Genomic DNA, 143792 nt, shown 5'->3' with positions numbered 1-143792 from the left:
TTTGATCGTAGTTTGAGTTTCGTAACTCCGATTCGATTGATTCTTTTTGCAAATCGAAGCTCTTCACTTGAACTTTCTGTTTAGACCTTTTCTTTTGGTTTTACCTTTGCATCTTATGCTTGAGTGCTTATGTATGCTATTATTTGTTCACGATAGAGTTTCTGAAGTGCGAGGCTTGCTACTACGAATCTCTAGGGTTTTCCGATCGTCAGCAAGGCAGGTAACACTTTGATCATATCCCTTTATTACCCAATTTTTATGCATTAGTTTCAATCCTCAAACATTGCATGAGTAGGATTTGACAACATGTGGATTGTGGGAAGTAGTTGATGAGGTAGGAACCTATTGTCTTATACCAAACCCGGGTATTATGGTTATCAGATTCATGAAAGATGTGAGAGCTTGTATTTAACTAAGGGAAACTTAAGGTGGCTACTTTAATATAAGTGATACATGATCCGAGTCAACTAGGCCATGTCCGATCATCACGTGAGACGGACTAGTCATCATCGGTGAACATCTTCATGTTGATCGTATCTACTATACGACTCATGTTCGTCCTTTTGGTCTCTTGTGTTCCGAGGCCATGTCTGTACATGCTAGGCTCGTCAAGTCAACCTAAGTGTTTCGCATGTGTAAATCTGGCTTACACCCGTTGTATGTGAACGTTAGAATCTATCACACCCGATCATCACGCGTTGCTTCGAAACAACGAACCTTCGCAACGGTGCACAGTTAGGGGGAACACTTTCTTGAAATTTTAGCGAGGGGTCATCTTATTTATGCTACCGTCGTTCTAAGAAAATAAGATGTAAACATGATAAACATCACATGCAAATCATAAAGTGACATGATATGGCCAATATCATCTTGCGCCTTTGATCTCCATCTTCGAGGCGCGGCATGATCACCTTCGTCACCGGCATGACACCATGATCTCCATCATCGTGTCTACATGAAGTTGTCTCACCAACTATTACTTCTACTACTATGGCTAACGGTTAGCATAAAGTAAAGTAATTACATGGCGTTTTTCATTGACACGCAGGTCATACAATAAATTAAGACAACTCCTATGGCTCCTGCCGGTTGTCATACTCATCGACATGCAAGTCGTGATTCCTATTACAAGAACATGATCAATCTCATACATCACATATATATTTAATTCATCACATCCTTTTGGCCATATCACATCACATAGCATACCCTGCAAAAACAAGTTAGACGTCCTCTAATTGTTGTTGCATGTTTTACGTGGCTGCTATGGGTTTCTAGCAAGAACGTTTCTTACCTACGCAAAAGACACAACGGTGATATGCCAATTGCTATTTACCCTTCATAAGGACCCTCTTCATCGAATCCAATCCGACTAAAGTGGGAGAGACAGACACCTGCTAGCCACCTTATGCATCAAGTGCATGTCAGTCGGTGGAACCTGTCTCATGTAAGCTTACGTGTAAGGTCGGTCCGGGTCGCTTCATCCCACAATGCCACCGAATCAAGATAAGACTAGTAATGGCAAGCAAATTGACCAAATCATCGCCCACAACTACTTTGTATTCTACTCGTGCATAGAATCTGCGCATCGACCTAGCTCATGATGCCGCTGTTGGGGAACGTAGTAATAATTCAAAAAAATTCTACGTGTCACCAAGATCAATAAAGTAGATGCTAGCAACGAGAAAGAGGGAGTGCATCTTCATACCCTTGAAGATCGCTAAGCGGAAGCGTTACAAGAACACGGTTGATGGAGTCGTACTCGCGGCGATTCAAATCGCGGAAGATCCGATCTAGCGCCGAACGGACGGCGCCTCCGCGTTCAACACACGCACAGCCCGGAGACGTCTCCTCCTTCTTGATCCAGCAAGGGGAGAGGAGAAGTTGAGGGAAAGCTCCGGCAGCACGACGGCGTGGTGGTGGTGGAGCTCGTGGTTCTCTGGCAGGGCTTCGCCAAGCACTATGGAGGAGGAGGAGATGTTGGAGGAGGAGAGGGCTGCGCCAGGGAAGGGGGTCGGCTGCCCTCTCTCTCCCTCACTATATATAGGGGGAAGGGGGGTGGAGGAGGCGCCCTAGGGTTCCCTAGGGGAGGGGCGGCGGCCACAGGGGAAACCCTAGATGGGTTTGGGCGCCCCCACCCCTAGGAAACTTGCCCCCCAAGCCGGGAGGGGCGGCTGCCCTAGGGGAGGCGCCCCCACCTCTCCAGGTTATGTGAGAGGGCTTGGGAGGGGCGCACAGCCCCTTAGTGGGCTGGTGTGCCCCCTCCCCTTGGCCCATAAGGCCCCCAACGCTTGCCGGGGCCTCCGAAACCCCTTTCGGACACGCCGGTCGTCACCCGGTACCCCCGGAACGATTCCGGACTCCAATACCCTTCGTCCAATATATCGATCTTCACCTCCGGACCATTCCGGAGTTCCTCGTCACGTCCGGGATCTCATCCGGGACTCCGAACAACCTTCGGTAACCACATACTATTTCCCATAACAACTCTAGCGTCACCGAACCTTAAGTGTGTAGACCCTACGGGTTCGGGAACCATGCAGACATGACCGAGACACCTCTCTGGCCAATAACCAATAGCGGGATCTGGATACCCATATTGGCTCCCACATGTTCCACGATGATCTCATCGGATGAACCACAATGTCGCGGATTCAATCAATCACGTATACAATTCCCTTTGTCTATCGGTATGCTACTTGCCCGAGATTCGATCGTCGGTATCCCTATACCTTGTTCAATCTCGTCACCGGCAAGTCTCTTTACTCGTTCCGTAACGCATGATCCCGTGGCTAACTCATTAGTCACATTGAGCTCATTATGATGATGCATTACCGAGTGGGCCCAGAGATACCTCTCCGTCATACGGAGTGACAAATCCCAGTCTCGATTCATGCCAACCCAACAGACACTTTCGGAGATACCTGTAGTGCACCTTTATAGCCACCCAGTTACATTGTGACGTTTGGTACACCCAAAGCACTCCTACGGTATCCGGGAGTTGCACAATCTCATGGTCTAAGGAAATGATACTTGACATTAGAAAAGCTCTTAGCAAAGGAACTACACGATCTTGTGCTATGCTTAGGATTGGGTCTTGTCCATCACATCATTCTCCTAATGATGTGATCCCGTTATCAATGACATCCAATGTCCATGGTCAGGAAACCATAACCATCTATTGATCAACGAGCTAGTCAACTAGAGGCTTACTAGGGACATGTTGTGGTCTATGTATTCACACATGTATTACGGTTTCCAATTAATACAATTATAGCATGAACAATAGACAATTATCATGAACAAGGAAATACAATAATAACCATTTTATTATTGCCTCTAGGGCATATTTCTAACAGAGAAATGGGAAGATATTCAAAGCTCAAACGCCTTCAGTACTTTCATGGAGAAGTTTGCTCAGATCTGACTTACTCCTTCTCACGCATAGAATCAAGAACAAATTCCGGGAGCAACTCTGCGATTGGATTGATCAGTTTCTAAACTAGTTGACCCATGAATTTCCCAAGAGGTGGCATTGGATGGTTGGTTATGTAGTTTTTTTTACTCTTTTGTTTTACATGTACATATTGGATATTTGTTTTAATTAATATATACCGTAGAACAATTGTTCTATGGGTTTGGCTTCAAAAAATAGTCATGGGTTTGGTTTAAATTACATCAATGGAACTTTGGGTACAATCGAATGATGGGTGACAGAACTTTGAACCCAGAGAAACAAAACGAATGTAAACTAAGGGAGATTACGACAAGTAGATAAGCATAAAAAATAACCATGGCTCTCGCCGACAATGGACAACATAGAAAAATCCAGCCACCGAAGTACCTACAAAGGACCGTAGATGATCAAGCCGTGTTGAATTGACGCGGTAATTAATCAACACATAGGATTGAGGCTAGCAATCGTGCAAAACAGATAGGCGGGGGGCATCACTCCGATCTAGTCAAGCAACCAAACTAGTTGCGAGATCGGGTTGATGCCCTTGCTTGTAGAGGCTCGAAAAGAAGGGGTGTTAGAGCATCCACAATGTGCAGTTTTGTTGCCACTATAGGCTGCCTCTAAGCTTTAGAAGCTGACACCATACACTGCACGTGAAGCCTCTAAGCTTAAAATCATTGGAGTCGCCTCCATGCTAAGAGGCTACCTCCAAGTGTTTTCTTTGATTAAATAAATTTTCTGGCCCTACATGTCATCCTAGTGGTTGAGGTTCGCACACTGATCTCGTTGAGAGAGAAAGATATATTTTATATTATGGTGGGGTACACGTCAGAAGCTAGAGCAAACGTTATACACTCGTTTTTTAGCCAAGTTTAGAGGCAAGCATGTGGGGCCCGGGTTAGAGGCAATGCTGCCTCAAACACTGGAGGGCATCTCCAAGGCGGACCCTCAAACCTACCGCAAGCATATGGAATGTTCTGTTCGGACACAGTTTGCCATCCAACGCGGTACTGTATTGGTCCGTCGAGCGGTCCGGATCACGTTTTTCAGCAAACTGGAACCAAACATGTGGGGGGTGCGGGAGTCTAGACATCCGTATGGCCAATCAAAAGGCACCATGTACCGTCTCTACTTTGCGTCCACTCAGAATGGCTAGCATTTGGCAAAAGACTTTATGCTAATTACTTTACATTTGGCAGAAGGTAGTGTGACGTTTGTGCATTTGGCGGAAGATGCTAATTATGCTTGATTAGGCGGTCATTACTAGATTAGGCGGAGCTTGGTAACTTCATTTGGCAGAAGCTAGCTTTCCTCCAAATGCTTATGAGTAGCATTTGGCGGAAAGTAGTGGCTTAGCGGTTAAACAAATTGCAAATCACAGTTGCTATTTGTGGTATAGAGTTGGATAGATGGCTCCCGTATCCGTGTCCGGACACCAGTCTGGGCCAATTTTCGGACAAATACCATGTCCTTTTGCGGGTCGGCGTTGGAGATGCCCTTAGAGAAGACAATGTTGTTGCCAATGATGGCCATCGAGTCATGCAGACATACAACACATACAACCAAACCGCTATCCATGAAGAAGAATAGGGACAAAACTCCCAAGCTCCTCGGCTATGCGGTGCCGCACCAAGCACCACCTAGACATGATTAGAGCTTAAGGATTCTTATTCATCATCGTCACCGACGGAATGAATGTTGACACAATATGTAGTACACAACAGAAGAAAGACGGGAGCACCCCCCTCCCCCGGCGAAAAAATTGAAAGTTAACACAATTTGTACTATCTTAATGTGTGCCACCCCGAAACAACACATAAGGTCATAAACTACGTGTTATGTATGACAAGTGTGTAAGAACATCTACAACCAGACCCCTCATATCGACCGAGTGGACAACCCTATGAGCAAAAATGCCACCCAACCAGTCCCCCTCAACCTAGCCCTATACGTCTGGGTTGTTCGACACTGCTCAAATCCACCCCATTGTAACATCCCAATTTTCAATTTGGATGTTAATCATTAGGTCATCATATGCATACATATTTTGAGCTTTTTGAATTTGGTTTATTTGGACATTTTGATCCAAGAGACCTTAAGCAACTCAAGGACCATTTGAGAGAGTTGGAGGTTTTCACAAAATTCCATTTTTTTGAATTTTTCAAAATTGGTAAATTGGATCAAGGTGATTTTTATTTGAAATTATTTTTCCAATTATTTCAAAATAAATAAAATAATGAGAGAAGATAATAAGACTTCTTCAAAACAGCTAAGAAATAATGGAAATTTAATTTTAAATAAAAACGTATTTTATTTGAATCTTATTTGAGATTTTATTCGGTTAAATTAGGGAAGAATTGCACTTTAGCCTAGAAAAATGTTCACGTTGTCCTAAATATTAGGAGAGGACCGTGAAAATTATTTCTGGAATTTTAGGATTTTTATTTTATTTTATTTTGGATTTTTCTGTGTGGCGAAATTATTTATTAAAAAAAACTCTTCGGACCGACTGGGCCGAAGCCCAGCCGGCCCAGGCCGTCGCCACCGCCTTCCCGAGCCGCGGGAGACCGGCTCCCGCACGCCACCGGAGTCCGGCCAGACTCCGCCTCCGCCTCGCGCCCCCTCCCCCAAGTCGGCCTCGCCCTCCCTCTTATAAGCCGCCCCACCCCGCCGCCTCTCCACCTCGTCCAAGCCGCCGCCGCCTCGCACACCGCGCCAAGCCGCCGCCTGCCGTCGCCGCCGCCCGTCGTCGGAGCCCCGCCTCGCTGCACGCCGCCACCACCGTTGGTTTTCTCGCCGCCGGCCGAACCCTCGAGAACCGGTAAAAACCAATCGGTTTGTACGGTTTTTTTGGTTTTTAGATTAGATCTGTTTTATTTATTGTATTTCATTAATTAGCGAACGTTCACCTGTTTAGATCTGTTAACGAACGAATTTGTTCGTTAGTCTCTGTTAGCGGACGTTCGTCCGATAGATTTTTCTTTTTCTGTTTATTGTCGGACAGGGACCTATCCACGAATAGTTTTCTTACAGATTAGTCCCTGATCTTTAAACCTTTGTAACTTTTTGCTCGTTTATCCAAATCCAGTGAAACCAACGCCAAAATCTTTGTCTTGTTCCCCTCTGTCCAGATAAACAACTTGTACATGATTTTGAAAATTTAAAAATTTGGTTTCAAGCAGATTTGAATTTGAACTTCTTTTGATCGTAGTTTGAGTTTCGTAACTCCGATTCGATTGATTCTTTTTGCAAATCGAAGCTCTTCACTTGAACTTTCTGTTTAGACCTTTTCTTTTGGTTTTACCTTTGCATCTTATGCTTGAGTGCTTATGTATGCTATTATTTGTTCACGATAGAGTTTCTGAAGTGCGAGGCTTGCTACTACGAATCTCTAGGGTTTTCCGATCGTCAGCAAGGCAGGTAACACTTTGATCATATCCCTTTATTACCCAATTTTTATGCATTAGTTTCAATCCTCAAACATTGCATGAGTAGGATTTGACAACATGTGGATTGTGGGAAGTAGTTGATGAGGTAGGAACCTATTGTCTTATACCAAACCCGGGTATTATGGTTATCAGATTCATGAAAGATGTGAGAGCTTGTATTTAACTAAGGGAAACTTAAGGTGGCTACTTTAATACACATCTGGCTGGATTGGTTGTGGGCACCTGGGGTTATACCAGTGTTGTCCTAGGAGATCCCGGGGTACCCGTGTGATCATCCTATGGTTTGCCACCCAGGCTCAAAGGGATCATAAGATTATTCATGCTAGGAACTTCCGTGTGCAGCCACAAGCCATTATGGGCTCTGGAATAGTTGAGTAAGTTGTGGGAAACCTTTCCATGATGGGCTAGCAGATGTAGGGGATTATAGGTGTACCAGTGATACGTCTCCAGCGTATCTATAATTTTTGATGTATTCATGCCATGTTTATAATATTTTTACATGATTTTGGTATGATTTGGTTAGAGCTAACCCAGACTGACACTGTTTTCAGCAGAACTACCGTGGTGGTGTTTTTGTGCAGAAATAAAAGTTCTCGGAATGCGCTGAAAATCAACGGAGATTTTTCTGAAAAATATAAAAAATACTAGACCGAAGAGTTACTGGAGGGGAGTCACGTGGGCCCCACGAGGGTGGAGGGCGCGCCCACCCCCCTAGGACGTGCCCCTGTGCCTCGTGGACTCTCCGTGGGGCCCCCTGACTTATTCTCGACTCCAACCTCTCCTATAAATCCCCAAACCTCCAGAAAATAACCTAGATCGGGAGTTCCGCCGCCGGAAGCCTCTATAACCACCAAAAACCAATCGGGATCCTGTTCCGGCACCTTGCCGGAGGGGCAATCATCACCGGTGGCCATCTTCATCATCCTGGCGCTCTCCATGACGAGGAGGGAGTAGTTCACCCTCGGGGCTGAGGGTATGTACCAGTAGCTATGTGTTTGATCTCTCTCTCTCTCTCGTGTTCTTGATATGGCACGATCTTGATGTATCGCGAGCTTTGCTATTATAGTTGGATCTTATGATGCTTCTCCCCCTCTATCTTCTTGTAATGGATTGAGTTTTCCATTTGAAGTTATCTTATCGGATTGAGTCTTTAAGGATTTGAGAACACTTGATGTATGTCTTGAGTGGGATACCCGTGGTGACAATGGGGTATTCTATTGATTCACTTGATGTATGTTTTGGTGATCAACTTGCGGGTTCCGTGACCTTGGGAATCTATGCATAGGGGTTGGCACACGTTTTCGTCTTGACTCTCTAGTAGAAACTTTGGGGCACTCTTTGAAGTTCTTTGTGTTGGTTGAATAGATGAATCTGAGATTGTGTGATGCATATCATATAATCATACCCATGGATACTTGAGGTGACATTGGAGTATCTAGGTGACATTAGGGTTTTGGTTGATTTGTGTCTTAAGGTGTTATTTTACTACAAACTTTAGGGCTGTTTGTGACACTTATAGGAATAGCCCAATGGATTGATCGGAAAGAATAACTTTGAGGTGGTTTCGTACCCTACAGTAATCTCTTCGTTTGTTCTCCGCTATTAGTGACTTTGGAGTGACTCTTTGTTGCATGTTGAGGGATATTTATACGATCCAGATATGTTATTATTGTTTAGAGAACTTGCACTAGTGAAAGTATGAACCCTAGGCCTTGTTTCAATGCATTGCAATACCATTTTCGCTCACTTTTATCATTAGTTACCTTGCTGTTTTTATATTTTCAGATTACAAAAACCTATATCTACCATCCATATTGCACTTGTATCACCATCTCTTCGCCGAACTAGTGCACCTATACAATTTACCATTGTATTGGGTGTGTTGGGGACACAAGAGACTCTTTGTTATTTGGTTGTAGGGTTGTTTGAGAGAGACCATCTTCATCCTACGCCTCCCACGGATTGATAAACCTTAGGTCATCCACTTGAGGGAAATTTGCTACTGTCCTACAAACCTCTGCACTTGGAGGCCCAACAACGTCTACAAGAAGAAGGTTGTGTAGTAGACGTCAAGCTCTTTTCTGGCGCCATTTCCGGGGAGGTTAGTGCTTGAAGGTATATCTTTAGATCTTGCAATCGAATCTTTTTGTTTCTTGTTTTATCACTAGTTTAGTCTATAAAAGAAAACTACAAAAAAATGGAATTGAGGTTGCCTCATATGCTTCATCTTTTTAATGTCTTCCGTGAAAATAAGGATTCCGATAATTGTGCCAAAGTGTTAGAAGAAGAATGCAATAAAATGTTTGGCATACAATCTTTGAATGATGAGCATGATTGCAATGTTGTTAGTATGAACTCTTTGAATATCCATAGTACTAATGATTATTGCACTAGTAATGATAAAAATGTCTCTTATAAGCATGTCATTTTTTGTGGTGTGCATAGAGCTTGCAAGCACACACCAAATATGGAAGATAGATTTTACAAGAGGCATAAGTATTTAGAAAGTAAATGGTTGCAAGAGAGGCTAGATGCTTGTGCTGAAAATTTAAAATTTCTTTGCCATCTTGTGAACTTTGCAATGAACATGATCATTTAAATCTCCAATGCAAATTGTTTCATGATCGAATCGTGTCCAAAAATTGTGATGACTTGATTTCCCTTGCGCATCATAATGAACTTAGTTTGCTTGTGGGTTATGAACAAATGAAACGTATAACTAATGATCTTCCAGAATTTGTCCTGGATAAAGTTCTTGATTTTGATCTAGAAGAAATTTTTATGTATTGTGCGGTGAATTGCATCGAAAATCCTTATATTGCCGATTACATAAAGACAAGAAAACAAATAGAAGATGAAGAGAATACTAATGGAAGGGAAGAGACTTCCCAATATCCTCCTATTATTTCTTATGATGAATCAGGTAACGAGGAGGAGCCTTCTATTCAACCAATCTCATTAACAAGGAGCTCCAGAAAGAGGATTAAACCCACACATAATGTGAAGAATAAAAAGAAAATACGGAGAAGCAAAGGTAAAAAGGTATCTGAAAGAACATGCGGTGCCCCCATGTTTGGTTTTGGTAATTGATGACAATCTCTATGGACTAATGGTTGCCTTGAGTTATATTTGAAGGATTTGTCCATAGGCATTTCTTGAAGTTCATGTGTTGGTTTCAAGGAGTTTATGTGGTGACCAAGGTGTTATTAAGGAGTTATCCAAAGATTGGTCATGTGAGAGTTGAGCTTATTGCAAGCATGTCTTGGAGAAGAAGATTGTGTGATCATTCATGTATATCTTCAAGACATCATCCAAATGAAGAGAGTTGAAAAGATTCATGGTTGATCAAAACTAAGTCAAGAGTGAATCAACTTGATCAACTCACAAAGCGTAGAAGATTTACCGAGAGGGATCAAGCGATCCCATGGTGTGGTAAGCATTGTCAATTACGCTTTGTGTACTAACCCATGATCTTCGTAAGAGTTCTTTGTGGGGTTAGGTTGCGGTGTGCAAGTTCAAGTGAAGCATCATGAAGAGATCAAATGCTTGAAGCTTGCCGTCCATTGTGGTGACAATGGACTTGTGAAGATGTGCGGAAGAGTGGCTCACCCATAGTGGAGCATGGGGGAGCAATCAACTAGTCTTCATCGAGCCAACACAACCAAGAAAGGTGGTCCAACTTGAGGGAGTCAAGATCGTCATCATCTAGCTCAAGTGGACCATGTGCAAGGCAAAGGTTTGCTCTTGATAGGTTTTCTATTTTACCGGTCTCATGATGGTAGTTGGGAGACCGGGTTATAGGATCGATTGCCGTACTATCAAGGGGGGCTCTCGATGAGTAGCTTGATCGTATCGTTCATAGAGAGCTCAAACCATTGCATCCTTGCATCATCCTTATTGGTTCTTGTTTGGTTCTTCTCTTTGTGAGTTTTGGAGCTTATGGTCATCTTGATGACAAGCTCGAGTTCATCGAAAACGGAGTTCACTCGCATCTTCTATGATGTTTTCGATGTTGGAGGTTATGCCGGTTCTTCTTGGTTGGAGGTTTTACTCCTCTATTTGTTGGCATACCTCCCCTGCGTCTTCTTACTACAACCTGTTTTGATGCTACTCGTCTTCCTCTATCCAGCAAGCTTGAGTTTGCTCAATTCGGAGCTCATATGCAGAAGTTATGGCAGTTTTGGTTTCCTAGCGGTAGTACCGCGGGCCGGAGCGGTAGTACCGCTTGGGTGCTACAAGCGGTAGTACCGCTCTAGAGCGGTAGTACCGCTGGTAGCCCCCAGCCGTAGTACCGCTGCGGTCTCGTGCTAGTACCGCCTCGATTCGAGGGGTCTTTTTTCGTGTCGGGTTTTACGGTACTAGCTGCGGCAGTGGGGGCCGTAGTACCGCTCGTATGCGGTAGTACCGCCCTGACCACCGCGGCAGTACTGCTCTGGGCCCAGCGGCAGTACCGCGAGGGGGAGCGGTAGTACCGCTGGCCAAGCGGTAGTACCGCTTGCCAAGCGGTAGTACCGCTCTCTGCGGGGCTGGTGTGGGGGGTAACGGTTGGATTGTTCCCCCCACTATATAAGGAGGTCTTCTTCCCCAATGAACCTTATCCGTTGAGCTCGTGTTCTTCCCCCATTGTCGACCTTCTTCGAGCTTGCTAACTCTCAATCCCTCCATGGATTCTTGCTAGTTTTTGAGGGAAAAGAGAGAGGAGATCTAGATCCACATTTCCACCAATCACTTTCTCCTCTATGTGAGGGGAACCCCTTGGATCTAGATCTTGGAGTTCTTGGTGTTCTCCTTCTTGTTCTTCCTCTCTTTTTCCTCCCTAGCATTAGTTGCTTCGGTGGGATTTGAGAGAGAAGGACTTGGGCACTCCGTGTGCCCTTGCCATTGCATTTGGTGCATCGGTTTGAGTTCTCCACGGTGATACGTGGAAGCTACAAGTTGAGAAGCTTATTACTCTTGGGTGCTTGGTGCCCTTGAGCTTGTTCCTCTTGGGTGCTTGGGCGCCCTAGACGGTTGGTGGTGTTCGGAGCTCAATCATTGTGGTGTAAAGCTCCGGGCAAGCGTCGGGGTCTCCAATTAGGTTGTGGAGATCGCCCCGAGCAATTTGACGGGTACCGGTGACCGCCCCAATGGTTGCCAAAGTGTACGGGTTCGGTGACCGCCCCCAAGGGTTGCCATTTGTACGGGTTCGGTGACCGCCCTCAAGGGTCCCTTAGTGGAATCACGGCATCTTGCATTGTGCGAGGGCGTGAGGAGATTACGGTGGCCCTAGTGGCTTCTTGGGGAGCATTGTGCCTCCACACCGCTCCAAACGGAGATTAGCATCCGCAAGGGTGTGAACTTCGGGATACATCGTCGTCTCCGCGTGCCTCGGTTATCTCTTACCCGAACCCTTTACTTATGCACTTTACTTTGTGATAGCCTTATTGTTTCTTGTCATATATCTTGCTATCACTTAGTGTTTATCTTCCTTAGCATAAGTTGTTGGTGCACATAGGTGAGCCTAGTTGTTGTAGGTTTTGTGCTTGTCAAATTAACCGCTAGGTTTATTCCGCATTTGTTCAAGCCTAAACCGTAATTATTTTAAAGCGCCTATTCACCCCCCCCTCTAGGCGACATCCATGATCTTTCAGTATCCCTCCCAAATGATGTTGCTCCTATTACTCATTGTGATGATGATAATTGCTATACTATTGGTGCTATCCATACTATTAATGATGAGAGTGATTATGCTTATGATATGCAAAGGCCCAAGCTTGGGGATGCTATGTTTGATGAAGATGATATTTTTAGTCCCCCAAGTTTTGATGAGCAAATTTATTATGATGATAGCATGCCTCCTATTTATGATGATTATATTGATGAAAGTGGGTTTGGAAGAGTGTCAACTTTAGGAAGTAATGATCCCACTATTTTGGAGGGTTTTGAACCTTATTGTGACAATTATGAAAGTGGATTTGGATAGGTCATGACTTTATTTAGTAATGATTCCACTATCTTGGAAGAGGTTTCAATTGATTATGATGAGAACAAAGTTGCTACTTATGATGATTATTGTGATGATACTTATGTTATAAAAAGTAGTGATGATTATATTTACAAAACTTGTCATGATTATGATTACCCTTTTTTCTGAACATTATTATTTTAATGTGGAAACAATTTATAGTATTCGAGTTTTTTATGATATTCCCACTATTCCGAATGAGAAGAAATTTGCTTATGTGGAGAGTAATAAAATTTCTATGCTTGTAGATCATGAAAAGAATGCTTTATGTGATAGTTATATTGTTGAATTCATTCATGATGCTACTGAAATTTATTATGAGGGAGAAATATATGCTTGTAGGAATTGCAATAATATCAAGTTTCCTCTCTATGTGTTGAAAATCTTGAAGATTTGCTTGTTTTACCTTCCTATGCTAGTTGTTTCTTGTTCTCATAAGTTGTTTGCTCCCAAAATACCTATGCATAGGAAGTGGGTTATACTTAAATGTGCTAGTCATATTCTTCATGATGCTCTCTTTGTGTTTCAATTCTTATCTTTTATGTGAACATCATTGAAATCATCATGCCTAGCTAAAAAGGCATTAAAGAAAAGCGCTTGTTGGGAGACAACCCAATATTTACCCTTACTTTTTTGTGTGTTCACATGATTAAGCTACTGTAGTAATCATGTTTCATAGCTTTTGTTTCAATAAAGTGTGAAGTAAGACCTTTAGGATAGCGTACGGTGATAGTTGTGTTGATCCAGCTGAAAATCAGAAACTTCTGCGCTCAGTCAATTAGTTTTCATAATTCACAGAAACGTGCTTTTGATCTGATTCTTTTTGCTATGGATTGGTACACAAATGGCCCAGATTTTCCTAATTTGGATGGATTTTTGGAATTACAGAAGTATTCGAGAGTTACAGATTACTACAGACTGTTCTGTTTTTGACAGATTTTGTTTTCTATGTGTTGTTTGCTTATTTTGATGAATCTATGAGTAGTATCGGAGGGTATGAACCATAGAGAAGTTGGAATACAGTAGATATTACACCAATATAAAAAGGAATGAGTTCACAACAGTACAAAAAGTGGTGATTTATTTTCTTATACTAACGGAGCTTACGAGTTTTCTGTTGAGTTTTGTGTTGTGAAGTTTTCAAGTTTTGGGTAAAGATTCGATGGACTATGGAATAAGGAGTGGCAAGAGCCTAAGCTTGGGGATGCCCAAGGCACACCAAGGTAATATTCAAGGACAACCAAGAGCCTAAGCTTGGGGATGCCCCGGATGGCATCCCCTCTTTCGTCTTCGTTCATCGGTAACTTTACTCGGAGCTATATTTTTATTCACCACATGATATGTGTTTTTCTTGGAGCGTCATTTTGTTTTATTTTGTTTTTATTGCTGTTTGAATAATATCCCAAGATCTGAAATTCTTAAATGTTAGAGAGTCTTCACATAGTTGCATAATTATTCGACTACTCATTGATCTTCACTTATATCTTTCGGAGTAGTTTGTCATTTGCTCTAGTGCTTCACTTATATTTTTTTAGAGCACGACGGTGGTTTTATTTTGAAGAAATAGATGAACTCTCATGCTTCACTTATCTTATTTTGAGAGTCTTAAACAGCATGGTAATTTGCTTTGGTTATGAATTTAGTCCTAATATGATGGGCATCCAAGAGGGATATAATAAAACTTTCATATAAAGTGCATTGAATACTATGAGAAGTTTGATTCCTTATGATTGTTTTGAAATATGAAGATGGTGATATTAGACTCATGCTAGTGGAGTAGTTGTGAATTTGAGAGATACTTGTGTTAAAGTTTGTGATTCCCGTAGCATGCACGTATGGTGAACTATTATGTGATGAAGTCGGAGCATGATTTATTTTTTGATTGTCTTCCTTTGTGTGGAGGTCGGGATCGCGCGATGGTTAACTCCTACCAACCCTTACCCTAGGAGCATGCGTGTAGTACTTTGTTTCGATGACTAATAGATTTTTGCAATAAGTATGTGAGTTCTTTATGACTAATGTTGAGTCCATGGATTATACACACTCTCACCCTTCCACCATTGCTAGACTCTCTTGTGTCGCGCAACTTTTGTCGGTACCATACACCCACCATACCGTCCTCAAAACAGCCACCATGCCTACCTATTATGGCATATTCCATCGCCATTCCGAAATATACTGCCATGCAACTTTCGACCGTTCCGTTTATTATGACACGCTTCATCATTGTCATATTGCTTTGCATGATCATGTAGTTGACATCGTATTTGTGGCAAAGCCACCTTTCATAATTCTTTCATACATGTCACTCTTGATTCATTGCACATCCCCGTACACCGCCGGAGGCATTCATATAAGAGTTTTGTTTTGTTCTAAGTATTGAGTTGTAATTCTTGAGTTGTAAGTAAATAAAAGTGTGATGATCTTCATTATTATAGCATTGTCCTAGTGAGGAAAGGATGATGGAGACTATGATTCCCCCACAAGTCGGGATGAGACTCCGGACGAAAAAAAGAGGCCATAAAAAAAGAGAAAGGCCCAAATACAAAAATAAAAAAATGAGAGAAAAAGAGAGAAGGGACAATGCTACTATCCTTTTACCACACTTGTGCTTCAAAGTAGCACCATGATCTTCATGATAGAGAGTCTCCTATTTTGTCACTTTCATATACTAGTGGGAATTTTTCATTATAGAACTTGGCTTGTATATTCCAATGATGGGCTTCCTCAAATGCCCTAGGTCTTTGTGAGCCAGCAAGTTGGATGCACACCCACTTAGTTTCTTTTTGAGCTTTCATACACTTATAGCTCTAGTGCATCCGTTGCATGGCAATCCCTACTCACTCACATTGATATCTATTGATGGGCATCTCCATAGCCCATTAATACGCCTAGTTGATGTGAGACCACCTTCCTTTTTTTTGTTTTCTCCACAACCACCATTCGGTTGCACCCATAGTGCTATATCCATGGCTCACGCTCATGTACTGCGTGAAAATTGAAAACGTTTGAGAATACTAAAGTATGAAACGATTCTTGGCTGAAACCGGGGTTGTGCATGATTTAAATATTTTGTGTGATGAAGATAGAGCATAGCGAGACTATATGATTTTGTAGGGATAGCTTTCTTTGGCCATGTTATTTTGAGAAGACATGATTGCTTTGTTAGTATGCTTGAAGTATTATTGTTTTCATGTCAATATTAAACTTTTGTTTTGAATCTTATGGATCTGAATATTCTTGCCACAATAGAGAAGATTACATTGATAAATATGCTAAGTAGCATTCCACATCAAAAATTCTGTTTTTATCATTTACCTACTCGAGGACGAGCAGGAATTAAGCTTGGGGATGCTGATACGTCTCCAACGTATCTATAATTTTTGATGTATTCATGCCATGTTTATAATTTTTTTACATGATTTTGGTATGATTTGGTTAGAACTAACCCGGACTGACGCTGTTTTCAGCAGAACTACCGTGGTGTTGTTTTTGTGCAGAAATAAAAGTTCTCAAAATGCGCTAAAAATCAACGGAGATTTTTTTCTGGAAAATATAAAAAATACTGGAACAAAGAGTTACCGGAGGGGAGTCCCGTGGGCCCCACGAGGGTGGAGGGTGCGCCCACCCCCCTGGGGCGCGCCCCTGTGCCTCGTGGACTCTCCGTGAGGCCCCTTGACTTGTTCTCGATGCCAACCTCTCCTATAAATCCCCAAACCTCCAGAAAATAACCTAGATCGGGAGTTCCGCTGTCGCAAGCCTCTGTAGCCACCAAAAACCAATCGGGACCCTGTTCCGGCACCCTGCCGGAGGGGGGAATCATCACCGGTGGCCATATTCATCAGCCCGGCGCTCTCCATGACGAGGAGGGAGTAGTTCACCCTCAGGGCTGAGGGTATGGTACCAGTAGCTATGTGTTTGATCTCTCTCTCTCGTGTTCTTGACATGGCACGATCTTGATGTATTGCGAGCTTTGCTATTATAGTTGGATCTTATGATGCTTCTCCCCCTCTATCTTCTTGTAATGGATTGAGTTTTCCATTTGAAGTTATCTTATTGGATTGAGTTTTTAAGGATTTGAGAACACTTGATGTATGTCTTGTGTGGGATACCCGTGGTGACAATGGGGTATTCTATTGATTCACTTGATGTATGTTTTGGTGATCAACTTCGGGTTCCGTGACCTTGGGAATCTATGCATAGGGGTTGGCACACGTTTTCGTCTTGACTCTTCGGTAGAAACTTTGGGGCACTCTTTGAAGTTCTTTGTGTTGGTTGAATAGATGAATCTGAGATTGTGTGATGCATATCGTATAATCATACCCACGGATACTTGAGGTGACATTAGAGTATCTAGGTGACATTAGGGTTTTGGTTGATTTGTGTCTTAAGGTGTTATTTTACTACGAACTTTAGGGTTGTTTGTGACACTTATAGGAATAGCCCAATGGATTGATCGGAAAGAATAACTTTGAGGTGGTTTCGTACCCTACAATAATCTCTTCGTTTGTTCTCCGCTATTAGTGACTTTGGAGTGACTCTTTGTTGCACGGTTAGGGATTGTTATATGATCCAATTATGTTATTATTATTGAGAGAACTTGCACTGGTAATGGTATGAACCCTAGGCCTTGTTTCGAAGCATTGCAATACCGTTTGTGCTCACTTTTATCATTAGTTACCTTGCTCTTTTTATATTTTCAGATTACAAAAACCTATATCTACCATCCATATTGCACTTGTATCACCATCTCTTCGCCGAACTAGTGCACCTATACAATTTACCATTGTATTGGGTGTGTTGGGGACATAAGAGACTCTTTGTTATCTGGTTGCAGGGTTGTTTGAGAGAGACCATCTTCATCCTACGCCTCCCATGGATTGATAAACCTTAGGTCATCCACTTGAGGGAAATTTGCTATTGTCCTACAAACTTCTGCACTTGGAGGCCCAACAACGTCTACAAGAAGAAGGTTGTGTAGTAGACATCAACCGGCCTATCTATCGGTTAAGGTGACCTCTTCGTAAAGACTGTGTCTCGGTCATCCGTTTCTCAAACATCATGCAGTGTGAGAAATACAACGGAGGAGATCGAGTCTTGTGGGGAAAATTGCGCAAACCTCTGGAGAGTGTATAAACTAATCATGGTTAGTCGTGTGCCCGGTTATGGACATCTTGAGTATCTTGTATTTGAATTATTGAGTTCGTCTCATCACTTCACTTAATTAATTTGTTGGGTAACAACTATTATTTGGGATTGAGATGGGGGTACCTTCTCAATAATGTCATCAAACTTTGTAGTTAAAAAAACTATTCCTTTGTTGTAGGGAAAAACTAGCTTTATGCAAATGGTAACCGTAGAGCCTCCACTAGCCAAATATACATGTAGTGATAGTTGTTACTTTGTTTCATTGCTCTATAGTGTTATTTTGCCAGCATATTCCATGTGCTGACCTACATGGCTGCAACGTATCATGTTGCAGAGTTTTCAGATGAAGAGTAAGGTGCGCTAGGTCGTTGTCGTGCACCCAGTTTTGCTGTGGAGTTGGATGGACTCATTTATCTTCGATGCTTCCGCAGTTATCGTATTTTGATGGCCTTCAGCCATATTATTGTAATAAGTACTCTTTTTGGGACACTCGATGTAATTAGTGTGTGATTGAACTCTGCAATAAATCCTCGAGTACTGTGTGTGTCAGCAATATCGATCCAGGGATGACACTTAAGCACAGAGACTTGACCGTCTGAGGTCGGGTCGCTACACCCATATCTTGGACACATATGTGGAGGCTCGGATGCATCTGCCACATCGGATCACACAGACCGGACCCACCTCATCTCCCCCCAAAATGACTAACCCCATCAAATCAACCGCCCTCCTCCCACGTCCGTCTTCCATGTCCCGCGTCTGAGCCATCGCCGTCCTCCACCCTTGCTCCCGGCCTGCGCCGCCACCCTCGTCCGCCATTTCCCACGTCCGAGATGTCATCACCAAGTAGCCCTTCTCCCACTGCAGGCATGGATGATGCCTCAATGAAGTTTGTGGGTGTCCTGTCCATGGAGGTTAGCTGCAAGGCAAAGAACATTGCCATGGAGGGAAAGGCAAAGGAAGCAACATGGGAAGGAAGTTGCGGACAAGGAGGTGGTCCACACATCAACGTGGATGCATATGGTCTGGTGCGGCCATCCGCGTTCACCCCACTGTTGGGAAACGTAGCATGCAATTTCAAAAATTTCCTACGCTCACGCAAGATCTATCTAGGAGATGCATAGCAACGAGAGGGGGAGAGTGTGTCTACGTACCCTCGTAGACCGAAAGCGGAAGTGTTTGACAACGCGGTTGATGTAGTCGAACTTTTTCTCGTTCCGACCGATCAAGCACCGAACGTACGGCACCTCCGAGTTCTGCACACGTTCAACTCACATCCCTCGAACTCTTGATCCAGCAAAGTGTCGAGGGAGAGTTTTGTCAACACGACGGCGTGGTGACGGTGATGGTGAAGTGATTTGCACAGGGCTTTGCCTAAGCACTACGACAATATGATCGGAGGCGTAAACTATGGAGGTGGGCGCCGCACACGGCTAACAATGTTTGTTGTGTGTTCTAGGCGCCCCCTCCCCACATATATATAGGTGGGAGGGGGAGGGGGACAGCCATGGGGCGCCCCAAGTAGGAGGAATCCTACTTGGGGGCCTTGTCCAATACACCCCCCCTTACCATCTTTTCCGGAGAGGGAAGGAAAGGGGAGAGAGGAGGGAAGTAAGGGGGAGGCCAAATTGCCGCCCCTTCCTTCTCTCTTCCCCCTTTCCCTTCCCCTTCATATTCGGCCAGCAAGGGGGGGCACAACAGCCCATGCTGGCTGCTGCGTTTCCCCTCTTGGCCCAATAGGCCCATATCTTTGCCGGGGGTAGTCTGGAACCCCTTCCGGTGACCCAATACGTACCCGGTACCCCCGGAACACTTCTGGTGTCCAAATACTATCGTCCTATATATGAACTAGCGGAGTGACCCGCACATTTGCGCGGCTAGATATCTACTCTTCTTTTCAACGGTTATTTGACTCACTAAGTTAGCTTTGACATATCATAAAATAGATAATAGTGTAGCCAATTTTTAAATACGGGACATAGAATTTAGTACAAAATTTTGCATTAAGTATGTACTGTTTTCAAAAAACACATTGGCATGTGAGGACTAATAATGAATGGCATTGAGGTCCTAAACATGTCTTGTAAATTCATCTGGCACTAATATTTATCTCCAACATCCTTTTGCCATGTTTTTTTCCTTGATGTCTTCCTATTCTGAAATAATTTGTTTAAACTTTTCCAGCAAGAGTATACATTGATGACATGTATCGACTACATCTACATAAATAATTCTCTTAAAAGAATGCACTCTTCTAGCTGTGTCTATATTTTGTTCTCCGTTGCTTGAAGGAAATCACATTCCTCGTTCTCCATCATCCATGTATCTCTTGTATGATCCATTTTGGACGGAAACTTAAATGCCAGTGATGGAGTACCATACCATCATTTTTCTTATATTTTATTTCAGCCACATTTTTCCATGTAGAGACCTAATTGTTGGTGGCAAATACTCAAATCATTTCCTTCTTCTGTCAAATCATCTCATCACTGACCCTATTGCGTTTGTCACATCTTATTAGTACTAGTAAGACGCCCGTGCGTTGCCACGGGCTTTTAATTTATTCTTTTTGATTACGCATTAATGTACAACCTCCATCTAGAAAAATTTGTCGGAGAAATAGATAAAAATGGATGTATCTAGAATTAAAATATGTCTAGACACATAATTTTCTCTGACAAATATTTTTGGACAGAAAAATTATGTCATATTTCGCATGCATAGAAATTATAGCGTATAACAATTGGAAAATAACTAAAGTCCACTTCACCTACAAGGTAACTTGATGATATACACAGAGAGACATGATGCGCTTAAGATATTATATATTACAAACTAAGATTTACTTACAAGGTAGGAATGTTGTCTTTAGGTTCATGTGCACAGTACTTCGACAAGTATAATAAAAATCTATTATATAATTAAGACAGGCAAACAAGCCATCACGACGGTGCCACTGGAAGGTGGTGACGCCCAACACGAAGGTGGCCATGGCGTTCGGCCCTCTGGCCGCGCGACGATACGGCCCGGACATGACGCTGCGGGAGGCGCTCGACGGCCGCGATGACCCCTATCGGACGCTCCTCCGAGAGGCCACGGCGGCGCTCCTCAATGCCTACTACAACGTGCCGGGGTCGCCCTTCCTGTACCCGAGCACCGCCAGTGTCATCGACCACCTCATCGATGCGGCTGACGTCGGCGTCCATGTGCGGGTGGCGCTTGCGCGCGAGGATGGCGTGGGAGGGGGCGCAGGCGTCGAGGCCGTAAAGGCGGACGCGCAGGCTGGCGGTGGCGGTGGCGAGGGCGAGGGGGCGGCGGCCGGGTGCAGAGGGTGGAGCCGGCGGTGGACGAGGGATGTGGATCTTTATCGGGAGATTAGGAAGGGAAAACGAGAGATGGGGCCGGAACTCGGGATGAGATTGACTTCCTTCGACGGTGGGGGATTTCCTTTCGATCGACTTGTGACTTCGATCAATGTAGCAAAACGAAATGACTATGGACTGTTTCATTAGGAGTCTCTCAGCCTCTATTGGAGCCTAGCCAGCTGCCGTAGTATGCATATGTGGAGAGTGATGGTCCAGGCATGGTCGACACGCGCTCACTCTCGCTCAAGCCTTTGGAGGTGTGGTTCCTATGGCTGATGAAATTGTTCTGGCCAGAGTGTTGTTGCCTAATCTTGGGCACCTTTTAGCCACCAAGATTTGTGAGTTCCTTGCGAACTTTAACTCTGAGAATTCTGGAAAAGACGATTGGATGCATATTGCAGGAAAAAGCTTTTGTGGGAGAAGCACAAAAAGAATGACTCTTAACCCTAGATCAAATATGATCAGAGACGGGGAACGAAGGATCGACAACATGGAAGGATGGTGTGCTAGGAAGGAGTGTCGGGTTTAGGAAGTTGATCCCAGGCTGATTAAGTTAGCTGGCCTGGTCAGCATTTCGTTCTATTGTGCCACCTGTATCAGTAAACATACTATAGAAAATTATTGATTAAATACTTCAATTGATCTAAATTTGTTGATTACCGAAGTTTTCTTTGTAAAAATATGTTTCTTAGTTTTTTTACCAAAGAAATCTGAGTTTCTTTGGTAGATGAAAATGTTTCTTAGTTGGCTTACCAAACAAATCTGAGTACTTTTGCTTACCAAAGATTGCCGTGATATTGCTCCTTAGTTACATATATTATTTTTTTGAGATCAAAACGTTTCTTAGTTGGCTTACCAAAACCATTCCAGTAATAATGGGTTAAATGCATGAAGACTTAAAACCTAAGGAATGTTACACCATTTGGTTGTTGTTGATGGGAGCGACAGGCTCAGAGTTCGTCACGGGGCTTTTGATGGCTGCACATCTGACTCCTCATTAGATTCTCCTTCACTGAATCTGAGTAAAGTTATATAGAAATCATTTTAGATGTGGTCAAAAACACATTTCACCACACATGTAGCAAGTCACTCATCTACATAGAAATCATTTTAGATGTGGTCGAAACTCAAATCTCGTATAAAGGTTTGCAAACCTGTCATTCAAGAAACCAAGAAACCATTCGAATTGGTATCCTAGAAACATACATGTTCATCAGGAATGGACTGTAAGAGCAATTTGTCTTGCTGAATACTCATTTTTATTTCAAATTAAAGAAGCTTGCATGAGTAAACTGTAAATAAGGTAGAACATTCAAATTGTCTTGTCATCACAGTACATGACACACGACATCAAAGTACTTGTACGGTTCTAGTTCTACCTCTACTTTAACTTCATATGCTGCTAGAATACGTCAGTTATTTAAGTATCGATTTATCCTTCAAGAAATAGAGTAGTGACCATACTGTAGCTTGGGAGAAATCAAATTAGTTATGAATGTGATATTACCAGTATTTAAGTGTGCATCAAGCTTGCAAAAACTTAAGTCCAATTTCATCCAAATATCTCATTTTGGGTTAAGTAATTAGTTACTACTTTGTCGTGTGCGATGAAAGAAAATGAATTGCATAACCAAAAGGAAGATTTATACAGAAGGCCCGTGCGTTGCTACGGGCTTTAAAAATAATAAGATACTATTCATGAAGCTAAAATAATATAGAACAATGTCACTTCAACTAATACACATCTTTTTTTACAATCAGCATCATAGCATTCCCTAACAGAAACCAACTAGTTCTCTCTACATCGTATCAAATATATTATTGACAAATAAAAAATGTTATTAAAACCAACCAGTAGTCGAATAGTTATGATACTGATGGTACCCATCACAGTAGGGACGAAGTCAACCCAGCAGGACGCCTTCATAAAATGTCACATGTATAATGTATAGCCTCATGCCGCAGGCCTGGGCCCTGTCTCCGCCACTGCATCCATGTGTGAGTGCGCAGAGACTGTTATCTGTATTTCTTTAAATTTTATCCAGACATAGAACAATTTTAATTATATCACCCTTTTCTTAATTTAAATACAAACACATCACATAAATTTGGAATTCGTGTCGCTATTCTCATTCTCTAGCTGGTTAATTTTCCGTGGGGAGAACTAATGCATGCTTCCTAATATATCAACGTTCCAACTTTCTAGACTGGAGACTGCCCAAAGAAATTATTATTTTCTACCACCAACTTCTTCATATGGTAGAAAATGCCATCTTTTTACAGCATTATGACATAAACTTTAAAACACATACAATGGTATTATTTTCATTTTGCATAATGCATTTGTATGTCAAGTCATACAAGTTTGATTGCACACTCGTGGACCATCCAATGAATTCTCTAAATTCAGTTTAAAACCCAAGCATGACATGATTTCTTATTGTGCATCTTTCGCCATGTAGTGACCCCTATAAAAGAATCAAACAAATACCATGCTTATTTTGACATAAGCTCACCTACTATTTGACCCACCTAAACTGGCAACCTTCAAATACTCTGGACGACGTTCCATCATGGAAATCCATGTGTTGCCATAGAACAACACAATATCACTCAAGTTGTATTTATCATGCTTACCATCCTTAACTGGTTCTATATATTATTTCTGAATATGCACCTATTTCACACCACCACCAGACGAACATTGCTCTTCGTTCTTCATTATTTATCTCAACACACCCTTTGACATGATAATTTACTTCTTACAATACTTTTCATTGTTTTTCCATGGATTGGCAACACTCATGTTTAGGTGTATCTTTCTCCAAACAATCCGAATTTTGGACTAATGGGATATTCAAATAAATGATTACTGTGATTTGCCCAATTCATTTACTATGCTCTCTTGTGCTCCTCGTTGGCTTTACCTGAACTCATTGCCATCGTTTCTGATCAAATCACCTAGCAAAAGCAAATTAAGTTGTTAAGATAGAAATAAAAAAAGAGAAAGTCCTTACTAAAATAGAAATCGAATACAATTCGACCAGTACATGCTTGTTCACTTAGCATAATTTGAACCACAAAGGGACATGTGAAAATAATTCAAATGCATGATGGATGCTAACTTATTTGAATTACTTAATTTGAGGGCTGATATCAATGGACTAATTACTAATTAAACTTGCAAAACATATCACACTAAAAAGTATGTATAATATTTGATTTTACCAAAGAGGTATGGGAATATCTATAATCAATGTGTTTTCTAGCTAGACAATGTCACCGCTTCAACCTAAACTAATGAAAAGGCACCAGCCTGGTCCTGGCTAGATTATTTAACAGGTACTATCAACTGAGGTATGATACTAAGGCATTGCCACTGAAAAATGAAAATAAATTATTATCATGAGTACTCAAGGTTCAGCACAGATTGAGATGGAGATCGGAGGAGGCACACAGGTGGTGGATGATGGAGTGGCCCAGTGGAAGAACGGCCACGTCATCGCCAGAGCAGGAACACGCGGAGGCTCACATCCCGTTGGGTGGTTCTGGAGAAGGATCTGCCCTCGAGCATCTTCTCGCAGCGGCGGCGGACGGATCCACGATGAGGTCCGCAATGAAGGCGGCGGCGGCTCCTCTCGTACCTCCGCGGCGGCGAACGGCTCCGCGATGAGTTCTGGCAACGGCTCCTCTCGGATGTCAGTGGCGGCGATCTCGTACCTCGGCGGCGGGCGATTGGCTCCATGATCGACCTAGCAAATAGATAGATCGAGGGCAGTCGCGTTGTATACCTAGAATACTTTAATATTCACATAAGAAGTGTCCTTGTAGGCCGGTAGCTGAGTCAATCTTGACCCTTTAATAAACTCAGTTATATTGTTCATTTACACCCAGTTTAGTTAGAAGTACTGGCAAACAATTCAGTATGCTATCGTCTGATAATATACTGAAATTGTAGATACGTAGGCACCTAACCGATTGAACTACTTTATTTATTTTTCCACACTACAAAGACAGGTGCTTGTAGAAATTCCAAAGTATACGCCAAAAAAAATTCTTTATGAAAACATTGGACAGCTATGCTGCAAGGTAGCAAGTAATCTCATGACAATTTCAGAAGCAAAACAAGGGAAAAGGATGTGCAAACCTCTTAAGGATTTGAGAAAGCTCATAGCTCCTCAATCAAGTCAACCATTAATTTCACATAGCGCATAGGAATCAGCCGCCTCAGCAATCTCCTCCCCGTTGGATCTGGTACCAGCAAGGTCCTCGAGGCTGAAATAAACCATCGTCCATATGGGCAACTACAATGACTGAAAAATATATGGTCATTAATATGGGCAGCAAGAAAAACATGCACAGAACTGGAAGGCTAACTCTAAAACCAAACTTAAAATGGGAGCTAATTATTTATGTGCTCTAAATCCATATAAAAACTAGTGATCATTCTCTGTCTGAAAAGAAGTAACTTCCATGAATGGGGGAGGGGGTCTGTACCTGAATGAAATCATTGCACACAACAGAGCAAAGCTGATATTGTTATTAAAAAGTACTTCTTGCTACAAGGACAAAACCAAGAAAGACCATGTGCAAAATAAACTTTCTCATCAATCTAGCCGGGGGCCTGTTCATATGAACAAGAGAAGGATCAACAAAGGAAATAACATATCAAGAAAAGAAAAGAAAAAATATTAGAATGTAAATATGTTTGCTTGTCTATTACACCTTCTGCCTTTTTGATAAACATAATTATATTTTAATTTGCTCCGTTGTTTTCTTATTTTGTTACCAAACTGCCATATATGGTACACGACGAAGCATTTACCTGAAGGCATTAATATCTTTTTCAGCTTTTTAGTCTTACTAAATACTCCTGAAGGAGTCAAGGACTTGTTTGCTACTGTATATTAATAGGAGTAGGTAAAAGGCCAGTGTGGGTGAAAATATTATAAGGACACATACATTAAATTCAATGACAAAATCAAGCTTTCAAATGATGCTTATGTGGTATTGCAACTAACTCCGACATCCAAATGTACTGTAAAATAAAACAATTTAACATCTGCTGTGAGCGAGCACAAGTATTGATCAATTTTACAATTGTTGATTTAGATCCCAAGAGGCTATATTTCTTTATTCAACTGCTATAAATAAACTAAATAAGATGGGAGTGAGACTACATACATAAAGCTGAATGTGCAAGATCGACATCATCCCCTAAGTGCTTCTCTTCTCAACTGCTTCCTTCTGGATGTTTTGAATGTTCAATGGAAAACAAAATTTAAAAATACATGGTCAGATAAGTGCAACCTCAGCTTATAGAAGAATGTTATTGAAAGAACTGCATCCCACCAAAAACAAACCTTAATTTGAGACATATAGTTTGATGCCTTACCTACAGTTGTAACCTTCTGAGCAAGTATGGCAATCTGCATGTTCGAACAGAATTTTCTATCGGAGAGCAAGCAGAGGTTTATACATCAGAATCTTCTATGAGAAGCAAGTAGAGGTTATACATTATATAGAGGAGACTAATAGAAGTACCAACTCGATATTTCTTGCTGGTCCATACTTCCATTGTCGGCATGAAAATGAAGCACTGCCACCGTTGCCGGCTCCTCCAAATGCCCATCGGTGTAGGCATGCTGGAGAAAATACAGTACTGCACGAGTCAAACCGAAGAAGCAAAGAGCGTAGGAAAATAGACAATTGAATACTGAAAGAAAGGAGAAGATAACCACCATATGCATAGTTCATTACATGAGTCAAATTACAATGGTTATATTCCAAGGCCATCTCACAGTCCCTATTTTACAAAGCATGGCTTTGATGAACATACCAATCAGCTACTCTTAACATTCCACATCACCTAAGCTAGCAATGATTGCAGAAAACTTACAATATTATTTAGAGGTGCTAGTTCAAACTATGACGAATTATTTCCATGGCTTATCATCAGCAGTTATGTTTTTACTGCCTTTAGTATTTTAATTAGGCTTCATTCAGAACTGCTGCTGCACATTAAGTATGAGAAGGTAACAGCAGGCAAAATATCACTCTAGGCACTGGTCAAGTTTCAGTTGAGAATTCACACATTATATAAGAAGTATATTTGATGATAGATTTGAATCTGAAACAAGATCAGCATATGTATACCTTGTAAGAACATCGTCCGCCAAAGGGGCAAGAGTATCCCTTCTAAAGTCAAAGTACCTACAATCAGTCGATGTGAAATAACATGTGTGGCTGAGACAAATGTTTCATGAATCAACCTCTACTCTGAAGAACATACAAATAAAAAGTACCTACTATTAACCTAACAATCATATAGTGAGATGCATGCAACCATTAGATTTATTGTTACTGGCCTAAGAATTTCTGTATTTCCGTCTCAAAAAGTAAAAATTCAGTCCTGAATCCGCCCGCCACCCATGCATCTATCACAAACCTCATCCCCTGCTGCTCCTTGATGGTGCAACTCCTCCCCTGCTGCTCCTCGATGCTGCAACTCCTCCCCTGCGGCTCCTCGATGGTGCACCTCCACCCACAACGGCGCAACTAGCAGCCCTTGCTCCACGACACCGGACCAACCAATAGTGATGGATATGGGTTTTGGTGACCTCCGACCTGAACTGCTGCGGCTCAAAAAATCAACAAAACAAGATTAGCACGTTGGAAAGAAAATCAAAGAAGAAATCATACGCATCAGTACATACAGCCAGCGTAGTACAAGCAACAAGCGCAGCTAGCAAGGCCGACAACCGTACGCGCAGCTTGCAAGCAGTCAGCGCAGCACCCGCGCATGGGGCGCACAGCATGCGCACCTGCCGAGGAGAAGCAGGGCCGGCGCAGCACGCGGAGCACCTGCGGACGCGGCGAACAGCACGCGCACCGGCCGGAGAAAAGCAGGGCCAGCGCCGCCATCCACACGCCGCGACGCCCCAGCACGGCGCCACGAAGGACGGTTGTGCCACGAAGGACGGTTTCCTTCTCCGCTCCAGCACGGCGCCACCGCTGCCCTTGCTTCTCCACCCACGCCGCGACGCCCCAGCCGCTCCATCCACTTAGCGACGCGCCCGCCTCGCTCCGCTCCTCATTGCCTGCAGCACAACTCGGCGGCTAGGGTTAGCCGCAGGGGCGCGCGTAGGGACATAACGAGAGATGACGGCGGCGCCGTTTAATCGAGGGGATGGAGAGCCAACGGCGGCGCCGCTTACTCGAGGGACCGAGAGCTGAGGGCGGTGGCGACGGGAGGGGATGGAGAGGAACGGTGTTTCCTGCGGGGTGCGGGATGGTTTTTTTTGCGTGCGTGCGTGGGATAGGTTTTTTTTTCGCTGGTTAATCGTCGTAGATTTTTTCTTCGTCGCGATCGATGGTTACGACCTGAAGAGCGAGGTGCTGCTGGAGGACTCGGTACCTGGTTTTTTCGGTTTGTGGCGGGTCAGTGTGAGGTGGGAGGAGGTGGGAGGAGGTGGGAGGTACCAAAATAGGTACCAAAAAAACCAGATGAGGTGGGACGAAAATAAAACTGGAACGGAGACTACCAACTAAGACATTAGGAGTAGAGATTGTGTCATCCATCTAAATGCTATGTCAGTTGTCCATCTAATACCTCTCGTTCATGGACCACATACTCATGAGTTTGCTTAGGCATTCTTTGGCATTCATTTTGGTGACAACTATTTTTTTTACAGTGAAGCGTTCTTTTTCTTGTATCTATATTTTTAGTACATCTGAATTGAACATGATGTGTTTCCTCCAATTTTCTACAATGACAATGAAAATGTTGTCTTATTTCTCTGATGTAGGGCTTAGTCACACTGATAAGCATATTGACATCGACCGGACCATTATTTATTTCCATATATAATGCTTGCATGTTTCGTACCTGGTCCATATGTATGCATGCACTCTTCGATCTTTTCCAATCTACCACTCTTTTGTCGCTCCCGACGGTAACTGTTGGTTTTATAATGTGACAATGCATCTCTATCATACTTTTGAGTACCTCTTATACTGATGACCTCATCCAAGTTGATACCTATAATAAATTCTCTTTTTTTGCAGGGATACCTATAAGAAACTCATTTGTATTATTTATTAAGATATGTTATGTATTTCAGATTTCGGCGCTCTAATAATGGAATATAAGCTTGCAATAATGTTCTCGAATGACTATAATAATAAGCACGTCATATTGTAGGACATAGTTTAGCACAGTTTTTTTAGCATATAGCAGAAATAAAATTTGATCCCATCAAAATTGTCATCAATTTGTTTGCCCTTTTCTCTTGTTGGCATGCGCATTATGATATACATTCTTTTGTTTTGGAGCCTCACGTGATAGATGAAAATAGTCTAAATCCCATCATTTACATGTACGTCCATGTGCATGTACTAATCGGACGTTGTCTCACGCTTACCTTTTAATAATTTGAAATTCCATTCTTTGTATGTGCGTGCATGTCAGATTGATTAATTTTCTAAAATCATAGTATGTACGTCCATGTGCATGTCCTAATCGGACGTTGTCTCGTGCTTACCTATTTCAATTTCTATTTTGAGATTCCATCCTTTGCATGTGCGTGACAGATTAATTTGCCAAAATGACATAATCGGATGGAGTATTCTGCATGGACTTATTTTTTTGGATGCTCGGCTTCTTGCTTATGGATGGCTGCCATACTTTATAAGGGCAACGCATGTTTATGTGTTTTCTAGAAAAAAAAAGATATATTTATGTCTGATTGACTCTCGGACAGACTTTTTGTGTGTTCCTGATTGTCTCGACTAACTTCTCAATAGGAAAGTATATAGTACATGTTGAACTATTCTTACACGTGACAGGTCTAACAATTTGTATATCATGATATTTGTATGTAACGTTGTATCTTTTAAATCTCAGCCGTTAATATCTAATATTTACGGTCAAGATAATTTACACTGTGGATGAACGTGATGGCTTATTTGACTTCTGTCTTAAGTATATAATAGATAGATAGATCTTTACCTCTCAACCATTTAAAGACTCCTCGTCATGTCCGTGATCTCATCCGGGACTCCGAACAACATTCGGTCACCAAATCACATAACTCATATAATACAAAATCGTCATCGAACGTTAAGCGTGCGGACCCTACGGGTTCGAGAACTATGCAGACATGACCGTGACACCTCTCCAGTCAATAACCAATAGCGGAACCTAGATGCTCATATTGGTTCCCACATATTCTACGAAGATCTCTATCGGTCGAACCGTAATGACAACATACGTTATTTCCTTTGTCATCGGTATGTTACTTGCCCGAGATTGGATCGTCGGTATCTTCATACCTAGTTCAATCTCATTACCGGCAAGTCTCTTTACTCGTTCCGTAATACATCATCCCGCAACTAACTCATTAGTCACATTGCTTGCAAGGCTTATTATGATGTGCATTACCGAGAGGGCACAGAGATACCTCTCCGATACTCGGAGTGACAAATCCTAATCTCGATCTATGCCAACCCAAAAAACACCTTCGGAGATACCTGTAGAGCATCTTTATAATCACCCAGTTATGTTGTGATGTTTTATAGCACACAAGGTATTCCTCCGGTATCTGGGAGTTGCATAATCTCATAGTCAAAGGAATATGTATATGACATGAAGAAAGCTATAGCAATAAAACTGAACGATCAAAATGCTAAGCTAACTGATGGATCATGTCCATCACATCATTCTCCTAATAATGTGATCCCGTTCATCAAATGACAACACATGTCTATGGTTAGGAAACTTAACCATCTCTGATTAACGAGCTAGTCTAGTAGAGGCTTACTAGGGACACGGTGTTTTATCTATGTACCCACACATGTATCAAGTTTCCGATTAATACAATTATAGCATGGATAATAAACATTTATCATGATATAAGGAAATATAAAATAACAACTTTATTATTGCCTCTAGGGCATATTTCCTTCAGTCTCCCACTTGCACTAGAGTCAATAATCTAGTTCACATCGCCATGTGATTAACACGAATAGTTCACATCACCATGTGATTAACACCCATAGTTCACATCGCCATGTGACCAATACCCAAAGGGTTTACTAGAGTCAATAATCTAGTTCACATCGCCATGTGATTAAGACCTAAAGAGTAATAAGGTGTGATCATGTTTTGCTTGTGAGAGACGTTTAGTCAACGGGTCTGTCACATTCAGATTCGTATGTATTTTGCAAATTTCTATGTCTACGATGCTCTGCACGGAGCAACTCTAGCTAATTGCTCCCACTTTCAATATGTATCCAGATTGAGACTCAGAGTCATCCGGATCAGTGTCAAAGCTTGCATCGACGTAACCCTTTACGACGAACTCTTTGTCACCTCCATAACCAAGAAACATTTCCTTAGTCCTTTTTAGGTACCTAAGGATAATTTTGACCGATGTCCAGTGATCTATTCCTGGATCACTATTGTACCCCCTTGCCAAACTCATGGCAAGGTACACAATAGGTCTGGTATACAACATGACATACGTTATAGAACCTATGGCTGAGGCATAGGGAATGACTTTCATTCTCTCTTTATCTTCTTCCGTGGTCGGTTTTCAGTCTTACTCAACTTTACACCTTGAAACATAGGCAAGAACTCCTTCTTTGACTATTCCATTTTGAACTACTTTAAAATCTTATCAAGGTATGTACTCTTTGAAAAATCTTATCAAGCGTCTTGATCTATCTCTATAGATCTTGATGCCCAATATGTAAGCAACTTCACCAAGGTCTTTCTTTGAAAAACTCCTTTCAAACTCTCCTTTATGCTTTCCAGAAAATTCTACATCATTTCCGATCAACAATATGTCATTCTTGTAAATACAGGCTTCATCGCAAGTCTGTATAAAACTATATGCTTTGATCAATTCATCAAAGCGTATATTCCAACTCCGAGATGCTTGCACCAGTCCATAGATGGATCGCTGGAGCTTGCACATTTTGTCAGCACCTTTAGGATTGACAAAACTTTCTGGTTGCATCATATACAACTCTTCTTTAATAAATCCATTAAGGAATGCAGTTTTGATATTATTTTGCCAGATTTCATAAAATGCGGCAATTGCTAACATGATTCGGACAGACTTAAGCATCGCTACGAGTGAGAAACTCTCATCATAGTCAACACCTTGAACTTGTTGAAAACCTTTTGCGACAAGTCGAGTTTTGTAGATAGTAACACTACCATCAGTGTCCGTCTTCCTCTTGAAGATCCATTTATTCTCAATGGTTTGTCGATCATTGGGCAAGTCCACCAAAGTACACACTTTTGTTCTCATACATGGATCCTATCTCAGATTTCATGGCCTCAAGCCATCTGTCGGAATCTGGGCTCATCATAGCTTCTTCATAGTTCGTAGGTTCGTCATTGTCTAGTAACATGACTTCCAAAACAGGATTACCGTCCACTCTGGTGCGGAACGTGCTCTAGTTGACCTAGGAGGTTTGGTAGTAACTTGATCTGAAGTTTTATGATCATCATCATTAGCTTCTTCTCTAGTTGGTGTAGGCATCACGGGAACGGTTTTCTGTGATGAGCTACTTTCCAATTCGAGAGAAGGTACAATTACCTCATCAAGTTCTACTTCCCCCCACTCACTTATTTCGAGAGAAACTCCTTCTCTAGAAAGGTTCCATTCTCGGCAACAAAGATCTTGCCTTCTGATCTGTGGTAGAAGGTGTACCCAATTGTTGGGGAACGTAGCATGCAATTTCAAAAAAAAATCCTAAGATCACGCAAGATCTATCTAGGAGATGCATAGCAACGAGAGGGGGAGAGTGTGTCCACGTACCCTCGTAGACCGAAAGCGGAAGCGTTTACTTAATGCGGTTGATGTAGTTGAACGTCTTCTCGATCCAACCGATCAAGCACCGAACGTATGGCACCTCCGAGTTCTGCACACGTTCAGCTCGATGACGTCCCTTGAACTCTTGATCCAGCAAAGTGTTAAGGGAGAGTTCCGTCAGCATGACGGCGTGGTGTCGGTGATGGTGAAGTGATCCGCGCAGGGCTTCGCCTAAGCACTACATGCATATTACCGGAGGCGTAAACTGTGGAGGGGGGCGCCGCACACGGCTTGGAACAATAGATGTGTGTTAGAGGCGCCCCCACCCCCGTATATAATGGAGGGAGAGGGGAGGAGGCTGGCCCTAGGCGCGCCCCAAGTGGGAGGAGTCCCACTTGGGCTCCTAGTATGATTCGACCCCCCTTCCCTCTATCGGAGGGGGAAAGGGGGGAGTAGAGGGAGAGGAAGAAAGAAAGGGGGGCACCGCCCCCTCCCCTTGTCCAATTTGGACTCCTCCCTTGGGGGGGGCACCACCCCTATGTGGGCTGGTTTGCCTCCCTCCTATGGCCCATATCTTCCCCCGGGGATTCCAGTAACCCCCCCCCCCCCCCCCGCCCCCGGTACTCCGATATGTACCTGATACATTCCGAAACACTTTCGGTGTCCAAATACTATCATCCAATATATCAATCTTTACCTCTTGACCATTTCGAGACTCCTCGTCATGTCCATGATCTCATTCGGGACTCCGAGCAACATTCGGTCACCAAATCACATAACTCATAATACAAATCCTCATCAAACGTTAAGCGTGCGGACCCTACGGGTTCGAGAACTATGTAGACATGACCGAGACACATCTCCGGTCAATAACCAACAGCGGAACCTGGATGCTCATATTGATTCCTACATATTCTACGAAGATCTTTATCGGTCAAACCGTAATGACAACATACGTTATTCGCTTTGTCATCGGTATATTACTTGCCCAGGATTCGATCGTCGGTATCTTCATACCTAGTTCGATCTCGTTACCGGCAAGTCTCTTTACTCGTTCCGTAATGCATCATCCCGCAACTAACTCATTAGTCACATTGCTTGCAAGGCTTATTATGATTTGCATTACGGAGAGGGCCCAGAGATACCTCTCCGATACTCGGAGTGACAAATCCTAATCTCGATCTATGCCAACCCAACAACCACCTTCGGAGATACCTGTAGAGCATCTTTATAATCACCCAGTTATGTTGTGACGCTTGATAACACACAAGGCATTCCTCCGGTATCCGGGAGTTGCATAATCTCATAGTCAAAGGAATATGTATATGACATGAAGAAAGCTATAGCAATAAAACTGAACGATCATTATGCTAAGCTAACGGATGGGTCTTGTCCATCACATCATTCTCCTAATGATGTGATCCCGTTCATCAAATGACAACACATGTCTATAGTTAGGAAACTTAACCATCTTTGATTAACGAGCTAGTCTAGTAGAGGCTTACTAGGGACACGGTGTTTTATCTATGTATCCACACATGTATCAAGTTTCCGGTTAATACAATTCTAGCATGAATAATAAACATTTATCATGATATAAGGAAATATAAAACAACAACTTTATTATTGCCTCTAGGGCATATTTCCTTCAGTCTCCCACTTGCACTAGAGTCAATAATCTAGTTCACATCGCCATGTGATTTAACACCAATAGTTCACATCACCATGTGATTAACACCCATAGTTCACATCACCATGTGACCAACACTCAAAGGGTCTACTAGAGTCAATAATCTAGTTCACATCGCCATGTGATTAACACCCAAAGAGTACTAAGGTGTTGTTGAGGATATAACCGTTGGAGTCACCCGCCCAGGAGGGGCCGGGTTACCCATGATGGTTACTACGCGAAGCCCAGTACCAAAGATGAAGACGGCGGGTCAATAACGGGCCCAAGACCCGGAGATGGCTTAAGGCCCGTAGCATTAGCCGCCGTTAGGGTAAAACTTGTAGTGTAAGGCAAGAATAGATGAGAGTCTGAGCCGGACACTGTTATGAGCCGGCCGGGACTCTGAGAGCCGCTGGGCGTCAACCTCTCTATATAAAGGGGCGACCCGGCGGCGGTTCAGGACAAGTAAGATCTCGTCGAAAGCCAGGCATAGAAATCAAGCTCCCTGGTCATCGAAACCATAATCAATACCACCTCAACTGGACGTAGGCTTTTACCTTCACAGTAAGGGGCCGAACCAGTATAACCCTCGTGTTCCTTGTCCCGTTTAACCCCTTTAAGCTTCCTAGTTGCGATGGCTCCACGACTAAGTCCTAGCTCGAGGACATCTGCCGTGACAATTCCACGACAGTTGGCGCCCACCGTGGGGCCAGCGCATGATGGATTTGAGTTCTTGAAGGGCAGCTTCAAAGGGCTCAAGGGATACGCTGTGGGCCGCATGACCAAGAGTCGTCGCGGCAAGCTCTACATCGACGATGCAAACTGGGGCCCCGACGCCGGCTCAATTGAGTACGGGTACCGGGTCCCCTTCGGCGGAATTCATGTCTTCATTGGCAAGATTGGTGAGCCGGGCCCTGAGCCGGATCTCTGCGCCGATCTCATCGAGACGGCTCAGCGCGCACGACCCACCCGGGCCCTACTTGCCTTGAAGCATGCTTTTGTGGGATGTGTCCATGCAGGGCCCTCTGATGGATCTGGATCTGGTGATGGGACGGCCGCCGGCTCTGACGGCGAGTCGTCCACAGATGAGTCAAACTCGTTGTATCAACTTAAAGATGGCAGGCTCAGGGGTTGTTCCGATGGTGACAGTATTCCGGACCCTTTTGAGCCGCCGAGCTGGGTTGGAATCTTCATGGCCGGTGCACTGCCTGGTCAAAACCCTGCCGCTGGGTCAGGAAACCCGGTGCCCTCGCCGGCTCAGGTGCTGATGGATCTGACGGACAAGATGACGGCCCTGTTGACCGCCACGGTTGACCCGGTGGATCAAGCTCAGCATGACGCGGAGGTGGCGCAGTTAAAGTTAGATCTAGTGAAAGCCAAGGAGGATCTGGCGGCGGAAGGGATCAGGATGGCTGCGGAGAGGGCGGCTCTCGACGCCCAGACTCAGTTGATTCAGGCGCAGTCCTTTCGGCTCACGATGGATCAGAACGCGTCCAATGAGGTCAGGAGAAGGAGGCATCAAAAGGCCCAATCTCGACTCCCTCCGGTCTACGATCCTCGAAACCTCTTCAACACGCCAGGTGCAGGGTCTAGTAACCCGCCGGAGATCATAGTGCCCGGGGCTGGGACACCTATTCAGCCACAAGTAATGGGGCCTCCCCGGGTGAACCCTGCCCCGCCTCAGTATGTGCCAATACCACCAGGTCATTATGCTAACCCGCTGGAAAACATGGTCGCCGCGGCGGCACGGCTCGCGGCTCTCCCAATTGACGGCGACTCTCCAACGGCTGTTGAAACCCGCCTGGTTAAAGAACTCCTTCAGACAGCGCTGGCGCAGCAAGAGGCGTACTCTTACAGCCGGGACAGGATCCATTCAACCCCTCGTCCAGGCCGGAGCCCGAGTTATAGCAGACACATGGTTTCAGCGACCGGCTCAAGTAATGTCCGACGCCATGACTTGCCCCCTGGCCATGGCCCGGCTCATAACGGAGCCTTTCACGCAACAGACCAAGACAGAGCGCGGCAAGAGGCGCAGCAGGTGCCTCAGTTGACGGCTTACCAGACACCCCCGGCTTGTCCGACGACTTCTGTCGACGTGGGTATCCCTACGAGGACTGGAGGTGTCCCTTGTTTAGTGCCGGCTCTCCGTAATGAACATCTACCCAAGGACTTCAAAGGGCCTAGGAAGGTGCCTAATTACACGGCTGATTTACAACCCGGAGCCTGGATCGAGAGTTACGAGATGGCCATGGAATTGCTGGAGGTCAGTGAAGCGGCGATGGCCAAGTACTTCACCATGATGTTAGATGGGACTGCCCGCACTTGGTTGAAAGGGCTACCACTGAATTCCATCGGGCCTTGGGTTGAGCTGAAAGCCCGGTTCATCCAAAACTTCAAAGATACCTGTAGGCAGTCTATGTCAATTGTGGATTTGACTAACTGTAAATAGCAGGAGGGTGAGTCTACGACACATTGGGTTCGCCGGGTCAAAGAGATAATACATTCATCTGATAAGATGGATGCCGGCTCTGCAGTCTTAATGTTGGAGCAGAATTGTCGTTTCCTGCCCCTGAAGATGAAACTCGGGCGGCTTAAGCACGACTGCAATGATATGGGTACGCTGATGGCGGCTCTCGTCAAGTACGCCGACTCTGACAGTACCAAGGACCCCGCTTCAGATGGTGAAAGGATAGGGAAGGGAAAGAAGAACGACAATGGCAAGGGTCCTCAGCATAACCCGGGGAACCAAGGAGGTGGCAAGCGTAAGGCCAACGGCAGCCTAGAGTTCGTGGCCAACGCCAGCTCACAGGGTAATAACCAGCGACGCAAGGGGAGGCCACCTCCCCGAGCCGGCGGGTCAGGCCCGACGCTGGAGCACCTGTTGAATGAGCCTTGTCCAAGGCATGGCTCTAGGGAGAAGCCAGCTAATCATCTGTGGAAGGATTGCGCAATCATGAAGGCCTTTAAGAATTCCAATGCCTTTAATGGCAACAATGGCCCGGGCGGCGGCTCAGGCGCTGGCGGTTTTCATGGCCCGGGCGGCGGCTCAAATTCTAATCCTCAGAACGGTCAAGGGGGCTTTAATCAGCAGTCTGGCCAGGGTCATCAACAGCAGCAGGGGGTTATCAGACCAATCCAAAGCAGCTTAACGGTGGACAGTATCACGTATTTACCACCAGTCTGTGTAAGCGAGATCAGAAGCTTCATAAGAGGGCTGTGAATGCTGTTGAGCCGGCGGTTCCACGCTATTTAAGATGGTCTGAGCAGCCTATTGTGTGGAGTAGGGAGGATCACCCTCCCCGGGTTGATAATCCAGGTCACTTGGCCCTGGTGGTGGCTCCTCAGGTGGGAGGATATAAGTTCACTAAGGTGCTCATGGATGGAGGCAGCAGCATCAACATCCTCTATTATGAGACTTTCCGTCGTATGGGGTTGATTGATAAGAACCTCAGCCAGTCCAATACTATTTTCCATGGTGTGGTGCCTGGTAAGTCGGCTTATCCAGTTGGTAAGATCGAGTTGGAAGTGGCCTTTGGAGACGAGTACAACTACAGGGTGGAAAAATTGACCTTTGAGGTGGTCAAGATAAGAAGTCCGTATCATGCCATACTTGAGCGGCCGGCTTACGCCAAGTTCATGGCACGGTCGTGTTACGTGTATTTACAACTCAAGATGTCGGGTCACAATGGGACCATTACGGTTCATGGCAGCCGGAAGGTGGCCTTGGAGTGTGAGGAAGGCGATGCGGAAAGCCATTGGAGAAGAGGTGGCCCGGCTCTTGGCGGCCGGGTTTATTGTTGAAGTGTTTCACCCAGAGTGGTTAGCTAACCCGGTGCTCGTGCTCAAGAAAAATGGCACCTGGCGGATGTGTGTGGACTACACGGACTTAAACAAGGCATGTCTGGCTGATCCTTTTGCCCTTCCCCGTATTGATCAAATCATTGATGCTACGGCGGGTTGCGAGCGCTTAAGTTTCTTGGATGCTTATTCTGGATACCATCAGATTAAAATGGCAGTGAAGGACCAGGAGAAGACGGCGTTCATCACTCCCTTTGGAGCCTTCTGTTATGTGTCTATGCCTTTTGGACTCAAGAGTGCGCAGGCGACTTATCAGCGTTGCGTGTAGAACTGTCTTCATAACCAGATTGGGCGCAATGTTCATGCTTATGTGGATGATATCGTGGTTAAGTCCAGGGAGAAAGAAACCTTGATAGATGACCTGAGGGAAACCTTTGATAATCTCCGGGTCTACAAGATGATGCTTAACCCGGCCAAGTGTGTTTTTGGTGTTCCTGCAGGCAAGCTCTTGGGTTTTCTGGTTTCTCATAGAGGCATTGAAGCTAACCCGGAGAAGATCAAGGCAATCACCTCTCTGGCTAAGCCGGCGTGTATAAACGACGTCCAGCGCCTGGCGGGTCGTATCGCTGCTTTAAGCCGGTTTATAAGCCGTTTGGGTGAGAAGGCCATGCCATTGTACCAGTTGATGAAGAAAACTGATGACTTTGTCTGGAATGATGCTGCTAATACTGCTTTTGAGGATTTGAAGAGACAGCTGGCGGAGCCCCCAGTCCTTGCTGCTCCGGTTGACAAAGAGCCTTTATTGCTGTATGTAGCTGCTAACACACGGGCCGTCAGTGTGGCTGTGGTGGTGGAGCGCAAGGAAGAGGGTAAGGAGCATCCGGTTCAGCGGACGGTTTATTACGTCAGCGAAGTGCTCATCGAGTCCAAACAGCGGTATCCACATTGGCAGAAGCTTGTTTATGGTGTGTTCATGGCAAGCCGGAAGCTTAAGCATTATTTCCAGGGTCACCCTATCACCGTGGTTAGTTCTGCTCCCCTTGGAGATATCATCCAAAACAGAGAAGCCACAGGAAGAGTGGATAAGTGGGCTATAGAGCTCGGGCCTCATGGTCTGAAATACGTACCACGCACTGCTGTTAAATCTCAAGCTTTGGTGGATTTCATCAACGATTGGACAGAACTACAAGTGCCCGAAGAAAAACCAGATAATACATATTGGACTATTCACTTCGATGGGTCCAGGCAATTGGAGGGCTCGGGGGCTGGAGTTGTATTGGCTTCCCCTAAAGGTGACAAGTTCCATTATGTGCTACGGTTGATGTTTCCTTGCACTAACAATGCGGCTGAGTACGAGGCCTTGCTCCATGGTCTTCGGATGGCTAAGGAGATGAGCTTGAGCCGGGTAAGGTGCTTCGGCGACTCAGACTTAGTGGCTCAACAAGTATCAGGCAAGTGGGATTCCAAGGACCCTCTCATGGCGGCTTATCGCCGTGAAGTTGATGCCATTGCTGGACACTTTCAGGGTTACCAAGTAGAGCACATCGATCGCAGGAAGAACGAGGCGGCTGATGCATTAAGCCGGCTGGGCTCTCAGCAAAACCCGGTGCCGCCTAATACTTTCCTGGACATCTTGCATAACCCTTCTGTTAAGGTACCTACAGAGGAAGACTTGGTTGTCCCTGACCCGGAGGCACAGTTGGTGGCGGCTCTTCACATCACCCCGGACTGGACAGTGCCCTACTTGGCTTACATGACCCGGGGAGATTTGCCTGAGGACGAAACTTTGGCCAGGCAAATAACCCGGCGGTCTAAGTCAATGGTTGTCATCAATGGTGAGCTGCATCGCCGCAGTGTTACTGGAACGTTCCAGCGTTGTGTTTCACCTGAGGAGGGTCAAGAAATCTTACGTGAGATTCACGAAGGGGATTGTGGCCATCATGCCGGCTCAAAATCTCTTGTGGCCAAGGCTTTTCGTCATGGTTTTTATTGGCTGACGGCTCATGCAGATGCGGAGGACTTGGTCAGTAAATGTGATGGTTGCCAGAGGTTCTCGCGACGGGCTCATGTGCCGGCTCAGGAGCTGAGGATGATACCAATCACTTGGCCATTTGCGGTCTGGGGGCTTGATATGGTTGGGCCTTTTAAAAGGTCCAAGGACAAGAAGACCCACCTCTTGGTGGCAGTTGACAAATTCACAAAGTGGGTTGAAGCAGAGCCAGTTAGCAAGTGTGACGCACCCACGGCGGTTCAGTTCATGAAAAGGGTGATATTTCGCTTTGGCTTTCCACACAGCATTATAACTGACAATGGTACCAATCTGTCCAAGGGCACCATGGAGGAGTTTTGTCAACGAGAGCATATTCGACTTGATGTTTCATCAGTGGCTCACCCTCAATCCAATGGTCAAGCTAAGAGAGCTAATCAGGAGATTCTGAAAGGCATCAAGCCCCGGCTTTTGGTCCCTTTGCAACGGACGCCGGGTTGTTGGGTGGAGGAGCTACCCTCCGTGTTATGGAGCATCAATACTATTCCTAACAGGTCTACGGGTTACACGCCCTTCTTCATGGTTTATGGAGCGGAAGCAGTCCTCCCCAGTGACATCCGTCATGACCCGCCTCGAGTGGCGGCTTATGTTGAGGCGGATAATGAACAGGCGCGCCAAAATGCTCTTGACTTGTTGGATGAACAGCGTGACGCGGCAGCAGCTCGCTCAGCGATTTACCAACAAGACCTGCGTCGTTATCACAGTCGCCGGGTTAAGTCCCGGGTCTTCCAGGAAGGTGATCTGGTGCTCCGGCTCATCCAAGATCAAACAGATGCGCACAAGCTATCCCCGCCTTGGGAAGGACCCTTTGTGGTCAGCAAGAACTTGCACAACGGGTCATATTACCTCATTGACATTCGGGAGCACAAAGATTCATGTAAGTCGGAGGAGGAGACCCGTCAGCCGTGGAACATAGCTCAGCTTCGGCCTTATTACACTTGAGCCACCGGCTCTCATAATGTACATATTTCTATAGCCATGTATATATTATGATAAGCAATAAAGCAGGACCTCTGTCCTTTTTTCTCCTCCAAAGGTAAATGTGTTGCTTCCATTACAAGATCACATGGTAACTTGGAGGTGGATCCGGCTTATGATCGTATTCGAATCTAGCCGTATGCAATATAATCACTTGGGGGCTTCCTGTTCAAACATAGGTCGTATTCGAACCAAAGAGAACATAGCTGTCGATACCCATTTGATTGGCAAAGTGTCGAGCTCATTGGGGAGTTTTCTTTGATCATATTTGAATCATAGCTCAAACCCCCTTTGGGAACCGACGTGGATCGTATTCGAATCAGCGTCGTTAAAAAACTCTTAAGGTCATTTGGGGGCTTCCTGTTCAAACATGGGTCGTATTCGAACCAAAGAGAACATAGCTGTCGGTACCCTCCTGATCGGCATCGCCAAACCCACTGGGGGCAATATGATCGCATTCGAATCTTAGCTTAACCCCTTTGGGACGGGTCTCTGGTCGTATTCGAACCGGAAGCCCCTAAGTTTTGATTTTCTGATTTACAACAAGTTTTTCTGGTTGTATCAACAGTGTACACGGCGGTTCTTATTCCGCCGACTTAACTTTGATTCACAGTGTTAGTCACACACAATCAGCCTTATCAAGACTGGTAAACCGGAGTTGAGGTACCAACCTTATTATCCGAGTTACATAAACCGGAAGCTTACTTGAAGGCCTGTAAGCATACTATTATGGTTACATCAAGGACATAATTGAGGACCAGTCTTTGGTGACTTAGATTCATATTCCGGGTTATATGTATGAGACTATGATTCTCAGTGCGGTAAGCCGCCTAGAGACTTGTGGCTTGTTTTTCTATGCAGGATAGTTAAGGACAGCTATTTGAGCTTAAGGAAAATAAATGATCAATTATGACCCGGAAGAATATAAGGAAGCAACTTCAATGGAGTTAAGCATTCAACACGTGCACGATGGCACGACAAAGTTAAAATGTTGGTCCTATTCTATTACAAGACTCCCCGAGTCCAAAAGGGTGAAGCATTGTTTAAACAAGCCGCCTAAAGAGTCAAGATGTTTGCCGGGTCGAAGCTTCCGGCTCATCCCTCTCCGCTCCTCCGGCTGTTCCCATGACCTGGAAGGTTGACGATTTCCAGTCAATGCCGCTCAAAGCTTCAAATTGAGCCTCCTCGTCAATTAACCCGGCCGGGTCAATTTCTGGGGCAAAGGTGTGCTTACGAGTCGGCGGGACTGTGACGCCCGGATAATTAAGCTACAGTAAAACTCTGCTAATGATGCCACGTCACTTCTGTTACTGTTTCTAATCCTTCGTTAGTTCAAAACCGATTCAAAAATCAATTCAAAATATAGCAAACAATAAAAAATTTCAAATGTCAAAACTAAAATGTTCTAAAAGTGACAAATAAATCGTAAGTAATTATGGTGGAGAAACCAAGCTTTGACAAAATGTTTAAAGGCTCTAAAACAATTAAAACAATAGTGAAAACAATTAAACAAATGCCTATTGAATTTATAAAATGCTAAAACTATTTTATTATGGGTTAAGGATTAATCTCACAGTAGTTTGTTGATAAATACAAATTTAGGCACTAGTGGTAATTTTTTTTGTAAAACAAGAAAATAAAAGAAACTACAAATAAAAAAAGAAAAGAAAAGGAAAAGAACCCCTCCTCCCCGCTGGGCCTCGGCCCAGCTGGCTGTCGACCCATCCTAGCCGGCCCACTCCCCCTCCCCGGTCGGTTCTCTGTTCCCCCGACCCCGTCGCTACAGGAGGCTGGTCGCCGCCGAACCCCCTCGCCGGCGATGAACCCCGCGAGAGAATAAGGCTGCCACGCCCCGACTCCTCGATCCCCTCTCCAATCCCCCTGGCGTCCCCATCCATTTCCCTCCTCGCGCCGCTTTCGCTCTCCAGATCCACCGCACCACCGCCATGACCGCCGACGCCGACGAGCTCTCCGCCGTCCCCGTCACCTAGGACCGTGCCAGGGCCTTCGCCGCCCTCCGCCTCGTCGCCTTCGACTACGAGCCGAGCCGAGGAGCACCACTACGGCGCCCCTGACCCTACTTCCTCGTCGCCTCGCTGCCCCAACTCGTCGCCATCATCCCGTCTTCGTCCTCGGTGCCCGGAGCTACTCCTCGTCGATTCGCTGCGACCAAGTCGTCCCCGGCCTCGCCGTCCCCTACTCTGCGACCGTCGTGAGCCCCCGCACCTTTCCCCCTTATACTCGTCGGCTCTTTCGTCCTCTAGGGCATAGTTCCGCCATGACCGCAAGCTCCCTGCCTCCGGCCATGTCGCCGTCGTGGACAGCGCATGACCTGGGCCAAATCGAGCACACAAGTGTGCTCGTGGTGGTCCGTAGACGCCACCTAGCTGCTTCGCTTGCTCGAATTCGAGCCGCAGCCCCATGCCCGTGCAACCCCGAACTCCGGCCGCCGCTAAGCTCACCGCCGATGCCGTTTCCGGCCACCTCCGGACGAACCACTACCACCATCCGGCGCGGATCGTCTTGGCCGTTCGAACGCGACCAAGCGCGCGTGAAACGGACCCCTGTGGCCGAATTCCGGCCACGGCCGAGGCTCGCCGCCGTGTACGGGCTCGCCGGAGTGCCCTCCCGCCGGCGTCCGACGTGGCGCCTGGGGCCCACCCCCAGGGTCACTGACCAGCGGGCCCCTGGGCCCCACCTTTGACCCGTTGACTTCGGTCGATGCTGACTGGGCCAATCCCAGCAGCTGACATACGGGGCCCACCAATAAAGCCTTTTAAAAAAAATAAAAATAAAAATACTAATTAATCAGTTAGTTAAATTAGTTAGTTAAACTAATCCCTAATCAGACACTGACTAGTAGGGCCCACAATCAAATTAAGTTTTTTTTGTTTTGTTTAAATTAACCCAGTTAATTAGCTACAGAGGCTGACATGTGGGCCCCACATGTCAGGGTGACATGGTCAGCGCACAGTTGACTGCTGATGTCACACATACGACATGCTGACGCCACCATTACTGTTTTGGATAATTCGAATTTAATTTAATAAATACATAAATTCCAGAAATTCAAATAATCTTTGAAAATTCATATCTTTTAAACCGTAACTCGGATGAAAATGTTTTCTACATGAAAGTTGCTCAGAACGACGAGACGAATCCGGATACGCAGCTCGTTTGTCCGCCACACCTCCCTAACCTATCGAACTCGCAACATTCCCCCTTCGTTTCATCTGTCCAAAAATGCCTAACTCCGGGAAAACTTTCCGGATATTATCCCCCTTCGCCAATATCGTGTAGCACTGCGTTAGAACACTCCTATCGCTGCGCTTTGCCATGTTATGTCTCGTCGTGCTTATGTTTGCATTATATTTACTGTTTCTTCCCCCTCTTCTCTTCGGTAGACTACGAGACTGACGCTGCTGCTGCCCAGTTCGACTACGGAGTCGACGATCCCTCCTACTTGCCAGAGCAATCAGGCAAGCCCCCTCCCTTGATCACCAGATATCGCCTATTCTTCTCTATACTGCTTGCATTAGAGTAGTGTAGCATGTTACTGCTTTCGGTTAATCCTATTCTGTTGCATAGCCTGTCATTGTTGCTACAGCTGTTTCCCTTACCTGCTATCCTACTGCTTAGTATAGGATGCTAGTTTCCCATCAGTGGCCCTACACTCTTGTCCGTCTGCCATGCTATACTACTGGGCCGTGATCACTTCGGGAGGTGATCACGGGTATATCCTATATACATTATATACATGACACATGTGGTGACTAAAGTCGGGTCGGCTCGAGGAGTACCCGCAAGTGATGCTGATGAGGGGGCTGAAAGGACAGGTGGCTCCACCCCGGTAGAGGTGGGCCTGGGTTCCTGACGGCCCCCGACTGTTACTTGTGGCGGAGCGACAGGGCAGGTTGAGACCACCCAGGTGAGAGGTGGGCCTGGCCCTGGTCGGCGTTCGCGGTTACTTAACACGCTTAACGAGATCTTGGTATTTGATCTGAGTCTGGCCATTTGGTCTATACGCACTAGCCATCTACGCGGGAGTAGTTATGGGTATCCCGGCGTCGTGGTATCAGCCGAAGCCTTCTTGACGTCAGCGACTGAGTGGCGCGCGCCGGATTGGACTGGAACGCCACTAGGCTAGGTCTGCTTCCGGCCGCGTACGCAACGTGCAGGTGTGCATAGGGCGATGGGCCCAGACCCCTGCGCGCATAGGGTTAGACCGGCGTGCTGACCGCTCTGTTGTGCTTAGGTGGGGCTGCGACGTGTTGATCTTACGAGGCCGGGCATGACCCAGAAAAGTGTGTCCGGCCAAATGGGATCGAGCGTGTTGGGTTATGTGGTGCACCCCTGCAGGGAAGTTTATCTATTCGAATAGCCGTGTCCCTCGGTAAAAGGACGACCCGGAGTTGTACCTTGACCTTATGACAACTAGAACTGGATACTGAATAAAATACACCCTTCCAAGTGCCAGATACAACCCGGTGATCGCTCTCTAACAGGGCGACGAGGAGGGGATCGCCGGGTAGGATTATGCTATGCGATGCTACTTGGAGGACTTCAATCTACTCTCTCCTACATGCTGCAAGATGGAGATGGCCAGAAGCGTAGTCTTCGACAGGACTAGCTATCCCCCTCTTATTCTGGCATTCTGCAGTTCAGTCCATTGATATGCCCCTTTACACATATACCCATTGCATATGTAGTGTAGCTCCTTGCTTGCGAGTACTTTGGATGAGTACTCACGGTTGCTTTTCTCCCTCTTTTCCCCTTTCTATGCCTGATTGTCGCAACCAGATGCTGGAGTTCAGGAGCTAGAGATCCCGAGGATGGTGCTACATGGAGTTCGGCTTCGAGGAGTAGTTAGGAGGTCCCAGGCAGGAGGCCTTGCCTCTTCGGTCGTTGCTACTTTTGTGCTAGCCTTCTTAAGGCAAACTTGTTTAACTTATGTCTGTACTCAGATATTGTTGCTTCCGCTGACTCGTCTGTGATCGAGCACTTGTATTCGAGCCCTCGAGGCCCCTGGCTTGTATTATGATGCTTGTATGACTTATTTATGTGTTAGAGTTGTGTTGTGGTATCTTCCCGTGAGTCCCTGATCTTGATCGTACACATTTGCGTGCATGATTAGTGTACGGTCAAATCGGGGGCGTCACAGGGACCAAGCTGATGGCTTCATAACGCGGAGTAGGGATCCTCTGATTCTCTGCGTCGTAGCCCGGCTGGTACTTGGTCAGATCGGTGTCATTCCCAATCAGGGTGGCCACCGGGCGCACGATCTTCACACAGGCAGCAAAGTCTTTTTGGTCGAAGGGGGTGCCGTCTTCCTTCAGGCTGGGGTAACCAAGTGCAATGTCAGCCGGGTCTAGCTCTGGAAGGAAAGCCTTGGCCCAGCTCAGAGCAGCTATGGCTCCGGCTCTTGCAGAGGCCCGTCGCAGCTCTTGAAAATGCTGAGGAAGAACGGCAAGCCGCCGAAGTACGTCCGCCAGGTGAGTCGGAACCTCATTGGATAGGGCCACCACGGCCAAGGTGCGCTGTGACCCGGTGTAGAGTTGCTCCACCAGAGTGTACACGGCCTTCAACTTGGTCAGCACATTTTGATTGAGGTTGGCGCTTCTGGGACCTATTTAACAAAGTCAGATAAGCCGCTAGCAATGATGGAATTATGAGACGTAAAGACTATAAACTTGTCGAGAGCCGGCAGAATGACTTACCGAAGATTGCGGCGACCATCTGTGACACATGGCGCTTTAAGCCGGAGAGTTCGGCGGCTCTCTCCGTCAGAGTCCTCTCCGCCTGTTCTGCCCGGCTTGCCAGAGCAGCCTTTTCTTCGGCCCAAGTTTTCCTTTCAGCTTCAAACTTCTTCTTCAGCTTCTCTTGAGCAGCAATACTGGATTCAAATTTGGCGTTGGCCTTCCGGGTCTCAGTTTCCTGAGTCCTCAGGCGGTTCTTCAGCTCAGAGATATCAGCCTCAAACTTCTTGCAAGCAGCCTGTACAATTTCCGGGTTATAGTATGAATGATTATTATGCAATTTTAAAGTCCCAAGCACTTTCCAAGCAAAGACACTTGGCACTTGGGGGCTAATGCATGTCGAAAGTTTCTATCTACAAATTACCGGTTCATGGAAGTAAGCCGGAAATTAAGTCTACAACATATTCTATCATAAGTAGTAGACTTGGGGGCTAGTATGGTAAAGATGACTATGCAGTAAGCAATAGAGTGGTACCTCAGACTTCTGCTGTATCTGCTTCACCATGTCAATCTCCAAGTCCCGGCTGCTGTGCACCTGATTGACATAGCCGGAGATGATCTCTCCAATGCTCAGGTTGGCATAGTTGGTGATGTCCAGCTTGGCCCGGCGGCACTCTAGCAACTCTTCCTTCGCAGAGCACTTAGCCAGCGCAGTGGGTCTCCCCGGCTCGACAAACTCCGTCCGGGTGATTACCATGTCCGGGTCATCGGCCGGTTGAGCCGGGCTGGAGATGTCCGGGTTGGTGGAAGTATCCATGGCTGGCTCGTCGGTTCGAGTGGTGGCTTCAGGAGCAGAGGCAGCTGGCGGCTCTTGAGCTGAAACCTCCGGCTCAGGCAAGACCGGCTCTTCGACCGGTTTATTCTTCTTCGCCCTCTTGCTGAGTTTTGCCTAGACACTGAAAGGACAAAAGGTTAGTACAAAAGTGTGAGTAACGATAAGCACAACAAGAGGTGATCATCATTACCCAGGTACGGTCTTGAAAGCCGGCACGTTCGATTGCATAGAGTCACCAGAGGAAGGTGAAGTTTCCTGATAATTTGAATCAGAAGAATTGAGCGGTTGACGTATAACACCCGCCAAAGGATGAAAAGGATATAAGTTGGAGATAACCTCGGTCCGGCGCTTCCTTGACGCTTCAGGTAAGCCGGAGGAGAGGTCTGCATCCTTGTTGGTCCGGGTTTGCCTCCGGCTCTCATGAATCTGTTGCTTCAAAAGAAATTGAGGATCTTGATAAGCTAAAGGATGCGAAAAGCTTACTTTCCGGGTTACTCTTCGGACTTTCAGCCTTGGCAAGGGGTCCGAGTCGGAGGAAAGTATAGTTACCTCTTCAGTTACCGGGTTACTTGCTCCGGTGTCATCCTGTGGATAATCAAGTTAATAAGGTGGTCAAAAGACAGCAGAAAAGCGGAAACAAAAACAAGAGTCTACAGATTCAGGGGTTACCTATGACTCGGAGCTATCGCTTAGCTGTAGCAGCTCTGAGGCAGTAGGCCTGCTTCCCTTCTTGCGAGGGGCGGCTCTCCTGGCGGCTTTCCTAGCCTTCCTGGCCTTTTTAGCCGCCTCATGGTCATATTTGACCTTCCAGAACTTGTCATTAGCCTGAAATATACAACAAAGATTTCTTAAAGCTCAGATGGAAATTATTCAAAGGAAAACCAAGGTGATCAGGTCAGTGACTTACCGTTGGGGCCGGGTTAGCTTGGCAGAAGGGGTTCAAGCCGGTCCTCCCACAGTCGGCTAAGCTCTCATTCAGGAGAGACTTGGTCATGTCGTCCACAACATCCTCAGGAAGATCATTGGGACTGTGCCGCAGAGAGTCATCCTTCCGGCCCGTATAAGCACACATTAAGCCGGGGCGGCGGCTCAATGGGATCACCCGCCAGGAGATCCAAACCCGGACCAGATCAATGTCGTTGAGGCCGTTTCCCAGGAGAGCCTTGATCTTGTTGATGGTGGGGATCAGAGGTTGACGCTCCGCCTGAGATAGTTTGTCTGGAAGAGGGTGGTTTGGTTCCAGACGCACGGCACGAAAGCCGGGCAGAGGGCTTTCGTCAGCCGGAGAAGTGTCCTGGCAGTAGAACCACGTCTGGTTCCAGTCTTTTGGGTGGCTTGGCGGCTCAGCGTAAGGAAAAAGGCAATCTCTCCGTCGTTGAATGGAGATTCCACCAAGTTCCAAGCTCGGCCCATTGGCGCACTCGTTCTGGCGGTTCAGATAAAAGAGCTCTCTAAAGAGCAGCAGGCTGGGCTCTTCTCCAAGGTAGACTTCGCAGAATACTTGGAAGTTGCATATATTTGACACGGAATTGGGTCCTATGTCTTGTGGCCGCAGATCAAAGAAATCCAGCACATCTCTAAAGAACTTTGAGCCGGGCGGTGCGAAGCCCCGGCTCATGTGATCCGCAAATATCACCACCTCCCCATCCCTTGGTTGCGGTCTCTCCTCAGGACATGACATCCTTCTTGGGAAGGTAACCCGTCTTCACGAAGTCCGCTAAGGTTTCGTCAGTAACATTGGATCTCATCCAGTTGCACGTGATGGGTGCCTTGGGAGCTTTGGGAGGCATTGTGAAAGACGGAAGCCTATGATAAAAGGAAATGTCCGGTTCAATTATAAGCCGGAGGAAGTTTACAGTTCAATGTTTAAAGTGGCGGCTTATGAAGGGGCCTAATGACATATGGCTAAATGCATCGGGTTATCTAAGCCGCTGAGGGCATCGTCAGTAATTCCGGTTGTCTAAAGCCCTATTATGAATAAGCCGGAAATTTCTACAGCGTGTGACCTGTTTAAGCCGGAGATATGAGCCGCCGTAGCTAAACAGATGCAATTTTTGACTAAGTGTGGCGCAAACAAGTTTCACACATCACAGTAATTATTCTGGATCAAACGATCGACTAGAAAGGGAAAGTCTCTAGACCTAAAACAGACGCAGAAGAAGTTCATAGGTTCGAACGGAGCCTTTATGCAATGAAAAGGGATCTATGTACATTGGGAACGGGTGTGAAACAACTACCGCAACAGTTCTATACCGTCTAAAGATCAAGAAAGGGTGGTAATAATGAAATCTATCAAGAAGCTCGCGATGAACGGCGATGAACACGGGAAGAACAGGAAAGAACCCTAATGCAGATCTATGCTACGGAGTGCCAAGGGCTTACGGGTGCTGGAGAGTTGCGGAGGTCACCACCGTTTATCTGGTCACGTCAGGTTGATGCAGCGGCCTGAGCTGGTGAAGACGAGAAGACCCGCGGCGGCGGCGGCGGAGCTCGGGCGGCAGCACAGTGGCGAGAGGAGGAAGAAGATGGAGGCGACAAGTGACTGGAGGCTCATCGGGCCGGGCTATTTACAAAGAGAGGCTCATAAGTGGGCGCGAGAAACGAGGAGGCCACGGCGTGATTATCTCACCGCAAAGGCGCCTTGATTTTCGGGATGACCATTAAAGATAAGATCCGTTGGAGATGCGACAGAATAAAAAATTAACTTAATGGAAGATGACGTTACGGCGGGTTACCCGGAATCCAGAAGATGACGTCACGACGGGTTATAGCCTTCACACAAGTGTAAGCCGGAGATTTTCTATCGAAAGGATTGAAGATTGGCATGAGCCGGCTCAAATCAATCTGGGGCCTAATGTTGAGGATATAACCGTTGGAGTCACCCGCCTAGGAGGGGCCGGGTTACCCATGATGGTTACTACGCGAAGCCCAGTACCAAAGATGAAGACGGCGGGTCAATAACGGGCCCAAGACCCGGAGATGGCTTAAGGCCCGTAGCATTAGCCGCCGTTAGGGTAAAACTTGTAGTGTAAGGCAAGAATAGATAAGAGTCCGAGCCGGACACTGTTATGAGCCGGCCGGGACTCTGAGAGCCGCTGGGCGTCAACCTCTCTATATAAAGGGGCGACCCAGCGGCGGTTCAGGACAAGTAAGATCTCGTTGAAAGCCAGGCATAGCAATCAAGCTCCCTGGTCATCGAAACCATAATCAATACCACCTCAACTGGACGTAGGCTTTTACCTTCACCGTAAGGGGCCGAACCAGTATAACCCTCGTGTTCCTTGTCCCGTTTAACCCCTTTAAGCTTCCTAGTTGCGATGGCTCCACGACTAAGTCCTAGCTCGAGGACATCTGCCGTGACAATTCCACGACAGCGATAGAACGAATAGCTAGCAAAGCAAAGATAGAAGTGATTTCGAGGGTATGGTCATCTTGCCTGCAAGGTTCTCAGAGTTGTCGAAAGCTTGATCCTCGTAAGCGTACTCAACAGGTTCCTCGTTCATGAACTCGTCTCCCGGATCTACCCACAGCAAGAACACAAGCAATGGAACCACAATCAATCACGGGAAAAGCACAAACAACATGATGCAATACATGCATGATATGCGAGATGTGGTATGTGATGCATATGCGTGCTCCGGAAGAAAAATGATGAACAAGGCAGTAACTTGGCAAACCAAGCATGCCACTGGAAAGATGAGATGATTTCAGTCGAAATCGATATAAAGATCACCGGAAACGGATGCACGGTTTGCAAATGGCAAGCAAAACAAGAATGACACGATTCTGCGATTAACAGCATGATAGCACTTAGAATGCAATAAGTAACTATGCTACAGCACTCCAACATAGCAACAAAGCATATGGCAGTAATCTACAGGAGATGCTTGACAAAAGATGAACACTGAGCTACGGCTAGATCACACCACAACAGGTTCAAACAAGCATGGCAAAAGTGCAAAAGATAACAGGTTCACAGACTTAGTGAAATTACTGGACACGCCTGAAACAGCATCAGGTAGCAATGTTCAGAGCAGGAAATCAACATGCTACAGGAACTTAACATAGTAAAATGAGGCATGGCATGAATCTACTAAATGCATAGAACAAAAGTCCCTTAGTGACCATGAGCCAGAAAGGATCAGAAGATATGATGGCAACCATGTAAACATAGCAAGATGGACTCAAATGAACATGGCACAATGGAACAAAATGAAGAGCATCTCGAGACGAACATTTCGATATATTACACGCACGAAACGGTGCTATATGCAGAGAGTTATGATGCCATGAACAGGAGCACATATTGTAAGAAATCTAGGACTTAGAGAAATTCGGGGGGGAAGAAAGTCAACCCTCTCGGTCGGATCCAGATCGGATCGGGCTCGAGCTCGATGCTCGCCGGCGGTGGCGGCGACGGCCGGCGTGGAAGAGGGAGGAGGCGCCGGAGAGCTCGGGGGAGACGGGGCCGGAGCGGAGGACGACGGCGGCGGGGGTCGGCGACGCCCGGCGGAGCGGCGCGGGCACCGAGGCGGCGGCGTGGCGCCGGTGGCGGGGCGCCGCGGCGCCGGTGCGGGAGGACGGCAGCGGGATCCGGCGGCGGCGCGGGGAGCCGTGGGAGGAGCGGCGGGCGCGCGGGCGCTGCGGGCGAGGCACGGGCCGCGCGGGCGGCGTACGGGCCCGGCGGGCCGGCGGCGCGGGGAACGGCGCGGGGCCACGTGGCAGGCTGGGAGTGGCCGGGCGCGGTGGCGGGTTTTGTCCGGTGCCGGGCGGACACGTCCGGCGGCGCGGAGGAGCGGCTAGGGTTTCGGGGATCCGGAATTTCGGAGGGGGGTGTTTTTATAGGTAGAGGGAGCTAGGAGACTCCAAATGGAGCACGGTTTTCGCCCACACGATCGTGATCGAACGACCTAGAGCATGGAAGAGACTTAGAGGGGTTTTGGGCTGTTTGGAGGGTTTTTTTTTTCTGCAACACACAAAAGGACTTTGCGGGTACCCGGTTAACCGTTGGAGTACCAAACGACCTCCAAATGGAACGAAACTTGACAGGTGGTCTACCGGTGGTATACCAAGGCCACTTGGCAAGCCTCGGTCCATTCCGAGAACGTTCAACACCCGCTCACGAAAAGAAACAAGAGGGGTGCACCGGAGGAGGTGGGAGTGTCGGATTGCAAAACGGACAACGGGGAAAATGCTCGGATGCATGAGACGAACACGTATGCAAATGAGATGCACATGAACAAAATGCAAAACGAAAGACAAAACCCAACCACGGAGGGAATATCATAACACATAGCCGAAAATGGCAAGAGTTGGAGTTACAAATATGGAAAGTTACATCCGGGGTGTTACAACGTGACTACGTGAGGAGGTGGATCGGTAAGTCGTGCGTGGGCGCGTACGCATGCGGCAGGCGTACTGCTGTGTTGGGCCGCGGACGCGTCGTTGAAACGGGCCGACCCTGATGCACCATTCCTGGGCCACCCTGATGCACTGGGCTTTTTTATTTAGATAGGTACTACTAGCCAATTTTTGGACCCGTATTCCTGTGCATACGGGTAGGCCCAATGGGCTCCGCCCGTGGCTTCGAGCGACCATTTCCATTGCAGTAGAAGCACTCAGTTTTAGGTTTGGGTCCAGCTTTGGGCTTCTTCACGGGAGTGGAAACTTGCTTGCCATTCTTCTTGAAGTTCCCTTTCCTTCCCTTTCCTTTTTCTTGAAACTAGTGGTCTTTGTTAACCATCAACACTTGATGCTATTTCTTGATTTCTACCTTCGCCGATTTCAGCATCGCGAAGAGCTTGGGAATCGTTTTTCGTTATACCTTGCATATTATAGTTCATCACGAAATTCTAATAACTTGGTGATAGTGACTAGAGAACTATGTCAATCACTATCTTATCTGGAAGATTAACTCCCACTTGATTCAAGCGATTGTAGTACCCAGACATTCTGAGCACATGCTCACTAGCTGAGCTATTCTCCTCCATCTTGTAGGCAAAGTACTTGTCAGAGGTCTCATACCTCTCAACACGGGCATGAGTCTGAAATACCAATTTCAGCTCTTGGAACATCTCATATGTTCCGTGGCGTTCAAAACATTTTTGAAGCCCCGGTTCTAGCCGTAAAGCATGGTGCACTAAACTATTAAGTAGTCATCATACCGAGCTTGCCAGACATTCATAACATTTTACATCTACTCCTGCAATAGGTTTGTTACCTAGCGGTGCATCAAGGACATAATTCTTCTGTACATCAATGAGGATAATCCTCAGATCACGGACCCAATCCGCATCATTGCTACTATCATGTTTCAACTTAGTTTTCTCTAGGAACATATCAAAAATAAAACAGGGGAGCTATACGCGAGCTATTGATCTACAACATAGATATGCAAATACTATCAGGACTAAGTTCATGATAAATTAAGTTTAGTTAATCGTATTACTTAAGAACTCCCACTTAGATAGACATCCCTCGAGTCATCTAAATGATCACATGGTCCATATCGACTAAACCATGTCCGATCATCACGTGAGATGGAGTAGTTTTCAATGGTGAACATCTCTATGTTGATCATATCTACTATATGATTCACATTTGAACTTTCGGTCTCCAGTGTTCCGAGGCCATGTCTGTACATGCTAGGCTCGTCAAGTTTAACCCGAGTATTCCGCATGTGCAAAACTGTCTTGCACCCGTTGTATGTGAACGTAGAGCCTATCACACCAAATCATCATGTGGTGTCTCAGCATGAAGAACTTTCGCAACGGTGCATACTCAGGGAGAACACTTATACCTTGAAATTTTAGTGAGGGATCATCTTATAATGCTACCGCGGTACTAAGCAAAATAAGATGCATAAAAGATAAACATCACATGCAATCAAAATATGTGACATGATATGGCCATCATCATCTTGTACCTTTGATCTCCATCTCCAAAGCACAGTCATGATCTCCATCGTCACCGGCTTGACACCTTGATGTCCATCGTAGCGTCGTGGTCGTCTCGCCAACTATTGCTTCTACAACTAGAGCTAATGCATAGTGATAAAGTAAAGCAATTACATGGCGTTTGCATTTCATACAATAAAGCGACAACCATAAGGCTCCTGCCAGTTGTCGATAACTTCTACAAAACATGATCATCTCATACAACAACGTATATCACATCATGTCTTGACCATATCACATCACAACATGCCCTGCAAAAACAAGTTAGACGTCCTCTACTTTGTTGTTGCAAGTTTTACGTATCTGCTACGGGCTTCTAGTAAGAACCGTTCTTACCTACGCATCAAAACGACAACGGTGTTTCGTCAAGTTTGTTGTTTTAACCTTCAACAAGGACCGGCCGTAGTCAAATTCAATTCAAATAAAGTTGGAGAAATAGACACCCGCCAGCCACCTTTATGCAAAACTAATTCCATGTCTGTCGGTGGAACCGGTCTCATGAACGTGTTCATGTAAGGTTGGTCCAAGCCGCTTCATCCAACAATACCACCGAATCAAAATAAGATGTTGGTGGTAAGCAGTAGGACAATCACCGCCCACAACTCTTTATGTTCTACTCGTGCATATCATCTACGCATAAACCTGACTCTGATACCACGGTTGGGGAACGTAGGATGCAATTTCAAAAAAAAATCCTACGATCACGCAAGATCTATCTAGGAGTGCATAGCAACGAGGCGGGGAGAGTGAGTCCACGTACCCCCGTAGACCGAAAGCGGAAGCGTTTACTTAACGCGGTTGATGTAGTCGAACGTCTTCTCGATCCAACCGACCAAGCACAGAACGTACGGAACCTCCGAGTTCTGCACATGTTCAGCTCGATGACGTCCCTCGAACTCTTGATCCATCAAAGTGTCGAGGGAGGGTTCTGTCAGCACGACGGCGTGGCGACAGTGATGGTGAAGTGATCCGCGCAGGGCTTTGCCTAAGCACTACGTGAATATGACCGGAGGCGTAAACTGTGGAGGGGGCGCCGCACACGGCTTGGAACAATTGATGTGTGTTAGAGGCGCCCCCACCCCCCGCATATAAAGGAGGGAGAGGGGAGGAGGCCGGCCCTAGGCGCGCCCCAAGTGGGAGGAGTCCCACTTGGGCTCCTAGTAGGATTCGCCCCCCTCCTTCCATCAGAGGGGGAAAGGGGGAAGGAGAGGGAGAGGGAGAAGGAAAGGGAGGCGCCACCCCCTCCCCTTGTCCAATTCGGACTCCTCCCTTGCGGGGGCGCTAACCCTATGTGGGCTGGTTTGGCTCCCTCCTATGGCCCATATGGCCATATCTTTCCCCGGGGGGTTCCGGTAACCCCCCCCCCCCCCCCGCGTACTCCGATATGTACCCGAGACATTCCGAAACACTTCCGGTGTCCGAATACTATCATCCAATATATCAATCTTTACCTCTCGACCATTTCGAGACTCCTTGTCATGTCCGTGATCTCATCCGGGACTCCGAACAACATTCGGTCACCAAATCACATAACTCATAATACAAATTGTCATCGAACGTTAAGCGTGCGGACCCTACGGGTTCGAGAACTATGTAGACATGACCGAGACACATCTCCGGTCAATAACCAACAGCGGAACCTGGATGCTCATATTGGTTCCTACATATTCAACAAAGATCTTTATCGATCAAACCGTAATGACAACATACGTTATTCCCTTTGTCATCGGTATGTTACTTGCCCGAGATTCGATCGTCGGTATCTTCATACCTAGTTCAATCTCTTTACCGGCAAGTCTCTTTACTCGTTCCGTAATGCATCATCCCGCAACTAACTCATTAGTCACATTGCTTGCAAGGCTTATTATGATGTGCATTACTGAGAGGGCCCTGAGATACCTCTCCGATACTCGGAGTGACAAATCCTAATCTCGATCTATGCCAACCCAACAAACACCTTCGGAGATACCTGTAGAGCATCTATATAATCACCCAGTTACGTTGTGACGTTTGATAGCACACAAGGCAGTCCTCCGGTATCCGAGAGTTGCATAATCTCATAGTCGAAGGAATATGTATATGACATGAAGAAAGCTATAGCAATAGAGCTGAACGATCATTATGCTAAGCTAATAGATGGGTCTTGTCCATCACATCATTCTCCTAATGATGTGATCCCATTCATCAAATGACAACACATGTCTATGGTTAGGAAACTTAACCATCTTTGATTAACGAGCTAGTCTAGTAGAGGCTTACTAGGGACACGGTGTTTTGTCTATGTATCCACACATGTATCAAGTTTCCGGTTAATACAATTCTAGCATGAATAATAAACATTTATCATGTTATAAGGAAATATAAAATAACAACTTTATTATTGCCTCTAGGGCATATTTCCTTCACCAATTTGTCGCGGGATATCCGCGGCCACCTATGGGACCGGGCGGCCCCTTGCTGGTTCGGCGGGGTACGTCGCGTTGCACAAAGAGCAGACCAGCGCACGGCAGCACGGCAGAGAGCACAAAAGAAATTACCCAGGTTCGGGCCGCCGCGAGGCGTAAGAACCTACTCCTGCTTTGGTGGATTGATGGTGGAAATGAACGTGGTGGTGCATGGTACACTTGCCCGGCAAGGCCTGCCTTAGGGCTATGGTGACCACAAGCGTATGGTGGCTTGGGTTTGTCAAGTTTCCAACCCTCTAACCCCCTCTTACGAATGCCATGGGCCTCCTTTTATAGATTAAGGGGTCACCACAGTGGCAAAACAGTCATTGCCCACTGATATGATAGCAAATAGTGCTATCATACCTAACTCTGCGGGCTGGCAGGGTGCATTAAATGCACTGCTCAGTGTCACATCACTAGCTGCCCGGCAAGGCCTGCCGGGTTTATCTCACCAGCTCCGCATCTGTTCTCTTGACACGTCGCTGGACGGGTGTCACCTATGGGTTTCTTCTGTAGGAGATGGCTGCCATGTGGCAAATGCTGCCACTTTATCACCTTGCGGCTTGACACCACATTGATTGACGACGTGGGTCATACTTGCGCGGTTGGCGGGGTGATTCGGGCCTCGCAAGCCCCGGTAGGCGCTGCCGGGGAGTCTTGGTCGCTTGCTTCTGGTGGTGGCCTGGCCCCTTGCCGGGCTCGCCTGCCCAGCAAGGGAGGCCCTTCTCTTGCCGATATCCTGTTCCTTTGGCTCGATCTCGATCTCTCCGAGCTGCATGTTGGTTCTTCAATCCCTATCTTGAGCTGGTGCTTCAATCTTGATCTTGTGCCTGTGCACAGTTGGGCAACATACCCGGGGTCTGTTGCACCGACAGAAGCCACCGGGCCTGCCACGATCGCGCTGCGGAGCATCGGCGGGGTAGGGCCTAATAAGTGCACAGGCAGGGCTTTTGAAGGAGTTGGTTCCTTGAGGTTTTCCTTCGCTGCTTCATTAGTCTTGATCTTGGGGAGGTGCCGAATCCCAGCGGTGTCCGCCGCCGCCCCCCTCGATATTTTCTGCGAGGGATGGACAGGGGCAAAGGCGTAACGGGGCACTTATCTTTTTTTAATCTTAAACCTGTCGGCAATTGCCAAATTTTAATTCAAATAATGTAATCTCTCGAGTCCATCTTTGTATTCTGTAATGCTTGTATTTGTATCTGAAAAAGATGAATCTTGTCGGGAACTCGTGCATGTGTATGTCCATGCAGAGGCAAAGTGCCTCTTTAATAGAATAAACGAGTTTTCCCTGGGAGGATATCCTGCCAGCACCCTCTTTGTCTACCGGAGAACTATGTCTGCCGGGGAACAGACAGAGGGGCCACCCCCCCCCCCGCCAACTCCTTTTTCCCAAAGGCCACTGGGACCACCCTGACGGAAGTAGCGTTCGAGTCATGGATGGGAGCACCTAAGTTTCAAAGAGGGAGGCGAGGTTTTCTCATGCAAAGTTGTAGCTTTACAGAATACTAATGGACAAGAGGTGAACTTATCTGTTTGGCTTGCCGGGGATCGCCGTGCCATGCAATCTTCTTGTCCTTTGTCAAAGCCAGGTTTACGGCAAGAACCTGCAACTCCATGTAGATGAGAATGAATCCAGGATGCAATCCTATCTATATGCATATGCAAATGCTCATGAAGTGCTTATGCAATGATCTAGGTGTGCTTGTGCATGCATGCAATCTTAGTTGGGGCCCCCCTACAACGCTTCTTTATTTTCTCTTGCACGGGGTCATCGCCCTGGCTTGTACAAGGGGTTACATGCAACTTCGGCAATGCCATGTACAATGGGTGGCTGCCGGGCCTGGCAGCCTCTGCGCCTTACGGGTAGAACTTACAGAGATGCTCAATGTTCCATGAGTTTTGCAACGGTGTACCATCTCCGGTCTCCAGGCGTACTGCGTCGGGTCTGGAGACTCGTACTACCTGGTAAGGGCCTTCCCACTTCGGTGATAACTTGTGTGTACCCTTGACGGACTGAACGCGCCTAAGGACAAGGTCACCTTCCTCAAAACTTCAGGCACGAACCCTGCGGCTGTGATAGCGACGCAGGGCTTGCTGATAGCGTGCAGCACGCATAGCGGCCCGGAGACGGTTCTCCTCGAGTAGCACAACGTCGTCACGCCGGTGCTGATCTTGCGCTACTTCATCATAGGCAAGCACCCGGGGAGACCCGTAAATGAGTTCTGTGGGGATAACGACTTCTACCCCGTAGACCGGGGAGAAGGGAGTCTGCCCGGTAGCTCGATTAGGTGTTGTTCTGAGGGACTAGAGAACTACCGGCAGCTCCTCGATCCACCGCCTGTCGTGCTTCTGCAGCGTATCAAAAGTCCTTGTCTTGAGTCCACGAAGCACTTCAGCGTTCGCCCTCTCAGCTTGTCCATTGCTCCGGGGATGTGCCACGGAGGCAAATGAGATCTTGCATCCTAGGTTTTGAACATATTGCATGAAGGCGTGGCTCGTGAATTGGGTGTCGTTGTCAGTGATGATCCTTGCCGGAACTCCGAAACAACACACCAATTCTTTCAAGAACTTGATAGCTGACTGAGCAGTCACCTTCCTCACAGCAGTCACTTCTGGCCACTTTGTAAACTTGTCGACGACGACAAACAAGAATTCAAAGCCCCCGATTGCTCGGGGGAAGGGGCCGAGGATATCGAGCCCCCAGACCAAAAATGGCCATGATAGAGGGATTGTCTGAAGATCTTGGGCAGGCAGGTGTGTTTTCTTGGAACGGAACTCACAGGCTTCACATGTCGTGACGAGCTCAACTGCGTCTTGGAGGGCTGTGGGCCAATAGAATCCTTGCCGGAATGCTTTCCCAACTAATGCCCTTGATCCAATGTGTGAGTCGCACATTCCTTTGTGAATCTTAGCCAGCAGTTCCTTTCCGTCCTCCCGGCAGACACACTTCAATTTCACACCATTGGGCCTCCTTCTGTACAGAGTGTCATCGACAAACTGATACATACTGGCCCTCCAGGCTACTTTCTCAGCTTCATCTGGATCGCCGGGGAGTTCTCCGGTTTGGAGGAAGCAGACGATGTGCCTTGCCCAAGTTGGAGCCTGAGGTTCGGCAACAAGGAATAGTGGCACCTCCTCGACTGCGGGAGCACCAGCCTCGTCCGCGGGTCTATAGGCCCGGCTGGAGGGGGTGGTCCGGCAGGCTGTGAGGAGTTGTTTCCGGCAGGGTCTCTGCCGGGAGCGGATGGCTCGATCGGGAGAGGCTTACCGTAGTCCAACTTTCTCCTTTTTCGGGCCATTGTGGTTGGTGATACGGAGGGTTGAGAGAGGTGGAGAACAAAAGTTCTTGGTTCCACAGGAAGCTTCTACGCAGCACACTTTGACAGGTGATCAGCTATGCTCTTTTCCGCACGGGGTACGAGCTCTATTTGCAACCTGTCAAAGCGCTCCTCTAACCTCCTTACTTCCTCAATGTATGCTTCCATCAATGGTCTTTGGTAATCTTTGTTGACTTGTCTCACCACTAACTGTGAATCTCCTCGAATGATCAACTTCTTAATTCCCAACTCTGCTGCAATCCTGAGCCCGGCAAGGAGCCCTTCATACTCAGTTGTATTGTTGGTGGCTTCTTCCCGGGCAAAGTTCATTTGGATGACATACTTCAGGTGCTCCCCGGAGGGGGCAACAAGAAGCACGCCAGCTCCTGCACCTTGTAGGGAAAAAGCACCATCAAAATACATAATCCATTCTTGGGGGGATTCCTTGCCGGGGAGAACTATTTCTGTTGCTTCCTCGTCAGGGGTTGGCGTCCATTCTGCAACAACCCTGCCAGCGCCCTGCTTTGAATGGTTGAAGTGCTCTCAAACTGCAAACCAAAGCTGGATAACTACAAAGCCCGCTCCACTATTCTGCCAGTAGCCTCAGGGTTTCGGAGTATCCTCTGCAAAGGAAAACGAGTAACAACCGTGATCTCATGGGCTTAGAAGTAGTGGCGCAGTTTCCTTGAGGCCATGATGAGGCCAAAGATCAACTTCTGCACACCAGAGTACCTCGACCTAGCTCCTTGTAACAAGGAGCTGACGAAGTAAACTGGGCGTTGCACCACTTTCTTCCTTGCCGCGTCCTTGGGGCTGCTCTCGTTGCCGTGCTTACTGCTGTCATGTTTCTCTGCTGACTCTGCCGTGATCTGGCCACTTTCCGCATCTTCTGCTTCCCGCTGTGCTACCAAAGCTGCACTGACCACTTGGTTGGTTGCCGCCAAGTAGAGCAACAACAGCTCTCTGGGTTTGGGCGCAACCAAGGTGAGCACAGATGATAGGTAAGCCTTCAATTCTTGCAAGGCTATATCTGCTTCTAGGGTCCATTTCATTGGTCCTGCCCTCCTTAAATTTTGAAAAATGGCAGGGCGCGCTCGGCGGATTTGGAGATGAATCTGCTCAGCGCGGCAACGCATCCCGTCAAACGCCTTACATCCTTGACTGTCCTTGGCGCTTGGATCTGCTCAATGGCCTTGATCTTGTCGGGGTTGGTTTCAATCCCCCGGTGGGACACAAAGAATCCAAGTAGCTTGCCGGAGGGAACACCAAATCCGCACTTCTCCAAGTTAAGCTTCAGGTTGACCTTGTGCAAATTAGCAAATGTCTCCTCCAAATACTGGATAAGGGTGGCCTTATCCTTGGTCTTGACCACAATGTCATCCATATCTCTACTCCTATAAAATTCTGAGTTGGTGATGATGGTGTGTCTGCCATCCATCGTTTAGGATCGTCGGATCGGCATCTAACGCACACAAATCAGTCTGCTGCTCATTTGCACATAACCCCTCAACCACATCTTTCCTGTTCAGGCTTCTCTCTCCCAACTCCTGGAACCATCTGGAAACAAATCGAATCACCGACGGACATCACTGGAATCGATCTGGCGGGGGCGCGAGGCGGCTGCTGCTGGCGCCGTCCACCTCCTGCGCCTCTCACGCTTCTCAGCCCCACCGCCCACCACCATGACGCACCTCCACCTCAACGTCCTCTCTGCCCCTTGCCCGTCTCCTCCAACGCCGACCTCGGCAAGCACGCCGTCGATGTCGTCCGTCTACGGACGCCTCTCCTGCGTCCTCGTCTAACACCGCAGTTCGAGCACTCCCATCACCGCCACCTCCCCGTGCTCCTCGTCATCCCCTCCACTCCTCCCCATCTCCTTTGTTACCAGCCACCAAAGTACGCCGCCGGCGCCGTTAGTGCCACAACGCCTCTCCTACCTCCACCCTTTATTGATCCAGCAGCCGTACTTCCCACTCCCACCACCTCCACTTCCTCATCGCCGTCTCCTCCGACACTGACCTCCGCAGGTATCCCGCTGGCTGTGCTCTGCTCATCCATGGTGTCGGCCCACCTACTGCATAAGAAGTGGAACATGCTTCATATTTCACGGTTTTGAACATGTTATCAGTGTGTTTTCTTTTCCCATTGCCATCTGCAAGTTGTGAAGCTTATTATTAGGCCTCTGCTTGTTGTAATAGGCTCTTGTGAAATCCTTTTTAAACTTCAAGGTTTTAATCTTTTTTGCTAACCCTCCATTTTTTGGGGGGAAAAAGCATGCAGGTATTATGCCAAAATGTTACAGCCACCGAATGTGAGATCATTGCTTTCACTTAATTAATGTGTTGTTTGGTCATTTTTGTGTTCATACTGAAGTGATTTGGTGGCTGGTTTGCAGGATAGTTTAACTTGCATGAAAGTATTATCTTTGCAATGTGGTTGTCAATGCATATCATCATTCCTTCATACTTTAGACATTTATATGTGCATAACTATTGTGCATTCTAGCTATGAGGTAAAACTATAAATTATTTCTTCCTTTACGCACATGTGGTGATGGCCATGAGGCTTAATGTTTCATCTCATAGAGAAACCGACCAAGTACTTAGTTATCTGTTGGATTTCAAGCTGACCGAATGGAGTTAGCCACCTTTTAAAGAGTAGTGAAATTATTTGTATGACTGGAAGGTTCAAGTGGCAAAATTTTGCAGGGTGGTTTACTTATGCAAAGCTAATCTTTTGGTCAGGGTTAGTGCCAACCTTTGAGCATTCTTCATATGTCTGATTTGGTTACTGTAAACTACTGCATAGGTGTCAGGTCAATTTTGATTTTTGTAGGGGTTTTGTACTTCTGAATTTTCTGACAGAAATTTGCATTGTTGGGCTCAGCTATTTCTGAATTTCAGGGTTGTGGCAGCAAGGGCGAGGTGCATGATAGTGACACAAAGATGGGCGAGCATGGGGAATGTAGGAACCTGCAAGGTGTTGTGCCGCAGTTACTGCTGCAAGGATGACTATGGCGGCAACTGTTTGCACAATAACTAATTCATGGCATAGGTGAGGATGATATTTTTTATTTATCAGTAGTCATATTTGTCAGATTAAGATCCACATGTAATCATTCCAGCACCTCGTATCATAAGAACTAGCCTAAAATGATTATGCTTGATCTTTTAAGCCAGTTGGTATTTTTTTACAGAAAATATTTTTCACCAAGGAAGGTAATTATAATAAGCATCAGCGTCAGCATGGTTTTTTTAAAGATAAACTGAAGTATGTTAAAATATAGTCAGGAGATCCTGATCTTACTAAGTGCAGAGTTCCCTAAGAATATAGTCAGAACATTATTTTTTATGTTTTGCTCAAGTAGCAAGCAATAGCAGGCAGTAGGTGACTTTGGTTTTCATCGTGTTACAGTCAATCCCTGCTTTATCTAATGTAAGAAGCGGGTGAAAGTTTGTTCAACTAAGTAGTAATCCAATGATATATATATACAGCAAAGGTTTCCTGCCAGGACCATTGCCTCCAGTTTCTTGATGTACGTTGACCATTTATTTCTAAGATGTAACATATACCAAGGCACCTATCTGATGCACTGAGAGGGTGTGGTGAGTGGAGTGGAGGTATGTGGTGCACTGAGAGGGTGAAGTAGAGCCTGAAAGTTTGTCCGATTTCCTGCGCTTGGGGACACACTGCTTTGTAGAAAAGTTGGATACTATGATTTTTTATAGTGATGGGAGATAGTCTTTGATACTCTACTTAATTTGTGGCGGGGGAGATATATGTCATGTTACTGCTGTCATATTCTTGTGTGTCAGCTTAATAATAATTGATTAGACTGTTAATTTTCTGTGACGCAACTTCATGACGACGCGTTTCTCGTGTCGAGGCATGTATGTTTCATGAGACTATTGGTTTTAAGAAACAAAATCATGTGATATTTTTCATTGGTAATGCAGTGCACAATAAAGACCTGATTTTAATTTGTACCACTCTATTTTGTGCATTAGATTGGTAAGGCTCACCTTCTGGTTTTTTTACCCTTTCTTCTTTTGTTCCCCAAAAGGACACATTACTAGGTCCCTTGTTTTTTTAAAATAAAAAACACCTCTTTATTCATTCGTATACATCATTATAGTGTTCCTAAAAGAGATAGAATTGATGGTGGTGGTACTTCAATCCAAGAAGTAGCTTCATTAAACGTGGAAGACAGACCAGTTCATGGGCAATAGCATCCGCCTCTCGATACTCATGTTCAAACACCACTTTGGTAAACTCCGAAGACAAGAAATAACTATCATTGGCCACTGCTGCAGCACTGCCCACCAGTGCAAGCCGATATTCATGACTTCGATGACTTGGCTATGGTCCGAGCAAATAATCAATCTATTGCCGAAAGTAGAAAATTAAGCAGACAAGGATAGGAAGAGAAACTAGAAAATTAAGCTGGTTAGTGCCTATCTCAGTTGTCACATGTATGTGGACGGATTTTCTTATTGTTGCATGATCTCTGTCACCACCTCGATATAGGATAGAGCGAGCAATGAGATGAGCATGGAGAACAAGTCTTCCCGTGAGGCAAAGATGAAGAAGCAAAAGTTTGGCTTGGATGAAGAGGTTTATCGATTGGAAACCATATGTTTGACTGTGCTTGATGTGTACCTATCAATAATATATTGTCACTTTGATTAGTGCTTGGTACATTTTTATTGCATTAGTAGCATATACCAGCTCCTGACTATACGTCCACCTGATCATTTCTTATCCCGTAGCGTAGCACGGGCATCTTGCTAGTAGGCTTCTATGTTTCTGTGTAGTTGTGGCTCAAAATCAATCTGGACTGCTCTTGCAAAAGTAGACGCGGCACTCTTCAATCTGAAAGGCATGCAGACAAAACAGTATGTACCACCTGAAGTGATGAATGATGTTTTCTCCTCATCTTGTTTGGACATGAAGATCTGGTGATATCCGGAGTAAGCATCCAAAAAGGAGAGCAGATCACACCCTGAAGTAGAATCGACAATCTGATCGATGCGCGGCAAGGGGAATGGGTCCTTTGGGCAAGCCTTATTGAGATATGTGAAGTCAATGCAAAGCCTCCATTTCCCATTCGCCTTCCGAACTACCACTGGGTTCGCCAACCATGTAGGGTGCAGTACTCCTCTGACCAATCCAGCTGCCTCTAACTTCTTGATTTTCTTGGCAATGAACTGCTGCCGCTCCAAGGCTTGCTTCCTAACTTTCTGCTTGATGGGTCGGGCATGTGGGCAGATAGCAAGGTGGTGCTCGATTACCTCCCTGGGAACACCGGGGATATCAGATGGTTGCCAGGCAAACACATCAATATTCGCCCGCAGGAAGGCAACGAGCGCGCTTTCCTATTTGTCATCAAGGGTGGCGCTGATGGTGAAAGTACCATCAACATCAGCCAGCCCTTTCGGGACCTTCTTCACTTGGGGAGCTGCAACCTTGGCTCTCTTGTTGTTGGAACGCTCCGGCACGTCGTTAATGGGTGTCGTGCACTTGGAGGGGGCACGCTTCCTGGACTCCTTGCCGGAGGTCCTACAATCCCTCTTCTTTCCTTTGCTTTCCTTGGCGGGGACCGTTGCTGCCGCAGCCTCTGCTGCAACGGCATCCCGATACATCCTGTCCACACAGATAATTGCATCCTTCTCATCTGATGGGATGGTGATGACTCCCAACGGCCCAGGCATCTTCAAAGTGTTATATGCATAGTGGGATGTTGCCATGAACTTGGCCAAGGCCGGTCGTCCTAGAATCCCATTATACGGCAAGGGGAGCTCAACCACATCAAACACAATCTTCTCAGTCCTATAGTTCAGCTCTCCCCCAAACTTCACCGGCAATGTAATCTTTCCCTTGGGACGGCTCCTGCCGGGATTGACTCCTTGAAACGTGCCGGTAACCTCCAGATCTTCCTCTCCTATCTAAAGCTTGTTGATAACTGCTGGGGAAATCAGATTCAACCCGGCCCCGCCGTCCACTAACATCTTTGTGACCTTGAGGTTGCGAATTGTTGGGGAGACCAACAACGACAAACACCCTACCGCGGTGGTGCGGCAAGGGTGGTCCTCCTCATCAAAGATGATGGGCGTGCGGGACCATTTGAGCGGCTTCCGGGCCTCTGGTGCTGGCTCGGCAACATTGACCTCTCGTGTCCACCGCTTGAGCTGGCAATGGGAGGAGTGCAAAGACGCATCTCCATCAATGCATAGGGCGTCAGTGGCCCTCTGAAATTCCTACTCACTGGTCTCCTCTTCATTCCCTCCATCACTCAAATCATCACAGGTTACCTTCTCTTCGCCCCTGGCGGGTTTTCCTTGGTTCCGAAAGGGTTTGCCGGGGCGGTTTGCTTCACCGCCTCGGCCCTTTCGGCCAGCAGCATTCTGACCTTTCTCCTTATCACGCTTATCATACTCTGCTCTCTGTCTCTTGACAAGCTGCTCAACTTGATAACATTCATGGAGGTTGTGGCCCTTGGTCTAGTGGATCTTGCAGTACGGCCCATCACCTTTCCCGGCTTTCTCCGCGGCAGCGGCTTCCCGGCAGGCAGTGCACTCGGCAACTTCCTTGCCGGGGGCCTCAGCCTTGGCCTTCTTGCCGGTACTAGGCGTGCCAGAACCTTCCACAGTCATGACTGTCTTATCTCTTGGCTTCTTGTTGCGCTTCTTGCCCTTTCTTTGACTGGTTGATTCATCTTCTTCCTCTGAATCAACATTGATGCAATCCTCCTCCCCGGGCAACTTCCTCCCTTCCTCCATCCGAGCACACTTATCGACTAGTGTGTACAACTCCTTCACAGTCTTGGGCAACCGCAGATTCATCTTAGAACGAATGCGGCGGTCGCGCACATTGGACTGGAAGGCTGATATAACAGCTGCTGGATGGATATTCGGAATATTCCTATGGACTTTACTGAATCTTTGTAAATACTTACGGAGAGTTTCTCCTTCTTTCTGCTGCAGAAGCTGTAGGTCGCTGGGCCTGCCGGGCTCCTGGTGGCCACCGGTGAAGGCACCGATGAACTCGTGGCACAGGTTTGCCCATGATGAGATGGAGTTCTCCGGCAGGTGCATGAGCCAGGATCTCACGTTGGACTTGAGAGCCAACGGGAAGTAGTTGGCGAACACCTTCTCGTCTCTTCCCTCGGCAGCCTGAACAACGATGGTGTAGATGCTCAGGAACTCTGTCGGGTTCAGTTTTCCGTCGTACTTCTCGGGTATCTCCGGCTTGAACGTGCAGACGGACGGCCAACGGACTTGCTGCAGCTCGCATGTAAAGGCAGGGCAGCCAACCTCGAAAGGTAGGCACCCGCCAACACCGAACGCAGGCTCGTCGACGTTGAGGCCGCCGCACCCGTCGGTCTAGCGGGGGTCGTCGAGAGGCCGCCCCATGACGACGCGCGCATCTCCCCGCTGCCTATCCTTCGGGGTTCGCCGTTGGCCCGGACGTGCTCGAGGGTCGGAAGAGGCCATCGAGACGTCGTCGGGATCTTGATCTTGCTGCACCCGTGCCTGCTGCCGTGGTGGGGACTGCACGGTGGGGATTGCCCCCTCTGTTCGGCCAGCAGTACGGGCAGTCATCGTCTCTTGGGGAGGTCGTGGCGGGCCAGCGCGCCGCGAGCCCCCAGCCTCAGTGAAACCGAGCAGACTCTGGATGGTGGCACGCCATTCATCCATTTGCTCGGCTGCTGGCGGGAACCTTAGTAGTAGCTGGGCCCGTGCCATTGCCTCCGTTGCTGTGCTTGGCATGGAAGTTGATGACCTCGACCGCACCGTCGCCTGGCTCCTGACGGTGCCTGCGGCGGCGGTGGCGCGTCCGTGCTGCAGTGGGGCGGCCACCTGGGCAGCGGGGTTGCGCGATGATGGCGCTCGAGGGTCCACGGCTCCGTCGGGCGCAATGGTTGGGCCGGCTCGCCCGGGAGGAGACACACGTGCCGTGACCACCCCGTGGCGGGGACGGCCGAAGGACGGTGGCTCATCCCGGACCAAGCGCCGTTGCTGTGGCTGCGCCCGCCGGTGGGAGGAGGGGATGTAAGCGGAGTCACCCTCCTGTCCGCACCTTGTGGAGCTTGACCGTCGAAACGCTGCTGAAGTTGTTCTCCTCCGACGCCTTCAGCCCCCGTGTCGGCCGCAGGGGGAGTGGCGATGGCAGCACCTGCTCCTGCCATGCCCCCAACAACGCTCTTCCTCACTTGTCCCCGCATCCCCCGCGGCATCTGAGGCCGCGGGCGGCGGAGCCTTCGAGGTAGATGGCTGGGCCGAAGGGCCGGACTTCTTCTTCTTGGGCGCCATGGTCGATGGCGTTGTCGAAGATGAAGATGGCCATGAAGATGATGCGCTGCGCACGCTTTCAGGTTCGCACAAGCGAGCCCCCTACCTGGCGCGCCAAAGATGTCGCGGGATATCCGCGGCCACCTATGGGACCGGGTGGCCCCTTGCTGGTTCGGCGGGGGACGTTGCGTTGCACAAAGATCAGACCAGAGCACGGCACAGATCACACAAGCAATTTACCCAGGTTTGGGCCGCCGCGAGGCGTAAGACCCTACTCCTGCTTTGGTGGATTGATGGTGGAAATGAACGTGGTGGTGCGTGGTACACTTGCCCGGCAAGGGCTACGGTGACCACAAGCGTATGGTGGCTTGGGTTTGTCAAGTTTCCAACCCTCTAACCCCCTCCTACGAATGCCATGGGCCTCCTTTTATAGATTAAGGGGTCACCACGGTGGCAAAATAGTCATTACCACTGATATGATAGCAAACAATGCTATCATACCTAACTCTGCGGGCTGGCAGGGTGCATTAAATGCACCGCTCAGTGTCACATCACTAGCTGCCCGGCAAGGCATGTCGGGCTTATCTCGCCATCTCTGCATCTGTTCTCTTGACACGTCACTGGACGGGTGTCGCCTGTGGGTTTCTTCTGTAGGAGATGGCTGCCATGTGGCCAATGTTGCCACTTAATCACCTTGCGGCTTGACACCGCATTGATTGACGACGTGGGTCATACTTGCGCGGTTGGCGGGGTGATTCAGGCCCCGCAAGCCCCGGCAGGTATCGGCGTTCTGGGAACGGGGGTCCCCAGACTTGCCTGCCTGCGGCCCGCGGCGTGGTTAAGCCAGCAGGCCGTACGTCCCATCTTCATCAACAAGGCATCCAAGACCCTTGCGAGGCGGACAACGCAAGACCTCCTCAGGAGTGGCCTAGTCAGGCAGGCTCACGAGGAGCGGAGATATCAAGGCGGGGCAAACCTCACGAGGCTCTCGTGACATGAGCCATGACGATCGACGCCTGGCGGGCGCCAGACGGGCACCAGCGCGCGCAGCGTCCTTGTTTCCTCTTTGGTGCTAAGGAAGCCAGCGCATGCGAGGAGTACCGGGGGATCAGGCAAAGGTTGCCATATCGGTGCAACGAGACCAAGACCAGAAGGACGACAAGACGGAGGTCATCGTGGAGCCCAAGACGGCGTCACCACCTGAGCTTTTCGCAGGCAAAGACCACTTTTGTCAGGATAGCTTGTACTAGCTGTCCCGCTTCAAATTTGCCCGCCGTTGTTCGCTCCCTTCCCGCTCAATATTTGGGAAGAGGACCAGGGCCTATATAAGTAGAGCTAGCCACCACAGTAGGGGGATGGAGCAGTTCATCCAGCTCTCACCCGCTAAGTCACCAAGCACAAGAACACTTCAACCTCAGGAGGCTGTTCTCTCCCTTGTGTTGTTCTTCATCAGCCCAAGAGGCAATCCACCACCACCACACTAGAGTAGGGTATTACACCACAACGGTGGCCCGAACCAGTATAAATCTCGTGTCTCTTTGTGTTGCGAGTTCGTCGAGTTCGTCCGCGAGATCTTAGCGAGCTAGGGCGTAGATCACTGGGAGATAAAGACTTCGCGCGCACCCCAGTGTTCGAATCTTAAGAGTTTGCCGAAACCCCACATCCGACATTTGGCGCGCCAGGTAGGGGTCCACCAGAGCTCCTCTCCACCAACCTGCGCCCCGCGCCGCCGCACTTCGCCCCCTTGGCAGGTGCCCCGCCATCCACCTCTGCGGCCGACATCGACAGCGGGGCGTCTGAGTACCGAGCTCTGGCCCCCGCCCTACGGCGAGTGCGGTGGCCGACCAAGTTCAAGCCAGAGATGCCGCCGCGTTACGACGGCGCGGCAGACACGACTCCGTTCCTGCTGGCGTATGAGGAGGCTGTCCTCGAAGTCGGAGGCAACGACAAGATCATGGCCAACTGGTTCCCCATGGCCCTTGCCGGCGAGCCGCGCGCCTGGCTGCTCAACCTCCCGGGATCCACGGTGGACTCCTGGGGGGAACTCCGCGACCTCTTCACTGCTCGCTACGCGGTGCCGGCGCACCACGCAGTCGCGACCCTGCTGGGCGGCTCTCAAGCACCACCTTCAGACCGCCACGTCAAGCCTTTCCTCCGTCAGATCGGGGCCACCTCCAAGCGCCCGGGGGCTCCGCCGGGTTGGGCTGCGCCAGAGGCCAACCTCACCTTCGGCTCAGAAGACCACCCCGACTCCACCGCCGGCTCCGGAATGCTCCCAATGCTCTACACGCCCACCATCTGCAACGTGGCCGTTACCAAGACCCTCATCGACGGCGGTGCCGGCCTCAACTTGCTCTCCGTAGAAGCCTTCAGCCTTCTTCACGTGCCGCTCGAGCGGCTCAGCCTCAGCAAGCCCTTCTCGGGAGTGGGTGGTGGAGCTGCCCACTCTCTGGGGCAGATCCGCCTCCCTGTCACCTTCGACACACGCGACAACTACCGCACCGAGCTGGTGGACTTCGACATCGTCCGCATCGGTCTCCCGTACAATGCCATCCTCGGTACCTGGCTCACGCTCAGTTCATGGAGGGGACTCACCTGGCCTACAACCTCATGAAGATGCCAGGGAGCAAGGGCGTCCTCACCATCAAGGGGGACACTAAGGAGGCCGTGACGGCGCTCAGGCTCGCCTTCAAGACCGCGGCAGCAGCACAGCCCGCCGACGCCGGTACCCCCTAGGCCAAGGAGGCCGTGCCTACCAAGAAGAAGAAGTTGTTCACCCAAGACAAGGCGGAAACCAAGCAGGTGTCGATCAACGAGGACGGGTCTTCAGGAGCCACCTTTACCATAGGAGCCGGCCTTGACCCGGGACAAGAAGAAGCCTTGGTGAGGTTCTTGCGCGCGAACAAGGAGATATTCGCGTGGGAGCCCAATCAGCTGGTAGGGGTCCCGAGGGAGGTGATCCAGCATCATCTAAGGGTATGCCCCAACATACGCCCCGTGAAGCAGGGAGCAAGACGGCAGTCCACTGAGAAGCAGGCCTTCATCGTCCAAGAGACACGCAAGCTGGAGGCGGCAGGCGGCATTCGAGAAGTTTGATATCCCGAATGGCTGGCGAACCCCGTCGTAGTGCCGAAGAAAGGCGGGAAGGAACAGATGTGCATCGACTTCACCAACCTTAACAAAGCCTGCCCCCAAGATCCGTTCCCACTCCCACGCATCGACCAGATTGTCGACTCCAGCCCCCCGGTGATGGTGGCACCACGGCCTCTCGAGCCTCTAGTACTCTACCTTGCCGCCACCCCGTACTCCACCAGCGCGGCGCTGGTGGTGGTTCGGGAGGAGCGCCAAGCCAAGGGCGCGCTGCGCCAAGCCGGAGCTGAAGTGGCGCAGGGTCACGAAGGCGCAACAAAGGCATCAGCGATGGAAGACCAAGCTCAGCAGGGCAACATCGCAGAAGCTCCTGAGGACAGTCAGGTCTCAGGAACCCTCCACCTCAGGATATGCCCCGATCTCTGCAGGACCCGAGCCTCGACAGTGTGCCAGCCCTCGTCGAACACTCGGTGTACTTCGTCAGCACCGTACTGCGGGACGCGAGGGCACGCTACCCCATGCCCCGGAAACTCCTGCTCGCACTCTTGGTGGCATCACGCAAGCTGCGACACTACTTCCAGGGCCACCCCATCAAGGTCGTCTCAGCCTACCCATTGGAGAGGGTGCTTAGGAGCCCTAACTCAGCCGGAAGGGTCGCTGAGTGGAACATCGAGTTGCAAGCATTCCAGTTGGAGTTCAGCACTACCAGGGTCATCAAGGGGGCTGCGCTCGCTGACTTTGTGGCAGAATGGACGGATGCCCCGACACTTGAGGAAGGCGAAGACCGATCCACCTCACCAGGGAGCGAGGCCCCAGACGGCTGGGTCATGTATTTCGATGGCGCCTTCGCGCACCAGGGCATGGGGCTGGAGCAGTGCTCATCTCGCCCACTCAGGACAAGCTCTACTACGCCGTGCAACTCTGCTTTTAGCATGGCGAGAAGGTCTCCAACAATATCGCAGAATACGAAGGCCTCATAGCTGGCCTGAAGGCTGCGGCAGCTCTAGGGGTGAAGTGCCTTACCGTCAGAGGCGACTCGCAACTCCTCGTCAACTTCTCCAACAAGGTGTACGAGCCGAAGGACGAGCATATGGAGGCCTACCTCGCGGAGGTGCACAAGATGGAAAAACAGTTCTCGGGCCTAGAGCTGCGGCACGTGCCCCGGGGCACCAACAAGGAAGCCGACGACATCGCCAGGAGAGCATCCAAGCGGCAACCGCAAGAGCCCGGTGTCTTTGAGGAGCGGCTCTTCAAGCCATCAGCTACGCCACCTCTTTCAAGCACGACTCAGCCTCGGGAGGAGCTCCCACAGCCTCCGGCCACGGGAGCCCCAGCCTGTGGCCCGACCTCAGGAGCTCGGCTGCTCTTGGCGCTCGAGCCCCAGGAGGAATGCTGGACCAAGGAATTCAAGGAGTACCTGACGCACGGGACGCTGCCGGAGAAGGAAGAGGATGCGGAGCGCGTGGCCCGGCAAGCAACGGCATACTGTATCCAAGACGGCAAGTTATACAGAAAACGGTCGAACGATGTCACGCTGCGCTGCATCTCCGGTGATCAAGGAAGGGAGTTGCTGATTGACATTGTCGGGTGGTAGGTGCGACATATGCCAACGGGTGGCTTATCATAGTGGGTGCCAATAAGACGTCGCCGGTGCCTGGAAACGGGATGAGGCGAAGACATGCACACCGGCGAATCTTACCCAGGTTCGGGGCTCTCCGAGGAGATAACACCCCTAGTCCTGCTCTGCGAGGTCTCCGCATGATCACTAGATCAGAAAGAGTAGCTACAAATGCTCCTAGAGCTGTTGGGTTCAAGGGAGAAGAAGAACAAGGCTAGCTCTTGCTTCTCTCTCTCTATGGTGTGTGTAATGCTAAGAAGCCAACCCTTTGCATGGGTGCCCCGGGGGGTTTATATAGGCCTACCCTCTGGGGGTACAATTGTAATCCGGCTGGGCGCTGGTCCCAGCCGTCAGTGTCTACGCTCGCCGGCTTCTCCGCCGGCCGTTGGGGCCCGCTGACTGGTGGGTCCCGCCGGCTGCCGGCCTCTTGGTCGACAGGCCGGCCCCACCGCCTAGGGTCTTGTCGGCGGCTGCTTACTGTAGCCTCATCCCTGATGACGAGGGCTTCGTCGAGGCAAGCGTGGCTACAGTGTGCCGCCTCGAGGGCTCTCACTGTAGCCTTACCTCGTCTTGTCTCCTTAATGTGGCACATGCTTCGAGGGAGGGGGTAGCCGGCTTCTGGGGGCCGGCTACGCCCTTGGCCGACTGGGGGAGGCCGGGCCGCCTTCGCCTTTCTCTCTGGCTAAAGGGGCCCGCCGCCCGTGGGCCGTACTGGCGTCTGTCGTGGGTGACGTTGAGGCCAGCATGGCTACAGTGCCGAGCCGGACGGGAGATGGCCGTCCCGTACGGCATCCTGTGGCCATGCCTGCCTCGGGCTTTGGGGGTAGTGGGCCGCACTGTGGCCACACCCCGTCTGGTCACCGTTATGTGGGTGTAGTTTTGGTGGTTGCGGTCTTGGCCGGCTTCTTGGAGTCGGCGTTCTTCGTGGCCGGTTCTGGGAAGTCGGCATCCTCTATGGCCGGCTTCCTGGAGTCGGCCACCCCATGGTTATCCTGGGGGGAGGTTGCTGAGGCTGGGTCGCCTTCCGAGAGTCGGCTTCAGAGGCAGCCGGCCAGGGAAGGCGGCCCAATGCTTGAAATGCTTGAAGGCCCAAATGGCTTGATAATTTTCTGAAGAGCCAGGGGCAGTCGGTTAGGCTACCCGTGGCTATTTACTCCGACAGTAGTCCCCGAAGCTGATTGGGCTTCGAGGTTGGGTAGAAGTCGAGAAGCTCGGTCAGCTTCCTATCTTGACAAGCCGGCAGCTGGGAGCCGGCTTTGGTTAGGCGCGTCGTCTTGGCCAAAAATTTCGTAGTCGGAGGGCGGGAGCTCGCGCGTGCACCGGGCCGCGGGCCGGCCACTTGCCGCCTGCGAACCACGTGGCCTCTCTAGGCTAAAAAGCCTGCCAGCCCACGCGCGCGACGGGACGTCGCCGCAGGGCGGGGGCCCGCCACGCCCACGCCTGGGCCCAGGCGTGGATTCTCTGCAGCCCGAAACCGCCCGCACGTCTCCCTGCGGCAGTTTCGGCACGCCTTTAGGGCGTAATAACCGCGAGGCGTGGGGGGAGTGGGTGCAGTTAATCCCACGTCTCACCCCACGTCCGGCCTCCCCGGCTTCACCCTGCGAAGCTATAAGTAGGGGGAGGGGGGAGAGCGGCAGGCTCTCGCACGCTCCTCCTCTTTCCACCATCTTCTTCCTCCTGCCCTTTCTTGCAACAGCGCCTCGCCGCTGCGCTCTTCCTCCACTCATTCCTCCGCCGCCGCGTTCGTTTTCACCATGCCTCCCGCCATGGAGCAGTACGGCGGGGATTGGGACGGCTCCAACGTCCACGAGGATCACGTCGAATTCCTCCGCAAGACGCGGCGGCTGCCCGGCGCGGACAAGGTGGAGGTCCATCTCGCACCGGCGAAGGAGCTTACGCCAGAGCCGCGGGAGGGCGAGCGGGTGGTCTTCCGCTCGCATTTCTTGCGCGGCATTGGCCTGCCCGTGAGCGCCTTCTTCCGCTCTTGGCTCGAGTTCTACCAGCTCCAGCCGCACCACCTCACCCCGAACGCGGTGGTGCTGCTGTCTGCCTTCGTCACCCTGTGCGAAGGCTACCTCGGCGTCCTCCCTACCCTCGAGCTCTGGGGGGAGTTCTTCCAGTCCAAGCTGGGCACGCGCATGCAGGGCGTGCCGGCTCAGACTGGCGCCTTCATCGCGATGCGGAGGGTGGCTGCCGACAACCCCTTCCCCGTCATCACGCTGATCCACTCGGTGAAGTTATGGCAAAAGTCGTACTTCTACGTCAGGAACGTCGCCCCGCAGGGCGACTACGTCAACCTGCCGGCTTACGTAGCCGGCCCACCGGCGGGCAGGCGGCCCCAGTGGTCCTACCGGGCCGTGACGCTGACGCCGGCTGGATCCGCAGCCGTCGCCCAAGTGAGAGCGATGACCCAGTCGGAGGGCTTGTCGGGGCCCGACCTGCTAGCCGCCTTCGTCACGCGCCGGGTACTCCCGCTCCAGAGCCGCCCTCATCTGATCTGTCAGATGAGCGGCCAGCTCGATCCGAGCCGGATGTGTACCAAGGACATGCCGCACGACGAGGTGGCCTATATGGTGAACTACCTCGCGAAATGCAAACTCTCCGAAGAGTGGCAGTTCAGCAAGGAGCCATATAGCCGAGCCAATCCGCCGCCCACGGTATGTTTTCCTTGTCTCTTTCTCTTTTCTCAATTTTGTCGCCGAGTTCCTTTTGGCCGACTCTGACTAGTCGGCTTGTTCTCGATAGAGCCCTCTTCTTCGGCCTGCCGGCGGGTCGGACGCGGAGCGCCGATTCGTCCCTGACCGGACGCAGCACGATCTGGAGGACCCCGACTTGGGGGCGGCCGCTATGGACGACAACACCGAGCCGGGTGGTGGCCAAGGCGGCGGCGAAGCAGGCGACTCCGGGCATGGAGTCACCTTCGACGACTGGCCGGACGACGACGAGGCCGAAGTCGTCCCGCGCCGTCAGCCGGCATCTGGCCGCAGCGCGGGTTCCTCCGCTGCACCGCCTGCTCGGGGCGGCGGGCAAAAGCGTCGCGCCGCACAGGGTTTGTTCGGCAGTCGGACGAAGAAGCCCAGGGGCGGAGCGGCGGCGACCAGGCGGGAGGAGGCGGCCGCGAAGGCGGCTCGCTTCCGCAAGACGGTGAAGCAACCGCAGACGGTGTCGGCGTAAGTTCAAACTCCTTTATGTACTCTTTTTTCTTTCTTTTCTCTGGTGGTTCCTGAATCCTTGTCTTTTTCTCCAAACAACCAGAGCTCCATTGTCGCTCGAGCGGGCGGCTGCCGCCTCCGTCATCGAGTCGCCGAGGGGGTCTGGGAGCACCACTCGCCGCGTGGACCCCCGTGCCGACCTTCAGGCGGCGACGGAACGGAACGCGCGGGAGGCGCGGGAGGCGGAGGCACGGAAGGTGGCCGCCGCCCAGGCGGCGCAGGAGGAGGCGGCGGCGAAGGCGCGCGCCGACACCGCAGCCAAGGCCCAAGCGGAGGCTGCAGCTGCGGCGACGGCGGAGGGGGCCTTGTTGGTCACCCCACTGCGCGTCGCAGCGCCTGGGGCCCCGGAGCCCCCGCCAGAAGAAGCCGGCAGCGACCAGCCAGGGCTGGAGAGGGATGACGACGTCGTCATCCTGGAGAGGGTGCCGGTGCCGACCCCGCCGACTAGGGCGGCTCAAGGCGGCCGGCCTGATCTGCCGCCTGCGCAGTCGGCGGGGGGCGAGCCAGCCGCGAGGACTGAGCTGGCGGTCCGGATGCCGCCGGGCCGGCGCGCGGGGAAGGCTGCGTCAGAGCCACAGAAGGCGGCATCGGAGCCGCAGCCGGCCGCGGGCTCCAGCTCGTCGGCCCAGGATGTGGAGGTGGCCAGCGCCACCTCGGGGTGGACGCCGGGCGGAGGGACGACCGTGATGAACGTGGCCGCTCAGGACGTCCGGACCCGGCTCCAGGCCCAGGCTATGGCGCTGAGGCAGTACACCGACGAATTCCCCGCGACGCGGGCGGCCATCCGGGTTAGTCTTCTTATGTTGCTTCTTCTTGATCTTGGTTTCTTTCGTGGGGGCGCGTCAGCGCACCAACTGGGTGTAGTCCCCGAGTTCCGAGTCGGCTGCTGAGCAGGCGGCTTGGAACTTCTTAGTGGATTTAGCTTTGCTGTTCTTTTTCTTACTTCGATCTTCTGCCTATCTTGTAGGACTACCACAATCTTCGTGCGGCCGCCTTCAACTCCCAGGCTCGGGAGCTGACCCAGAAGACCGCCGACCTAACTGAGAGCCGGGGTAAGTGCTTTGTTCTTTATCTCACGTGGGGGCGCGTCAGCGCACCCACTGGGTGTAGTCCCCGAGATTCGGGCCGACTGCTGAGCAGTCGGGTCGGATCTTCCTTGACGACTTTCTCTTATTGTTTCTTCTTTTTCTGCCGTCCCTGCAGCGGCCAACGCCGGTCTGAGGGCACAGCTGGGAGAGTCTCAGACTGCCCTTCGTGCCAAGGAGGCCGAGCTTGCCGCCTTGGTGCAGGAACGCGACCGCCTGGCCAAGAGGTTGGCCGACCAGGAGGAGGGCCACAAGGCGGCTCTGAAGGCGGTGCAGGACCGCGAAGCCGCCCTCCAGGCCGAGTACGAGACAGAAGCGGCTGGCTGGGCTGAAGCAAGGCAGACTCTGATCAATGGCTATGGTCAGATCAAAGATCTGGTTGACGGTAAGCCGCCTAGTTTTTCGTCCTTTCTTGTCGCTGCCGCTTTTGGCTCGTTTTCTGACTTGGTGTTTTCTCTTCATTCTCTTTCTTTCTTGCGTAGAGTACTTCACTGGCTATTCTACCGCCGCCAACCAGATCATCGAGGCCCGCCGCCAAGCGCGAAGTCCGGCTGGCTTCGAGATTGCACGAAGCGCTAGCCGTTCGCTGGAGGAGCAGCTCTTGCCGATCCAGGCCCGTCTCCAGCCGGCTCACCGACTGCTTCGCCGGCTTCAGCGTGCTGGGGCGCAAGTATTGGCCGCCCTCTGGCCCGGCGAAGTGGTTCCCCGCACCCCAGTCGGACTGCCGACTGGCTGGAGGTGGCGGTAGGTCGCTTTGAAGCCTGGAAGGCCTCGGCAGCTCAGTCCGGCGCCAGGCGGGCGCTGGAGTTCGTCAAGGCCTGGTACCCCGGCCTGAGTCTGGACTAGCTGGCTACCTGGCGGCAGCAAGCCGACACGGAGCTGGAGCCGGCGCGTCCGGCTATCATCCGGCGGGCTTCGGCGATCGCCGACTACACCGACACCAGCGTCTTCGCCCCTGAGGTAGATGACAACGGTGTCGCCCAGCCGGAGGAGTGGTTCGGGCTGAACCCGGCAGACGGTGAAGACTCGGCGGAGGAGATCGACTCCAGCGACGAGGGCGAAGAGGAGGAAGGTGAAGACGCCGAGCCGGCTGGTGGAGCGGCCGACCAGCCCCAGCCTGACCACGCCTCCAGCACCACGTCACGCGCGGGTGCGTCGCCTGCCACGGGTGGTGACCAAGCCGAGACCCGCCAGCCGGCCACTCCTTCAGCCGGCGACGCCATCTCCACTGACCAGCCTGGCTCCCGCACCGCGCCTTAGTCTGCTATCTTTTGTTTTCCTGTCTTGTCATTTTTGGAACAATATTCTGTTAAGTCTGCACAATTCCACCCACTGGGGGTGTATTCGAACTATGTCGATTGCCGGCCTGTTGGGGGCTTTATATGTATATATAACTTATGCATGCATTTGGCTTTTCCTTGTTCTTTGCTTTTCATCCTTCTGTTGTTTCCTTTGCCGCCCTCCCTTGGTTGCCGCCTCCCCAGACAGACAGTTGCGCTGCAATCTGTTGCTGGAGAAGTGCTTGGCCAATTGGGAGGGCAAGTACTCTAGCTTTGTTGGATTAGAGCTAAGTGTTTAGGAAGCCGGCCAGCCGGCTGTTCTGACAGCCGGCAAGCGTGGTTGGAGGCCGTCTTTTTGCTATATAAGTTCGTTGGTCCTTAGCCGTTTTTCGTGTGGGCATCCTTTCTGCCTTGTCTCTTGCTAGTCGGACAGTCGGTTCTTCGAGCTGCAACTTTCAACAAGAGAGGACTCGGGAGCCGGCACACTACTTGTCTGACTTCAGGTAGAACTTTTAATATAGCTCAAGGCGGCCAGTCACCGGGCCGACTAGTCGAACTCGGTGCCAGACAAGAAATCAAATGTAATAATACATTCATGGATATGACACTCGTCATTCATAGATAAATGAAGGCAGTCCCCGAGTACTGTTCGGGGGGCCTGTTGGTTCGTACTTGATACAAAAGGGTAGCATGGTACATACTGCTTTCAACTGTAAAATCTTCTCAGGAGGTTCGCGTTCCATGGTCGCTCCGACTCCTTACCGGAGTCATCTCTTTTGCGTGCTCTTGGTTTTTGCGCGTCAATCAAGTAGTAGGAGTCGTTGCCTAGTGCCTTGCTGATGATGAAGGGGCCTTCCCAAGGGGCCGAGAGCTTGTGCTGGCCGGCTGTTCGCTGGATCAGTCGGAGCACAAGGTCGCCCTCTTGGAAGGATTTGGCTTGACCTTGCGGTTGTGGTAGCGGCGCAGCCCTTGCTGGTAGATGGCGGACCGGCTGAGTGCTAACAGCCAGCCTTCTTCTAGTAGGTCGACGCCGTCTTCTCTTGCTTCCTTGGCCTCTGCCTCCGTGTACATGGTGACCCGAGGCGAGTCGAACTCGATGTCTGTTGGGATGACAACCTCGGCACCATGTACAAGGAAGAATGGAGTAAAGCCGGTTGACTTGTTGGGTGTAGTGCGCAGACTCCAGAGGACAGCCGGCAGCTCGTCAAGCCAGCAGCCGGCCGAGCGCTCCAGTGGCACAACCAGTCGGGGCTTGATGCCGGAGAGGATGAGTCCATTTGCTCGCTCGACCTGGCCGTTTGACTGCGGGTGGGCAACGGACGCTAAGTCCAGTCGGATGCCCTGTGTCGCGCGGAAAGGTGCCAGTGCTCCTTTGGCAAAGTTCGTGCCATTGTCGGTGATGATGCTGTGCGGCACGCCGTACCGAGTAGTGATGTCAGTGATGAATGTCACAGCAGTCGGCCCGTTCAGCTTCTTGATCGGCTTCGCTTCGATCCACTTTGTGAACTTGTCCACGGCGACAAGTAGATGTGTCAGGCCGCCGCGGGCTGTCTTGAAAGGGCCCACCATGTCCAGTCCCCAGACGATAAAGGGCCAGGTGAGGGGAATGGTCTTGAGTGCAGAAGCCGGCAGGTGTTTTTTGGAACTGAAGACTTGGCATCCTCTGCAGCTCTTGACTATCTCTTTGGCATCTTTCAAGGCAGTCGGCCAAAAGAAACCATGGCGGAAAGCCTTGGCCACAAGTGATCTTGAGGCTGCGTGGTGGCCGCATTCGCCTTGGTGGATATCTTTGACGATTGCCACTCCTTTTTCTGGCTCGACACAACGCTGGAAGACTCCAGTGACGCTGCGCTTCACAAGCTCTCTGTTGATTATTGCATATGCTCCGGCTCGTCGTTGCACTAGTCTTGCTGAGATCTCATCAGCCGGCAGCTCTCTGCTGACTAGAAACTTGAGGATGGGCTGGGCCCATGATGCAGCTGTGACTTCTTCTTCTGTTAGTGTAGCCACCATGACTCGGGTGGGTGGGTTGGGTGGCGTGGAATTGGAATCGGCCACCGCTTCTTGCGCTGCTGCAGTCCCCGGGCCGACTGCCGCAGTCCCTGGGCCGGGTTCCGAGGTCCCCGGGCCGGGTGCGACTACGGCAGTCCCCGGGCCAGTTGTCGAAGTCCCCGTACCGCCTGCGGGGTTCCTCCAGTCGGATCCGGCTGCATCTGGCGCAGGCGGTACGAAGATAGACTCCGACTCTGGAGACGGCTTGACGGACGGCTTGAGGAGGCGCTGGAGGGAGATGCCAGTCGGTATGGCTTGTCGGGTGGAGCCGATCCGTGCTAGGGCATCTGCTTGGTCGTTGTCGGCCCTTGGCACGTGAAGGAATTTGCACCCTTCGAAGTATCCGCTGATCTGCTGGACGACGAATCGATAGCTCGCCATGTTCGCGTCCTTGGCGTCCCAGTCGCCAGACGACTGCTGGACCACCAAGTCTGAGTCGTCGTAACACAGGATCCGGCGTATGTCGAGCTCTTTGGCTAGCCGGAGCCCGTGTACGAGCGCCTCGTACTCGGCCACGTTGTTGGAGGCAGCGAAGTGGATCTGCAGCGTGTATTTGAGCTTGTCGCCTTTGGGAGAGGTGAGGACGATGCCGGCTCCCAAGCCGGTGCGCATCTTGGACCCGTCAAAGTGCATTCGCCAATGGGTAGAATCGGGAGCCGGCGGTAGGTACTGGGTCTCGGCCCAGTCGACGAGGAAGTCGGCCAATGCTTGGGACTTGATGGCGGTGCGGGGCTGGTAGAAGATCGTGTATGGCGCTAGTGCAATGGCCCATTTAGCCACCCGGCCGGATGCATCCCGGCTGCCTATGATCTCGGCGAGCGGGGCGGTGCACACGACCGTGATGGGATGCTCTTGGAAATAGGGCTTCAGCTTCTTGGCGGCGAAGTACACCCCATAGCACATCTTCTGGTAGTGCGGGTAGTTCTGCTTTGAGCTGGATAGCACTTCGCTTAGATAGTACACCGGCCTCTGGACTAGCTGGGCTCGGCCTTCTTCCGGGCGCTGGACCACAACAACAGTACTGACCACTCGGCTAGTCGCGGCGATGTAGAGGAGCATGGGCTCCTTTTCAGTCGGCGCTGCCAGGATAGGCGGAGTGGTCAGCATTTTTTTCAACTCATGAAAGGCTTGGTCGGCTTGGTCATTCCACTCGAAGTGAGTGGACTTCTTCATGAGTCGGTACAGGGGGAGAGCCTTCTCTCCTAGTCGGCTGATAAAGCGATTCAGGGAGGCCAAGCACCCGGTGAACTTCTGCACATCTCGCAATTTGGTGGGAATCTCCATCCTCTCGATGGCCTTGATCTTCACGGGGTTGCACTCGATGCCGCGTTCGGAGACCAGGAAGCCTAGCAGCTGGCCGGCTGGTACTCCGAACACGCACTTCTCGGGGTTGAGCTTGATTTGGAATCGGCGCAAGTTGGCGAATGTTTCTTTGAGGTCTTCCAGCAGGGTGCCGCGCTTCTCTGTCTTCACCACAATATCGTCTACATAGACGTGGGCATTTCTGCCGAGTTGTTTCAGGAGGCATTTCTGCATGCAACGCTGAAAAGTGGCACCGGCATTCCTCAAGCCGAATGTCATAGTCAGGTAGCAGAAAGCTCCAAATGGTGTGATGAAGGCAGTCTTCAGGCGGTCAAATGGGTCCAACTTGATCTGATGGTACCCTGAGTAGGCATCCAAAAAACTTAACAGCTCGCATCCGGCTGTGGAGTCTATCACTTGGTCAATCCGTGGCAGAGCAAACGGATCCTTGGGGCAGGCCTTGTTCAGGCTGGTGTAGTCTATACACATACGCCACTTGTTATTCTTCTTCAATACCAGAACTGGGTTGGCAAGCCACTCTGGAAAAAACACTTCCATAATAAAGCCAGCGGCAAGGAGCCGGGCTATCTCTTCTCCCACGATTCTTCGCTTCTCTTCTGACAGTCGGCGGAGGGGCTGCTTGACCGGCTTCGCATCAGCTCGGACATGTAATTTGTGCTCGGCGAAATCCTTCGGGACACCCGGCATGTCCTTTGGGGACCATGCGAAAATGTCTCGATTCTCACGGAGGAAGTCGACGAGCTCGCCTTCCTATTTACTATCCAAGTTCGCCCCAATGACAACGAACCTCTCTGGATTCTCCGGGTCCAGAGGTATCTTCTTCGTCTCTTTGGCAGGCTGGAAGGAGCCCTGCGCATCACAATCTTTGGGGTTGGGGGACAGGGCCGGCTGCTTGCCGGCCATGGCCACAACCCGCTCCAGCATCTTCTTCTCTTCTGCCACTACGAGGGACTCGGCCAGCCGGCTACTGGCCATGGCACACTCGACGGACTTCTTGTAATCGCCGGCTACCGTGATGATCCCCTTCGAGCTCGGCATCTTCATCTTCAGGTAGGCGTAGTGGGGCACAGCCATGAACTTGGCCAGAGCAGGTCGGCCAAGCAAAGCATGGTAGGGGCTCTCCAGATCCACTACTTCGAACCAGATCGCTTCTCGGCGAAAATGATCTTTGTCTCCGAAGAGAACATCCATTTTAATCTTGTCGATTGGGGAGCACGACAAGCCGGGGACGATACCATGGAACACGGTTCGGCTTGGCATAAGCTGCTTCGCCTTGATGTTCAGCTTCTTCATGGTATCGCGGTACACTATATTGATACTGCTTCCGCCGTCTATCAGGACGCGGGAGAATCGGGCAGCTCGCCTCTCTGTCGCGAGGGTGACATCCAAGACCAGTGCATAGGAGCCAGGAGATGGCATCACCTCTGGGTGGTCGGCCTGGCTCCAGCTGATTGGCTTCTCTGACCAGTGCATGAACTTGGGAGCGCTAGAGGCGACAGCGTTGACCTCTTGATGCTGACGGCGCCGACTACGCTTGTCATCGGCTTGGCTGGTGAAGACGACGTAGGCGGCGTGCTCTTCAGGGAACTCGTCTTGGATGGCTCCGACTGCCGGCCGAGCCGCCGGCTGCTGGGGGGTTGGAGGCGGCGGGCCGGGAGGCGGAGGCGGCAACAACCCTTCGCCCTTGGAGATACGTGTGAGCCAGTGGCATTTTTGGGTCGTGTGGTTGGACGGCTTCGCGCCGCTGTGGAACTTGCAGGGGGCGTCGAGAGTCTGCTCGTAAGAGAAAGCCGGCTGCCAAGCCGGCCTGCCACCCTTCTTCTTGGGAGCGGGCCGCTCTTCGGGCTGCTCATCTTCAACTGTGGCCACCTGCCGACTGGTGGAAGTCGGCATGGGGGCCTTGCGCTTGTGATCGTTCTGGTAAGGGCGCCGATTGGAGTCGCCAGCCCGCATCTTGGGAGCCGGAGCAATCACCTTCCCGGAGGCGTCCACTCGGAGCTCGGTTTTCATCGAGGAGTCGGCCGTGGCGTACTTGTCCGCGATGACCAGCAACTCGTCGAGGGTAGCCGGCTCGTCGCAGAGGAGTCGGTGCTTGAGGAGGGTACCCTCTCGGCACCCGGCGGTGAAGTATTCGATGGCCTGGACCTCGTGTACTCCCTCGCAGGAGTTGCGGAGCTCGGCCCACCGCGTGAGGTAGTCGCGGGTCGACTCGTTGGGTCCTTGGACGCATAGGGAGAGCTGGCGAGGCTTGGGAGGCCGCTTGTAGGTGCTGGTGAAGTTGCGGACGAAGACTTCCGTGAAGTCCAGCCAGCTGTTGATGCTGTAGGGCTTGAGGCTGTTGAGCCAGGTGCGCGCCGTGCCTTGCAGCATGAGGGGGACGTACTTCACGGCTACGCGCCGATTGCCGTTGGCTATGCTGACAGCAGTGGAGTAGTCGATGAGCCAATCTTCCGGCTTCACTGAGCCGTTGTACTTGGGCGTGTCTCTGGGGAGCGAGAACCCTTTGGGGAAGGGCTCGTCGCGGATGCGGGGGCCAAAGCATGGCGGGCCGACAGTGTCTTCTTCTTCTAGAGCTAGGGATCGAGCAAGGCGGTCGATCCGGTGGCGGGCGTCGTTCTCGCCGACTCCTTCTCGGCGGCCTAGTCGGTCGCCAAGAGTCGGGTGCGTGATAGGCGGCGGGGTGAGACGTCTTTCTCTTCGAGGCGGGGGAGGAGGCAGATTTCCTTGGCGCTCGAGCGCTCGAGGGCGGCCTTCCGCGTCGTGCTCGATGGTGATACGAGTCCGGCTGCGGCTAGCAGCCGGCTCCTTGTCTTTCTTCTGGCGGGCGCCGCTCGCAGTCGGCGAGCGGGACGTCGCGGCGTGCTCTCGGCGCGGGGGATGACTATCAGCACGGGCGCCGGCTTCGTGCCGTTCTGCAGCCGCGTCGATCAGCTGCTGGATCCGTCTTGTCATGTAGGGGAGCTCATCGGCTCCCAGCCCATTGAGCTCTTCTGCGGCCGCCTGAGCGGCTCGTAGATTCTCGAGCGGGGTGACGTAGACGGGGTGATCTGCCCCCAGCATGCTGGCGATAGCCGCGCCGCGCTTCTGAACGAAGCCGGCTCGGCTCGGGCCGCTAGGCGGCGGCGCGGTCGACTTCGCGCTAGTGGGCCTCGGTGAGGCGTCTCATGGAGGCTATCTTCTAGTCCTCCGCGATGAGGGCGAGGCGACGTGCCTCCAGGGTCTCGGCGTCGGCGTCGGCGTCGGCCGGGATGGGGACGGAGAGGTCGTGCATCGCCGCTTGCAGGGCGTCGTGGGCGTTCTCGCCCGAGTTGTCGACGTGGCCGATGACCAACACTTCGGTGACAGCGCTGCTGCCGCTGTCAGCTCGAGGGAGAGGATCGTCGAAGACAACCACGTCGGAGGGGTATGCGTCGAGCGATGCCGTGTCGGAGTCGACGAGCATCGGGTCGGTGGAGCCGACCGACTCCACATCTGCAGCAGGCTCGCTAGAGACGTGAAGGTTGTCGAGGAGGCTGACGAGGCGGCTCTCGGGGTAGTCCGTGCCTGCGTCAGACGCAGGCTCGTCGGAGATGCGAGTCTCGCCGAGAAGATCGGCGAGGCAGCTCGCCGCGCAGGCGTCATCGACGCCTTGCAGCGCGTCGAGGCAAACGCCATCGGGCGCAGCAGGCTGGCTGCGCTCGCGGGGGAGGAAGAGGGTTCCCGTCCAGAACAGGTCTCCGGACGACGGTGCACCTGGCCCCACGGTGGGCGCCAAATGTCGGGTGGTAGGTGCGACATATGCCAACGGGTGGCTTATCATAGTGGGTGCCAGTAAGACGTCGCCGGTGCCTGGAAACGGGATGAGGCGAAGACATGCACGCCGGCGAATCTTACCCAGGTTCGGAGCTCTCCGAGGAGATAACACCCCTAGTCCTGCTCTGCGGGGTCTCCGCATGATCACTAGATCAGAAAGAGTAGCTACAAATGCTCCTAGAGCTGTTGGGTTCAAGGGAGAAGAAGAACAAGGCTAGCTCTTGCTTCTCTCTCTCTATGGTGTGTGTAATGCTAAGAAGCCAACCCTTTGCATGGGAGCCCCGGGGGGTTTATATAGGCCTACCCCCCGGGGGTACAATTGTAATCCGGCTGGGCGCTGGTCCCAGCCGTCAGTGTCTACGCTCGCCGGCTTCTCTGCCGACTGGTGGGTCCCGCCGGCTGCCGGCCTCTTGGTCGACAGGCCGGCCCCACCGCCTAGGGTCTCGTCGGCGGCTGCTTACTGTAGCCTCATCCCTGACGACGAGGGCTTCGTCGAGGCAAGTGTGGCTACAGTGTGCCGCCTCGAGGGCTCTCACTGTAGCCTTACCTCGTCTTGTCTCCTTAATGTGGCACATGGTAGCCGGCTTCTGGGGGCCGGCTACGCCCTTGGCCGACTGGGGGAGGCCGGGCCGCCTTCGCCTTTCTCTCTGGCTAAAGGGGCCCGCCGCCCGTGGGCCGTACTGGCGTCTGTCGTGGGTGACGTTGAGGCCAGCATGGCTACAGTGCCGAGCCGGACGGGAGATGGCCGTCCCGTACGGCATCCTGTGGCCATGCCTGCCTCGGGCTTCGGGGGTAGTGGGCCGCACTGTGGCCACACCCCGTCTGGTCACCGTTATGTGGGTGTAGTTTTGGTGGTTGCGGTCTTGGCCGGCTTCTTGGAGTCGGCGTTCTTCGTGGCCGGCTCTGGGAAGTCGGCATCCTCTATGGCCGGCTTCCTGGAGTCGGCCACCCCGTGGTTATCCTGGGGGGAGGTTGCTGAGGCTGGGTCACCTTCCGAGAGTCGGCTTCAGAGGCAGCCGGCCAGGGAAGGCGACCCAATGCTTGAAATGCTTGAAGGCCCAAATGGCCTGATAATTTTCTGAAGAGCCAGGGGCAGTCGGTTAGGCTACCCGTGGCTATTTACTCCGACAGACATACACGGCGGGGACTGTGGATACCACTCGTCTTGGACCCTCGTCGGCAAGGTGTTCCGCAGTGGATCCTACTGGCCTACAGCACTCAACGACGCACCCGAGCTGGTGAAGTCCTGCGAAGCTTGCCAATTCCACGCCAAGCAAATCCATCAGCCTGCTCAGGGCCTCCAAACCATCCCGCTCACATGGCCGTTCGCGGTCTGGGGGCTGGACATCTTAGGCCCGTTCCCTCGGGCGCCAGGGGGCTACCGCAATCTCTACGTCGCCATCGACAAGTTCACCAAGTGGGCGGAAGGGGAAGCCGTCCGTACCATCCCACCCGGCTCTGCTGTCAAGTTCATCAAGGGCCTAATGAGCCGCTTCGGGGTCCCCAACCGCATCATCACAGATAACGGTTCGCAGTTTACTAGCAACCTCTTCAAAACCTACTGTGCTAACCTTGGAACACAGATCTGCTATGCTTCGGTGGCCCACCCCAGGAGTAATGGTCAGGCCGAACGCGCTAACGCGGAGGTCCTGAGGGGCCTCAAGACCAGGACCTTCAAGAAGAAGCTGGAGGCCTGCAGCAGGGGCTGGCACGACGAGCTCCAGTCCGTGCTGTGGTCCATCTACACCACCGCCACCAAGCCAACGGGCGAGACTCCATTCTTCCTCGTCTACGGAGCTGAAGCGGTCCTTCCTCATGAGGTCAAGCATCGCTCTGCACGGTCCTGGCGTTCGACGAAACGCAGCAGGACGCCACGCGGGGGATCGATCTCGTGCTCAAGGAGGAACGTCGTCGCGAAGCTGCGCTGAGGGCGGCAAGGTACCAGCAAGCGCTGCGGCGATACCACTGCCGCAACATCCGCTCCAGGACACTTGAGACGGGTGACCTAGTCCTGAGGTGGGTCCTCTCCAGGGAAGGGCTGCATAAGCTTTCACCAATGTGGGAGGGCCCGTTCAAGGTCGTCCACATCTCCAGGCCTGGCGTCGTGCGCCTGGAGACACAAGACGGGGTACCTATCCGAAACGCCTGGAACATCCAGCACCTCCGGAAGTTCTACCCATGAAGCAAGGCCCAGAGCCTGTGAAGAAAGGCCCAGAGCCTGTGATGAAGGCCCGGTGCCTGTGAAGAATCGCCGCCCGTGACACTCTCACGTAATAATGAGTTGGGGTTGTACACGCCCCGGAGTCTCAGGAGCGCCGGCCTCAGGCCCCGGGGCTCCCGCCAACACCTAGTGGCAGCACTTAGCTCCGCGCCGGTGAGAAGACTTGAAGACTAGATTAGGTGCCGGACGCGGCTTTTCATTTGCTTTCCGTAGTTGGCTCGCGTTTCCTTAATCGAAGTTTGCTTTTGGCGTTCCTTGCTGATTTGATTCCCTCGCCTCTCACTGCATTTTTCCGGCTCGGGTTTTCTCGTGTTCTCTCTCTCGCATACCTCACGAGGGGGCTAGGCAGGTGCCCTCGCGAGAATTTTTTCTCCTCTCTGCCTTCTCGCGAGCCATCCTCGTTCGAGTCCAAAAGCTGGCGCACCTCTCCTAGTCCGTGCCCCTCGGGTACCGTGATACAAAGCGCCAGGTCAGGGCCTGGGTGAACGGCAAATCTTTTAACGCACTTCCTAACGTATTTTCGCAGTCCCTGAGCAAATACAGGACACCAACGCGAGATGGACACAAGGAAACAAACACCTCGCGAGGAAGGGGCATCCTGAATATACCAGGTTAAGTTATCTTTGCGCAAAATAACGACATGGCACGGGAACAACACGCATAGTGCAATAACCGAAGAACCATAGTTCGGTACACGCCCCCCTGGGCCCATACTAGTTTCATTCTTGATTCAGGAAAAAGAGTAAAACAAAAGTAGTGTTGCAGCGATCCACGGAGGCAGGCCCCTAGCGGCACCCCGAGCCTAGCCGAATCCTTCCTCGTGCTTCATGGAGGCGCGGCGACGAGATGACCCACTGCCGCCTTCAAAGCGGGCACGGCGGCTGGTCGTAGCCGCCACTGCTGGAGCTGTCGCCGGAGGAAGAGCCGCCGTAGCTGGACGAGACACGGTCGCCGCCGAGGGCAGGCTCGGCCTCATCCTCGTCGCGACTGTCACCAAGGCCGAGCACCTCCTCACCGCCTCGGGGCAGCACCCGGCGCGGCGACCATCTTCCCCAAACACCCTCACATAGAGGGTCGATCCACCATCGTACTTGAAGTGGAGGGTGCACCGCCTGCCCAGGACGCGCGCACGGGCGAATGTCTGCCAGCCGCGGGCCAGGGTTATGTTGCCCACGGCGGAAGTCTCGACCGCAACCCAAGAGGCCCTGCTGCAGCAACCATCCATCTGCAACCAGAGTCCACCTGGACCAGAGGCCGGCAGTTCACCGGCGAAGGAGCGCGGAAGTTGGAGCCACTTGCCGGCCGGGTTCTCCGACCAGACGACAAATTTCGGCGACTCCTCCGCCGTGTGGAAGCGCGGACGGGGGGCCGCGCCACCATAGCACGCCTCCCCTCGTCAACTGGACCGCCATGGCTGGGACGGCCCCCTCCGCATGCCGCGGTGCTGCTACGACAGTGGGCCACGGCGGGGGTCGCAGCGTGCTTGCGCGGACGGCCGCGTCCGCGCTTGGGCGCCGGGGAGCCGGGCCCCTCGCGAGGGGCCTTTCCCTTCTCGGCGGCAGAGAACTTCCTTCGTGGCGCCATTGGTGGCACAACAAGCAATGGAGCGAGGAGGAAGAAGCAAACGAGCCAGGAAGAGATGGGCTACGGGGGCTCCGCCCCCTCCCCATTTATAGCAAGAGAAGGCCAACCGGCGCCTCCCACGATCGCAGGTAATGATGGTTTTCCTTGCATGTCGCAGGGACTTGTCAAGTCGAGGCAGTGTGGGGAAGCGGGGACGCCCACTTCCAATCAACCGCCGCGCGTCAACCGAGGCCGCAGGCTTTTGGGGCCCGCGATGCTCCGTACTTGACCCTTGGCTTCGCCACGAAGCCAAGCCCGAGCGCACCTTGGGCCCGGGGGCTACTGTCGGCGTTCTGGGAACGGGGGTCCCCAGACTTGCCTGCCTGCGGCCCGCGGCGTGGTTAAGCCAGCAGGCTGTACAGCCCATCTTCATCAACAAGGCATCCAAGACCCTCGCGAGGGGCCAAGCCTCGCGAGGCGAACGACGCAAGACCTCCTCAGGAGTGTCCTAGTCAGGCAGGCTCACGAGGAGCGGAGATATCAAGGCGGGGCAAACCTCACGAGGCTCTCGTGACGTGAGCCATGACGATCGACGCCTGGCGGGCACCAGACGGGCACCAGCGCGCGCAGCGTCCTTGTTTCCTCTTTGGTGCTAAGGAAGCCAGCGCATGCGAGGAGTACCGGGGGATCAGGCAAAGGTTGCCATATCGGTGCAACGAGACCAAGACCAGAAGGACGACAAGACGGAGGTCATCGTGGAGCCCAAGACGGCGTCACCACCTGAGCTTTTCGCAGGCGAAGACCACTTTTGTCAGGATAGCTTGTACTAGCTGTCCCCCTTCAAATTTGCCCGCCGTTGTTGGCTCCCTTTCCGCTCAATATTTGGGAAGAGGACCAGGGCCTATATAAGTAGAGCTAGCCACCACAGTAGGGGGATGGAGCAGTTCATCCAGCTCTCACCCGCTAAGTCACCAAGCACAAGAACACCTCAACCTCAGGAGGCTGTTCTCTCCCTTGTACTGTTCTTCATCAGCCCAAGAGGCAATCCACCACCACCACACTGGAGTAGGGTATTACACCACAACGGTGGCCCGAACCAGTATAAATCTCGTGTCTCTCTGTGTTGCGAGTTCGTCCGCGAGATCTTAGCGAGCTAGGGCGTAGATCGGTAGGAGAGAAAGACTCCACGCGCACCCCAGTGTTCGAACCTTAAGGGTTTGCCGGAACCCCACATCCGACAGCAGGTGCTGCCGGGGAGTCTTGGTCGCTTGCTTCTGGTGGTGGCCTGGCCCCTTGCTGGGCTCGCCTTCCCAGCAAGGGAGGCCCTTCTCTTGCCGATATCCTGTTCCTTTGGCTCGATCTCGATCTCTCCGAGCTGCATGTTGGTTCTTCAAGTATCTTCGTTCTTCAATCCCTATCTTGAGCTGGTGCTTCAATCTTGATCTTGTGCCTGTGCACAGTTAGGCAACATGCCCGGGGTCTGTTGCACCGACACAATTGTTTTCTTAGGGTATCTTATGAAGATGCACTTCTCCGATTTGGGTTCGAGCTTATCAGGCTGAAGCCTTTTGACATAAGTGTCGCAACCCCAAATTTTAAAAAACGACAGCTTAGATTTCTTGCCAAACTACAGTTCATACGGTGTCGTCTCAACGGATTTAGACGGTGCCCTATTTATCGTGAATGCATCTGTCTCTAATGCATAACCCCAAAACGATAGTGGTAAATCGGTAAGAGATATCATAGATTGCACCATATCTAATAAAGTACGGTTACGACGTTCGGACACACCATTACACTGTGGTGTTCCAGGTGGCGTGAGTTGTGAAACTATTCCACATTGTTTTAAATGAAGGCCAAACTTGTAACTCAAATATTCGCCTCCACGATTAGATCGTAGAAACTTTATTTTCTTGTTATGATGATTCTCCACTTTACTCTAAAATTCTTTAAACTTTTAAAATGTTTCAGACTTGTGTTTCATCAAGTAGATATACCCATATCTGCTCAAATCATCTATGAAGGTCAGAAAATAACGATACCAACCGCGTGCCTCAACACTCATCGGACCACACACATCGGTATGCATTATTTCCAATAAGTCATTAGCTTGCTCCATTATTCCGGAGAACGGAGTTTTAGTCATCTTACCCATGAGGCATGGTTCGCAAGCATCAAATGATTCATAATCAAGTGATTCCAAAAGTTCATCCGCATGGAGTTTCTTCATGTGCTTTACACCAATATGACCTAAACGGCAGTGCCACAAATATGTTGCACTATCATTATCAACTTTGCAACTTTTGGCATCAATATTATGAATATGTGTATCACTACGATCGAGATTCAATAAACCATTTACATTGGGTGTATGACCATAGAAGGTTTTATTCATGTAAACAGAATAGCAATTATTCTCTTACTTAAATGAATAATCGTATCGCAATAAACATGATCCAATCATATTCATGCTCAACGCAAACACCAAATAACATTTACTTAGGTCCAACATTTATCCGAAGGTAGAGGGAGTGTGCGATGGTGACCTTATCAACTTTGGAATCACTTCCAACACACATCATCACCTTGCCCTTAACTAGTCTCTGTTCATTTTGCAACTCCTGTTTCGAGTTACTAATCTTAGCCACTTAACCGGTATCAAATACCCTGGGGTTACTATGAACACTAGTAAAGTACACAACAATAACATGTATATCAAATATACCATTGTTCACTTTGCCATCCTTCTTATCTGCTAAGTATTTGGGGCATTTCCGCTTCCAATGACCAGTCCCTGTGCAGTAGAAGCACTCAGTTTCAGGCTTGGGTCCAGCTTTGGGCTTCTTCCCGAGAGTGGCAACTTGCTTGCCATTCTTCTTGAAGTTCCTTTTTTTTCCTTTGCCCTTTTCTTGAAACTAGTGGTCTTGTTAACCATCAACACTTGATGCTCTTTCTTGATTTCTACCTTAATCGATTTCAGCATCACGAAGAGCTCGGGAATCATTTCCGTCATCCCTTGCATATTATAGTTCATCACGAAGTTCCAGTAACTTGGTGATAGTGACTAGAGAACTCTGTCAATCACTTTCTTATCTGGAAGATTAACTCCCATTGGATTCAAGCGATTGTAGTACTCAGACATTCTGAGCACATGCTCACTTGTTGAGCTATTCTCCTCCATCTTGTAGGCAAAGTACTTGTCAGAGGTCTCATACCTCTCGACTCGGGCATGAGTCTGAAATACCAATTTCAGCTCTCGGAACATCTTATATGCTCCGTGACGTTCAAAATGTTTTGAAGTCCCGGTTCTAAGCCTTTAAGCATGGTGCACTAAAATATCAAGTAGTCATCATACCGAGCTTGCCAAACGTTCATAACGTCTGCATCTGCTCCTGCAATAGGCTCGTCACCTAGCGGTGCATCAAGGACATAATTCTTCTGTGCAGCAATGAGGATAATCTTCAGATCGCGGACCCAGTCCGCATCATTGCTACTATCATCTTTCAAATTATTTTTCTCTAGGAACATATCAAAAATAAACGGGGAGCTACATCGCAAGCTATTGATCTACAACATAGATATGCAAATAGTATTTGGACTAAGTTCATGATAAATTAAGTTCAATTAATCATATTACTTAAGAACTCCCACTTAGATAGACATTCCTCGAGTTATCTAAATGATCACGTGATCCATGTCAACTAAACCATGTCCGATCATCATGTGAGATGGAGTAGTTTTCAATGGTGAACATCTCTATGTTCATCATATCTACTATATGATTCACGTTCGACCTTTAGGTCTCCAGTGTTTCGTGGCCATGTCTGTACATGCTAGGCTCGTCAAGTTTAACCCGAGTATTCTGCATGTGCAAAACTGTCTTGCACCCGTTGTATGTGAACGTAAAGCTTATCACACCCGATCATCACGTGGTGTCTCGGCACGACGAACTGTCGCAATGGTGCATACTTAGGGAGAACACTTATACCTTGAAATTTTGTGAGGGATCATCTTATAATGCTACCGCCGTACTAAGCAAAATAAGATGCATAAAAGATAAACATCACATGCAATCAAAATATGTGACATGATATGGCCATCATCATCTTGTGCCTTTGATCTCCGTCTCCAAAGCACTGTCATGATCTCCATCATCACCGGCTTGACACTTTGATCTCCATCGTAGCGTCGTGGTAGTCTCGCTAACTATTGCTTCTACAACTATCGCTAACGCATAGTGATAAAGTAAAGCAATTACATGGCGTTTGCATTTCATACAATAAAGCGACAACCATAAGGCTCCTGCCAGTTGCCGATAACTTCTACAAAACATGATATCCTCATACAATAATGTATATCACATCATGTCTTGACCATATCACACCGCAACATGCCCTGCAAAAACAAGTTAGACGTCCTCTACTTTGTTGTTGCAAGTTTTACGTGGCTGCTACGGGCTTCTAGTAAGAACCGTTCTTACCTACGCATCAAAACCACAACGATAATTTATCAAGTTTGCTGTTTTAACCTTCAACAAGGACCGGCCGCAGTCAAATCCGATTCAACTAAAGTTGGAGAAACAGACACCCGCCAGCCACCTTTATGCAAAAAAGTTGCATGTCTGTCGGTGGAACCGGTCTCATGAACGTGGTCATGTAAGGTTGGTCCGGGCCGCTTCATCCAACAATACCGCCGAATCAAAATAAGACGTTGGTGGTAAGGAGTATGATGATCACCACCCACGACTCTTTGTGTTCTACTCGTGCATATCATCTACGCATAGACCTGGCTCTCATACCACTGTTGGGAAATGTAGCATGCAATTTCAAAAATTTCCTACACTCATGCAAGATCTATCTAGGAGATGCATAGCAATGAGAGGGGGAGAGTGTGTCTACGTACCCTCGTAGACCGAAAGCAGAAGCGTTTGATAACGCGGTTGATGTAGTCGAACTTCTTCTCGTTCCGACCGATCAAGAACCGAACGTACAGCACCTCCGAGTTCTGCACACGTTCAGCTCGATGACGTCCCTCGAACTCTTGATCCAGCAAAGTGTCGAGGGAGCGTTTCGTCAGCACGACGACGTGGTGACGATGATGGTGAAGTGATTCGCGCAGGGCTTCGCCTAAGCACTACGACAATATGACCGGAGGCGTAAACTGTGGAGGTGGGCGCCGCACACGGCTAACAATGTTTGTTGTGTGTTCTAGGCGCCCCCTCCCCACATATATATAGGTGGGAGGGGAGGGGGACAGCCATGGGGCGACCCAAGTAGGAGGAATCCTACTTGGGGGCCTTGTCCAATTCGGCCCCCCCTACCATCTTTTCCGGAGAGGGAAGGAAAGGGGAGAGAGGAGGGAAGGAAGAGGGAGGCCGAATTGCCTCCCCTTCCTTCTCCCTTCCCCCTTTCCCTTCCCCTTCCTATTCGGCCAGCAAGGGGGGCGCAGCAGCCCATGCTGGCTGCTCTGTTTCCCTTATTGGCCCATTAGGCCCATATCTTTGCCGGGGGTAGCCCGGAACCCCTTCTGGTGACCCGATACGTACCCGGTACCCCCGGAACACTTCCGGTGTCCAAATACTATCGTCCTATATATGAATCTTACCTCTCGGCCATTTCGAGACTCCTCGTCATGTCCGTGTTCTCATCCGGGACTCCGAACAACATTCGGTCACCAAATCACATAACTCATATAATACAAAATCGTCATTGAACATTAAGCGTGCGGACCCTACGGGTTCGAGAACTATGTAGACATGACCAAGACACCTCTCCGGTCAATAACCAATAGCGGAACCTGGATGCTCATATTGGTTCCCAAATATTCTACGAAGATCTTTATCGGTCAAACCGTAATGACAACATATGTTATTCCCTTTGTCATCGGTATGTTACTTGCCCGAGATTCGATCGTCGGTATCTTCATACGTAGTTCAATATCATTACAGGCAAGTCTCTTTACTCATTCCGTAATACATCATCCCATAACTAACTCATTAGTCACATTGCTTGCAAGGCTTATTATGATGTGCATTACCGAGAGGGCCCAGAGATACCTCTTCGATACTCGGAGTGACAAATCCTAATCTCGATCTATGCCAACCCAAAAAAACACCTTCGGAGATACCTGTAGAGCATCTTTATAATCACCCAGTTACGTTATGACGTTGGATAGCACACATGGTATTCCTCATAGTGAAAGGAATATGTATATGACATGAAGAAAGCTATAGCAATAAAACTGAACGATCAAAATGCTAAGCTAACGGATGGGTCATGTCCATCACATCATTCTCCTAATGATGTGATCCCGTTCATCAGATGACAACACATGTCTATGGTTTGGAGACTTAACCATCTTTGATTAACGAGCTAGTCTAGTAGAGGCTTATTAGGGACAAGGTGTTTTATCTATGTAACCACACATGTATCAAGTTTCCGGTTAATACAATTCTAGCATGGATAATAAACATTTATCATGATATAAGGAAATATAAAATAAGAACTTTATTATTGCCTCTAAGGCATATTTCCTTCACCCACACCTTCGAGAAGGAAGGTGTCCATTCGCCCCGCTTGGGACCGACTCTGCTCCGCCATCTGAATGGACAACGATACTGAATGGCTAGACACAACATGATGCGCCAAAGATGGTGTACGACTCGCCGCAACTCCAATAGGCGCGGGCTGCCCAGGTCATGTTCCACAAAATGGGCGAGGATGACATGGTACATTTTTTACCCCACTTTGTATTGATTCATTCATTTGTTGCGTATGTCATAAGATCAATTTAGGGATTAATGTTGGATATGCCATTGAATCGGTTTTTTGCATATGCCATTGAATCTTTTTGTTGCATATGCCATTAGTTTATTTTTGTTGTATAATCTCTTAGGAGGTTATCATGGAGTACATGATAAATGACGGTCAAGAGTCTATGTATTATGACTTGCGGGATACCCACTCTCCTATGCATGATATTAGGCAAACATCAGGCACTCCTAACAAAACATATATACCCAAAGCAAGAGGTCTGAAGGATGTTTTGTTGTGTCAAGCTTGGTTGGCCACAAGCATAGACGGATAGACCCTATATATGCAATCGAGCAAAAGGGAAACAAGTATTGGAAAAAGCTCCACGAGCATTACCATGAACGCAAGGAATATGTGGAGTCAAACCCTATCCATACTATCCACAATGAGGCCACTCCAAAATAGATGGTCCACCATCCAAGAGAGCGTGAACAAGTTGCAGCCACTATTCTTTTGTGGTTGGCCGAAACCAAAGTGGCATTGGAGTCAATAGTCATGTAAGTTCACTTGCTTCGTTTTGTCATCATTTGCATTGCGAACTTTGTCTGCTCCATTCTCACGAGTGATTCTTGTTTGCTAGATGGAGTTGGCGGCCACTTTGTAGCGACAAACCGAGGGGAAGCCATTTACTTTGTGCTATTGTGGTTGAAATTGAATGGGAAACCAAAGTGGAAACAACTTGTCAATGACCTCAAGAACAATAAAAAGAAGTTGCAGAAAAACGATGGCACAAGCTCCCAACAATCCATTGGATTGGACGATGAAGATGAGGAAGGTGGAGGAGAAGAGGGACAAGCCACCATGCCAAAGAGGAACTGTCAAATCATGGGAAACAAGTGGGAGAAGGGTAGAACCGCACATGGCTCCGTGACGAGCAGAATATCCGCCACATGGACAAGCATTTTTTCCACCAAGGAGGAGAAAAAGAAGAAGATGTACAAGCTCTTCTTAGATGTGCAAAAGGAGATGATGGATTGGGATCGGGAGAGGGTGAACAATAATAAGAGCTTGAGAGGGAGAAGCATGAGGCGTATGTCGAATGGGAGCTCGAGAAGGCAAAGACTTTTAGGGTCAATATTCAGCTCGAGAAAGAGAAGGTGCAGCTGGCTCGGGACACGGAGGATTCGAGGTTCATGCTGGCTTATGCTACCGTCTTGGATCCGGAAAGCAAGAAGTGGCTTTAGGCTAAGAATAAGGAGATCAACATGTGCAAAGAGAGCATGGCCGCTACTGTCGCGAGCGAAACTTTCATTCTTGTATCGCCTATCTATGCATTGTCGTATTTCATTTTGCATGTTGAATTGTGGTTTATTTTGCATTGTTACATTATTGAGTTGGTGGTGAATTTGTGCTATATTATGGATGTGTATGGCTTTGAGAGTTTGGATATGAGGGGTGTCGTTGCCCGAGAGGACAAATGAGTAGTTGTCTGGCGATGCGTCTGTGGACGTTTATGGAGTCAAATTTGCCCAGTCCAGTTGTATATGCTCTAAGAACACAGATGAATATCATAATTTTCATTCATCACACTCATGAAAATATTTTTGAGTGAACATCCAACACTATATATGTGGCCAGTCTTAGGGAAAGTGTGAAGTACAACATTTGATGAGTGATAATCTAGTATTCGCTCACCTCTACTGTCTTTGAGCCCTACCCCCCTCGACCGTGTCAACGTTCTAAGAAAAATATAGTGTTACTCAGGCACAACCACAAACAAAATTATAGATTATCATGGGTTTTGATTTATCCACTTTCTAAAACTTAGCAAACAATGTGCTTCTAAATTTTGAAAAAAATTCTAGAAAATCACTCATATACTAGTAGATATCGAGTTTGAAACTTACCCTTGTAAAATTTTGTAGAATCATATGACGATTTGTGACCTGTATGAAAATGAGAAAACTATTATTGTATTTAGGATCTGAAACTTAAATCGTAGCACTATCATCTACTCTTTTTACATGGGTCAGAATGATCATGCTATTTTGCGAAATATCACATGATTAAGTTTGTAATGAATACCTACCGCATGAATCCTTTTATGGAGATAATATTGAAAACTCAAGTTTTTTAAAGCAAAAGGTATTTCAAGTTTTTCATAAACACAAGATATTTCAAGTTTTAAAAATTCAAGGGTTTTAACCTCCTTTTCTAAAAACAGATATTTCAAGTTGTCAGCAATATCAATATTGGATACCATGGTGGCAACAAGATTTATCCCCAATAGCTCCTGACCGGTTAATACTCCCTCCGTCCCAAAATAAGTGACTCGACTTTGTACTACTAAAGGCTAGTATAAAGTTGAGTCACTTATTTTGGGATGAAGGGAGTATATTTGAGTGCTGCCATGTAGGTCTGCCTTGTTGGACAGGCAACAATTAACATTGAAATCCAAAACCTAGATTTTTGGAATTGACCTATCTAGTTTTTTGATATATTTCGAAGAGAATGATTAGTTTTTTATAGTTTGCACAAAAGATATTGAGTCTATACAACATAAAAAACTAGAAAATTTTGCATTATTTTTTAATAAAGGAACAAAGGTTTTTTAATGCCCACAAAAAGTTTTTTTATTCTTTTTCTTTGGAAGGAGAATACTACAGTCCGTAGTAGTGGCGACCGAATCGAATCAACGGAGGGCATCCTCCGGTAAAAATCACGCGAAACCATCCTCTGATTCCCCCTCCCCCTCGTCCCATCCAGATCTGTCTATCATCGTCGCTCCCTCCACTCTGAATTCCCCTCCCCTTCTCTCGGTGAAGGTACGTGCCGCCCGCCCGCCCGCATCCATCTTCCTCCTCTCCGCTCACCCCTTCTAATCCCAATACCCACTCATCCGTTCAGCAGGTCCTCACCGGCGCCCCCGCTGCCACGGCCCTCTCTCCAAATCGTCGCCGACCCGAGGTAAATTCTACCTCCCTTGCCTGATTTTGTCATGGACCTGTAGTAGATTTTGTTGCCGTGGAGGCCTTTAGGTCTCGAATAGTTTAACACAGACTCAGTTCAGGTTGTGCCATGCGGTAGTTACTTGAAGAAGATTGCAGTTGCCTCTAGGTTCGGCTTTAAGCCTGCAGGTTGTTGATCTGGGAGGGGCAGCACAAGTAACTTTTATAGGTTACATAAATGCATACCGGGAGAAGATCTCCTAAGGACATGCTAAGTAGGGCCGCGCTACCACTTATTGGAATTGTTTTGTGTAACTCAGCTGTTGGAATTGGGTTATTTGTGAGACTGGTACTCTGTGTTTTACATTTTTGTTTTGATGAGGAAAACGGTTATAGAGTCTACTTGAGTGTTGTTCGATATACCTTCAATTCATTGACGATTGTCTCTGGGGCCCTTTGTCGCACTGCCAACCCGAAGTCTGAAACCTTGATTTTAAAATTGGCTTCAAATTTAATTGCAAGAATTTAGACAAGTGCAGGAACTGACTATGTTATGCATTTTCAAGTGCTTGTGCCCATTAGTTTGATCGAATTTGGTTTTGCTAGAGCACTCTAATAATGCTCTGTTCTTTCTTGCTTTCAGAATCTCCGTTCAACAGCAAGGTCATGGCAGAAACCATTGATCTAACAGGGGATGGAGGCGTTCTTAAGACGGTGATCAGAAAAGCAAAGGATGATGCTATAAGCCCATCCGATAGCCTTCCATTGGTTGATGGTACTGCAGTCAATACATAGCCCTCTGATCTGAGTAAAATATAGCCATAAATAATTTATTTTATATTTGACTGGGCGGTTGCTCATGGTTTAAGTTATGGTAGAAGTTTTTTCTCTCAAGTGCTTCCAACGTTTTTCCATTCGGCTACTTTGCCCCTGAATATTACGGCAATGCACTTTTCTATGCAATACAGTAAACGGATCACTGCTTAATCTGCCATGTTGGGTTAAACATTTGCCTTCGTACACTTTTCTATGTGCAGTTCATTATGAAGGGACACTTGCTGAAAATGGCGAAGTTTTTGACACCACACATGAAGACAATTCTATTTTTTCATTTGAAGTTGGCCAGGGAGCTGTCATTAAAGCATGGGATATAGCCTTAAGAACTATGAAAGTATGTGAACGTTTATAATTGCTTGCTCACATTGATAGCCTCGAAAGTTTCTTTCTAATATGGCACGGTGTATCGGCATGTTGAAGGTTGGCGAGATTGCAAAAATAACATGCAGGCCGGAATATGCGTATGGAAGTCCAGGCTCGCCGCCAGAGATACCAGCGAAGTTTGTTTGCCATTTCACCTCTTGATTGACTGAAGTTGTAAGCATCCCGAGGCCAGAAGTTTCTGTAACAAGGTTTGCTTTGTTTCTGCAGTGCAACACTCATTTTTGAGGTGGAATTAGTTGCTTGCAAGCCAAGGAAAGGTTCAAGTCTGGGCAGTGTATCTGATGAGAAAGCCAGGCTAGAGTAAGACATCTCCAAGTGTTTCCTCTTTTATATTTAACGCATCAAGTACCCAATAATCAGATGGTGGTCGACAAAATCCTCAATGAAGCTGATCTGTGGAGGTTGGCACTTGGCAGGGAGCTAAGGAGTTCAGAACTCGGCCTCTGAATGCTCGTCCACCCCATAACATCTCTAGACAACCATAGCTTTTTTAATCCTCCATTTTCAAGTGTTTTTGCCCTTTTTTTTCTGTTTCTATGGGGTTAGTGGAGCTTTTGCTGTGTTTTTGGTCAGTAGTACAGTTAAGCCAGTTTTGGCATTTTTTTTCTAATACAGAAGTTAGTACCCAATAATTATGTTAAACAGCATGGGACATCATATTGGAATTCTTGAGAGCTACGTATCATGTCTATTATCCATTTTGTAGCATCCTTGTGATTGTTAAAAAGTACATGATTTTTTATGCATAAATTTTGATAGGGAGCTTAAGAAACAGCGGGAGCTGGCTGCTGCCACCAAAGAGGAAGAGAAGAAGAAGAGGGAGGAGGCAAAGGCCGCGGCAGCGGCTCGTGTGCAAGCCAAACTTGACGCCAAGAAGGGCAAGGGAAAAGGAAAGGGCAAATAGATTACTCCCAACTGATGTATTAGTAGTTGCATTTGCTGCTGAGTGCCGACTGTTGTAACCTAGAAAATAATCTGCACGAAGCATCAGACTGCAAGAAGATTGCTTATTGGCTACTGTGCTTTGGGGGATGCTACATGGCCTATGTTGCCCAGCACCAGCCGTACTGAAAACACTAAATAATTACAGCAATCTTCTCCTGGCTTTTACACAAGATATGAAATGTCAACTCTTCTGACCGAGTCATTTTTACTGCACAGCAATGACATTTCCGTGTCTGATAATGTAATTGCAGATGTATACAGCACATGTGACATTTACTTCTGAACAGACGTGCATCTCAGCAAAATTTGCTTTGATATGCTTTTGCTTCCGAACACAGCATGTACATTTACTTTACAACACGAAGGGTTAAGCTTTTTGTGTACAAACACAGCTGAGACCGGATTATGAGCTGAGGCAGCAGTCATCTTCCTCATACTGGAAATACGACCATCTCAAAACGAAACCCTGGTGAGGTGGAAATACTTCTGGATCCGGAGGCATCTTTTCTCATATCTTACATTTGAGGGTTTTAAGAAGTATCCGCTAACCTGTTACGATCCGAAATGGCTCAGAAATGGTATACTTTGGGCACTTGAATAGGAATATCAATCCCCTTTCTCATATTAGCAACTATGTACCTCAATGTGAATGTAATGCTATCTTTTGTAAATCACATGGCGGTGTAGATGGTAAAATATCATATGATGCACGGAACCGTAGGCCATTGCCTGTATTGACTGATACTGGGCAGAGCCAGCAGAATATGCTACGCCCAAGCACCTGTGGATAAACAATCGGAAACATCAGAACATATAACACACGATGCTTTCCAGGGTTAAGAAAGCAACCAAGCAAACATGATTATAGTTCGGGAAGCGGCACCGCGCAAGCCCGCATCATGTAACTGGCACCACACAGGCCTGACAGCAGACCGCCTACATCCTAAGCGTAGTGCTACGTGCTACGTGCTTAACTATGAGTAGAGTACATGCAGCGGGGCCGTTGTTCAATTTAATGCACTAACTTCACCACTCTGGTTGAAAGCAATGAAGGGAGGTGAACTACTACACTGATTACCTGTTTCCACAGTTTGAGTTAAAACTTTTATATAACACCCTAATGTGCAAAAAGGGTAGCCCGAGCACGTAGTTCCCTCTTGCGTAGGGTCCGGAGAAGGGTCCGACCACTTTGGGTTTTTTGTACGCAGACTTTCCCTATATTTCTGCAAAAGGCTATTTCCAAGACTCAAACCTGTGACCTCATGGTCACAAGGCAACACCCTAACGTGCAAGACCAAAATAAAGATACATGTGAAACGCACATACCAACAGCATGGCATAACTACATGTGAGAATTTAGCAAACATTATTTAATATGGGTAGGAAGGAATTTTTTGGAATATACAAATGTGCAAACTTGTGGAGGGGTGTATATAGCAAAATCTGCTTTGGAGTCAGTATCAAAATTGTGGATATCTTTAAATGGACAATAAAGCTGTTGCCATTAACATTGTCTCTGAAAATCAACTATTCCCATTCCGCATTCATATCTTAATATGTGAAACATTTAAACAGCTCAGAAAATTGTTAGTCTTTTTCGTCGTGAATAGAAAATAGTTCGCCTTCTTACCGAAATAAGATTCTCATAGACACCAAGGTCATATGGATGATGATAAAGGTCTCCACCCTTTTCTGCCAACCACATTGCTCTAACTCCTTCATGGTACTGCAACCATCAATAACAAGTGTTTTTAATATTTCCTATAAAGATAGTGCTGCCCAACATCAAAAGAGAAATTTGTTGTCACAAACCTCAATTGTAGTTTTATTCTGTAATATGAGGTGGATATGCCAGCCCAAGAGCACCGACAGCGCCAGAGTTAATGGACAAAGAATGATCCCACAAATAATCTGTCCATTTGGCAAGTTTCATATTTTTGTGAGTAGTTCAGATGAACATGCAGCATGCTAGGTAACTAAAAAACAACGCAAGAGTACTTACAATCAATGTTCTAGAAGAATCACTGCTTAACTGTTCATCTTTCGGAGCACTGTGAATGACGCTCCCCACAATTAGAATCTGAGATGGGAAAATATACTTTTCAATGCTATACCACCCCAAGAAATCATATTTGCCAAAGTAATCAAAGAAACTGAACTACCATTGAATAGAAGCTTGCAATTACAGCATACAATACAAAGACCAAGAATATCTTGTAGTTTTCGTGCCCAACACAGTTATTAATCCAAATACAGTGATGGTCCTGCACATAAAAAGTTAGTGAAAACGTGAAAGTGGAGATAAAATAGAAGGATCATCATAGAATTAGTACTAGCCAGCACCATTTTCAGAACACATCTCTTGCACACACGGCAATGGTGTGCGCGTGGGGGCTTATAGTGGCCACATTTCTGGCAGTATCTCAAATCACCACCCTGCAAAAACAGTACAGATTGAGTATTTTGAGACAAGAAACTAATGAGAAGTTAATTTTTGTCAGCTATTGTCACGGAATTGTACTCCAGAATAAATCAGACAATGGGATTTCCCTGCTTATTTACTCCAGAATAAATCAGACAATGGGATTTCCTTGCTTATTTACTCCCACCTCGACCTTACTCCCATGCTAAGCTAATCTCCCTTTCATTTTCCCCATTTTTGGTACTCCCTCTGTAAACTAATATAAGAGCGTTTAGATCACTACTTTAGTAGGCTACTTGCCGACAGCAAACTCTTCGTTTAATACCACAAAGCAATTTGCTTAAGTCACCTTAGAGCTCAATTTCTTCAAGAAGCAGCGGTCCAAAAATCTTGCGTTGACTACCTCAATATTCTTGTTTGTTATGCTTAAATGTTTGTAGGCCCAGCGACAGAATAAGCTACTTACAGTGATGTCTACCGTTAAACACACCCATGGACACAAAACAAACTAATAAAGGGAAAACGGAAACTTGGGTATACCATGGGAAGAGGCCAAATAGCCATATTCACGCAGAGTGCTATCTATTTATCTGCATTCAAGTATTCAACCGTCGCATTCAGTTTGGAAAATGCAAGATAACAAGGCATAAAATCGGAAGCTTTGCATGGTATCTAACCGCAATACCCACCAGGGCCACCATTAATAAAAAATTAGCAAGGCCAGCTGCTGAATTTAGAGGCACTTTAGTTTGCCAATAGCTTGTGCTTGTTTGGTTTAATGGCCATGGATAACACTTTGAAGAGAGGATATCCAACCTCTCATTGATAAGATTTTGAAGAGGATGGCTGGTTGGAGGGGGAAGTTACTGTCCTACTCTGCTAGACTAACCCTCATCAAGGCCTGTTTGGCCAGTATCCCTGTGTATCTACTGTCCTTCTTTAAGTTTCCTAAATGGGCTCTAGACTTAATTAATAGTCAGCTAGCTCATTGTCTATGGAGTGACTTTGAGGGGAACAGAAAGCTTCATCTGGCCAATTGGCACTTGGTCTGTATGAAGAAAGAACATGGTGGGCTTGGGGTCCCTAACATTAGGGATCTCAACCTATGTCTATTAGGCAGTTGGGTCAAGAGATATGCCCAATATGAGGGCAAGATCTGGAAAACCATCATAGACAAAAAATATATTAGAAATGCTCCTAATATATTTGCCTGTAGGCCACAAACCTCCTCAAGCTTTTGGCAAGGAGTTATGTGGGCTGCTAAAGCTCTTAAGTTCGGCTATAGATGGGTAGTAGGAAATGGGAGGAAAATTAGATTTTGGGAGGATATCTGGTTTGGAACCTCCCCACTCTCTGTCCAGTTCTGGCCTTTATACTCCATTTGTCATCAACATTGTGTGACAATTTCAGAAGTTTGGGATGGGAGTAACATTAAGCTTACTTTTAGGAGGGTTTTTACCTCTACTATGATGGAAGAATGGTACTGCCTTGAACAAATTATAAAAGAGACTGCTCTTAATGGAGATGAGGATGCTATGGTCTGGCAGTATGAATCTAAGGGAATTTACTCTTCTAGCTCTCTCTATGCCATCATCAACTTTAGAGGGGTGACACCTGTCTATATTCCCTCTGTTTGGTCTATTGTTGTGCCACCTAGAATCCAAGTTTTTCTCTGGCTTCTAGCACACAATAAACTTATGACTAAAAATAATTTACTTAAAAGGGGATTGATAGGAACCCAGAGTGTTTATTCTGTTCTGAGCAGGAGACTGTAGACCACTTGTTTTTTGGCTGTGCGGTTGCTAAAAACATTTGGAGTGAAGTCTCTTTGCTCTTCTCCACAGAATTAGGATCTAGCTACCTTTCCATTGCCAAATTTTGGCCTGCTAACAAGAAACATGAAGTGCTAAATGCTTTTTGTGCTTGTGTCTTGTGGAGCTTATGGAAAATTAGAAATAAGCATGTTTTTGATAATGCTGTCTGGTCTGACACTAAACAGATCTGGTGGCTAATCTGGAGGACCCTCAAGAGGTGGATGATTCTGTACACCAAGGATTCGCTCGAGAAAATGCAGAAGATACTGGATTGGGTATCCTGCATACTCAAAACTCCCCTCCAGTTGACTTCGGGATGAAAAGAGACTTGATGGACACTGGAGGTGCCACTCATGCCTCTTCTCTCTCCAAGTTTGCCTTTGGGATGCGCAAAAATGGCTTTCAGAGTCCAGACATCACAAGGCCGGATGATTCACCAACAAAAAAAGCGATTCAGGCGAGCTCAAGCCCTGCATCTCCCCTCGACTGGCCTGGCACGCCAACTCAACCGCTCAAGAAGATGAAAGGTGGGCTTCTGGAGCAGATCAAAGAGGTTCGCCTGATGCTTGCTGCAGAAGACAAGAGGATGTTGACTGATGCTTGCTGCAATGGCTCTGCTCCTTAGCATATCAGATCATCTGTCTGTGAACTAGAAACTGTCAGTGTTTCCAGATAGGAGGGAATTGGTGAAACCTGAAATGTAATAGGCTGTAGGCCTTGAATTTTTCGTTTTCGTTCCGTTTGTTTCTTGCTCTTTCAGAACGTGCGTTTGAGGCATGCTTGGTTGTTGAACTGTTGTGGTTTCATTATTATTACTGGAACCGGGGGGGGGGGGGGGGGGGGGGGGCAGCAAACTCCCCTGATGATCTAAAAAACACTTTGAAACTTGCAATATCTTTTTTTTTGGTCATGATTCCAAACCCGATGGAAATTTAAAATATTATCTAGACAAACCTTCAAACTTAGACTGGATCCACACACACGGTGGAAGGTTCCAGGGGCCAACACTCAGATTCGAATCTAGATTATCTATGTATCTATCAAGTCCCTCCTTTAACAGTCGCAACTTTGAGCTGAAATCGGCAGAATGGAACAGATTACACGCATAGATGGTCGTAAATGATCCAATCCTAGGAGGCAAATGGGCATTAAACCACATTTGCCTAACTGGGAGGCGCGGCATTCGAAGCAAACTTGCCCAATTTCACGAGAAGAAGGGGAAATTCTGCAAGAACCGAGCACCATTCCGCTCCACAGATCCAAAACTCCCCGACGGGCAGCAGAGGGCACGCACCTTGCGCTTGACCTCGTGGACGGGGGTCTCGGCGCCCTCGACGTCGGGCAGGAAGGCGGGCGGCACCCGGCCGGGGTCCCGGGAGACGGCGGCGTAGTAGGTGGCGAGGCAGGCGGCGGCGAGGGCCGTGAAGGCGGCGGCGTTGGCGACCCCGGCGGCCGTGGAGAGGCCGAGCCAGCCGGCGACGGCGACGAAGACCGTGGTGTAGTAGACGTAGCCGATCGCGGCGAGCACCGCGAAGATGGGCAGCGTCAGGTACCCCGGCCTCCCCATCGGCTCGGCGCGGCGCGGCGCGGGGGCCCCGCCTGCTGCGCGCCTGCACGCCTGGCTAGGGTTCCGGCCGGAGGAGGCGGGGGGAGGCGCGCATCCTAGGGAGGGAGAGGGAGGGAGGGGCGAGGGAAGGGGAGGGTGGGTGAGTCCCGCGTGGCGTGCGGGTCGGGGCCGAGGGAGGCGGCCGGCCCGTTTTATCGGGGGCTACTTTTTATTATTATTCCGCGGGAAGCAGCGGCGGCGGCACCGGCTGGGCGGGGAGGAGGAGGAGAGGTCAGAGGCGCGGCGGCGGGCAAAGCATGGAGGATCTGCCGGCTCGCTGCCCAGCGTGAAGAACGTGGTGCAGACAGAAAGTGGCGATTATTGATTGTGTGCACGGCAGAATTTGAGTGCCAGCTTTGGTTTTTGGGGCTGCTTTTTTTTAACATAGTAAAAAACGCAAGCAGTCATACATACATACATACACTCGTCCTTATGAATACACATGCACACAGCCTACTCCTGTCAGCATCTCCTCCCATTGAATTCGCATCCGGCGATGGAGGGGCGATGACGGCGGCGCGCCTTCGGCTCGCTTCAGTGCTTATAGTCGTCGCTAGGTAGTTTACGGATCTGGATTTAATTTCTATTATTTCTGGTATTCGTTGTACTACCATAATTGAGATTAATGGATCGGAAATTTTCTCGCGAAAAAATGCGCATCGCCGGAAATCTTGAAATAAATTCAGGATAAAAGTAACAGGACTTGAACCCTAGTGGCGCCGAACCATCCAAGAACAAGTTGGTTAACAGTGCTGCTCCTTTCTGTGGGATTAGTTATTGTTGGTTGATTGTCTAAAATAATAAAGTTATTGTGCGTTGATTGCCTAAAAAAAGGTTATTGTGCGTTGTTTTGCTAAAGAAAATGTTATTGTGCGTAGTGACTGGATGTCAAAGCACGTATGCATTAGTTTGGTGTTTGAACTTTGCGTGAAGGCAAAACTAGCTCAAGATATATCGTTGGCCATTTGTGCACCGGATTAAAAATATGGCGAAAGTGTGCTTTTTTGGATGTTGACGTTTTCTTCTATAAACTTGGTCAAACTTTACAAGATTAACTTTGAAAAGAAATCTAACACACATTATATTTTGAGAGGGAGAGTATTAACCAAACCACAATACAAACACAGGCAGATCTATCAACCAAATCACAGTACAAAAGCACTCCGATATAATAACCAAAAGACAAAGCAAACATTCAACAACAACAACAACAACAAAGTTTTTTGGTCTCAAACAAGTAGGGCAAAAATTTGGAGGGGCACACACTTGCGCAGCCGTGCTCGGCCGAACAATTGCTTTGCGATCCACCAAGTCGTTGGATTCCGCATAACGGCACACCAAGTTTTAAGTTGTAGTTTCTGAAACTCGGGGATTTTGTCGTTCAGTCGCATCAAGTTTCAGCAGATGAAACTTTGTGAGGTTTTAAAAACTCGTCAAAATGTATTCAAGCGTGATATTATTTCAAAGCCCTCGTCACAATGAACATGAATATGCAAACAAAATTTAATATGGACTGGTTCAAAAGATTCAAAATCGAAAGGCAAAAAAATAGAGTCGGCGCCTCCGCACCTGCGTGTCACAAATCCTCTTCATTTGGAAACCAAGTCTCGTGGTTCCGATGTGGATAGGTAACTTTCATGCACCTGTGTCCATTCCTAGTTTCATGGTTAACAAACTCCTTCCATGACAAGTTTGGTCTGTCTCAACCTTACTTGTTATTATATCACCACGATTTATCCATTCACTACGCAGTGGCGCTTCTGGAGGCAAGCGTTCTATATTTGCCCAAATGAAAGTGCATCTAATCCCAAAGGTGGATTTTAGTAATTCTTGCCAACATATCTTGAAGAACTAATTGTACTTCAAGTATATTTTAGGGAAAGCTATTTTATAGAAAAAATATTGGAATAGAAGGCGACCCCTAAAAATGCTTAAAGAAAAGTGTTGGTCAAGCCATGGGATCCTACTTGTTTTGGCTAGCTTGCTTACACTTCACACACGTCGAGCCAACTGCGAATTGTGGAGACCCTCTCATTTTCACTATACCCGAACGTCAATGTAGCGCGCCACTAAGGATGCGACTGCCCGATTGTTTCTCACTTATCACTGCTTCTATATCAAGATACGAAGTGCCACCAGGGTGACGACCCGACCCTTCCCTTTTAACACTACACTCAGGTTCCGATATGACGTGTCGAGGGTTACACCCCGACTATGTTGTTTGAGTTTCATTTTCTTAAGAGCAACTCTAGCAGACCCCGCAAAACGCCCCGGCCCGCAGAAAATTTTGCGGGGCACGGTAAATCTTCTCCCCCAACCTCTATCTTCACAGGCTGGGAGGTTGACCCGAGCTCAACCCCCATCCGGCGCGAGATTTGGCGGGAGGGACATTTCCGCGCCCCTTTCCCGCTTCCCGCACCATCCGCCACCATTGCCCCCCCCCTCCGAAGCTCCGGCCACTCCTCCCCGGCCGTCCCTCGCCGCCATGGACGACCCGATGCTGCCCCCATCACCGTCGAGGTCGCGCACGCCCCTTCCCCTCGGGCGGATCTCGTCGCCGGCCATGTAGGCCCCGCCGGCGTCGCCCAAGCACACGCCACGCCTGCCCGCAAGCGGCAGGGCAACGTGCTTGTGCAAGGCGGGAATCCGGCTGCCCCCGGCGCGATGGCCCGCGCTCCGGGCGGCAATGCCGCTGTGCGATCCCGGCCGGCGGCGGAGAAGGCCGGCAAGGCCGCGGGCGCAAAGCGGAGGAAGGTTCCGACTTCAAGGAACAAATCTTCTTCAACCTCTCACTCCATCCCCCCGCAAGGAGGTGCTCCGGCGATGCCGTTCAACGGTGCCGCTCCCCCCGCGAGCGGGGTGTTTGACGAAATGGCCGGAAGGTATATCTCTTCGGACTTTGGTGATTCTCTTTCATTTTCGCCATTGTTTATCGATAGCTCGTGACTTCTTATCATTCGGTACAGCGGGAGTTGGTACAAGCGACGGAGGTGGCTACGGTGGCGCCGATGAACTTCAAGATGGACTCCATGGCGCCGAGTGAAGATCGACCCCCAAGATGATGCCGGACATGGGCGCATACCTTTGCATGCCCTCTTTTGCGTAATGAACTTCGCTTTTATTCGCGCGCAAACTGTTTATGTCATTTGAATTTGAACTTGTTTGTGAAGCCCTATGACAAATTTCAGATTTACAGTTTCTCTGTTTGCGGGTCGTTGCGCTGTTGCCCGAGCAAAACCCGCATAGCCGACCCGTAAAAAAACATATTTCACGAATATACTTTTTTACGGGTCCGTTTGGGGGGTCTGCATCTGTGCTAGCCCTCGCCGGCCCGCAAAAGCGATTTTACGCGAACTGCAAACGTGTTTTGCGGGCCGACGTTTTGCAGGATCTGCTAGAGTTGCTCTAAGAGTGGTTCTGGAAGTCATCCTCCCAAACGGGTCCACGGCGCGTCGCTACACACCGCTCCATCGTGTGAGCCAATCTCTTGTTGTCGATCGCTAATGTGAACTCATCAAGGCCACAGACCCCGCCGTATCAATACTCTAGGTAAGAGCAGTACAAATCAATACTCAAACCTCCATTATTTCTCATACACCTCACGCCAACACCGAAGGCCACATCGACATCACTGGAACTAGGCCGGAGGAACAAACTGTAAAGGAAGCTATCACCGCCGCTCCTACAAACTCTGCTAACCTCACTGGCTAGAATGAACGGTGGAAAGATACACCATTGCCGCCGCCGCATATGACAGCGATGAGATGGGGTGACTTGAGGAAACCTTATTACCGGACCTGCGCCACCACCACTCCCGACGATGCACCGTTGAAGAAGACTATTAAGCGCCACGGGTGGAGCTACCATCAACGGAAGGCCCGAAGTGGCCCACAACAAAAGCCCCAACCAGAGATAATGAGCACACGGGGAACCTTTTTTATGTTGCCGTGCATGCGATGTGTAAGATCGTTATGTGTCTTCATATTATGCTAGGAGAGTTCTGTTTCTCAAGTTGTACATCATTACAACTGTTTGTTCGAATTTGACATAAAGTCAAGATGGCCGAGTTGGTCTAAGGCGCCAGTTTCAGGTACTGGTCCGAAAGGGCGTGGGTTCAAATCCCACTCTTGACAATTCCTTTTTCCCTTTTTTTCCTTTCTTATTCTTATTAGCACTCTGACCTCACAACCGTACAGAACCAAAAATTATTATTCCAAAAGTAATACAGCACGTGACGTTCTTTCGCGCACGGAACAGCTGAAAGCTGCATCCAACCGCTCAACTGCAGAAGGGAAAAAATCCTCTCACCTGGAGTAATAGCCAATACCAAACGATTTCAATCAAACCCATCACTGTAAGAAATGAAATGGAGATGCGTAAGAGAATGCAGACCAGAGGACTGCTAAACTACCAACGACTCAAGCTCATTAATTACAGACACTACGCTCGTCTGAAGATTTACAGCACCAAAATTGAACACTTTTCTTTTTCAAAATAAAAAACTAAAACAAACGTGTAGATTAACGTGAATTTCTAATGTCTGTATGTTACAGTTTTTTTAGCAGATATACAGCAGCATGTAGCCGGTTGAGTGGTTGGGCTACATGCATGCCTTAGTTCCGGTGGTTAATCGATCTTAGTGAAGCGCAAGAACCCGAGCACCTCCTTGACCCGGCGCTGCCATCCTGGCTTAGTCGCCGCCGCCGCCGCCGTCGCGGCGGGCTTGGCGCCGACGATGCCGTCGTTGCCGGCGAGCACCCGGTACTTGTCCTTGCGGGTGAAGGTGGTGCACTCGAACCCCAGCGTGGCCGCGAGTATCCTCTGCACGTAGTTGGCGACGTCGACGGGGCTCCTCCCGGCGGCGCACGTCGCCTCGGCGGGGAGCTGGTTCAGGAACGTCACCTCGTACACCGGCCTCGGGTTCATGAAGAAGAAGATGGGGTCCATGGCCTTCCACCCCCGCGCCGTCGTCGGGTGGAAGAGGCCCACGCGGTAGTTCGTCGCCACCGGCACGATCCGGTCGCTCAGCTCCGCGAACAGCGCCGAGAACCGGAGCAGGAAGGGCTCCCGGCACGTCGTGCCCTCGGGGCACACCGCCACGTCGCCCCGCGCCAGCTCCGCCCGCATCCGCGCCGCGTCCGTGTCGCGGTCGCGCGTCAGCCGCACCGTCGGGATCGGCGACAGGATCTCCGAGAGCCGGGAGAGGGAGTAGGTCACGGCGGCCACGCGCCGGCCGAGCACGAACGCGAGCGCCACCGGGTCCATGAGCGTGCGGTGCGTGCAGACGAAGAGGACGCCCGTGGGCGAGCCGTTGATGCCGGTCGTCGGGGCGGGGGGTCGGCCGCGCGTGATGACGGCGCCGCCGACGAAGGGGGCGACGTAGGGGAGGGCCTGGATGGGGAGGACGAGGCCGAGGGTGATGCGGACGACGGCGAGGAGGACGCCGAGGGGGATCCAGAGGAGGATGGCGATGGACATGAGAGCCGTCGGCCGGCGCACCAGCCGACCGTCGTGGAAGATGACCGGCCGAAACGGAGGGCACTTCGGTCGCCTCGCCACGTCGTCGTCGTCGTCGTCCACGGACAACGGCGGCTGGAGCTGCTCCTGCATACATGCACATGACGTATTGAGATGTCATGTAGGTTACTCATCTCTTGGAAGAAAAAAAAGTTACCCATGCTCACTACAACTGTGAATATGTACTGTAGTGCAGGGCTTCAACTAAAAATGAAGAAGCAAAGTGGAAAAAATCAAACCTATAGTTTTCATGAAGATAAAAGTAATAAGTGAATTGATTTTCTAAAATTAATAGAATGCTTTTACAAGAAAAATGCACCAAAGGTTTGTAGTCTGCCAGGAGTGGTTCAACCGAAGTTGAGCTCCCCAAAGCCCATGAAAAACGAACCAAATTATTCTTAGAAAAACAGAAAAAAAAATCTAAAATAAACGGAACTCGCCAAAATTTTCAGAATTTCCAAAAGAAATTCAAAAGACTCCCTCTCTTTTCGGTTTGATAGGCTCGTTAAAAAAGCAGAGTATCTCATTTGTCAGGCTCATTGTCCTTGAAATAGGCAAATATAGGTATTTTTGCATTAAATTCTGCCATTGTCCTGGAAATGTAAAATCAACCAATGCACAAAAGAGTAGGATGGCCATACATGCAACATTAATATGTTGTCTAGCACTTAGTTATGTTCTCCTTAATTAATGTGTTTTGTGGTTTGTGAGATGAGTCCAAAAACGGAAAGAAGAAAGTAGTAATACTTTTTCATGAAAAAAAAATACTTTTTCATGAAAGATGTACAGTAAGAACTTTGTAGAAAGCATAGCCAACCTTGCAGAAGGGCAAGAACGATCGTGCCATTTCCGACCGGCCCAGACCGAGGTCCGGCCGGTCACCGTCTCGGAACAGGACACGCACGCGGTCGGTGACGGCCTCGTCGCCGCCGCCCTTGAGGAACCCGGTGCATCGCCTGAGCCGGCTGTACTCGAGGTCGCAGCCGACGACGTCGTGCGCGCCGAGGTGCTCCCTGGCGAACCACTCCACCATGACGCGGGGCATGCGGGTGACGACGACGCGCCGCCCCTCGCAGGCCCCGAAGGCCGCCCACGCGGCGGGGTCGACGTCGTCAGCCATGAACTTGGGCAGCACGGCGCGCGCCACGGCCTCCAGCTCCGCCCGCGGCACCCCGGCCGTGGCCACGAACGCGGCGCAGCGCAGCGCCAGGCCGCTCCGGCCCAGCAGCAGCTCCAGCAGGCGCAGCGCCGGCCAGAGCGCCAGCAGCGCGGCGAAGCGCGGCAGCCCGGACGCCTCGAACGCCACGAGCATGAAGTAGGGGAAGGTGCAGGCGTCGCGCAGCAGCGTGCCCTCCAGCTCCGCCACCACCGACGACGGCATGGTCACCATGCGTCGGCCTTCGATGATCTTACTGCAGAGCTAGCTGATCTGGTGCACCTTGTACGTGTGACCGTGGGAGTACGAGAGGTCGGGGTCGGACGAGGAAGGAAGCGGGCGCATGCGCGGGGGATATAGGGGGGTGTCCGGCTCCGGGTGACCGGGTCGCCGGGGGCGGTGGGCAGCGTTGGCTTGACCGCGGGCGCCGTCGCCGATTCAGGTAAGCGGACTGCACCCACCGCGTTGGCGCGCTTGCATGCAGAGTTGCGTGGAGGTGTGGATTGCGCGGGACGACGACCACCCGACCTAACCTACCTCTCGGAAGTCTCAACAAACCGGATCTATCTAGCTTTGCTTCAATTCGCTTAGCCAGAGCCCGGTCGGGGGCTTAACTACTAACCACTGTCAGGGAAATCTGGGCGTGTGAGCCGCGAGGAGGAGCGGGTGGTCGTGGGATAGTAAGTTGCGTGGTGGCGTGGGAAATCTGGACGACGTGGTACGAAGCGACGTACACACACCTGTCGCGTGCGGAGCGGCTTGGATCTCCGGCCGGCCACCTTTGTGCCGTGCGCGGTTTGCTCGGGGCGTTGTTAGCTCTTGAATGCTGATGCGGACTCCCCCTAAGCTAGTAGACATCATTTCGGACAGAGAGGGATAGAGGAGAGAGCGTGCTAGCACTTTCTCTCTGTGTGTTTTACGCGCCGCACTCGTCTCGTGACGCTGTCTTAGGCACGTGGACATGTGGTCGTGGATTGACTTGCTAACAGCGGTTCTCTTCTGACTCGTACCACAAACATAACTGGTTTACAGTGTTCTCGTTGCTGACCAGTTGACCTTAACCAGCAGCAAAACCATGCATGCATGCATGGCCCAGACGCGGAGCAAGTAGTACCGGCGACACAGTCGTGCCCGTGGATATGCTGTTGCTCACGCGACACATGCAGCTGATCTAGCCGTAGGTAGATGCAATCAGCATGCGCTCGTCTGTCTGTCACTAATGACCTGGAACAGTGACCAGCAACAAAACACTATTATCAACGGGTTACGGGTGCACGAGGAAGGGTCGCATGTACCAGTATAGTAGTAGTTGTCTCATCACATTCAATGTGCTGTTTCTGGAAAGGGCTCGATGCCTATCATCTCAATGCGCCTGTGTGTGTTAGCGGGCGAGCTGCACGTCCTTATTTTGACAGCAACTCGAAATTAAACCCTACGTCGCAGTTTCCATCGACATGTACGTACGTGTCAACGGGAGCACGACGCGCTGGGTGCAGGCGGCACGTTTTTAAACCGTCGAAGCAAGGTACTACGTACTTGGGTTTTTCCCGGGGCAGTAATGGCGGTGATGGTGTTTCCACTCGCCGTTTTCCGGGTCAGGATTGATCTCCGATCGAGTTAACAGATACGGAGTAGATACGGCGAGTTGGCTCGACGGAGACAGGAGAACACAGCGCCGAGACAGTGCATGCTCTAGGCGTTGTCGACTGGGTGTACTATAAGCTGTTGGAAATTAAGTCTTGGCGTGCCAAAAATTAAGGGTCGCTCTCTGCCTATGTTTAGCAGTTAAGAGTCCAACGCTGAGTTGACAAATTTTCTCAGACTTTGTAGTACAGTCTTGCTAAGTCTCAGTCGACTAAGACTTAGCAAAGTCTCAATCGATGTTATATCTGTAAGATTTTACATTAAGATTCGTGTAAAATTTTCAGTTTTTTCTTTTTTACATGTTATGTCACTTGACTGAGACTTTATTAAATATCAGTCGACTGAGACCTAGCCACACTCTTTGTAGTATTTTGTTCCTTTCCCGTTTTAATCTCCTCCGCTATATTCCTGCGACTTTCGTGCGAAACAAGTACCACTCCGTGATAAATGGTTTTACACTCTTAAGCTGACCGGTGGTCACGTATTAAACAGTAAAGGCCATCGACTAGAGAGAGAAAGAGGAGAGAGCGTACTAGCACTTTCTCTCTGCGTGTTACTAGCACTGTCTTGGGGAGGTGGTCACCGATTGAATTGCTAATAGCAGTTCTATTGTGACTTGCATTGCAAGCATAACTGGTTTACAGTGTTCTTGTTGCTGACCACTTGACCTCTACCATGCATGCGTGGTCTAGACCCCAGAGCGACTAGTACCAGCGACACACTCGACCCCGTGTACTAGATGCTGGTGCTCACGCCGTCCCGCGGCACATGCAGCTGATCTAGCCGTAGGTAGATGCAATCAGCATGCGATCACCAAGGACCTGGGAACAGTGAACAGCACGACAGCATCAACGGGTGGACGAGGAAGGGTCGTAGTATCGATCGTATTCGTATGTTTCAACATACGTATTTTTGTGTACAAGTAGCTAGCGCGCCTCGTCTCGTACTCAGCATGTCTGTTCTGGAAACAGCCCGATCGATGCCGGTCATGTCAACGTGTGCCTGTGTGTGCTAGCAGGCGAGTATCAAGCCCTTGTTCCCACATCAACCCGAAGTTAATACCTACTCCCTTCGTCCCATAATATAAAAACGTTTTTGACACTAACGTTTTTGACACTATACTAATGTCAAAAACGTTCTTATATTATGGGACAGAGGAAGTACGTCATAGTTTCCATCGACTTACACGTACATGTCAGCGGCAGTACGCGCTGGCCGGGTGCATATGCGCACGTTGTTAAGCCGTCGAAGCGATGCAATGCAAGACGCCGTCAGCGGCGATTATCTCGCGGTTTTTCCTTCCCGGTGCAGTAATGCGGTGGTGGACTGGTGGTGTTTCCATACGCCGTTTTCCGGGCCAGGATTCACTACCGGACTCGCCCTCTAAGCCGACGGCCACGGGCCGTCGGCATAGGCCATTTCCCGTCGGCATACGTCTATGTCGACGGCAGCCGTCGGCATAGCCCCGTCGGCATAGATCACGTCAGCGTAGTCTTGTTAGACCGTCGGCATAGAAAAGCCGTCGGCATAGGTACATATGTCGATATCTTTCGTACGGCCGTCGGCATATCATCGCCGTCGGCAGTGATTTTCGCTTGACGGCAACGGACGGCGTCGTCAACCGTGCTCACAAACAACCACGTGGCAGCCCCCGGTTTCTCCTGGCAGCAGGGATATGCCGATGGCCAAGCCGTCGGCGCCTCGTGGCAGTCACTGGGAGGTTCTGGCATATCTATGCCGACGGCTTTAGATCTGTGTTTTTTTCCCCTGTTTTCTCTTTTTCAATTCATTTTGACAGCATTTCAAAACAAAAAATATGGGATTATGCAGAAATATGACAGTTCATCATCTAAACATACTCAAGATCATCATCATCATTCAAACATACTCAAGTTCATCATCTAAAGATCATCATCGGCGAAACTTCATGAACATAAATAGTGCAAGACATGGAACATCATCATCGTCATCTAGAGAAACTAACAAGTAGGAACATGAAAGGTATGGCATGACGGCCACATGCAAGACCACCACAAATGAAAGGTATCATCACCGACATCAGGCAAGACCGCCGCCGCCAAGACCACCTCCGCCAAAACCACCACTGCCAAGACCACCTCCGCCAAAACCACCACTGCCAAGACCACCTCCGCCAAAACCGCCACCGCCAAGACCAGCACCACTCTGCCAGATCGAAGTGACTGGGGTCGACGAAGCAGGAGTCGAGGCACCGGTCCCCTACATGTTTGAGAGAAGATTCTAACGGTAAATATTATATGATAGTGTTGAATGAACGAGAACTAGTTTGTCAGTAGTTATGCAAATGTACTAACCGGACTATCACTGCCTAGTGCCACCCATTCATCGAACGTGGGCATGTGTGGGGGTTCTCCCGCAGGTGGTGGTGAGGGTCCCATTTGTGGTGGATCCGTGCGGTTACTCCAAGACGCCAACATAGCCTGGATGTTAGTTAAACAAGCAAACTAGAAGGTCAAAAGGATTGAAAGTGCAAAAATTTAGCTTGGTTTTAAGAGGGCAAAACTAACCGTCATCATCTGACGGTTGTAATCATTGTTTGCTTTCACTCGTTGCAAGTACCCCCGCACCTCGGGATTCCTATGCTCGACAAAGGCCTTATATGCCTACAAAATTTAGGTTGTTTCGAAGTGAGCAATGCTGAAAATAACATGAGAAAGTTAGAGAGAAAGAAGATAAAGGGGAAGTACTTACAGCATGCTGGCGGGCTAAGGGAGGCTGCGAACTCCCCGTACTCTCTAACGGGCTCGAGTTGGTAGCCCGAAGCCCTGTGTACGAGACCGAAGGAGTGATCAAGCCATCAAAACACGAATACCGGCCATGGGGCTTCCCCTGGATGGCCACCATCGCCGTGTCGTCGATCTAAGACTGGGCAACGTCAAGAACATCCGGATGCAACCTCTGAAACTACTGAGTGTAAGACTCCAGGTGCTCCTCGGTCTTGCCGTAGTACTGGATCTCGCCGTCCTTGCGATCACTCCGCTCGCGGGCCAGCTTCCATGACTCAATGTCTGAGAGCGGCCTCTTCAACTTGTCCTCCTGCAACATCAAACAGAAGTTAGCCATACACAAAGAACATGACGGTAAAGGAGAACAAAAATGCATCATGCATATAGATATACCTTCATGGCCTTGAAGCCCTAGTGGTTCCTGTTTCCTTGGCCGTGTGTCCCGTCTTTTCCACGGTTAGCCCGGGCCTTGCTGCTCTTGGCAGCAAACTCTGCATCGTCGCCGAGCCACCTATCCACCAAACTCGCCCATCCATCATCCTTTCCATAGCACCAACGAGGAATAACCTATGCAAATTTTGGAAGCATGACATGTGAGCACGAATCATATAATTGACTGCTTGAAACAATGAAAAGTCAGTAATAGTTACCTTCATGAACTGCTCCCTGTTCAAGGTAAGTCGTTGCCTCTGCGCTTGAGTTTTGGTCATCTTTTGATGAAGGTAGCTGTGGTAGTACTGCGAGACGGCAACCCAGCGCACCTCGTACTGCAACTGACGAGCTTTCTTCTTCGCAGCCGCAAGCAAGACCACGTCGGCTCTGGCCTTGTGCTCGTCAAGAACTCTATAGAGTTGCTGCAATAATGCATAAACCAGAAGCAAACAAGGCATGAGTTGAGTGATTCAATGATAAACTATGAACGAAACTGAAGACAAGTGATTCAGAAGAGAACTTACCCAAAATTTGGTGATCACGGCCTTAGCGGCCGTCCCGTACTCCGCGTGCTTGTAAGCCTCGTAGTGGGCCCAGCTCGTGGCCAAAACCCGCAGCTCCGGGTCCCTGTCTGGCCGCGGGCAGAATAGGCCCGGCCAAAACTCCTTCAACAGGACAGTGATAAGGCCGTTCGGTTTACGGCCCTTTCCGTGAAGGATCCAGTTCCTGCAAAAGAATCAAAGGATTGGCATGTGTACAATAAGAAAATGTTGTCATGTGTTGAAAATATGATTGAGAGGCACTTACTCTGTCCCCGCAGGTTCAATGAGCCACTTCCGCGCCTCGATAGAAGGTGGTGTAGGTACTCCGGCAGTACCACGGAGCTACCCCTTCGGAGCACCCGGCGGCAAGTCACCCCACAACTCGGGGTCAACCTCCCCTACACCACCCTCCTCGCCCTCCTCCTCACCCTCCTCGGCCTCCTCCTCCTCGCCCTCCTCCTCCTCGCCATCAGGAACTTACTCCTCCTCCTCAGACTCAGAAGGTGCCTCAGTATAGGAGGGCATCGAAGAAGACCCTCCTATTTCGGACACGGCCCGAAGTTTTTTGCCCCGGGTGCCTCTCCCCCCACCTCCTCCTCCTCTAGGGGCTCTCCCCCACCCCCTCCTCCTCTAGGGTCTCCTCCCCCGATCCCTCGACCTCCCTATGAGGTGTCATCATCGCGTAGTCGGGGGGGGGACCTTCTGGGCTCGTCCACTCCTAGTAAGTGATTTCAATTTGTTGAGGAAACTGGCGCCGCTGGACTTGCCCATGATTAGCAAACCTGCATTAACAATAGAATAAACAATTAGTAAGGATATCAAATAAACAAGCATATGGATATGAACATTAATAATAGAAGAGCACATATGAATCATCATTAAAAGAACTTACATTTTCTAGAACCCATATGAATCATCACTATTGTAATCTATTTGTCGACCGGTCTCATCATCACTATCACGCATATCTTCTTCATTGTCTGATGGAGGTGGAGGCTCTTCCTCATCGTCAGCGTCTTCATTTAACCTTTCAAGCATAATTATGTCTCTTTGATTCACAACTGCATCATCATCAATCCGCGCGTCGTCGTCGTTTGGGTCCAGGTCAACATAACCCAAGTCATCATCCTCCTTGTTTCGGACCACATCATCATGTTCCTCTTGAAAGAACACTCCCTTGTATGTCATGGGGTTTATGTTGTAGTAATCATCATCGTTCGGGTCCGGTAGCTTACCATGTGGCGACACCTTGAACACAACTTCCCAACCCTTTAGATACTCTTTCTGGCATGGGTAAGGCAGATAATATACTTGTGTGGCCTGGGTAGCGGCGATAAAGACATCAGCTCCGGCATAGACGGTTGATGGTTTAACTTCAACTAAACCAACAGAAGGCGTATGTCTCAGACCCTTTTTGGGGTCGAACCATCGGCATTTGAACACAGTGAGACTTAGGTGTTCGCGGCCACGTTTGAATGTAAGCTCGTATATTTTTCCTACCCTTCCATAGTAATCTATTTTATTATCTCCTTCGGTGAAGACTCCGGTATTTATAGTTTTGGGATCAGGCTGACTGTTCTGGTGCTCCTCTGTATGGAAGCGATACCCATTCACATCATAATTTTCGCATGTCATGACGGCAGGGTCAAAACCCACGGAAACCCATCTCAATTGTTCATCCATTGATTCGTTTGGATCATTTCCCTACAAGTTTAATTGAAATTATACGGTGCATGAGTTTAATTGGAATTGTAGGGTGAAATGGGTAATAGGGAAGTGTGAAAATTTACTTTCTCCATGAACCACGCAACGAAAATTTTCCTTCCATCAGCACCCTTTCAGAGAAGAGCAAGTGCCTCCGCTTCAATAGGAGGCAGCATTCCCGTCCACTCTTCATCAACAAATCGACTACAATAAGAAAAGCAGTATAAGAACTAGGCAAAGTGAACATAACGAATTGACTAAAAGAATGGTGCAAAGGTATTACCTCATCCACTCATCCTCAACTTCCTTGATGCTGTGCAAGATATAGAACATGACATCCTCCCAGTCATCTCGTGGCACCTGCCACCTTGCCCGATGAATAGAGGCAGCTTGGGTTTATACTTGGGTTTTTCTGTATTGTATCGAGACACCTTATTGTGCAGCGTGGGAACATGGTCCGGATAGTACGCTGTCCCGAGGTCTGCCACCTCCTCTAGGGTAACTGCCTCAGCTATGGATGCTTCAATCTTAGCTTTGTTTCCACATTTCTGTCTCAGATGCTTGTTCTGTCTCTCAGGGCCGTATTGCCAACGATTCTGCACAGCCCCCCCAACAATACCTCGTTCGTGAGGTGCAAAATGAGATGTGTCATCGGAGTAAAGAAGCCTGGCGGGAAGATCTTCTCTAGCTTGCATATCAACCCCGGTGCCTTCTTATGCATTTCTTTATCATCACAGGACATACTTCTTTAGCACAAAGCATGCGGAAGAAATGGCTTAACTCCGCAAGCGCACGCCAGACACGCTCGGGAACATAGCCCCGAACCATCACCGGCATAATCCGCTCAATCCATACATGATAGTCATGACTCTTGAGACCGGTCACTTTGCCCGTTGAAAGATTGAGCCCCTTACTTATATTCGACGCATAACCATCAGTGAACTTCACGACATGTTTCAACCACTTGAATGGCTCCATCTTATGATCCTTTTTAAGTACGAAGTCAACATCTGGCTTGAACCAAGATTTTCGACTGCCTGTGGGAGGCTGCATGTGTAGACGTGGTCTATCACAAATATTCTGTTGATCGACTCTAGCATTAGCATTATCCTTTGTCTTATCAGGAATGTTGAGGATCGTGCGAAAAAGGGACTCTGCGACATTCTTTTTGGTGTGCATCACGTCGATGTTGTATGGAAGTTTGAGGTCCTTAAAATAGGGAAGCTGCGTGAAGGGGGTAATGTGAGTCCAGTTGTGCGTCTCACCATATCCTTCAAAACATTTTTCCCTTTACCTTTTCCTTTGCCCTCGCCCTCGCCCTCGTCTTCGCCTATGGCTTTGCCTTTGCCTTTGCCTTTCCCTTCGCCGGCAGGCTTAAGAGCTTTCAACTGAGCAAGCACATCCGCACCAGAAAACGTTGGAATCTCGTTTACTTCATGGACAACTTTGCCTTTTGTGAAGTTCTTCTTGTCTTCCCTATCAGGATGGTCTGGAGGGAGGAACTGTCGATGCAGGTCAAAGGCAACATACTTGCCACCCTTCTTCAGCCAAATGAAAATCAAGGCCTGCATGCACACTGGGGAAGGCATCTTCCAACTTGTACACCATCCGCAGAATAGGGCATAGCCGGGAAAGTCATGCATGCAATACTGTAGCCAAACTTTCATCAAGAAATTTTTCTGCAGATGTCGGTCGTATGTCAACCTCGGGAAGTACCAAGAATGGTGCAAATCATCCACCAACGGCTGCATAAACACACTCAAATTCTTCCCCGGATATTCAGGCCCCGGAATTATAAGCGACAGGAACATGGTCTTGCGTTGCATTATGGCGTCGGGAGGGAGATTGAGCGGAATAACAAATACGGGCCAGCAGCTGTATGGATTAGACGACATACCATATGGATTGAACCCATCACCTGATATAGCAATTCTGACATTCCCAGCCTCGGCTGCTTCCTCCGGGCATTCTATATCGAATGACTTCCATGCTTCACCTTCTGATGGATGTACAATTTTATTTATATTGTACCTTTTCCCTTCCTTGTGCCACTTCATCATTTTGGCAGACTCCTCGGTGATGAAAAGGCGCTGCAGTCTTTTTCTAAAATCAAGATACCGAAGAACCTTCACAGGGATTTTTAGCTGTTGCTTCTGACCCTGCTCATCGACCACCTCAATATACCGAGAGGAACCGCACTTCCTACAGTAATTGTCATTCGCATACTCATGCCTAAACAAAAGGCAATTCTTTGGACAAACATGTATTTTCTCATAATCCATGGAGAGCGCCTTCATGATTTTCTTCGTAGCGTACATGGTTTTCGGCAGTTCATGGCCCTCAGGCAGGCTGTTAGCCCATACTCCCAGAAATGCTTCGAAGCAACCTCTGCTACAGCCGTACTCAGCCTTGACGGCCATCAGTTGCGAGATGGCATCCAGCACAGACAACTTGGGACCCTCATAAAGAGGTTTCTTTGACGAGGCCAAGATATCCAGAAGGCCTTTGCGGTTTCCTCCGGCTCCTCCGGTTCATTCGCTGAATGTGACGGAGGTGTCGGCTGTGCAGCAAAGACATCATCTAGCATGTCTCTAACCCCATCGTCCTCATAACCAGCGACACGTTATCGTATCACCTCCTCTCTACCACGGTTCCGCTGGGCAAAGTTTATCGGCATATTAAAGTTGGGCATAAATCCATGCGTGCGAAGGTGCTTAGTCATCTCACTCTTATCTCTACGCATACGTCTCTTACATTTGGCACACGGGCATTCTGGCACCATCCTCATTGGACTACGAAATATCTCTTTCAAAAACACATCAGTTTTCTCGACCCACTCTGCTGTTACTTGATTCCGACGAAAAAACCCACTATACTTCCACTGTTTATCTGCCATCTCTGCTTTATTGGAAGCCACACAACAGAATTAAGGATTCATTTAAATTACTCACATCAATATTTTATTTTTTACAGGGTTGACGAGAAACGACATTTAATCCACCTACATCTCTAATAGGTAAAGATGGGTCCTAATCCCACCCGAGAATGTGTGGATTGAGTACGTTGTCCATGCTCTACCCCATTCGAGACAAAATTTCGGCAACACCTCCCTGCTGTTCTCCAAATACCTCGGCAAAATGTCGAGAGAATGTGCATCCGGAGAACAACAGGGAGGCGCCGCTGAAATACTGTCTCGGAAGGGGGTAGAGCATGAACAACGTACCCAATCTACACATCCTCGGGCTATCCGTGAAAAGCGCTGTACAATCCGAAAGAGGTGCGGTGATAAATATGCAATTGAATGCATATTTATCGATGCAACCCTTTCGGATGGGAGACACCTAGGTTACGCGACTTGATGTGAAAATTTAATCTACTAACATGGAAAAAAAGCGGACGAGGTCATGGAATTGTTTCTCACCCTCCGATGTAGACGATGTAGTCGATCAAAGGAGAGGGACGATCGTGGACCAACACCTCAAACGTCGATGATCACTCCATGAAGATGGAACACCACAAATCCTGTTAATTACACAGAGTGAAAAAAAATTAGGTCATCACCTCACATTAAGCATTGACACTTTAAACTATAAAGAAAAATCATATTTTGTCAAGTGTCAAATTTGGAAGCACTTATCATATCGCAATTTAGGTCATCACCTCACATTAAGCATTGACACATCAATTTTTTTAGCAAGATCATCATGATGAAATAACCACTTATCATATCCCAAATTTGAAGCACATCTCACATAGCTACTTAACAACATCACAAACTAAAAATAAAATCTTTGTTAACAATTTTATAAACTAAGTGACTCAAGTTGCTTTTTTAACTATGATAATTCATTTTGTCGAGATTCATCCATCTAGCAACCTAACCGTAACAAAATAATTCATTTTGTCGAGATTCATCCATCCATCTAAGACACATACAACATTCATCCATCTAGCAACCTAACAACATCCATCCATGCATCCATTCATACATCCAACAGTAGCTAAATAATGCAAAAAATGAAAAAAAGGAGTGTTAGCTCACCGGGCAGAGGGGCATCGCGGTGGTGGAGTTGAAGGCAGGGGCCGGCGGTGGAGGGGACGGGAGGGCCGGGGCGGGGCTGGGCCGGCCGGAGAAGCCCGGCCAACACAGCAGGGGCGCGGGCCGGCGAGAGCCGCGGCCAGCCGTGCTCAGGACCGCCGGCGATGCCGCGCAGGGTCGAGGAGGAGGCGGTGTGGTCGGGGTGGCGCTGGGGTAGGGAGGAGGCCGGGACGGCGGTGCGGCCGGTGGGGAGGTCGGGGCGCGGGGGTTGGAAAGGGCAGGGGTGGGGTCCAGGCGGCGGGGGGTTGGAGAGGTAGGGGCGGGGCTGGGCCGGGGTGGAGGCGAGGCGGCGCGGGGTTCGGCGGCGGCGGGGCTGGGCCGGGTTGGATGCGGCGGCAGCGGCGCGAGTGTGGAGGAGGCGGCGGCGTGGGCGGGTGGAGGCATGATGTCTACTACACAACCTTCTTCTTGTAGACGTTGTTGGGCCTCCAAGTGCAGAGGTTTGTAGGACAGTAGCAAATTTCCCTCAAGTGGATGACCTAAGGTTTATCAATCCATGGGAGGCGTAGGATGAAGATGGTCTCTCTCAAGTAACCCTGCAACCAAATAACAAAGAGTCTCTTGTGTACCCAACACACCCAATACAATGGTAAATTGTATAGGTGCACTAGTTCGGCGAAGAGATGGTGATACAAGTGCAATATGGATGGTAGATATAGGTTTTTGTAATCTGAAAATATAAAAACAGCAAGGTAACTAATGATAAAAGTGAGCGTAAACGGTATTGCAATGCTAGGAAACAAGGCCTAGGGTTCATACTTTCACTAGTGCAAGTTCTCTCAACAATAATAACATAATTGGATCATATAACTATCCCTCAACATGCAATAAAGAGTCACTCCAAAGTCACTAATAGCGGAGAACAAACGAAGAGATTATTGTAGGGTACGAAACCACCTCAAAGTTATTCTTTCGGATCGATCTATTCAAGAGTTCATACTAGAATGACACCTTAAGACACATATCAACCAAAACCCTAATGTCACCTAGATACTCCAATGTCACCTCAAGTATCCGTGGGTATGATTATACGATATGCATCACACAATCTCAGATTCATCTATTCAACCAACACAAAGTACTTCAAAGAGTGCCCCAAAGTTTCTACCGGAGAGTCAAGACGAAAACGTGTGCCAACCCCTATGCATAGGTTCATGGGCGGAACCCGCAAGTTGATCACCAAAACATACATCAAGTGAATCACGTGATATCCCATTGTCACCACAGATACGCACGGCAAGACATACATCAAGTGTTCTCAAATCCTTAAATACTCAATCCGATAAGATAACTTCAAAGGGAAAACTCAATCCATTACAAGAGAGTAGAGGGGGAGAAACATCATAAGATCCAACTAAAATAGCAAAGCTCGCGATACAGCAAGATCGTATCATCTCAAGAACACGAGAGAGAGAGAGAGATCAAACACATAGCTACTGGTACATACCCTCAGCCCCGAGGGTGAACTACTCCCTCCTCGTCATGGAGAGCGCCGGGATGATGAAGATGGCCACCGGTGAGGGATCCCCCCTCCGGCAGGGTGCCGAAACAGGGTCCCGATTGTTTTTTGGTGGCTACAGAGGCTTGCGGCGACGGAACTCCCGATCTATTCTGTTCCCCGATGGTTTTAGGGTATATTGGTATATATAGGAGGAAGAAATACGTCAGGGGAGCCACGAGGGGCCCACGAGGGTGGAGGGCGCGCCCAGGGGGTGGGCGCGCCCCCCTGCCTCGTGCCTTCCTCGTTGCTTCCCTTACGTACACCCCAAGTCTTCTGGATTGCTTCCGTTCAAAAAATAACTCTCCCGAAGGTTCCATTCCGTTTGGACTCCGTTTGATATTCCTTTTCTGTGAAACACTGAAACAAGGGAAAAACAGAAACTGGCACTGGGCTCTGGGTTAATAGGTTAGTCCCAAAAATAATATAAAAGTGTATAATAAATCCCATAAACATCCAAAACATAATATATAATAGCATGGAACAATCAAAAATTATAGATACGTTGGAGACGTATCAAGGCACGTGGCGGCGGCGATGCGGGTTGGGAGGCGCGGGGGGTGGGGGAAAATGAGTGGAGGAGACAGGCCGCGAGGGGATAAGGCAATCTATGCCGACGGCATAGCCGTCGGCATAGTTTTAGATGCCACGTGGCAAACTATGCCGACGACTATGCCGTCGGCATAGATAGCATATTTTTTTGCAGCAGCATAGATAGCATTTTTTGCAGCAACATAGATAGCATTTCTTTTTTTGCAGCAGCACAAGATGCCACGTGGCAAACTATGCCAATGGAAAACGGACAATTACTCTGAAACTTTCGGTGGCCGGCCACCGGTTCGGTTTCCGGGCACTGAAGGTTTCAGAGTAATCGTCCGTTTTCCATGATGGATGCTGGTGTTTTTTATTTGCAGTCTGCATCCGTGTACACCCGACACGGCCATTCCCCCCTCCAGGTGCCGGCGGCGGCGCCGTCTGTGAGGGGGGCCACATCGAAGAGACGCGTGCCGCCTCTTCAGACATGCCACCACACCACCCCGCATGTATGAGGGCTCGGTGCGACGCTCCGGCGGCATTGCTACCCCCCAGGGCCCCCGTCCGACCTAACCCTGGAGCGGTTGACCACGAGATCTAGCCCTTTGACTTCCCACGGACGGGCTTTGACCAGTGGACCTCTCCATGTTGGGGAACGTAGTAATTTCAAAAATCTCCTACGCACATGCAAGATCATGGTGATGCATAGCAACGAGAGGGGAGAGTGTTGTCCACTTACCCTCGTAGACCGTAAGAGGAAGCGTTATGACAACGCGATTGATGTAGTCGTACGTCTTCACGATCGACCGATCCTAGCACCGAAGGTACGACACCTCCGCGATATGCACACGTTCGGCTCGGTGGCGTCCCATGAACTCATGATCTAGTAGAGTGTCGGGGAAGAGCTTTGTCAGCACGACGGCGTGATGACCTTCGTCAGCACGATGGCGTGATGACGGTGATGATGAAGCTACCAGCGCATGGCTACGCCTAAGCACTACGACGATATGACCGAGGTGGATTATGGTGGAGGGGGCACCGCACACGGCTAAGAGGTCAAGGATCAACTTGTGTGTCTATGGGGTGCCCCTCCCCCGTATATAAAGGAGTGGAGGAGGGGGCTGGCCCTCCTATGGCGCGCCCCATGGGGAGTCCTACTCCCACCGGGAGTAGGATTCCCCTCTTCCCTAGTTGGACTAGGAGTGGAAGGAAGGGGGAGGAAGGAAAAGGCGGGTCGGCCCCCTTCCCTATTTGGATTGGGCTTGGGGGGGGGGGCGCCCCCTCCTTTGCTCCCTTCTCCTCTCTCCCACTATGGCCCAATAAGGCCCATATACCTCCCGGGGGGTTCCCGTAAGCTCCCGATACTCCGGTATATGCCCGATCTCATCCGGAACCATTCCGATGTCCAAATATAGTCGTCCAATATATCGATCTTTATGTCTCGACCATTTCGAGACTCCTCGTCATGTCCGTGATCATATCTGGGACTCCGAACTACCTTCGGTACATCAAAACACATAAACTCATAATACCGATCGTCACCTAACATTAAGCGTGCGGACCCTACGGGTTCGAGAACTATGTAGACATGACCGAGACTCATCTCTGGTCAATAACCAATAGCGGAACCTGGATGCTCATATTGGTTCCTACATATTCTACGAAGATCTTTATCAGTCAAACCGCATAACAACATACGTTGTTCCCTTTGTCATCGGTATGTTACTTGCCCGAGATTCGATCGTCGGTATCTCAATACCTAGTTCAATCTCGTTACCGGCAAGTCTCTTTACTCGTTCCGTAATGCATCATCCCGCAACTAACTAATTAGTTACATTGCTTGCAAGGCTTATAGTGATGTGCATTACCGAGAGGGCCCAGAGATACCTCTTCGACAATCGGAGTGACAAATCCTAATCTCGATCTATGCCAACTCAACAAGTACCATCGGAGACACCTGTAGAGCACCTTTATAATCACCCAGTTACATTGTGACGTTTGGTAGCACACAAAGTGTTCCTCCGGTATTCGGGAGTTGCATAATCTCATAGTCATAGGAACATGTATAAGTCATGAAGAAAGCAATGGCAATATACTAAACGATCAAATGCTAAGCTAACGGAATGGGTCAAGTCAATCACATCATTCTCTAATGATGTTGTGACACCCAAAATTTTGGCCTTGTTTTTTTATATATATTAAAATATTGCCAGGAAATAAAACTTTTCCAATTGTCAAGTTTTACCTTTTGTGACTTTTGGATTTATGCCCCTAGTGGGAAAAACCTTCAAAGGTATTGTTGGACTTGATTTCTCTCTATAATAGAACAATTATTTATCAGTGGATTCAAATGTTGCAAGATTTATTTTTCTCAAAACTTTGCCCTTATAAAATGATTTCTTTTGCATTTGGAGCCCATTTGCACTACAACCATTTGATAAATGCTTCTAAAAATTCCACCAAAATTTGGGGATGTCATGTGATGGTTCCACATCACTTCTATGCAAAAATACCTCCTGGCCATTGGAGATTTTGAGCCCTACACCAACTTTTCCAATCTGGTCCAGTAGGCACTTTTGCACTGCAACCCATTTGAATGTTCTTCTGAAAATTCTTCCAAGTGTTTGGAGATGTCAGTGGATGCATACACTTCACCTTCAAGCAAAAACCCAGTGATGTTCTTTGAAAAATTTGAGTGAATCAACCTCTTTTGCATTCTGGTCCAAATTGGTGATTTGTACTGCAAACATGTTTTCCTTTGTTCTAATAACCCTGAGCTTTCTCCTACTTGTAGCACTCCCTACCAAACTCTTAAGTCCAGGAGATTGGGCTCATTGGAGATTTTGAAGTGCATGTTCTAAACCCTTTTTCTTTCTGCCCAAAACTGGAGTTTTGCAAAGCTTGCACTATCAACTTTCTGTATTTGCCAAACTAATCTTACCACCATCTCCTGCATCTAAGGAGACACTGATCTGGAGATTTTGGCCACTCCAAGAGTTGCCTAAGTGCATCTAGCATTCTGTCGAACACCTGGTGTGCACAGTCTGTTTTGGCATGAGTTCCTTGTTTGCACTGTGGACTTGCTCCTATGACCCAACAATCATGCCCACTGATCTCCTAGCCACCCCTACCCTTGTTCTGTTCTTTGCCAGCCCCAACCAAGCTCTCTAGAGCGCACTGGCATTCCGTCGAGCACCTGCCGTGCGTGCTCTGGGCGCGCCCAGAGCGCACGTTTTGCACGCGCGCGCACTACGCCGACACGCCGCACTGCCGCACTCGACGCGACCCGACCCTGGCCCCCTCTGCATCGCTGAACCGCGCACTAGCCGCCCCCTGCTCCACGATCTCTCTGGCGCCCTGCTGCGCCGCTGGCCGCGCCCTTGGCGGCACGCCGGCGTCGGCAGCGGGTTCCAGCGCGGACGGCGCCGCCCAAGCCACCAGCGCACGACAGCTGCCTCAGAGCACATGCCGCGCTTATCCTCCCACTCGTCGGAACGCGTTCGTCGCCGCCACGATGCCCTGCAACTACAGCAACGGCTGTCGCCGGCGATCCTATCTTCTACCGCCACGGTCCACCCTCGAGCGCCTATATAAAGGGAACCCCGAGCCCCCCGAGCACTCAGGCGACATCAGGCCCCCCCGTAGAGCTCCCCTAGCAGTAGATTGACCGGAGAGGACCGCCCTCCCCAACTCCGGCCAGTTCGGCCGCCGCTAGGCTCCGGTGCGATTCGTCGCAACCGGCCACCCTCTCGCCCAACCAGCACCACCAGTCGCTCCCTCTGGTCCTTGCGGAGCTGCCCACCTGCTCATTTTCGATCAGAGACCACCGGAGCACAGAAAGCACTTCACCACCGTAGCTTTCCCCCGCCGCGGAGCTCGCCGCCGGCGATTCTTTCCACCTCCGACGACCCTTCAACCACCCAAAGGACCGCCTCGGTCTAGCCGTTCCATCCCCGCCCTTGGATGCCCGTGAGGTGCAGCCGTTCGTCGACGGCGATCGCCGGAGCCCCGCCACCGTTCGGGCGCCGAGAAAGGAGGGAGAAGGAGACCAGTCAAACCTGACTAGGAGGGCCCACTGTCAGTGACCCGCGCAGCCGCCCTCTCTCTGTTTAAGTGAAGGCGCAAAACCCCGCGTGCGTTTCTCTGCTGCGTAAGCGTATTTCCCTCGAAGCGTTTTCCTTTTTCTGGTCTTATTTAAAAACAGAGTTTGACCAAACTTTGACTGGCTATAACTTTTAAAATAATACTCTAAATGAGTTGATTCTTTTTCCTATCTCTCTCAAATTTTATCTAGTTTATTTTAAGATTTATTTCAAAACTATTTGAGACAGGTTTTAGTACTGTGTTTGAAATATTTGTATTTGTGTATTTTGCAAAATAGGATTTTTGGAGGAAAAGGAAAGCTTCCAATAAGTGCATCCTTTGCATACTCTTGAAGGCAAGCATTTCTGAACTCTGGCATAATATTTTGTTGTGGTGTTTGGATGCGATCACAACACCTTTTGACCCGGAGTGTGTGGTAGTTTATGTATCGATATGGTCTCGTGCATGAGTGCACTTTGGAGTTGTTTTGTGGTCAGCAAGGATACACTACTGATTTGGATCATCCTCGTGAGCTTCTCTTGCACACCGGTAGGAAGCCGGGAAAGTCGTGGTCTTGGGTAGACGCGAGCTTGTCCCTAATCCCTCGTCAAGATGAGTATGCCCGGCATAGCTTGGTGAGGCTCGAGGAGCGGTGATTTATTTCACTAGTGGGAATATGGTTGGTGGATTCTTGGACCACCCGAGCCGGTTGTAGACCGAGTCTTGATCAATAGCTTCCTTTTGTTGGTACCACCACTTGTCCCTGCAGGGGACAGGGTATGGTTCAGTAGGTTGTCAACCCCTTTCCAAAGCACACACCGTACAGAGAGGCCGGGATGAGGGTCCCATGGCCATGGATTAAAGCCAGTCATCCGGTCCGGGGGCATGGGTGTTTCGGTTGTGGCCGAAGAGGATATATCCTGTTGGATAGTCTTGTTCTTGAGTAAAAACCACAGTCTGAGTTGAGTCGTAGTAACGGTATTCGGATGGAGATACGGCTTGACTAGATTATCGGTTTTCGGATGGAGAAATGACTGTACTAAGTATTGTTTATGGTTATGGCACGTATGGATTGTGATCTTTATTATTTTGGACTAACCATTATGTATTCGTTTGAGTATCCTTGGGATGGTTCTACCTCCTGGATATTCACTGTGATTATTCTCTTATAAGCCCTTTTCATGGCGTCGCTCAGACGCCCGACTGCGGCATGCTTGTTGTTCATTTATCTTCTTGGAGCCCTTTATGTGGTGTCGCTCAGACGCCCGGCTGCGGCATTATTACTCTGCATTTTCCGCTCGAGGAGTCTTTCAGACACTCGTTTGGCACCTGTATTATTATTTCGCATTTTCCGCTCGAGGAGTCTTTCAGACACTCGCTTGGCACCCAGCATTTTACCTTGAATTATTTTAACCACATGTGTGCATCATGGTGTTCGTATCTATTCGTGACAGACGTGTGATTGCATATTAACCCGGAGCATGTTATACCCGTGTTCTTAATGTTTGCGAGTACATTCAAACGTACTCGCTGGCTTGTCCCTGGTTATTGTCTTGGCCAGATTCCTTGCTTGGAGATAAGCATCGCGGTGACAACCTCGGAACCCACGTGTTGACCTTTGCAGCCTCGCGAAGATAGGAGTTATCCTGGTCAGCTGTTCTTGTGGGAAATGGAGTCCCATAGACACAGATGTACCCAATCGCTTCCGCCCTCAACCACTAGCAAACCAATTGTTGTACTCCTAGGCCTAAATGGTCTTGTACTACATATTTTTGTACTTGCTTGGAATTCTTGTATCAAGTTGGTGCCTCATCAGCTAACAGTAATCCTGGGGCTGGTGAGCACACAGGCCATTTTTCTGGGAATTTGTATCCCAAAATCCGGTCGTGACAGATGTGATCCCGTTAATCAAATGACAACTCATGTCTATGGTTAGGAAACATAACCATCTTTGATTCAACGAGCTAGTCAAGTAGAGGCATACTAGTGACACTCTGTTTGTCTATGTATTCACACATGTACTAAGTTTCCGGTTAATACAATTCTAGCATGAATAATAAACATTTATCATGATATAAGGAAATATAAATAACAACTTTATTATTGCCTCTAGGGCATATTTCCTTCTGTCTCCCACTTGCACTAGAGTCAATAATCTAGATTACACAGTAATGATTCTAACACCCATGGAGTCTTGGTGCTGATCATGTTTTGCTCGTGAGAGAGGTTTAGTCAATGGGTCTGCGACATTCAGATCCGTATGTATCTTGCAAATCTCTGTGTCCCCCTCCTTGACTTGATCACGGATGGAATTGAAGCGTCTCTTGATGTGCTTGGTTCTCTTGTGAAATCTGGATTCCTTTGCCAAGGCAATTTCACCAGTATTGTCACAAAAGATTTTCATTGGACCCGATGCACTAGGTATGACACCTAGATCGGATATGAACTGTTGGGGATCGTAGCAGAATTTAAAAATTTTCTACGCATCACCAAGATCCATCTATGGAGTATACTAGCAACGAGGGGAAAGGAGTGCATCTACATACCCTTGTAGATCGCGAGCGGAAGCGTTCTAATGAACGGGTTGATGGAGTCGTACTCGCCGTGATCCAAATCACCGATGACCGAGTGCCGAACGGACGGCACCTCCGCGTTCAACACACGTACGGAGCAGCGACGTCTCCTCCTTCTTGATCTAGCAAGGGGGAAGGAGAGGTTGATGGAGATCCAGCAGCACGACGGCGTGGTGGTGGAAGTAGCGGGGTCTCGGCAGGGCTTCGCCAAGCTTCTGTGAGAGGGAGAGGTGTTGCAGGGGGAGAGGGAGGCGCCAGGGGCTGTCATGTTGCTGACCTCCCTCTCCCCCACTATATATAGGCCCCCTGGGAGGGGGGGCGCTGGCCTAGAACCCATCTACATGGGGGGGGCAGCGGCCAAGGGGAAAAGGGGGGGTGGCTTCCCCCCCAAGCCAAGTGGGGCGCCCCCCACCCTAGGGTTTCCAACCCTAGGCGCAGGGGGAGGCCCATGGGGGGTGCCCCAGCCCACTAAGGGCTGGTTCCCTTCCCACTTCAGCCCATGGGGCCCTCCGGGATAGGTGGCCCCACCCGGTGGACCCCCGGGACCCTTCCGGTGGTCCTGGTACAATACCGATAACCCCCGAAACTTTCCCGGTGGCCAAAACTGGACTTCCTATATATAATTCTTCACCTCCGGACCATTATGGAACTCCTCGTGACGTCCGGGATCTCATCCGGGACTCCGAACAACTTTCGAATTTCCGCATACTCATATCTCTACAACCCTAGCGTCACTGATCCTTAAGTGTGTAGACCCTACGGGTTCGGGAGACATGCAGACATGACCGAGACGCCTCTCCGGTCAATAACCAACAGCGGGATCTGGATACCCATGTTGGCTCCCACATGTTCCACGATGATCTCATCGGATGAACCACGATGTCGAGGATTCAATCAATCCCGTATACAATTCCCTTTGTCAATCGGTACGTTACTTGCCCGAGATTCGATCGTCGGTATCCCAATACCTTGTTCAATCTCGTTACCGGCAAGTCACTTTACTCGTACCGTAATGCATGATCCTGTGGCTAACTCCTTAGTCACATTGAGCTCATTATGATGATGCATTACCGAGTGGGCCCAGAGATACCTCTCCATCATACGGAGTGACAAATCCCAGTCTCGATCCGTGCCAACCCAACAGACACTTTCGGAGATACCCGTAGTGCACCTTTATAGTCACCCAGTTACGTTGTGACGTTTGGTACACCCAAAGCACCCCTATGGTATCCGGGAGTTGCACGATCTCATGGTCTAAGGAAATGATACTTGACATTGGAAAAGCTTTAGCAAACGAACTACACGATCTTTTATGCTATTCTTAGGATTGGGTCTTGTCCATCACATCATTCTCCTAATAATGTGATCCCGTTATCAACAACATCCAATGTCCATGGCCAGGAAACCGTAACCATCTATTGATCAACGAGCTAGTCAACTAGAGGCTTACTAGGGACATGGTGTTGTCTATGTATCCACACATGTATCTGAGTTTCCTATCAATACAATTCTAGCATGGACAATAAACGATTATCATGAACAAGGAAATATAATAATAACCAATTTATTATTGCCTCTAGGGCATATTTCCAACAGTCTCCCACTTGCACTAGAGTCAATAATCTAGTTCACATCACCATGTGATTAACACTCACAGGTCACATCACCATGTGACCAACATCCAAAGAGTTTACTAGAGTCAACAATCTAGTTCACATCACTATGTGATTAACACTCAATGAGTTCTGGTTTGATCATGTTATGCTTGTGAGAGAGGTTATTAGTCAACGGGTCTGAACCTTTCAGATCCGTGTGTGCTTTACGAATATCTATGTCATCTTGTGGATGCTACCACGCGCTACTTGGAGCCATTTCAAATAACTGCTCTACTATACGAATCCGGTTTACTACTCAGAGTCATCCGGATTAGTGTCAAAGTTTGCATCGACGTAACCCTTTACGACGAACTTCTTTTCACCTCCATAATCGAGAAAATTCCTTAGTCCACTAGATACTAAGGACAAGTTCGACCGCTGTCATGTGATCCGTTCCCGGATCACTATTGTACCCCTTGACCAACTCATGGCAAGGCACACTTCATGTGCGGTACATAGCATAGCATATTGTAGAGCCTATGTCTAAAGCATAGGGGACGACCTTCGTCCTTTCTCTCTCTTCTGCTGTGGTCAGGTCTTGAGTCTTACTCAATACTCACACCTTGCAACACAGCCAAGAACTCCTTCTTTGCTGATCTATTTTGAACTCTTTCAAAATCATGTCAAGGTGTGCGTTCTTTCAAAGTATCATCAGACGTCTTGATCTATCTCTATAGATCTTGATGCCCAATATGTAAGCAGCTTTATCCAGGTCTTCCTTTGAAAAACTCTTTTCAAACAACCCTTTATGCTTTCCAGAAATTTTACATCATTTCAGATCAACAATATGTCATTCACATATACTTATCAGAAATGTTGTAGTGCTCCCACTCACTTTATTGTAAATACAAGTTTCTAATAAACTTTGTATAAACCCAAAAACTTTGATCACTCCATCAAAGCGTATATTCTGACTCCGAGATGCTTGCTCTAGTCCATGGAAGGATCGCTGGAGCTAGCATACCTTTTAGCATCCTTAGGATCGACAATACCTTTCTGATTGTATCACATACAACCTTTCCTTACGAAAACTGGTAAGGAAACTTGTTTTGACATCCATCTGCCAGATTTCATAAATGCAGCTAATGCTAACATGATTCCGACGGACTTAAGCATCGCTACGGATGAGAAAATCTCATCATAGTCAACTCCTTGAACTTGTGAAAATACTCTTTGCCACAAGTCGAGCTTCATAGACGGTAACATTACCGTCCACGTCCGTCTTCTTCTTAAAAGATCCATTTATCTCAATGGCTTGCCGATCATCGGGCAAGTTCACCAAAGTCCATGCTTTGTTCTAATACATGGATTCTATCTCGGATTTCATGGTTTCTAACCATTTGTCGGAATATGGGCCCACCATCGCTTCTCCATAGCTCGTAGGTTCATTGTTGTCTAACAACATGATATCTAAGACAGGATTTCCGTACCACTCAGGAGTAGTACATATCCTTGTCGACCTACGAGGTTTGGTAGTGACTTGATCCGAAGTTTCATGATCACTATCATAAGCTTCCACTTCAATTGGTGTAGGTGCCACAGGAACAACTTCCTGTGCCCTGCTACACACTAGTTGAAGTTATGGTTCAATAACCTCACCACCATCCTCCCACTCAATTCTTTCGAGAGAAACTTTTCCTTGAGAAAGGACTCGTTTCTAGAAGCAATTACTTTTGCTTCCAGATCTGAAATAGGAGGTATACCCAACTGTTTTGGGTTTTCTATGAAGATGCATTTATCCGCTTTGGGTTCGAGCTTATCAGCTTGAAACTCTTTCACATAAGCATCACAGCCCCAAACTTTTAAGAAACGACAACTTAGGTTTCTCTAAACGGTGTCGTCTCAACGGAATTGCGTGGTGCCCCTTTTAAAGTGAATGCGGTTGTCTCTAATGCCTAACCCATAAACGATAGTTGTAATTTGATAAGAGACATCATGGTATGCACCATATCCAATAGGGTGCAGTTATGATGTTCGGACACACCATCACACTGTGGTGTTCCAGGCGGTATTAATTGTGAAACACTTTCCACAATGTCTTAATTGTGTACCAAACTCGTAACTCAGATATCTCTATGATCATATCATAGACATTTTATCCTCTTGTCACGATGATCTTCAACTTCACTCTGAAATTACTTGAACCTTTCAATAATTCAGACTTGTGTTTCATCAAGTAAATATTCTCAGCATCTACTCAAATCATCTATGAAGTAAGAATATAACGATATCCACTGCATGCCTCAGCACTCATTGGACTGCATACATCAAAATGTATTACTTCCAATAAGTTGCTCTCTTGTTCCATCTTACTGAAAACGAGGCTTTTCAGTCATCTTGCCCATGTGGTATGATTTGCATGTCTCAAGTGATTCAAAATCAAGTGAGTCCAAACGATCCATCTGCATGGAGTTTCTTCATGCATATATACCAATAGACATGGTTCGCATGTCTCAATCTTTTCAAAACGAGTGAGTCCAAAGATCCATCTACATGGAGCTTCTTCATGCGTTCTATACCAATATGACTCAAATGGCAGTGCCACAAGTATGTGGAACTATCATTACTATTTTATATCTTTCGGCACGAACATGTGTATCACTACGATCGAGATTCATTTTAGGTGCAAGACCATTGAAGGTATTATTCAAATAAACAGAGTAACCATTATTCTCCTTAAATGAATAACCGTATTGCGATAAACATAATCCAATCATGCTCAACGCAAACACCAAATCTCGATGGTAGAGGGAGCATGCGATGCTTGATCACATCAACCTTGGAAACACTTCCAACACATATCGTCATCTCACTTTTAGCTAGTCTCCGTTTATTCCGCAGCTTTTATTTCGAGTTACTAACACTTAGCAACCGAACCGGTATCTAATACCCTGGTGCTGCTAGGAGTACTAGTAAAGTACACATTCATTTAATGTATATCCAATATACTTCTGTCGACCTTGCCTGCCTTCTCATCTACCAAGTATCTAGGGTAGTTCTGCTTCAGTGACCGTTCCCCTCATTACAGGAGCACTTAGTCTCGGGTTTGGGTTTAACTTTGGGATTCTTTGCTAGAGCAGCAAATGATCTGCTGTTTCATGAAGTATCCCTTCTTGCCCTTGCCCTTCTAGAAACTAGTGGTTTTACTAACCATCAACAATTGATGCTCCTTCTTGATTTCTACTTTCGCGGTGTCAAACATCGCGAGTTGCTCAAGGATCATCATATCTATCCCTGATATGTTATAGTTCATCAAGAAGCTCTAATAGCTTGGTGGCAGTGACTATGGAGAACCATCACTATCTCATCTGGAAGATTAACTCCCACTCGATTCAAGCGATTGTGGTACTCAGACAATCTGAGCACATGCTCAACGATTGAGCTTTTCTCCCTCAGTTTGCAGGCTTAAGAAACTTGTCAGAGGTCTCATACCTCTTGACGTGGGCACTAGTCCGAAATCCCAATTTTAGTCTTCGGAACATCTCATATGTTCTGCGACGTTTCAAAAACCGTCTTTGGTGCCACAATTCTAAACCGTTAGCATTACGCACTGAACTATCACGTAGTCATCAAAACGTGTATGTCAGATGTTTCGCAACATCTACAGACGACGCTGAGGTTCAGCACACCGAGCGGTGCATTAAGGACATAAGCCTTCTGTGCAGCAATGAGGACAATCCTCAGTTTATGGACCCAGTCCACATAATTGCTACTACCAACTTTCAACTAAATTTTCTCTAGGAACATATCTTAACCAGTAGAACTAAACCGCAAGCTATGACATAATTTGCAAAGACCTTCTGACTATGTTCATGATAATTAAGTTCATCTGATTAATGAACTCCCATTCAGATAGACATCCCTCTAGTCATCTAAGTGATACATGATCCGAGTCAAACTATGCCGTGTCCGATCATCACGTGAGACGGACTAGTCATCATCGGTGAACATCTCCATGTTGATCGTATCTACTATACGACTCATGTTCGACCTTTCGATCTCTTGTGTTCCGAGGCCATGTCTGTACATGCTAGGCTCGTCAAGTCAACCTAAGTGTTTCGCATATGTTTCGAGGCCATGTCTGTACATGCTAGGCTCGTCAATATCCGTTGTATTCGAACGTTAGAATCTATCACACCCGATCATCACGTGATGCTTCGAAACAACGAACCTTCGCAACGGTGCACAGTTAGGGGGAACACGTCTCTTGAAATTTTAGTGAGGGATCATCTTATTTATGCTACCGTCGTTCTAAGCAAATAAGATGTAAACATGATAAACATCACATGCAAATCATAAAGTGACGTGATATGGCCAATATCATCTTGCGCCTTTGATCTCCATCTTTGAGGCGTGGCATGATCACCTTCGTCACCGGCATGACACCATGATCTCCATCATCATGATCTCCATCATTGTGTCTTCATGAAGTTGTCTCGCCAACTATTACTTCTACTACTATGGCTAATGGTTAGCAATAAAGTAAAGTAATTACATGGCGTTTTCATTGACACGCAGGTCATACAATAAATTAAGACAACTCCTATGGCTCCTGCCGGTTGTCATTCTCATCGACATGCAAGTCGTGATTCCTATTACAAGAACATGATCAATCTCATACATCACATATATCATTCATCACATCCTTTTTGGCCATATCACATCACATAACATACCCTGCAAAAACAAGTTAGACGTCCTCTAATTGTTGTTGCATGTTTTACGTGGCTGCTATGGGTTTCTAGCAAGAACGTTTCTTACCTACGCAAAAGCCACAACGTGATATCTCAATTTCTATTTACCCTTCATAAGGACCCTTTTCATCGAATCCGATCCGACTAAAATGGGAGAGACAGACACCCGCTAGCCACCTTATGCAACTAGTGCATGTCAGTCGGTGGAACCTGTCTCACGTAAGAGTACGTGTAAGGTCGGTCCGGGCCGCTTCATCCCACGATGCCGCCGAATCAAGATAAGACTAGTAACGGCAAGAAGAATTGGCAACATCAACGCCCACAACTGCTTTGTGTTCTACTCGTGCATAGTAACTACGCATAGGCCTGGCTCATGATGCCACTGTTGGGGATCGTAGCAGAATTTAAAAATTTTCTACGCATCACCAAGATCCATCTATGGAGTATACTAGCAACGTGGGGAAAGGAGTGCATCTACATACCCTTGTAGATCGCGAGCGGAAGCGTTCTAATGAACGGGTTGATGGAGTCGTACTCGCCGTGATCCAAATCACCGATGACCGAGTGCCGAACAGACGGCACCTCCGCGTTCAACACACGTACGGAGCAGTGACGTCTCCTCCTTCTTGATCTAGCAAGGGGGAAGGAGAGGTTGATGGAGATCCAGCATCACGACGGCGTGGTGGTAGAAGTAGCGGGGTCTCGGCAGGGCTTCGCCAAGCTTCTGCGAGAGGGAGAGGTGTTGCAGGGGGAGAGGGAGGCGCCAGGGGCTGTCATGTTGCTGCCCTCCCTCTCCCCCACTATATATAGGCCCCCTGGGAGGGGGGAGCCGGCCTAGAACCCATCTACATGGGGGGGCGGCGGCCAAGGGGAAAAGGGGGGTGGCTTCCCCCCAAGCCAAGTGGGGCGCCCCCCACCCTAGGGTTTCCAACCCTAGGCGCAGGGGGAGGCCCATGGGGGGTGCCCCAGCCCACTAAGGGCTGGTTCCCTTCCCAATTCAGCCCATGGGGCCCTCCGGGATAGGTGGCCCCACCCGGTGGACCCCCGGGACCCTTCCGGTGGTCCCGGTACAATACCGATAACCCCCAAAACTTTCCCGGTGGCCAAAACTGGACTTCCTATATATAATTCTTCACCTCCGGACCATTCCGGAACTCCTCGTGACGTCCGGGATCTCATCCGGGACTCCGAACAACTTTCGGGTTTCCGCATACTCATATCTCTACAACCCTAGCGTCACCGATCCTTAAGTGTGGAGACCCTACGGGTTCGGGAGACATGCAGACATGACCGAGACGCCTCTCCGGTCAATAACCAACAGCGGGATCTGGATACCCATGTTGGCTCCCACATGTTCCACGATGATCTCATCGGATGAACCACGATGTCGAGGATTCAATCAATCCCGTATACAATTCCCTTTGTCAATCGGTACGTTACTTGCCCGAGATTCGATCGTCGGTATCCCAATACCTTGTTCAATCTCGTTACCGGCAAGTCACTTTACTCATACCGTAATGCATGATCCCGTGGCTAACTCCTTAGTCACATTGAGCTCATTATGATGATGCATTATCGAGTGGGCCCAGAGATACCTCTCCGTCATACGGAGTGACAAATCCCAGTCTCGATCCGTGCCAACCCAACAGACACTTTCGGAGATACCCGTAGTGCACCTTTATAGTCACCCAGTTACGTTGTGATGTTTGGTACACCCAAAGCACCCCTACGGTATCCGGGAGTTGCACGATCTCATGGTCTAAGGAAATGATACTTGACATTGGAAAAGCTTTAGAAAACGAACTACACGATCTTTTATGCTATGCTTAGGATTGGGTCTTGTCCATCACATCATTCTCCTAATGATGTGATCCCGTTATCAATGACATCCAATGTCCATGGTCAGGAAACCGTAACCATCTATTGATCAACGAGCTAGTCAACTAGAGGCTTACTAGGGACATGGTGTTGTCTATGTAGCCACACATGTATCTGAGTTTCCTATCAATACAATTCTAGCATGGACAATAAACGATTATCATGAACAAGGAAATATAATAATAACCAATTTATTATTGCCTCTAGGGCATATTTCCAACATGAACTCCTTCATCCAGACTCCTTCATTTGCTGCTTCCGAAGCAGCTATGTACTCGCTTAACACGTAGATCCTACCACGACGCTTTGCTTAGAACTGCACCAACTGTCGTGGAATTGTCACGGCCGATGTCCTAGCGAAAGGACTTAGTCGTGGAGCCATCGCAACGGGTTAGCTTAAAGGGGTTAAACCGGACAAGGGACATGAGAGTTTTATACTAGTTCGGCCCCTTACGATGAAGGTAAAAGCCTACGTCTAGTTGTGATGGAATTGCTGGGGTTTCGATGACCAGGGAGCGAATACGCTTTGCCTGAGTTTCGAGTTGTTGTCTGTTGTCCTTGAACCGCCGCCGGGTCGTGCCTTTATATACACAGGTCGCCGCCCGCCGGCTTACAGAGTCCCGATGCCGGTTTATACACATACCGGCTCGGTCTCTACTTTGTCAAATCTTACAATACAAGCTATGTACTATATGTCGGTTTATAACTACAGGCCTTAATCTACCTTTGGGCCTCGGGCCTTCGAGTCTCTGTAGTAAGCCGCTTTATTCCTTGTCTTCATGGGCTTTTAAG

General features: G+C 49.1%; 4 protein-coding genes and 1 non-coding gene across 13 annotated transcripts; 3 read left to right on the top strand and 2 right to left on the bottom strand.

The window, feature by feature from the left end:
* Positions 1-62409: 62409 nt before the first annotated feature.
* Positions 62410-79692, top strand: LOC141022593 (uncharacterized). 8 transcript variants are annotated; one of them, XR_012183783.1, is made up of 4 exons: positions 62489-63018; positions 63895-64045; positions 78170-78254; positions 78406-78420. XR_012183783.1 is itself a non-coding variant. In XM_073498856.1 (4 exons), exons 1-4 carry the CDS (start codon positions 77736-77738, stop codon positions 79033-79035), a joined length of 873 nt encoding a protein of 290 aa, XP_073354957.1. In that variant the 5' UTR covers positions 77204-77735; the 3' UTR covers positions 79036-79692. The 8 variants fall into 8 exon arrangements, 1 of the variants encoding a protein (XP_073354957.1); XM_073498856.1 differs by lacking the exons at positions 62489-63018; positions 63895-64045 and adding exons at positions 77204-77990; positions 78770-79692 and having other exon boundaries at positions 78406-78672; XR_012183780.1 differs by lacking the exons at positions 78170-78254; positions 78406-78420 and adding an exon at positions 64188-64977 and having other exon boundaries at positions 62476-63018; positions 63878-64045.
* A 20231-nt stretch (positions 79693-99923) lies between these two features.
* On the top strand, positions 99924-102549 carry LOC109743305 (peptidyl-prolyl cis-trans isomerase FKBP20-1). Of its 2 annotated transcripts, none has more exons than XM_020302382.4 (7): positions 99924-100095; positions 100181-100237; positions 100862-100993; positions 101256-101389; positions 101476-101555; positions 101647-101739; positions 102199-102549. In XM_020302382.4, exons 3-7 carry the CDS (start codon positions 100885-100887, stop codon positions 102341-102343), a joined length of 561 nt encoding a protein of 186 aa, XP_020157971.1. In that variant the 5' UTR covers positions 99924-100095; positions 100181-100237; positions 100862-100884; the 3' UTR covers positions 102344-102549. The 2 variants fall into 2 exon arrangements, with proteins under 2 accessions (XP_020157971.1, XP_020157972.1); XM_020302383.4 differs by having other exon boundaries at positions 99953-100095; positions 100178-100237.
* A 9-nt stretch (positions 102550-102558) lies between these two features.
* On the bottom strand, positions 102559-108575 carry LOC109743304 (probable protein S-acyltransferase 16). The gene is made up of 8 exons (XM_020302381.4): positions 107915-108575; positions 104728-104820; positions 104547-104648; positions 104387-104464; positions 104197-104295; positions 104015-104110; positions 103024-103165; positions 102559-102933 (listed from the first exon to the last, which is right to left on the bottom strand). The coding sequence occupies exons 1-7, from the start codon at positions 108185-108187 to the stop codon at positions 103025-103027; spliced, it is 882 nt and encodes a 293-aa protein (XP_020157970.1). The 5' UTR covers positions 108188-108575; the 3' UTR covers positions 102559-102933; position 103024.
* Positions 108576-112278: 3703 nt separating this feature from the next.
* On the top strand, positions 112279-112359 carry TRNAL-CAG (transfer RNA leucine (anticodon CAG)). The gene has a single exon. It is a non-coding gene; the product is annotated as a tRNA-Leu (tRNA).
* A 201-nt stretch (positions 112360-112560) lies between these two features.
* LOC109743316 (glycerol-3-phosphate acyltransferase 5) lies at positions 112561-115648 on the bottom strand. Its single transcript, XM_020302394.4, has 2 exons — positions 114561-115648; positions 112561-113830 (listed from the first exon to the last, which is right to left on the bottom strand). Exons 1-2 carry the CDS (start codon positions 115131-115133, stop codon positions 112853-112855), a joined length of 1551 nt encoding a protein of 516 aa, XP_020157983.1. The 5' UTR covers positions 115134-115648; the 3' UTR covers positions 112561-112852.
* Between the last annotated feature and the right edge of the window lie 28144 nt (positions 115649-143792).

Source organism: Aegilops tauschii, chromosome 1 (genome assembly GCF_002575655.3).
Source record: "Aegilops tauschii subsp. strangulata cultivar AL8/78 chromosome 1, Aet v6.0, whole genome shotgun sequence".
NCBI classification, from domain to species: Eukaryota; Viridiplantae; Streptophyta; class Magnoliopsida; order Poales; family Poaceae; genus Aegilops; species Aegilops tauschii.
This window is presented reverse-complemented; position numbering and strand designations above follow the sequence as displayed.

Excerpts from the sequence above, each read along its gene's own strand:
- LOC141022593 (XM_073498856.1), top strand. The coding sequence starts at position 77,736 with ATGCCGCCGGGCCGGCGCGCGGGGAAGGCTGCGTCAGAGCCACAGAAG. Across the intron at positions 78,255-78,405 it reads CGACCTAACTGAGAGCCGGG|CGGCCAACGCCGGTCTGAGG; the intron begins GTAAGTGCTTTG and ends CCGTCCCTGCAG. Across the intron at positions 78,673-78,769 it reads GATCAAAGATCTGGTTGACG|AGTACTTCACTGGCTATTCT; the intron begins GTAAGCCGCCTA and ends TTTCTTGCGTAG.
- LOC109743305 (XM_020302382.4), top strand. The coding sequence starts at position 100,885 with ATGGCAGAAACCATTGATCTAACAGGGGATGGAGGCGTTCTTAAGACG. Across the intron at positions 101,390-101,475 it reads TAGCCTTAAGAACTATGAAA|GTTGGCGAGATTGCAAAAAT; the intron begins GTATGTGAACGT and ends GGCATGTTGAAG. Across the intron at positions 101,556-101,646 it reads CCGCCAGAGATACCAGCGAA|TGCAACACTCATTTTTGAGG; the intron begins GTTTGTTTGCCA and ends TTGTTTCTGCAG.
- LOC109743304 (XM_020302381.4), bottom strand. The coding sequence starts at position 108,187 with ATGGGGAGGCCGGGGTACCTGACGCTGCCCATCTTCGCGGTGCTCGCC. Across the intron at positions 104,465-104,546 it reads TTGCAAGCTTCTATTCAATG|ATTCTAATTGTGGGGAGCGT; the intron begins GTAGTTCAGTTT and ends TTCCCATCTCAG. Across the intron at positions 103,166-104,014 it reads TCTATGAGAATCTTATTTCG|GTGCTTGGGCGTAGCATATT; the intron begins GTAAGAAGGCGA and ends GTTTATCCACAG.
- LOC109743316 (XM_020302394.4), bottom strand. The coding sequence starts at position 115,133 with ATGGTGACCATGCCGTCGTCGGTGGTGGCGGAGCTGGAGGGCACGCTG. Across the intron at positions 113,831-114,560 it reads CGTTCTTGCCCTTCTGCAAG|GAGCAGCTCCAGCCGCCGTT; the intron begins GTTGGCTATGCT and ends GCATGTATGCAG.